General features: G+C 30.0%; 13 protein-coding genes, 1 non-coding gene and 1 pseudogene across 21 annotated transcripts; 9 read left to right on the forward strand and 6 right to left on the reverse strand.

Annotated features, from left to right (window-relative positions):
* Nucleotides 1–4664: 4664 nt before the first annotated feature.
* LOC113856141 (NAC domain-containing protein 21/22-like) lies at nt 4665–9332 on the reverse strand. The gene is made up of 3 exons (XM_027487827.1): nt 9067–9332; nt 6257–6531; nt 4665–5551 (listed from the first exon to the last, which is right to left on the reverse strand). The coding sequence occupies exons 1-3, from the start codon at nt 9230–9232 to the stop codon at nt 5081–5083; spliced, it is 912 nt and encodes a 303-aa protein (XP_027343628.1). The 5' UTR covers nt 9233–9332; the 3' UTR covers nt 4665–5080.
* An 8953-nt stretch (nt 9333–18285) lies between these two features.
* On the reverse strand, nt 18286–20026 carry LOC113855162 (ribosomal L1 domain-containing protein 1-like). Its single transcript, XM_027486670.1, has one exon. The coding sequence runs from the start codon at nt 19952–19954 to the stop codon at nt 18746–18748; it is 1209 nt and encodes a 402-aa protein (XP_027342471.1). The 5' UTR covers nt 19955–20026; the 3' UTR covers nt 18286–18745.
* A 1215-nt stretch (nt 20027–21241) lies between these two features.
* On the reverse strand, nt 21242–31501 carry LOC113855072 (methyltransferase-like protein 25). 2 transcript variants are annotated; one of them, XM_027486529.1, is made up of 13 exons: nt 31251–31472; nt 30676–30717; nt 30192–30275; nt 29522–29596; nt 29273–29353; nt 28599–28738; nt 27987–28226; nt 27673–27847; nt 27064–27147; nt 25358–25499; nt 24523–24728; nt 22390–22602; nt 21242–22271 (listed from the first exon to the last, which is right to left on the reverse strand). In XM_027486529.1, exons 3-12 carry the CDS (start codon nt 30225–30227, stop codon nt 22411–22413), a joined length of 1371 nt encoding a protein of 456 aa, XP_027342330.1. In that variant the 5' UTR covers nt 30228–30275; nt 30676–30717; nt 31251–31472; the 3' UTR covers nt 21242–22271; nt 22390–22410. The 2 variants fall into 2 exon arrangements, with proteins under 2 accessions (XP_027342330.1, XP_027342329.1); XM_027486528.1 differs by lacking the exon at nt 30676–30717 and having other exon boundaries at nt 21243–22271; nt 31251–31501.
* Nucleotides 31502–35738: 4237 nt separating this feature from the next.
* Nucleotides 35739–36799, forward strand: LOC113855544 (multiple organellar RNA editing factor 3, mitochondrial-like). The gene is made up of 4 exons (XM_027487183.1): nt 35739–35797; nt 35895–36265; nt 36402–36467; nt 36570–36799. Exons 1-4 carry the CDS (start codon nt 35739–35741, stop codon nt 36797–36799), a joined length of 726 nt encoding a protein of 241 aa, XP_027342984.1.
* Nucleotides 36800–37596: 797 nt separating this feature from the next.
* On the forward strand, nt 37597–39514 carry LOC113854898 (annotated as a pseudogene).
* Nucleotides 39515–50717: 11203 nt separating this feature from the next.
* LOC113855463 (uncharacterized protein DDB_G0271670) lies at nt 50718–52177 on the forward strand. The gene has a single exon (XM_027487106.1). The coding sequence runs from the start codon at nt 50841–50843 to the stop codon at nt 51861–51863; it is 1023 nt and encodes a 340-aa protein (XP_027342907.1). The 5' UTR covers nt 50718–50840; the 3' UTR covers nt 51864–52177.
* A 216-nt stretch (nt 52178–52393) lies between these two features.
* Nucleotides 52394–52472, forward strand: LOC113856726. Its single transcript, XR_003502959.1, has one exon. It is a non-coding gene; the product is annotated as a small nucleolar RNA Z122 (small nucleolar RNA).
* A 4938-nt stretch (nt 52473–57410) lies between these two features.
* On the reverse strand, nt 57411–63513 carry LOC113856286. Its single transcript, XM_027488040.1, is given in 4 exon segments — nt 57411–57555; nt 59150–59314; nt 63205–63463; nt 63466–63513. Coding segments are annotated over 4 exon segments (501 nt in total). The 3' UTR covers nt 57411–57526.
* A 2161-nt stretch (nt 63514–65674) lies between these two features.
* Nucleotides 65675–69739, forward strand: LOC113856064 (sm-like protein LSM8). 4 transcript variants are annotated; one of them, XM_027487693.1, is made up of 6 exons: nt 65675–65783; nt 66612–66685; nt 66843–66883; nt 66985–67059; nt 69326–69378; nt 69490–69739. In XM_027487693.1, exons 2-6 carry the CDS (start codon nt 66649–66651, stop codon nt 69578–69580), a joined length of 297 nt encoding a protein of 98 aa, XP_027343494.1. In that variant the 5' UTR covers nt 65675–65783; nt 66612–66648; the 3' UTR covers nt 69581–69739. The 4 variants fall into 4 exon arrangements, with proteins under 4 accessions (XP_027343494.1, XP_027343498.1, XP_027343495.1 ...); XM_027487697.1 differs by having other exon boundaries at nt 65687–65788; XM_027487694.1 differs by having other exon boundaries at nt 65694–65804; nt 66605–66685.
* A 1126-nt stretch (nt 69740–70865) lies between these two features.
* On the reverse strand, nt 70866–71218 carry LOC113855545. The gene has a single exon (XM_027487184.1). It carries the CDS (start codon nt 71199–71201, stop codon nt 70866–70868), a length of 336 nt encoding a protein of 111 aa, XP_027342985.1. The 5' UTR covers nt 71202–71218.
* Nucleotides 71219–74339: 3121 nt separating this feature from the next.
* Nucleotides 74340–75282, forward strand: LOC113855546 (thaumatin-like protein 1). Its single transcript, XM_027487185.1, has 2 exons — nt 74340–74345; nt 74465–75282. The coding sequence occupies exons 1-2, from the start codon at nt 74340–74342 to the stop codon at nt 75170–75172; spliced, it is 714 nt and encodes a 237-aa protein (XP_027342986.1). The 3' UTR covers nt 75173–75282.
* A 2712-nt stretch (nt 75283–77994) lies between these two features.
* On the forward strand, nt 77995–81594 carry LOC113854686 (pentatricopeptide repeat-containing protein At1g79080, chloroplastic). Its single transcript, XM_027485836.1, has 2 exons — nt 77995–78040; nt 78347–81594. The coding sequence occupies exon 2, from the start codon at nt 78494–78496 to the stop codon at nt 79970–79972; it is 1479 nt and encodes a 492-aa protein (XP_027341637.1). The 5' UTR covers nt 77995–78040; nt 78347–78493; the 3' UTR covers nt 79973–81594.
* Nucleotides 81595–82960: 1366 nt separating this feature from the next.
* LOC113855547 (angio-associated migratory cell protein-like) lies at nt 82961–89387 on the forward strand. The gene is made up of 10 exons (XM_027487186.1): nt 82961–83105; nt 83225–83302; nt 83978–84103; nt 85413–85561; nt 85632–85785; nt 85885–85971; nt 86575–86690; nt 88259–88317; nt 88731–88821; nt 88961–89387. Exons 1-10 carry the CDS (start codon nt 82961–82963, stop codon nt 89177–89179), a joined length of 1224 nt encoding a protein of 407 aa, XP_027342987.1. The 3' UTR covers nt 89180–89387.
* A 10105-nt stretch (nt 89388–99492) lies between these two features.
* LOC113853576 (BTB/POZ domain-containing protein At1g04390) lies at nt 99493–107397 on the forward strand. 3 transcript variants are annotated; one of them, XM_027484017.1, is made up of 11 exons: nt 99493–99692; nt 99803–99941; nt 100258–100765; nt 100854–100987; nt 101065–101513; nt 101714–102844; nt 103293–103445; nt 104288–104811; nt 105698–105777; nt 105917–106016; nt 107127–107397. In XM_027484017.1, exons 1-8 carry the CDS (start codon nt 99598–99600, stop codon nt 104718–104720), a joined length of 3042 nt encoding a protein of 1013 aa, XP_027339818.1. In that variant the 5' UTR covers nt 99493–99597; the 3' UTR covers nt 104721–104811; nt 105698–105777; nt 105917–106016; nt 107127–107397. The 3 variants fall into 3 exon arrangements, with proteins under 3 accessions (XP_027339818.1, XP_027339817.1, XP_027339819.1); XM_027484016.1 differs by having other exon boundaries at nt 99568–99692; nt 105895–105960; nt 107127–107237; XM_027484018.1 differs by lacking the exons at nt 104288–104811; nt 105698–105777; nt 105917–106016; nt 107127–107397 and having other exon boundaries at nt 99568–99692; nt 101714–102893; nt 103293–103402.
* Nucleotides 107398–107456: 59 nt separating this feature from the next.
* On the reverse strand, nt 107457–114476 carry LOC113853577 (protein PAT1 homolog). 2 transcript variants are annotated; one of them, XM_027484019.1, is made up of 5 exons: nt 114045–114476; nt 113140–113279; nt 112841–112897; nt 111870–111933; nt 107457–110828 (listed from the first exon to the last, which is right to left on the reverse strand). In XM_027484019.1, exons 1-5 carry the CDS (start codon nt 114133–114135, stop codon nt 108724–108726), a joined length of 2457 nt encoding a protein of 818 aa, XP_027339820.1. In that variant the 5' UTR covers nt 114136–114476; the 3' UTR covers nt 107457–108723. The 2 variants fall into 2 exon arrangements, with proteins under 2 accessions (XP_027339820.1, XP_027339821.1); XM_027484020.1 differs by having other exon boundaries at nt 107922–110828; nt 113140–113289; nt 114045–114392.
* Between the last annotated feature and the right edge of the window lie 1426 nt (nt 114477–115902).

Genomic DNA, 115902 nt, shown 5'->3' on the forward strand with positions numbered 1-115902 from the left:
ATAAATAATCATTACGTGGAATCAATTCAACAATAGTGAAGATGAAAATGGATCTTATTTTTGTATTTAGATTTTTCTATATATGTAATTTAACCTATGTTTTCTGTATATTTTGTATGATATGATAATTAATTCATGTAGGATTTTTTATTAGAAAAATTTACTTAAATTTAGATGAAAACTTCGATGGGAAAAATATGGTAGCACTAATTTAAAACTAAGATACAAGTTTTTAGATATTCTTACTAATGCTTATCAGTTACAATTAGAGTTTTATCTTAATAATTTATAAAAATATTAAAATAAACATGTAATTGTAATTAATAAACAACACTAGCAACACCTAAAAAACAATATATAAATTTTATCCATTAAAACAACCATTATAACCATTTTTCTTATCTTTTACATCCTAAAAATATATAGTGAATTTGTTTCTTTTACACTAAAAAATGTATGGTACAATTAGTTCATAGAATAATTTTCTAAGTAATTACTAAATGTCAAATTTTTTATTTCAACTTTAAAAGATAATATCGTAATTTTTGTTGTCACGCAATTCTCTTTGGGTTGCAATATACAAGATGGGGTTATTCCTCCTAGCTAGGCTTTTGGTCACAGACTTTGTAAAACATGCAAATGGGAGTTAGCTATTTATTTTAGGGAATATAAACAATATACATATATAGCATAGGCCAGTTGTATATATATGTTTAATGGAGCTAAGAGCTTAAACCCATACTAGCTAGCCCTCTAATAAAATTCCAAATACTTGTAATAATGTGTATTGTAGATAGTTTAAGCATTGAGGGTCCAATCTTTGAGTTAGGTTATGAGTTGCTTTCAAAGAATCCCATGCACATAATGCATACAAAAGAAAGCTGAGGTTCTAGTTAGACTTTGAGATGCACGTACCTAATCTAATGTTTACTTTCAACATTGTCTTACATCTGTTTACACATGCTATCCTTCTTTCACATCAAAATTATGCTAAGAAAAATCTTATAGTATTACGTTAAAAACACTGTAATCACTACAAATCATCGTGTGCATTAAAAAAAGAAAACCTAAATCCATGCTTTCATGTGAGTGTGGAAGACTTGAAGCTAATCTTTAAAGTTGCAATTTTCTCTTTTGATCAACAAGTAAAAGTCATTGACTAGACTTATAATTTTTAAAAGTATATTATTAATATTTCTCTTTTTAATGAAAGAGCCAAGTATTTGATTCCATTAGTTTGAAGGTGGCTCATAAAGAAAAATGGTGACACTATTGATGAAATTGGTACATTCACTTTCTGCATGTTTCAAAGAATGGATATATGGATAGTGAAAAAGGTTAGTGATGAATGTTATGGTGAATCGTAGTTCATGCATTTGATGCTAACTGGTGAGACACATAATAAACTGTTGAGAGAGTTTTCCTACCTAACACTCATCCACTTCGCGCACGACATGGGGATACACAAGGAGACAATATAAATGGCTGCTTTTCCATGATAAATACTATTTTTCCCTACTATTATTATATATGAAAAAGGTTAACTTGAGGTATTTATTAAAAAATTAAAAATTAAAAATATTTAATCTAAAAATGTTATTAATACATTTTTCCTGTAATTTATAATATAAGTATATTTTTTAATAAAAATTTAACTTTCAATTTTTAACTAATATCTTGAGAATATAAGTTTTTTACAAAAACTTATATTGTTTATCTTTTAAAAAATAAAAAGTATTAATTATTTAAATTACTATAATAAAACTATTTTAATTTGTTTAATTAAAATATTCTTTTAACTTTAAATTTATAAAGTATTGAAGTGAGATACAATATGAGCATTATAAAAAAAGTTAAAACTTTTTATTTTTAAAATAATAAATATTTTAAAACAAATTGAAATAATTAAGAAACGTTTTTTTAGAGGAAAGCAAAGAAAATATAGTCAAAAGAAATTAAAGAAAAAAATATATGTAAAATCCTAAAACAAATTTAAACAAACCCACAACTCGATTAGTTTTATCTTGGTCTTAATTCGGTCTAAGTTGAGCAAAAATTTCCACTTAAATTGATTTAATTCAATTATATATTTTTTAATTTGATTTTGTTTCTTTGATAGGATTCAACAAATCCAATAGTAATTATGCTATTTATTATTTAATTATAAATAATTCAGATCCAATAATAATTTATATATAAAAATAAAAAGTGATACAAATAATGTAATTTATAAATTATAAAAAATTAGGTTTTTCTTTTTTTCATGACAAAAAGAAGAACCCTTGAAAGAGATCATTATATCTCTTCTCATTTGACCGTATAGAAGTTTGATCTCCTTCAAATTTATTATATTTTCACCTCACATATGCAATCTCACTTGTTTTTTGAGATATATATATATATGAAAATCGAAATACCTTTAGATGATTCAGCAGTGGCTTCAAATTTTTGTTTATTTTATTGCTTGAAAATACTAATGGTCAAGGCGATTGAGTATTATTTTAAAAAGTTGATAAACTAAAAAGTCTAAATTATAATAAAAAAGAAATAATTAAGAAGTCTAAATTGTCGGTAGCAGTAATAAAGAACTACTTCTAATTAAGAAGTTTGACTACCACCATAACATTGTATACTTGAATTCTTTGCTCATCTTATTTCATTCCCTGTACACCAATTGTAAAAAAGCACAATATCTCATGGAATGTTTTAAGGAAATTAATATGTTTTTAACATCACTTTTAATATAAACAACCTTTATATAATAAATAAAAATTTACTATATTTAAAAAAATAAATCTACTTTCATTCAAAGTTTATTTATTATGTATACATTTTAAAATTAAAATTGATAAAAATAATGTATGAATTAAATTCTCTCTTGTTATAATAATTTTACTTTTTACTTACATCTTTATTAATTGTATTATAAATTTTAAAAATTAAAATTATCACTTAACTTTCTCTTATTTACTTTGTATAAATTTTTATATTTTTCATAAATATTAATTTTATATTTATAAAAATCATCTTAATTTTTTAAATTTAAAATTTACTTTTAAGAATTTTATTTCTTAAATTTGTTTATTAATATTTATTAATTATTGATATTTAACTAAAAAAATTTGACATTATACAATAAAATACCTATGCATCTTATAAGTTATTAAACTAGTTTAAATATAATTATCAATAAAAATTTAATTTTTAATAAGTAATTTAAGACATTAACCAACAAGATGCTATCAATTACAATAACTATGTATGGAAGATTTAAAGGTGAATGATGGATTGAAGAGATGAATGAACATTTGTGATTTTGTATGTTAATTCCCTGTGGAGCATTTGATGCTCTCAAGCACTTGACCCGGCCCCAAATACTTTAGAAATCTGAATACTATATGTTCATATGATACATGCTCATGAAGTAATCATATACATATCAACATCAAACACCTACTATTCAATTAATTAAAATGCTTATATAGCTGCAGCATCAGCATGATGTATAATTCTAAACTCGTTAGAATCGTTGATATCTGGACAGGAAATTTTGCCATTATATAGGACTGACTATATTATTTACTCATTATATAGCTTTATATATTTATACATACCCTTTATCAAATACGAACTACTATAAATTTTGAATTTACCAAGTATCATTAATATTTTTCAATCATTGCACAGCATTGCTGTTATTTAATAAATTGATAAATATGATTATGTATATGCAATTAGAAATTCTAATCGCTTGGTTCATCAAAACTGTAATGTTATACTTGTTGAGATTATAATGGTAATTGGAATGGAAATTCATAAATCATTCTCAAAATCTTATACTTTAACGTCTAATTAAGTTGTTTTGGTAACTCTTATCAAAATTCTTGAAGAAAAAAAATAACAGGGAGGAAAACACTATACAAGTCAGCGAATCCTTAAGCTGAGGTCATAGTGATTTAGTCTCCTCTCATTGCAATTGTCTCTTCTGATTAATTAGCCCCACGAAAGTGACAGTTTCAAGATAATTAACTTTGCTTTTGTTTTAGCTTTTGCTTTGTTTTAATGTGTTTGACATTGCACTTAATACAAACTTTTTCACCTAAACAAAAAGTTAATAATAAAATTCAAAGGAAATGCTATTGCTAGAGATTCAAACGTTAGAAGACAATGTTATGACTGAAGAAAAAATATTAATTAACATTTTATGAGCAAAGGTAAAATTCATTATTTGAATTTCATATTTTCTTTTAGTATGAATGATAAAACTATGTGTGAAACGTATATGTATTACATCAGATTGGCCCATCAGCTGTACCTAAGAAACAAAATATACTGCTTAATTAATCACATCGTTATAAAGCTTAAAAATATATTATGAAAGCCAGGATCACCTAATCCGTTATTATTAATTTTCGCTGCTACTGTTATGAATAGATAATTGCATCAAAGATTTGGTATATAGACAAAAAATATTTAACTTACTCTTTATTGATTTCCTAGTCCATTATTGTGGTGGTTGTGGAGAAGATTTTTATAAGAATTATGATATAATTTGGTGCATTAAAAATAAGGCTTACATGACCAATGATAGCTACTCCTTCAACAAGACTTGTTTTTTCTTTTTTTTGGTTTTTAAGAGACCATTATAAAACTTTGTGCTAATTATACGTTTCTGCTACTTGGAGCACCAACACTAATGCCAAGGTGGATTTAGAGTGGTGGTGTTATCTCATGAAAATTTCTCAATCATAAAGGTATAGATGAAATGACCCTATTTGAGATTTCATAACATCTCAATCCATCATCTAATTTAACAAAAAGAAAAATTCCATCCACTAACTAAAATTAACTACAAATATTTATAAGTTTCAATTACAAGTCCCATTTTCCTAATATATTGGGACCTCATGGATGGGTATATATTAATAGCTAAACAACACATGTATAATGCAAGTACTCACCATGACTTGAAACAATGGATTACATCTTCCCCCTTATGCTTTCTTTTTCTTTCTTTTTCTTTAATTCTTTTCCCTTGTTGGCATTGTGGGGGAGAGGATATAAGGACTAAAGTAACATATTAGTAATTGTTCCACATGTGTGGCATACCCACTTCAGATAAGTAACTCTCTGAACTTCCTTCTCCTAAACTTGGTGACCCTTTTAGACTTTGGTTAAGAGGATTCCTTTCCATCTTTGTGATCTGACTCAAAACAGCTTTTAATACTTTTCTGTCACAGGATAAAGGGTCTAAGCAATAACCCAAATTTGGTGCTCCTCCATATGCACTTGTAGCATTGTTGATTGGCAATTTTGGCTCCACAGTAGTTATGTGGTTGAAAATGGGGTTTGTTTGGTTTTGAGAGAAAATGGAGAAGCAGGGCACTTGCTCAAATTCATCTGCATGAGTTTGAGCTTGATCAAAACTAATGTAAGAGTCCATTAATGCAGGGAGAGTTGAAGAGCCGGTGTCATCATAGCAGTTACCCATACTAGGCTTTGTTGCCACTTCTCTATTTTTGTAGAACACCCTACACAAAACCCAGTCTTCCTGCATGTACACAATTTGCAAATTTTCTTGAATTAGAGAACATTAAGGTCTTCAACCAATGGATGTTACAAAAAGTTAAGAAAGTGAAAGGAAATCAAATTAGGAAAATGATAACAAGTACTCTTAGTACACCGGAAAAAGAATACAAATAAAAACATTTTATTTTAAAAAAGTAAAATTAATTTTTTAATCAATATTCTTAAAACACTGCTTCACAAGACCCATCAAATAATATGTAATGTTTGCTCTAAAAGCACATAAAAAGCCTTTACAGATGGAAGAATTTGGTGCTTTCATACATTAGTGTTCAATAAAAAAAATTCAAAGGGGGGATCTTCTTAGGTCAGCTACCCAATATCTTTTGTAGTCACATTCTAGCCAATAGCCAGGTGAGACAAATTTGGTTTCGGTACAGAGCAAAAACTTATTCCAAAAAGTCAAAAGTCTTTCATTTTTTTATTTGCAAATCACAAGTTGCCTCCCTGCTTCATGCAAAGGAAATGAAACAAGGCTAACTCCAAAAATCTACATATAAAAAATCAATTTTCTTTATATTAACCATTCAAAGTTGCTAATGGAAAAACAACCCCCTCCCCCCAACTCATTTTGGTCCAATACACATTGAAATAAAATGTTAACATAACATAAAATACTATAGATAAATGCATATAAAAATATGCAATTTTATTTAAAGTAATTTTATACCTTGGAAGAAGAAAGCTTAGGAGGGCCATGTGGGCCTTCAATACGAAATTCATGCATGACCCACTCAGTTTTTCTCCCTTTGGGTGCTCTTCCTTGATAGAACACCAAAGTCTTCCTCATCCCAACAAGGGTACCCTTCCTAAGGATAGCCCTATCCTTCCCTGTGGCCTTCCAATACCCTGAAGCAGTGGCACGATTTGTACGTAGCCCTGTTGCATACTTTCTATCTCGTTGTGTATAGAAATACCATTCTTTCCCTCCCACACATGCTGTTTCTGCACAATCATAACATCACAATACTATGATTATGAAACTATGCTTTAGTTATACCTTTGCTAATTAAAAGTGTACATTACTATGTGGTTGAACAATAAATAGTCAAATGTATCAGATAGAAATCTGGGTGGTGTTGTCATTATTAATATTGTTATTTGTGGTATAATCTTTGGATTTCAGTAAGATGATGAGGAACATGCGCAGTTAGGTCAATACGGTGTGTCAAGTCAACTATGACTAGTTAAAAATAACTGTTTACATTAACAACATTATCTTTTAGTTAATATAATCCTAAAATTAAATACCCTTGACTTTCTTTTCTTTGTCTTATTAGAATTGATCATTTTGATTGTGGAAAAAACAGGGAAAGCAAAATTGTTAAAGATATATTCTATCAATTGCCTTATATATAGACTTTGAGAAATACAAAAACAAATAGGTCTTGTTGGAAAGGAATTATTATTATTATTATTATTTAAATGCAAATTATTCTAGTTACTATTTAGATAGGGCCGTATGTAATTAGCTTCTTCCATTAATTATTTTTGTTTCTTGTGATTTGCCTATCCTTATCAGTTTCTTTTCATATATGACATGGTTGTATAAAATACAAAACTAATTATGGTAATTTCATAATCAGACAGTTGATATTATTTCCAAAATAATGTAAATTATGAACATATGGCCTAGCATACCAAAGCAATGTTGACCCATCATATCAGGTCTGGAAATCTTTTTTCTCCTTGTTTATAAAAAAAAAATTGTTAATAAGCATCACAATAATTTTACCGTTAATATTTTAAGTAATTTTTTAAAATATTAAAATAGAAAAATATTTAAAAAATAAACATAGAAGAAAGCCTTTTTTTTCCTACTTGTAAATTTTAAAAAAATACAAAGAGGGGATTAATGTTGCTTATTTAGTAAACAAATCACTTCAAAGTATCCAACCACTAAGAAAAAACAATAATCAATAATACAAGTAAAAAGGAACTTGTAAATTTAATTGTATTGCATATGATAAGTCAATTATCACAGTATATTTGCTTTTGACATGAAAGTACAATTAGATTTGGTGAGATCCAGCTAGAATAATGGTAAGGCTTGAGAATTCAATCACTTTACTATGACATGTAAGAGATCATGTTCATGTTCATGTGCAGCAAAGATGTGTTATTGCAATGAAAATCATTATTTGCATTATTATGTGTGAAAATCACTTTCAAACACTTTATAATAGGACAAGTTCAATGTGTCAATTTATTCAAAACTCAAAAAAGCTTTGAAGGTGATATATATCTGCAATAAGCTTTGGATAATGTTACAATATCAACTCATATAATCATATAAATATATATGAACTTTAGAGCTTCCCATTCAAAGTTGCCAACCTGAACTGTGTATATCTCTTTCCAAGGTGTATGCACATGTACCATACAATTGTTTCAAACCATTAATTATTTATAAGTACGGATGAAAATTTCAATTTTTATTAAAATAATACTATTTTCTAATATAATATTTAACTTTATTATTATGATATATATTACATAAGCGCAGCCACCTGTACATACCTATATGTGTGAATGTGGCTGGGATTGAAATTAAAGTTATGACCCACATCAAAACACAAAGAGGCCTATTTCAACATGACCCACATGAAAATGCAGACTGAAAATAATGTTATGTGCTGTCCAATTATTCCACAAGGAAGAAAATATTCAATTAATATTTAGATCATATAGCTGGTATTATTGATCCAGAAATAGAGGAAAATAAAATAAAAAGTACATTAGTTTCCATCTAGCTAGCTCTTTCATTAATCGGGTTAAGGGATCAAAACTTCATGGACTATTCTACATAACTTATATTAATTTCTTAGCCATTAGAATTTAGAGTTAGGGTCTGGCCTACAAAAAATGAAATTTAGTTAAACTTACAAAAAGTTTCAATTAATTTTGTCATGAATTGATTTGTAACAATGAAAGCTTCGAGGTGTTCTATAATGTCTCATTAGTCACAGATGGCAGGCATCATTTCCCTGTCAAAACACACACAAGTGCATGTACAGATTGGGATCTATTATAGCCATTGCAGTTGCTATCATCACCTTACCCCACACATACAATTTAACCCTTATCATATTATAAAACAAGAGGAATTCAACATAAATGAAAGTAACAACTCATTTGTACTTTACCAACCGTAACAGCAAACTGAAAATCAAGCATGCTGCATGTCCATCTTAATTAGCACCATCAAGGGTGCCTCAGTGTGAGATAAAACAATATACAAATAAACTATAGGCAATTTCTTGTTCAATTACATAACCCAATTAACAATTTTTTATATAGACACACAAGGAGGAAAAAAAAACTATGACTTATGTCCAAGTACAAATTTGTATAAAGTTTCCAAAATGAATATGTAGAGGAAGAAATCAGCATGCCATGTATAATATATGATGCAATAATAATTATATATATTAGAGAATGCATGATAATGAGGAGAAAGAGAAGAGTTGTAATACTCACCAGGAATATCCCAAGGCTCACACTTGTTAAGGTCAACGTCAATCATGAGAAGGGAATCACTGTGTGTAACCTTCTTCATCAAATAATCACAGACAAGCTCTTCATCTCTAGGATGAAACCTGAACCCTGGTGGGAGCTTAGACTCTACCATGCTTATGTTGCTCATTTTTGTTTGAATAAAGGTATAGATAGCTATTAAGAGATGGAGAAATTGAGGGAAAGAGAATAGAGAAAAGAAGTTGAAAGTTGAAGTGAGAAATTTGAGAGGTATTATAAAGGAAAGAGGGGGAAGAAAGGAGTATATATAAATTGGAGAGGGATCACAAGTGGCTAAGTCAACATGTAATTAATTGCAAAGAAAGAGGGTAGGGTTGCCATTTTCAAAGGGAGACTGTTTGTGTGATGACGTGCACAAACCAATCACTGCCAACTCGTGATTTGTATCTCTTAATTGCCTTTTTCCATCCTTTAAGAATTTTTATTTTCAACATTTAAAATTTATAATATTTTATGTAATACTACATACATATTTTATTCTATCTTATCTATATAATGTTGCTCAAAATTAATAATAAAATTAAAAATGCCTTTCTTAAAATGTACATTAAACATTTTTATAAAAAATATGAATGCGAGATTAAGAGAAATGTTAACTTATGTAGTTAACACGGAAATTTTCTTTTTTCATAACATATTTTAATCTGTATTAAAATAAAGAAATTTAATATGAGAAGATCTTTTATGATAGTAGTCTTACATTAACTTGGATGAAGATAATAATTAATTAGAGAGTTGGCACACAAAGAAGCCAGTCTCAAAACGACACAGAAGGGTTGAGATAGCCATTAATTTTAATTTTGTCCACTTGTGTATGATCTCTCTCCCTTCTATTAATTTATTCTGTTTTCTATTTTGTTATTTATCTTTCTTGTGAATTAATACACTTTTGTGCATATGCTTACTAGGGATATATATATATAATCTTTTTTATTTCTCTCTCTCCTTTTTTTTTAATTGTATTCATACTGGTTGTTGATAAGCTGGCATCCATAGGAATTTTCTTGAATGGCCCTTATTTAGAGCAAAACAATATTCATTAATTTTGTTTATGGGGTTATAGTGAATAATTTATATACAGTGAAGACAAATTAAGGAAACACATGGCCTTAAGAGTATTTTGTGCTGAAATCTGATAGGATAGCAGGGGAGTTAGGGCGTTAGGTGATCAATTTCGTCATAAGATTAAAAAATTTGTGTAAACACAGACACTAAGGGTTTGAATAATCGATTATTTCAAGTCACACTAGAAACCCAACTTTTCAAAAGGGTTAGTCCTCGTAATTTTGATCTTTTAATTCAACTTTATACACAATGTAATTTAGTCATACCATGTTAGTGGATAATTAATGCATATTATCATATGAAATAGAAATTACTTAACCTCTCCATTTTAAAATAAATATTGTTTTAGTCATTTTTAAATGATATGTTGTTTTATTTAGTTTAATCTATTTTTTAAATAATTATTTATTTTTCTTACTTATTGAAGATAGCTTTTTAAGAATGAGTAACTGCTTTTAGAAAATAAGCTATTCCAAAATTTTAAGAAAATATTTTGACAAACTCTTGGGAACGAGAGAAAAATCTTTTTTTTTCGTAAATTAAATAAACTCCAATGTGGTGAATTATTACCCACCATTAGGTTTAATAGAAAACCTTTCGTTTCCATTTAAAACTAAAAGGACAAAGTAAGATTTCAATATAAGCATAAGTTTATATACATATAATTTTTTAAAAATAAAAATGCAGAATCAGAACTTTTAGGGTAATATATGGATAATAACCTTTTCCACTTTGAATATGTAGCACATATTTATAAAAACAAAATACCAAAGTATAATTGAAGTGCGGTTAAATAAAATTTTAAATTAAAAAACTCTTGCATATATAAAAGATCAAAGTTAAATAAGTAATTAAAAAACAAACATTTTGAACCAAAATATAAAATGACGTAAAATTCCATGTGTGTAAGACTTTTTAACATAATTTATTTTACTAAAATATGTTATTGAGTAACAAAAATTTGATATTTTTAATTAATTTTAACTTTACTTTTTCATTTAAAGATCAAATAATTTATTAAAATTAATATAAATATATAATAGTTCAAATAAATACTTTAAATAGTCAATTATTAATAAGGTGAGGGTATTATAAAATTTACCAATAAGTTAATTTTATCAAACAAACCTATAAATTAATCAAATAAATTATAAAATAGTTGACATAAGTAATCAACTAGCCTTTATTTTAACCCTTCATACATGTTAATAATCTCATTGTACCATCTAAGGTGAGATGTTAAAAAATGGTGTGTATACATTTTTTGAATAATTCTAGACAAAGTTGTACGATTGTGAGGGCTACTTTTATCGAACTTACCAGTGCATGTAATGCAAAAAGTAGTATGTGTGCATTGTAACCATGAAAGTAAAACTCTCACTATGAATAATCCAATCAGAAGTGACACATAGACAACATTAATATTCATTCACTTGGGTAGATTCATACCAAATGAAAAGTTGGATCATATATTTGCTAAAACTACATTTGCTGTAATTATGATGAACAAATAGGCCAGGTGGATACAGCCACACGTGAATACTATTGTCAATGCAACTTATTTTCTGTGTACCTACAAGTCAACTTAATTGACAAATTCCTGCTACCATGATTTCAATTTCAATCCATTAACAGGGATAGGAGAAAATAGCATGTAGGTATTATAATTGAAGTCATCAAGAAAACAGGGACATTGGTAGAGTAAAATAATCAAGATTTCTAACATGTGTGTAAGGATACAATATAATAAAAAAATTAATAAATAATAATTTTAATTAAAACTATAACATTTATTATTACTAGTATATTAAATTTTATAATATCTTATAATTTTGAATAAAATTTAGTGCATATATTAGACACACGTTAAGAAAAATCTTAATATAATAATAACAATGGGTTGAAAAGAGGTACAAGTTCATGGGGTAGACTAAAACCGTGTGATGTATCACAATCATATAAAAACAATGAACAGTGGAGATTAGGGAATTTGTGATGACAACGTTTGGCAGACGAGGCAATTGGTTGAAATTTTGACTATTTCAATTTTTATTTTTCTGGTTAGGTAAATGCAGGTTCCCCATTTTTAGGTATTGAATTTTGGTGAGGGGGGTCACGTGTGTGCCATAAATGTCTCCATGGAAAGTGGTGGCGGCCAGTGTAGTCTTCTTGATCAATTTAGAGTTCAAGAAGAGAAAAGGGAAACATCAAACTTTTCATTGCAACAGTGATCATGTTTTTCACTTGAGAGAAGAAAAAAAATGTGCCAAGATCATAATGAAATTAGATTATACAGCAACAAACTAATGCATATATAGTTTGCTGCAGAATCATCTTGACCCACATGATCAGAAAAAGGTGTAATTGTTCATCCATCTTCCCAGTGTTGAATATAATATTGTAATGGCCTTGGTTTAACACTTGCTGTTTCTCGAGTGTTGGATTGAACTTGACACATTGAACAGATTTTTTCTAACTCGATTTAAATATAAAGATCCAAAATTTGGTAGATGTGCATGCATTTTCACTAGTGCACACCTTATACAGGACTTGGCCTATTTATTATATACAGTGGTAGTTCATTTGCCGAAAAGATTCAAGAATGTTGGCTTAGGCCATTTGAGTGTAATCAAGTAAAGTAAACTGTGATCTGTGAACAGAATCTCTGTTGTACTAAAGTAAATCTAGGCTCTTTTTTTTAACCCTGATTAAATGAATGGCTTTGTTTATTAGAATTTTGAAGATAATTTTAGGGTGTGTGGCGATAGTCTAAATTTTTTTTATGAATATCCTACCTAAAAAATTTATATTAATAAAAAAATACATGTTAAATAAAAAAATATATATTAATATATAATTTATTTAAAATTATATTATTTATTACATGATTCTATTATTATTATTATTGAATTTTTTATTTTATTTTTTATTATTTTTTATAAACTTTTAGCTTTAAGTAAAATATAATTCATATTTAAAAGTTTTTATTTATTATAAATAAAAATAATTATAACATAATATATTAATATAATAATTAAATAATAATAATAATAAAATTAAAAATATAAAAATATATTAATATAATATTATTATTTTATTTTTAAATTTTAATTTATTTAATTTTGATTGCACCTTGTTTTTGTCCCAAGACTTAACTGCTTTTTAACTTATTTAAATATAGCAAATATAATAATTTATTATTTAAACATGTGTATAAATATTTTTAGTTTTAAATAAAATATAATATCTATTTATTATAAATAAAAAGAATTATAACATAATATATTAATATAATAATTAAATATTAATAATAATAAAATTAAAAATATAAAAAATATATTCATATAATATTATTATTTTTATTTTTAAATTTTAATTTATTTAATTTTAATTGCATCTTAATTCTGATCCTATTTGAAGACATAACTGCTATTCAGCTTATTCAAATGTGATAAATATAATAATTTATTATTAAATAAATTTATTATTTAAATACATATCTAAGTATTATTAATTAAAAAAATTTATATACATTACCCTGAAAATTTTTAAGAATACCATAGAATTTATCTAATTTTAGTCCTTCAAATTTGTAAATGTTGAATACTTGAATTTTTCACTTTATAAAAAAATTGCTTAAGTCTTTAATTTTTATTAAAATTACTCATTTTAATCCTTTTTTATTTTTGTTTTGTATAAAAGGCAAACTAAAATAATAATGTTTTGTAAAATAAAAAACTGAAAATATTTTTTTGTAAAGTTGAAAAATTAAAAGAAGGGATCAATTTACACCAGTGCAAGTTATATTTACTTTTATATCATTAATAATTTAATATAAAAATTAATTCAACCATTGAATTATAATTATATATCACTTAGATTGTTTATGTTAAATTTTGACAAAATGAAATATTTATAAGACTATTATTGAGTGGTCTTTATTTTTATAAATTTTAGAAGTATCTATTACATTAATTTTGATATATATCAAATAATTTTAAATCAATATCAAATTTTACATATACGAAACTTTTAATTTAAAAGGTAGTTTTAAAATTAAATTATTTTAACAAAAAAATATTGAACAGTGAAAAGTAAGTATAACATAATTTGATGTCTTCCCAAAAATTAAAATGACCGATGCTTATAATTTAAAAAAGTAAAGTGAGTATATACTCAAATTTTGAAGTTGCTAAGCCATTCTTAAATCACAGGAAACAGGAAATCGAAAGCATTGTCTGAGCTGCGTGACACACCACTTCCCACTGTTTGGGCGAACTCAACATCAAAGTAACTGTCTTAATTATTCCAGGCCTACCATTTGCATGCGAGCATTATCAAGATGGGATGAGGAACAGTGGTTCTAGTTTTGTCAAAGAAAGTAGGCCATGGCTTCATTATATCAATGTACGTGTGTGCGCGCGTGTATATATAGTCGACAATAAAATTGCATTTTAGAAATATAGCATGTTCAACGTTCTGATATTGTTGGTGAAAAAAGACTGTCCTACCACTACTTAAAAGTGACACTCATAAAAGCCACACGCATGCATACAAGACTCTCTTACGCACTTTCGGATATTTGTTGGGGAACTTTGCACAATCTGAGTTCGCACAAATCAAACTTACCAATATCTAATCTTATGATAAAATCGGTTAATTACTTAAAATATCTAATTTTATAATCAAATGGGTTAATTTTCCATGTTAGGAGGAAGAGAAAAAGTGACTGAAAGAGCCCACTAGATAACATGAACGAGTTAATTTGAGCCACCTTTGTTCAATAGGACTCTTGTTTCAAAGTAAGACCGACAAGGGTATGGTGACTGAGGTCAAACATTAAACAAAGAGGTTCAGATAGCCAATCATAAACTGGCATCCAATACAAAAGCATTGTGCTTTTGAGCCAAAAGAATCTTGGTGTAAGCAAGGTCTAGATTCTGGAATATGACAGAGGCAACTGTGTGAGACAAACTAAACTTCTGTAATAATAATGATTTGATTTCAAAGTAATCTTAAGAGTCAATGCAGTATTTGTGTAGCCAACCGGGAATAATAGATCAAATGTTATGACATGATGTGTAATTTCCAATTTTGTAGAACAAACGGTGCACAATTATCTGAGAATTGATAAGAACATGGTCATGAGTCCAAATCCAATCACCCTATTTAATTCTCTAGAGTTTTGAAAAGTCTAATTCTCTTAGTGCACCTCTAAATCCATTGTCTGTAACATGCAAATACGGTTACTTTCCATTCAAACCTACATGATGAAAATTTGACCAACTCATGAGAGTGATGTCGTGCCTATCTGAAACCACTAAGGAGCCTTTCCATTGTTCTCAACATGATGTACATCTCAAATATACTGTAGTTTCAGTCATTCTTCTTTTTGTTGATGGTAACCTTTCATGTCATTTTGCTTGGTATCACCATCTAAATGAAAGGAAGAACATTCACCAAAAGCCTAAAACGACAAGCTTTTTTCTACCATGAGCACGTGGCATGCCTTGTGACACTGCCATCTGTAACAAAGCCGCCCACAGTCTGAAAGGAAACAAAGGTTTAGTTTATCAATGGGTAGACGTTTAAACTTTAAACTTGGTACAATGCCAAAACACAGCGCTTCCTTAGTCCTGGTCTTCAATTGCCTTTCCAACATTACAACCACTACTGACAAAGAAAAGGTTATGGCTTATCACCCCTGCAAATACGGCTATTTGATAGAGAAATTACATAATAAACCAAAAGGGGTAATATATTAATATTTCCTAATTCGTTTGGATCACTTCAACACAAATGTAAACAAGAACTAACGTGAGCAATCATCAAGCGCACACGAACAAACTTGACTGGCTATTTCAGCAACTTGATAAGAAATTGATGAGAATACTGCTAGACGGAATGAGTGAACATTAATCGATGAAGATTGAACTGGTCCAGGTGTGTAGGATTCTTGATACTCTCTAGTCTACATCGGATTTTTTTGTAATTATACCAGCCACCTATGGGTTTATCCATTTCAACCATCAATATCACATTAGAATAAGAGGTCAGGTTTTAACGGAATATACCCTGTGGCATAAAGCTACTCGACCCAGAATATGCAAAAATGTACCACTACTAATCCACTTGTTCACGTCTTATTCGTATTTTACTCAGAAATAGTTATTAAACATCTAATCTCCTCATTATTATTACATGACAAAATTTCTGATAGTTCCACTTAGACTTGAAATATCTCATTCGAACTTTGGGATATTTAGGTAAAGAAATTATCTCTTTGAAGAACAGATACAAATACTTCATTTGTAGCAGCCAGACTTGGGCCACCAATATCACTATCAGCACATACGAGTAGCATACACCTAGCTGCAATTAAATTTTCAATTATTGCGATTCCACAGCTTCTACAGAATTGTGCTGCATATATTTCTGATATGATCAAACAAGCTAATGAAAGTTGCAGAATAATTAGTCGTAGTCATCACTTATAAAAGTGAAAATAACACCAGAACTCAAAATACGGCATCATCATTTATGGAATCGAAGGAAGTGCTGAATTCAAAAGTATATGATCACCAAATGAGAGTGAAATAGAGAAAAGATAAGAAACCTTTGGAAAAGTCATAAAGACATTGAATAATATCAAACTAGAAACAAAACATTTGTCAATGTCATTGCGTCATACACAAGGTGTTTTGGTGTTGTTTACCAATTATATTAAAGTTTCACCTCGATAATCCATAAAAACATTAATTTTGATTAATAAACAGCATCTAAAGAATTGCTCCTAAGTTTTGTCCATTTTAGAATGCCTTAAAACCTCATATAGCTAATCTGAAATACTGGAGTAATTCAATATTAAAAAATATGGAAAAAAAAAGGGAGTACAATGTAATAACAGGAAGAACCAATGGCAGCCATTAGCTAACTTGTCCAACTCAAATCATCACAAAAATGCAGAATCCAATTCCAAGTTCAACCTAACTTGGCACACAAGGTCACAGATTTTATTGCGGTTTCTGACTATCATATAAGATGAGGCCCTCCTATTTGACTTTTACATTGGTGCATATAGGGACCAGACTTCATAAGTTAGAATTTCCTATCCATTTTTGGCAGGGATAAACTCCCTCTAACAACTACACAGTAGTTTCCTAAAAATGTGAATAGCAATAAGATCAAAGTTTACTTGCCAAAGTTGAATATAAGTACAGAAAAATATGATCACCAGAGCTGTAGCCTTAACTAATAAGTTGAAAAAAAAAATTGAAATCTGAGAGGTTAAAACTTAAGATAAATCTGGAAGCATGGTAGGGAAGTGGATGCAGATAACCACTGATCATTGTATTTTTTAATGGAAAAGTAACACAGTAGAAAGGATAATCTAGCCTAGCATGAAGAGAACAGTTTGAATGTGTGTTCAGTAACATTAACAGATTTGATATTGAAATTACCTTCCTAGTATACTACAGATAAAGAAACACACACATATAGACTATAAAGGAATTCAAACCCTGCCACCAACTTCTCAAAGGATCAATTATTGAAAATTACTTTGAGCTATATATAAATTAGAATAATAATCACCATAATGGGTTTGACACTCCGTGCTCTACAGAAGAAAGATAGTGAAAAGAATGGTAGAATATCTTCCATTTGCTTAAAATCATTACAAATAAAAAGATAATTCCCAAGATCTACTCAGGGCATTACAGATGATGAAACTAAATATCATGACAGGCAGCATATATGCTCGACACTTCTGTTTCCGATTAGTATCCAACAAAATGCAATAAAGGCATAAAGAGATAACTAATACATTGTAATTGAATCAATGACATCAAGAGTTTGAATCCAAGAGTCTCATTTTATACCCACAAGTCTTTCTACTCCTATTGCTCTATAATATCAAGTGCAATTTTAACAATTGGTGCCCTAAAGAACACCAAAACAGATTGCTCCAGAATTCTAACTTTCCAATAATTTTAGAATGCGAAAAATGAAAAATTAAAACTGAACACGCAGGATACCACCAAAAAATATTTCAGCAAAATAACTATCTAATAGAAGAAACAAAGAAATGAAATTGAAGGTAAAGTTCTAGAATATATAAGGAAAACAGCAAAATTAAGTAGAATGTGAGGAGAAGAAACAGCCCTCACAAACTGAAAGCATAAATTGTTCTCGACATTCTCCTACCATTTCATTGACAGGCTTTTGCTTAAAGTGAAGTACCAACATTCATCCAACAATTTCTACGTCGGTCTCTGACAACATGCAATATCTAAATGACCAAAGTATATAAAAAATTCGTGGGCATTGCAGCATTCTGATTTTACCCATCTGACATACATTCTAAACCTCAAGTATAGTAAATTTGAATTAGCAAATGACAAAATAACCAAAATAAAACACAACAAATGTCATAATGACTTAGTCAAAAAAACAAAATCCACCAGAGGACTCAACAAGCAAAAGCACACGGGATTGCACAGAGCCACCTCAAGCAGTAATTTCTAACATCAAATACTCATGGACAACAACATCCAACTCATGCAGCCTTCTTACTTTTCTTAGCTTTCACCTTCACATCCCCCCTCTTCATCATCTTCTTCTTCACACCCAACTCCTCATCCATAACAGATAATTTACTTCCACTTTCCCCAACCAAACCCTCCTTAACCGCCTTCGGAGCAGACAACGCCTTTCTCTTCTTCTCCTTGGCACTTCCCTTCGCAGACAATTTCTTGGATCGCTTAACACCACTCAACACACCCGAAACCCCTTTCTCCCTCTTCATATCCACCTTCTCATCGTCACTACCATCATCATCACCATCAACACCCCCTAACTCATCATTGTCGACAGCCTCACTGACATTCTCATCCATATACCTAACCTCATGAATTCTCCCCTTCTTCTTCCCTCCCTCATTCGGATCGTGAACTTCACCATCCTTCTTCCTCTTCTTCTTTGGCATTTCCTCGTCATCCTCCACCTTAACTCCCTCAATCTTCAACCTCACATCCGGAACCGCCTGATAAATCGGCAACGCCAAAGACTCCAACAACTTCACATGAAACGACCTCACATTCTCCCATTTCTTCGGTACAACCTCAGCCACTCCCTCAATTGCCGCAACCACATTCTCCACAATCTCATCCCTCTCCATCCTCAATTTCGCAACCCTAACAACACTGCACGTGCCGGTCCTCACGAACAACATTGCCGACGAACACGCTCTCTCTACCTGCTCCTTCCAATTCTTCTTCTTCAAATCCAACGGCACCGGAATCTTCCGCTTCTTAAAAAAGTGCTTCCCAAGCAAACGCGGTAGCATTGGAACGATGCTCTTCTCGGCGAAGAAGAGATCGTATGAATCGCATAGTTTCCGTTTCGCCTCGAAGGGACGGTAATCGGAGGCGAGTTTCGAGAGCTTGAGAACCTTCGAGACGGGGATGGATTCCAATTGGATCTTGGATTGGGCTTGGGCTTTGGTAACGCGGGCCTTGTTGGGCCTGTCGTCGAGGATGAGGCACTGTTCGGAGAACTGAGAGAGTAAAGAGTGAGGGAGAGGTATCTTGTGAGGGTTCACGCGAGCGTTTTGGGGAATCTTTTTCAGCGTGACGATGAGGTACACGAATTCCTCGTCTTCGTCGAAGAGCTTTGGCTTTTTCGCTTCCGATTGCGAGCGACGCCATTTCAGAAGAGCGTCCACCGCTTTCGCCACCGTGTCGGGGATTACCCTTGCGGAAGCCATCAGTGACGGTTAGGGTTTAAGCAGTGAGATGAACGAACAAGACGGAATATGAGAAATACAAGAATTAGGGTTTAGTTGGTCAGAATTGGGTAATTAGGGGTTTGACTTATGGTTGGCCCATCCACAGATCAATATTTGTGGACTTTGGGGTGGTTTATTGGGCTTTATGAAAATATTGGTATCCTATTGTTGATCCAATTCTAATTACCAGGAAAATAAAATGAGTAAATATATAATTTTGTTCGCGACCAAAGGAAAAAATGTATAATTTTGCTCTCGTAAGTAGGACAATTTATGTCGATTTGATCTTTGAAAATTTTTCTGTATGTATATAATTTAGCTTTCAATTTTTTCAATTTTATAAAGACTTAATCTTTTTATCGTGAAGTTGACTAAATTTGGGGATTAAGATTTTTATAAGGTTAGAAAATTTGAAAATTAAATTATTTAGAAATTAATAGTTTATTAATAAGTTAATAGATTTGGAGACTAAAATTTTCTATAAAAAAATTTTCAAGAACCAATTTACTAATATTGCCAATTTTGTGGACAATTATTAACTTTACTCATATAAAAAATGAATAAAATATATTTTATAATTTATTTTTTCTAAATAAAAAATACAATTTAAATGATTATATATATATATATATATATATATATATATATATATATATATATATTATATGAAAGAATCAAAGTACATTGGTGTAAGTTACATACTCTTTTTACAACGTTTAATAACTTTTTGTTAGATTATTTAATCCAACCATCAATTATTAGATTAAAAGTTTCAATCACATAGATTATATATGCAAAATATGATATTGATTCAATATTATTTGATACCTTATTCATGTATATCAAAATTAACATAATATATAATTTTAAAATTTATAAAAATAAAGATTATTTGATAACAATCTTATAAATGTTTGATTTTGACAGATTTGACACATATAATCTAAGTAATATATAATTATGATTAAATAGTTGGATTAATAAAAATGTTAACCATATAATTTATATAAAATTAGATTTGGTTTGGGCTTACATGAAACCAAAACCATACAAACCCGTAAGAAAATATATGCCAAGATGCAAGTTCTCAACCACTCGGATTCCCAAACTTCTTGAAAATTTTGTAGCATATTACATTTCTAATATCATTAAACAGGCCAGTCAAATTTATAGAACAATCAATCATGGTCATCATTGATAAGAGTTAAAATAACACAGGAACTTAACAATAGCAACGCCATAACTTAGGGAACAATAGAAGTGTTGAACTACTGATTAAACAGCAGATAATCATCATTAGTGAATGAAAGAGCGAAAGAATAAAGCAAATACGATTTCATGTACCATACCCTATTTTACAAAGAATATTACTTCCTAGTGAGTACAATATTAAAACCTCGAGAAAATAAATTAATAGGAAATAAATGCAACAGCAAAAAAGAGTTTGGACCAAATTATCAGCTTCTCGAAGGACCCAATCCCTACATATAACATAATACCTTGAAAATTACTTCTAGTAACATATATTGAGAACACAAAAGAAATGCAACAATATTGAAGAGTTTGGGCTTTGGGCCAAACTAACAGCTTCTTGACGGACCACACGTTGAGCCCAACATCTATTTCACGTTTTCAGCACATACTATTGAGAATTACTTCTAGCACTATCTATTGAGAACACTCAACACCGTAGTAATTCGGTAAAAAGAATAAAAAAAGTTCATGCCCAAAGCGGAAAGACAACAAAAAGAATAGTATACCAATATGCTGGAAGCTCAATAATTAATACAAATAACCCTAAACATGTGATTAACGATAACAAAGTAACATCTCATGATGTTGGACCCTGAGTAACAACCTCTTACCGACAAGGACAGAGGGAAGCAGCGCAACTGAATCATGACAGTTTAGCAGCATTGTGGCTTAGTACCATATAATTGATCTTAACCTAAGAGGATTTGGTGAATCAAGAAAGCAGGGCATTAAATGATTGCAGCATCATTGTGGATTTGACCTTCTTCACTTGAAACTTGAGAGGACCTTTGAGAATCAACTCCACTCACAAGGAAGTCCAGCATTGGAGTAGAGAGAGCAATACAGGTCCTTTATATGGTTTAATCAATTTAATAATATCAACATGTGACAGAAAAATAATCCAACCAGGAAAAAGGATCTTATAAAGAACCTCCACTCCAACCAAGCAATACTTAGTCATATTCAACCTTGAAACAGATGTTTCATGGTCTAGCTTCACACCTTTGTTTTTTGGAAGTAAAAGAAAACACTGGGATGTATCCTGCTACAGAGAAATAAAGCAATTGAATAATGAAACAAAAGGATATACAAGGAGCTGTGATTAGGTAACGGGAATACGTGGCAAATTGATGCACATAAATGACACGCAGACTACTTACCTTTCAGTAACAGGAGGATCTTCAATCTTCGTCAATCTTTTTTGCAATTATGGCCACATTTCTTGGGGATATGGTTGGGTCAAATATTGGTAATAAGTAGGCTTCCAACACACTACCTTGCTCTTGAAGAAACAATAATCTATCAAGCAGAATAAGAGTTTCCAATAGAGGCCCTAAAGCAGCTCTGAGAGTCCAATAAGGTCCTATAAGGTCCTGTACATAATTGCTACATAAGTACTTAACAGTTCAAATTTTGTCTTGGATTATAGCATAAATATATATAACTTCTAAAAAACCATGTGAAATTTTGCTTTCAATGGCAATCTAGCCAATTTTCTATATGTAGTCCAAATAAATCATTCTAAGTTTGCAGAAAACTTTACTTTATGACCAAAATCATATTGAGATGATGGTAACAAGAAAACGCAACCAATGGATAGTAATATAAAGTATAAACTTTAAAAAACCAGATTCTACAGTCTATCTAAACATAGATTGTGTTAAAATATTTATCAAATATCTTATAATATTGTTATTGTATCTTAGATGATATCTTATGAATGGCTTCCATATTTCATGATCTGTCTCCTTATTAGATTAAGATTAGAGTCTAGAATTAGTATAAATAGAAGACAGTGCATAGTATCTTGTATCTCATCAGTATACACAAGACAATTTTATTCAGTCTTTTTATTGTCTCTCATTTCCACCTCTTCTACATAAGTTCTTATAATTTCAACACGATAATTTTCATGCGCATGTTGCCCCTGTTCTTCCACCTTTGCCGTCATTTTACTAGCCAGTAGCCACATAATCTTCAACAAGCCCAGCCCCTGTCACCTCTATTTGCCACCTTCCCGTGGCTGTTTGGTTCCCTTGAAAAATGGCTATTTTGTTCAGTAGTCAAATCTGACACATCCTCTCTCCATTGGATTTGAAGTTTTTGCACTGTTTCTTGTTTTGTGGTGGCTATCTCTAATTTTCCCTCGTCTTGGCTACCGTTTGAATATTTCCCTGTGCTGACATGGCATTGAGGAGTTAAGTATGAATAATAATGTTACATCTTTATCTGCTGATGATCAGTTCAGCAGTCCACTGTCATACTAGTATTGACTTTTTTCCCATCAATGATCATTCTGATGGTGACTTTATTTTAATGAGTATAATGGTACCAAGTTTAAAGTTTAGTTTAACTTGAGAGGAAGTGTTAAAATAATAGGAAATATCTTATAATGTCATCATTGGAGCTTTAGAATATTTTAAAGTATCTTTAGATAATATTAGTAATTAGGTATGGGTTCATATTTCATTATTATTTGCTTCCTTATCTAATTAAAAATAAGAGTCTAGCTAGAATAAGTATAAATAAGGGTTAGTACTTTATATTTTGTATCTCATCATATCACATCACAATAGAAGACCTTCATAGTCTCTTTTATCTCTCTCTTCCTCCTCCTATATCAAAATTCCTATAATTTCAACATATTGAGATCTACAAGAGGTTCTAGGCTTTAAAATTTTTGTATTCTCTTCTTTTCATACAACAAATAAATTTCTTTTCCTAATACACCCAACCTTATTAACAAGATAAGCCAATAAACCATGCAACTTAAGGTGACTAGAAACATGATAAATAATGTGAGGGCAGGATTTCCGATCTCATCTTGCATGCCCATTATAATCTGACTAATGATGCATCTAACCTCTGTCTGCCCCACTACATCACATTCCCCACATAAAACTTGAATTCTTATGTTTCTGAGGACATATGTTTGAAGCTTAACCAATCTAAATAATGTTGATGTCAAAATCTGAAGAACATGTAAAAGAAGTCATTAAACTATGCAACACACTCAATCGATCATTGTTGCCTCTCATTAAAGGGTAGGGATTCCTACCAAGTAACCAATTTATTTTAATCACAGGGACACATGCAGTTGTAGCATCAAATTCAAATCCTATTGATTATAAGAAGCATTATTTTAAACTTACATACAGAATAGAAAAAGAAAACAGAAGTAAGCAACAAAAAAAAAAAAACTGCTACAAAGAAAATAAAACCCTAGACAATGTAAAAATAAGATCTACGAGCATTATAATGAAAATAGTTAGAAGAAATTGAAATTGACATACAGCAAATGGTTCAGCTTCCTTCCATGTGCCTTGAAGGTTTATATCATGTGAATGTTTAATTCCAAGATGAGACAATCCAGACTGGCAGAAATTCTCAAAATGCAAAAATTTATCATCGGATTTAATCCCTTCACAACCAGCCCTTTCATTAGAAGGAATTTCACTAGGCAAGGCCACTATTTCTGATGCGGAGCCAAAAATCCCTTCTGTAACACATCAAAAAAGTTAATATATGTATTTGAGAGATTCAAATGGTATCACCCAGTGCTAGATCACAAATTATTTGAAGTTTTAACTGAACATGTGTAAGAACTCACTTAGTTTTCCTTTGTAGACTAAGAAAAGGTTTTACCAGTCATTTTTATATAAAAGAATAGAAGTTATTAGAGATGAGAAAAACAAGTACAAGAAAAAACCAAAGGTACCCTCCTAAAAGAGAACAAAAAATATAAGTCTCAAATTTAGAAGGAATAATATTCTATTTTATTGTGTATTAATTATGAGGTCATTGGACCTATATATACATGAGCCTGCTGGCTACTTTAGGAAATATGGAGTATGGACAACTAATTCTAAGAAAACAAATCCCTGTGATTATGGGATTGATTCTAAATACATAAACCTTATATTAATAGCAAGATACAGCTGTGATAAAGAATAAAATTACAGCATGGATAAAATATAAAACTTCCTAAAATACACAATGCGCAACAAGGTTTTGACACTCCCCTCAAGCTAGTGAGTGTTCTCCATTCCCAGCTTGATAGAAAGTAAACAGAAAGAGGAATTTCCATTCATAAAAGACATTAGCTCAAAAAATATATGATTCAAATACCAGTTTCTGATTCCAAAGGCACTACGGGAGGAAAATTTTGTCTCATGGCGGATCTACTCTGATGTCGCCGACGAAGAGCCTTCCCTTTACGCCCAATTGAAGGAGTATTCATCATGACTTCTGGATAATAGTTAGAAAGAACCTTCAGGGCAATGAATAGATATAGTTAATAATGGGAGAGGATGTGAATTATAGGGGAAATGTATTGTTTATAAAGAACCATTTTTAAAGGGGTGTCATATTCAGTTACTGGAGGAGAATGCAATACTAAAATTAATATTTTAGTGATCTTCTAAAATTTATGAGAAGCACATTGGTCTCATTGCCCTGTATTTTTGCATGGTACAATACAAAATGTTTCTCCACCAGGATGGGTATAAAACATACTGCAAGTGTAGTGTAGACTGGACTGACCCAGACAAAAAGTATAATACAACCATTCTTTCTCTATATGTCATCAACTTCATTTTCATTATTTGTAAATTTCCTCTCTGTCAAGTTGATTAACAATATTGCTATGAGAATGTCCCATTCAAAAATGAAATAGAACGTTATACGCTCTTTCAAGTAAATAAAAAAAGAAAGACATAGGGTAAAAACATATACATTTTTATGATGATGGCGCTAAGCCCTAATCAACAATTTTGTGTATTTATCCATGTTTATTTTTATTCAAAAAATTAAAAGCTAAATTACAATATGAAATCTCATGTCATTAAATCCAAACTATAACAATGTTGTCTAGTTAAACCAAAATAATGAGGTATGTATAAAAAAAGAAATGAAGCTGATCCAAGATATTTTATTAACTTTTTGTATAAGGAAGACATGGAAAAAGGAAAAATATTCCAAGGAAGGAAAACAAGACATACTCCTACATGCAAAATAATAAGACAGAGAAGAAGCAAATATAAAATCCATCAGTAAAATAAACCCATTGAAAATTTCATCTATGAAAATTAATACCATGAGATAATTAACTATTTGACAGGAAAAAGGTACTTTTGTTAGCCTTTTCATTAATCATGACAAATAAATCCAAGTTGAATTACCATAGAGACAGTAACACTGTTGTAGACCACCACCAAAACCTCATCTGTGACACCAATATATTATTATCATTTCAAGAAAAAAATTTAAAATATAAATTCAGTTTATGCAAGATTTTAAAACAAACTCGAAAGAAAGATCCTTTAAGCACTTCAAAAAAGACTCAATGATGTAAGAGATAAAAAAATTCTGTGGTTCCAACTTCCACCTATGCATATTAAACAAGGTACATAGAGGTAAAAGTAGATATCACAGTTCAAGATTCTCAAATATGAATCATTTTCCAATATAAGAAACCTTATGGAGGGCAGAATAAGTGATAGCTGTTGAATTTGGACTTTAAGCCTAACTCAACCCCAAAAGCTAATTCGTAAGGTTAGAATTGCTTTAACCTTTATAAGCTCTTATCTAGTCGAGACTTCAACAAAAGCATTACAATCATCCTATCATATACCATCTACAATAAGATTGATAAGCAAAGAGATTAGGTCTGGTTGTATAAAATGGATCTCATTGTCTGATTGATTTAGTTATTTCAGTACATTTGAAAATTAATGCACCATGGAAAAACAATTCAGTAGCCACCTACATTGTTTCTGTAATATATATTAAAAGCAAGATTAGAATACAATGCACAGAAAGTTATAATTCAGTACCATTTGAAAAGCTGCCCGAAAAGCATGCAACTCAAAGTTGTGAATGCCAGCATGTGTGTCCAGGCTCCTCCATCTCTCTGCACTCTAACATGATAAAACGCAGATAGTACAGTAAACCCCTCTCACATGACTTTAATAAGATATTTTAATCAGTAAGAAATAAAAATTGAGCATTACACTTATGACAAATACAGTATGTATAATTTTAGTGGTTTGTATGCGTGATTATGTTCTTTATCTGGTCAATCTATATATAAAAATCATGCCATACGTTTTGTGCAGCACTAATCGTACTATACCCAATGGTTGCATTGCATGTTCAGGGTAGTCAAAGGTGAAAGGCACTAGGGGGCTTAAAGTAAGAGACACCAAAAAGCATTCAATCATGGAAATTTATTTTCTGCATTATTTTTTTACAAGTACACGCAACATTCATCATAAAATAAAACCGTAAGATGTTCAATTTACAAACCCCTAGCTGCTTGTTGCCAAGAGTCTATAAGATCAACAACAAATTTATTTTTTTTACATTCTGACCATTTTACCCTCCCTTTGGCATGCTTGCAAGTAGGCGGAGGGAGAGAGGTAGGGACCAAAAAAGTCATGTACCTGGCAAGCAAGATCGCGTGCACTTTTTCCAAGTGATAAACCAGTGGATCTTAAAGCACAACTCATCGGAAACCCACACTGAGATTCACCATCATTAATCCATTCTTCAGATAATAAATTGTAACAGCAACCGATACTAACAACAGCTTTAACATCTTTGCACTCTAAGAAAGTTCTAATAAAAATACAAATGGCAGAATTATAAGTTCGCAGGATACAGATTCTATATACTAAAGTAACATACAGAGAGCCAATGTTAGATCACAACCAGATAATAAGTTTTAAAAGGAGAAAGGCCATATTCTTAAACTCACTTCAGCATAGTCACCGAAAGGTCACCACAGGCATGAAGCCCAGCAAGAACAGTTGAAGGTTTTTTGTTTGCATCACTTAGCCAATCTAGTTGCCCTTGATCTTCTTGATTTTCTCCCTTTAACCTGGATCGCTCAACATCATCTCCAGGCAAAGATGTTTCAACCAAGGTTTTTAATGTGTCAATGGACAACACATGACATGTGATTGTCTTCGGCACATTCAAACTCCGCATACCTGATCTACAGCAAAACAAATAAACACATAAATGAATTCTCATAATAATAATAATTATTATTAATAATAATAAATGCAGAGAACAAAATCACAAGGTCATCTTTGAACAGTTATCTACAAAGATATATTTGAATTATTGAATTGCAATTATCCTCCCAAACATGCAAGAACATCCCCCCACATTGATTGTTTAGTTTAAATAATAAATTCATAATGTGAAAATTGAAACTTATGCTTGGAATTCCTGACAAGCAAAATGATCACTTCTTGCCTTATCATACATATGGTAATCATTTCATACACCCTTAAGAAGATTCTAAGTACTTCCTCATATAAGGTCACATTCCAGAGAATAAGATGAAGATTAAGGAACATACCCAGATTTTACCATCTGTGATGTATAGTGCTTTCTAATTCGTTCTGCCCGTGCATCAGTAACCTTCCCATGATGAGAACATGCATCAATAGCAAGGACAGGATGCTGATATTGAAAGGCAAGTACTTGTGCAAGATAACCCTAATCATATAGCAAAAAGGATATGCAGCACATATAAGTAAAAATAGATGAAAAGTATCACTTGTTTCAATAAGCAAACAAAAAGAAGCAAATCCAGAAAGAAAAAAAAATATCACTAATGAAGGCAAATTTATGCTCACTTCTCTACCAATATACAGAATTTCATCTCAGATATTGAGGGATCTAATGGAAACAAAACAACAAAGTAGTTAACACAGATCAAATTATCACTAAATCAAGTCACAAATTAAGCCTTTTGCTAAAAAATATACAGACTTCCATTTTTATAGCAATGGATCTAATGCAAACAACAAAGCAGTAAATGCAAATGCCAAAAGCATCACCAAATGAAGTGATAACTTATTCTCACTGTTTAACCAATATTCAGACCTTCATTTTCAACATTGAGGCAACAATCACTCCACCTTTGAGATTCAGAGGAAGATACTAATTTTAACCATGCAATTTCCCAAACAGATCTACGTTCAGTTTCTTGTCTAACAGAACTGTAAGCAAAAGAAAATGAAGCTACACCTGACCAGCACCAACATCAACAATGGCATGGGCTCTCACACTGTCTGCAACAGTATTTACGACAGCAGAAAGAACTTCTACCTGCACACAAGAAATTCCTTTTATCTGATATATCAAAATCCAATAAATTTCATTACTGAAAGGAAAATGACATATAGCACTCAAAAGTCATGTGCCTAAAACCTCAGCCCAAAACAACAATAAATTCATAAGAAGGTAATCATAAAAATGTGATAATCAAGGACTTACTTCATGTCTTTTCTTTGCATTCATACCCTGGGCAAGAACACTGTTAAGAGAAGTCATCTTTATACCAGGTAATGCCTACAAGTACAAAACAAATTCAAAAATCAAGACTACCCTATCCAAAACTCTATCAAACAGAAGTCCCAGGCCAGATAAATATAGGTTGAAAATAAAAGATATATTAAGTCTTCAAATCGTCTTTCTTACTATTAAGTTCAGAAAAATTCTTCATTATTATTTTAAACCTGTATAAATTTCCTTGGAGCAAAAATAAAGGTAAAAACTCTCGTCATATTAACTCAACTGACCAAAGAAAATATCAGAAGATAATAACCATGAAGGATAGCATATTAAGGATCAATATAACCATTCAATTGAAAGATTAAGGACATTTCGTTGTCACCAAGTTTCATCGGCTCAAAAAGAAGGGGCATGAAAAAATTCAGCATAAAGAGATTGTTTCACATTATAAGTTGCACAATATAAATAAACATATACACTGTCACAAATATACCCCCAATTTAATCCTTGGATTCTCTTGCCCATGAATTTTGTAAGAAATAATCAAAGAGAATGTGTAAGCCTTCTTCATTAAATATTTAAATTTCAATCAACAAGATCTAGCCTAGATTTCACAGAGGTAAGGGCAAATGACTTGGAAAAAATTACTTACCACGTTTATATCGGCTTGATTCTGACAAAATACCATAGACCTTAATTTTAGGATGAACTCCTTGAGAGAAGCTGGCCATTGATCCTGATACCAATTTTTTTACATAGAGAGAAAATATATTATAATTAACAAAGGAAAACAACTAAAAAAGTAGAAAATAACGTGTCCTCCGAAGTCAGAAAGAAGCAAACATGAGACAAAAACTTGAATATAAAAAATATATCCAATCCTGCAACATATCAATCAAAGAAAACCCCTAAAAATAACCATTGACTGAATACAATAAAGGCCAAATAAACCATTCTGTCGCCAATAAGTGAAAAAGTACAGAATTTCATTTGAAAATCTGTAGCTGCATACCCCAGTCAACAACACCAAATGGGACAAACAAAACACAAAAATAGAAATATTTTCCATCATGCTGTTGAAACTTGAAACTTCCAGCAAAACCATTCCAAAGTTGCAGGACACAACCTAGACTCACCACCAATAGAGCCAGCGAGACCACATCGAACGCACCAAGCTACTGAGCAGTTTAACAATAAACGAAATCCACTTTCAGAACTTACAACACAAAATGCACATACAACAATTAATAATAATCCAATTAATTAAGGTTCTATTTGGTAAAATTAATTGAAAGCTTGTAGTTTATATATAATTAATAATAATCCAATTAATTAAGGTTCTATTTGGTAAAATTAATTGAAAGCTTGTAGTTTAGATATATATATATATATATATATAGCTGAACTCTATTTAGAGTAAAATTTCGTAAATTACCTTTCAAAAGTTATAAACTTTAGATTTTGTACACCATACAGCTCTACCAACTTATTTTGATAAAAAAATTAATAAGTTGTAAATTTCTAAATACGCTATAAGCTGAGTTTTATTAATTAAATGAGAAACAGAGACATAAACCAATTCAAACAACAGAGGATACATTTAAGTAAATATCACTAACAGTAGATAAAGATTGCAGATAAATTAAAATGAAAAAGTTGAATTAAATATGAGAAAGAAAGAAAAAAAGAGAGGAATGTAAACTAAAGTAACCTGTACTAAACCAGAAGGAACCAAGAGAAGATTGGGAACTGGTTCTTTGCGAAGGCAATGGATCCATTCGGCGTTAACATTCTCCCATAGCCTATCCTTAAAGAAATTGACGACGTGTGCATTGATTAAGGGGAAGTAGGGCGTGAGGAAGTGGATGATATCGTTCATCCATGCTCGGGTCTCCCAAGCACTCTCGCATGAATACCTGCACTCACTCATCGCACCCAACACTCGCATTTACAGAGCGTGTTTACCACACTCTCACCCTTTTGACAAGGCCCAAATTTTAAATTTTATTTACTAATTTTTAACTTTATACAAAAATATTTTTTTTATTTTATAAGGTTAAATGTTATTGAATGAAACTTAAAACATTTAAACAATAAAATTTTTTATTCATATAATTTTAAGGAATAATTTTGGAGATTACTTTTAGTAAAACTAAAGAGAAGAATAATTTTGGAGATTACTTTTAGTAAAACTAAAGAGAAAATAAATGAATCTAATATTAAAAAGTGATTGAATTAATTGTTAAACTAATTATAAGTGTAAAATTAGATATTTAATTATATGATATATATATATATATGAAAAATTAAGTTAATAATTTTTTAAATTTTATTATACTTATTAAAATTGTTTATGATGTGATAGAAATGTTAAGTATTGGATTTCTTCATTGCAGATTGAAAGCATAAAAATAATACTAAAAACACATTTTTATTATTAAATGAAATTTATTAAAAATAAAAAAAAATGAAAGAGAAACGTAATTTAATAATAAAAAATTAAAACAGACATAATTTTTATAATTTTTAATAAATTTAAACTAATAATAATAAAAGTGATATAAAGAATACGGCATTACTTAATACATGTATATAAAGAATGTGTGGTGGTGCTATCTAATTCTAAACATTTGAATTGATGATCTCTGATTTCTGATATTTTTTATCTTCCTATTTTCAATTATAAGTCTTATTAATTTGGTTATTTGATTGACTGTAAGCATGTGTTTGTATATTTGTTTGATTATTTATTTTAATCATTGGAGTTTGTTTATTAGCGTGAATGACCGGTGATTTTATCTCTCACTTATATATGTGAGTTTAAGTTTATTTGATCATAACAAATTCATGCAAGTGTGAGATGATGTTTTTAATTGTATTATTGTGATCACCGTTAAAGAGAGTGTTTGTGAAATTAGAAAATATAAAAGAAAACATATAATAAAATAATAAAGATAAAAATATATAAAAAAACAAATTATGAACTAATAAACTCAACTTCTACTAACCACTTTTCTAAAACATAGTAAAAAAGTTATAAGCTACTAAAATGAATTTATTTATTATTTTATTTATCAAATAGGTTTAATTTGTTAAAATAAATTTTTAAACTAGTTAAATAAATTTAAAAAATTAAAAACCTTGTCAAACATAAAATAGACTATGTAATATTTTTGCCATAACTTTTTTTATTCATCAATTATAAAATTTTAAAACTATTGTCTATTGTATTTAGGACACCAAGAACTTATAGTATCCACTCTTAAAAGAAAATAAAGAAAAGTAAGTTTTGTCAAAATAAAAGGGCAACCTAAATATTTTAATCACTCAATTTGTACTTTAGTTTATTTCTCTAAAGACATGGCCGAATTTAATTAAACTAATACTTTTTAATAATTTTTAATCTTACTAATTTTAGAGAACAAATGATTATTACAATTGAAAAATTTTATAACTAAGAAGATAGCCTCTTTAGAATCTCTCCAAAGTTTACAAGAACAAGGATCTAAGTCACTGGAATACAGCTATAACATTTCCTAATTGTCCCAAATGAGACTCTCACCACTAACATATCCGGTAGTTTGGGAAGTAGCTCATTCACTTTTAGTTTGAGTTGCAAATTAAGAGGAGGCTATAATTTAACAAAGTTCTAGACCTCCATTAAAAGATAAACAACTTTCTAATTAGCTGTGACACAAAAGAGGAAAAACTTAAAGTCATACATAATTTTATGTATATGAGAATCACTACTAAGAGGGAAATTATGGAAAGTATCATTATTCCTATTTTCCATAGGTTTCAAATAACCATTCCAAATAATTAATTTCAATGGGCATATATGGAAAAATTATGTTTTGATAAATTATATTCCAGTCAATTATTCAACCTTTTGTCAAAGAAAGAGGACCAAATTTTAGAAAGAATAAATTCATTCAAGACTTGCTTAGCAAACTAGTAGTCCCTAACAATATGAATGATAAATTTTGTTGCTTCCCTACACCAACAAGAGAACTAGTCATACCATGAATACAATTTTTATCATTTGTTAATAGCCTACTATAGACAATTTTTTATAAGAAAATTGTAATGTTAGGGGGACTCTCCCAAATTTCAAACAAATTTAAAAATATTATTATAAGTATTATCATTTTTGTTAGGAAGAGAGATTCAAATGTAAGCAAATTTTATAGAAAAAAAAATTCCATTACAATAAACTTCCATAAGCAAGAGGAGAGATTTGAACAACAGAATCACATATAGATGCATGTAATGAAGACCTAATTCTAGACCAATTCCACCCACTTTGATGAGAAAACATAGCTATAAGCTTATTCAACTCATCCTTAGGGACAAGTTGTAACACATAGTTATAAAGATTATGCTAATTATAAACTTAATTATCCTTTCAAAATCTAATGGTCAGCTCATTCCATAAGATTCATCCCAACCCTTCAAAGAGGGAATGCCAAACATATAGCATATTTTTATATAAATGTGAGTAGTTTTGACTATTACTAGGTTAAAGTTCTTTCTAAGAGAAAATTTATATTTATTGCAAGTTATAAGCCTCTAACACAAATTCAAGTTTGGTTCACAAGATGTATATCTCTAAAGCCCAAATCACCCTTATTCTTAGGTTTATAGATTTTTCTCCAACTAATTAAATGATATTTATTGCTACTTAAAGACCCCCCAAATGAATCTTTTACAATAATTATCAACATCCTTATTAGAGATTTAAGAATGAACATGGACTACATAAAATAAAAAAGAATACTCGTAATATATGATTAAGCTAGAATGACCCTTCGTTTTATAGATAAGGATTTTATTTTCCACGAAAAATGTTTTTTATTGACTTTGTCAACTAGAAAGAAAAAATCCTGCCTAAATAGGTTAAAATGACTAATAAGAATACTTAAATACTTCCTAGACTGATGAGAATGTTTAATTCCTAAATTGAGGTTAATATATAAAGATAATACAATATCATAATTTTTTAAAAAGAAAATAGAGAGTTTTTTCTTATTTATTGAAAAATATAGGCAAAACAAATTTGCTCAAGACATCACAAATCATATCATTATTTTGTCTATCAGATTTAGCAACTAAAATTATATCAATAGCAAAAAAATGTGAAAAATTTTAAGCCTCAAATTATTAAAAGAAAAAAAAGATCCAGTTCCCATTAGAAATTTTATTTTAAATTAGATGAACCAATCTTTTTTATGCAAAGAATGAAAATATAGAGACATGATATCTCCCTTTCTAATATTCTTATTATGTCTAAAATCTTCAGTTCTATTATTATTCTAGTTAATAATAATAGAAAGAGAAAAGGCAGATTGATATATGAGTTTAGTTAATTTAGGATTGAAGCCAACTTTTTAAATAATTTTCTTTATAAAACTTTATGTCATATGCTTTTTTAAAATCTAGTTTAATTATTATATATTTATTCTTATTTTTTAATTTATTAAAAAAATAAATAAATTTTTGAAGTATTAAAGTATTATTTATCTCCAGTCTACTTTATATAAAATGATAAAATGAGTTTGATTGGTTAAAATTAAGTAGGACAAAGAACTTCTAATTATGTTACTTAATTAATAACTTTGTTATTATTTTATAACTTATATTACATTAAAAAAGTAAGCCTAAAATTTTATAAAATTAAAAAGAAAGATAGTTAAAAATTATCATTAATTTTTAAAGAATAATACGTGAATAACATACGAATAAAAAATATTTAAAATTTCCTAAACTAAGCGAAGAAGCCTTCACTTCTTCTATAGTTAGGTCATAATTTAAAATAGCTTTCTCAGATTCCTTAAGTGGGAGGAAAGAAGAGATAGTAAGTAAGGCAGAGCCAGTAGGGCAGAAATAAGAGGAAAGATTCTTAAAATAACTTACAGCATGAATTCTAAGTTTTCGAAGATCATATTACTAATTATTCATATAATCCGTGAGAGCTTCAATGAACAGCCAAAACTTGGCTTCGGGCGGAGAGAACTAGATGATTAATAAGAACTTTTCTTTTATAAATTATCACATATAGACAACAGAACCAAGTTTTTCTGACGGAGAGTTTTGATTTAAGGTTCTGAGGTCATATTTACTGAAATCTTTTGTGTGCAAAATACCTGTGCCTGCTCTCAAAGGACATTTGATAATAATGTTTAGCACCTTGCCAATTACAATGATTTTCAGTCTTTTCCCAATATGTTCTGATATGCAATTTGGATCTCTCACTGTTATGTAATAACTTTTCTTTAATAAAATTAACTCCTAGTTTACTCTAACTCACGTCATGTACTGAGAGTTTTTGTCTCCTAAACTAGAACCCCTTTTTCAGTACTAAAACAGATTACAGAGTAGAGGTTGGAGGTGGGAAATCCCGGCGCACCTTAGCATCTACCCTCGCACGAGCTCTTTCTTCTTCCTCTGCAACCGCTTCTAACAGTCGCTGTTGTTTCGCATTCGCGTTGCTCCCCGCCAAACAAACCATACCCGTCCCTGAATCGGTGAATTTCTCGGTTCGGACCAAATCTTCGGGTTCGGGTTACTCGCCCCTTAACGACCACTCTCCGAGCTGGAGCAACCGTCCCCCTAAGGAGACCATTCTTCTGGATGGTTGCGACTACGAGCACTGGCTCATCGTCATGGAGTTCCCCGATAACCCTAAACCTTCCGACGACGAAATGGTCAACGCCTATGTCAACATTCGTTACCTTTGTCTCTTTCATCCTTCATTTTGCTTGAATATGAAAACTTGTTATTGTGAACAATTCGGGTTTTAAATTTGTGAGTTATGTTGTGTAACTATGTGTGACTGTTGTGACAATTTATTTTGCCTTAATAGAGTTGCCTGGAGTTCTTTGGGTCCTTCCAGATTCATATCTTGATGTTCCCAACAAGGATTATGGAGGTTAGTTGAGGATTTGAATTTAGTAGGAGCTTAGTTCATTGTTAGATTGGTTTGTTGTTGTTCATCTTTGGTTGTCCTGATCATTTTTCGTGGGAATTTCAGGTGATTTGTTTATTGATGGGAAAGTAATCCCCAGGCCACAATATAGATATTCAGAAAGGCAACCCAGTAGGAGTAGGCCACGGCCAAGGCATGATATACGACGGGAAACAATGCAGGTTGAAAGGAGAGACCCTATTCAAAGGCAGAATTGGAGCCAAGGTCAGGGAGGACCTATGCAGCCATCACCTTCAATGAACAGCCAAAACTTGGCTTCGGGTGGAGAGAACTAGATGTTTAATAGGAACTTTTTTTTATAAATTATCACATATAGACAACAGAACCAAGTTTTTCTGACGTAGAGTTTTGATTTAAGGTTCTGAGGTCATATTTACTGAAATCTTTGTGTGGAAAATACCTGTGCCTGTCCTCAAAGGACATTTGATAATAATGTTTAGCACCTTTATGATGCTGTGTATGCTTTGCTGATTGCAATGATTTTCGGTCTTTTCCCCGATATGTTCTGATATGCAATTTGGATCTCTCACTGTTAAAATTAATAGAGTTGAAACAGACTGTTTTTGTATCCGAACCTATCCTCAATGTCAAGGCCCTGTAATTTAATTTTTTTTGGGCTTACTACAGTCAGTACCCATAAAATTGAGAGGGTATTGTATACCCTCTCTAGATTAATGATTGTGATTCTTCTAATATTTTAGAGGAAATGATATTTATGTATTTTTAAATAAACCGCTAACTTCACTATCTACTGATATATAATTAACGGTGATAATTGTTTCACGTGTGGGAGAGCATAAAATGTCCTCTCAATTTATAAGGCACTGCAGAATTTTTTTTATTATTATTAAATGTGTTTTAAGGTGTTCCTTCAGTGTTTATTTTTATCATTATTCTGATTTTCCCTTCAACTATACTTAATGATAAAAGCATTTGTATGTTGATTGTGATACATCAATCATGCTTATAGCTGATCAGTAATATGTCGCCATTTATTACTTATCACATAAAAAACTGCCGGAAAAAGTCAGTTGGATGGAAAGCTGTGCTACGTAACAACTTTTTTCAGTCCATGAATGATGTGGGTCTAGTTGTTACAGTTGGTGGTGATGGAACTTTTCTGCAGGCTAGCCATTTTATGGATGACAAAATTCCTGTTATTGGACTGAATTCTGACCCTACTCAGATTGATGAGGTTTATATACATGGGAGTTTTAGTTTTAGTGTTGAAACATTGGCCCCAGAGATTAGTCATTTTATTTTATCATCTTTTGGCATATGCTAATAAAGAACAAACCTGACCTGGTAAATGGTAACATTTTGGTCTCATTTCATTTATGATAGGTGGAACAGTTGAACAGTGAGTTTGATGCTACCAGAAGCACGGGCCAACTTTGTGCTGCAACTGTTGAAAAACTTTGAACAAGTAAGATTATCTCTTCTTTACCTGTAGATGGAACTTCAGCAGTAATCACTTTTTTCATCTTTTCTAAGCCTTGAAGGTATAGCAGCTAGCATGTTGTGGAATGAAAGTTTGAATATGCAATAACTTGTAATGTTCAAATTTGATGACACTAATGTTGCACCAGTAATTACTCCTATGAAACCAATTTAATTATTGTGCCGTGACTTACCTGTGAAGACCAGTTTAGCATGGAATAAAGATAGGAATGCTTTGAGCTTCAGAATGTACATCTAATCAAATTGTGTGAGATGAAAAAAGCTTGCATATGTGCATCAATACCCATTTCCGTCCTTTTAAATACTTTTTTGGCCACTCAACTTATATGCTGTCTGATTAAAAGAAGAAAAGAAAAAACTTCGATGCTGGTTTCAATCTTGTTAACAAATTTACAATTTGAACAACTGTAAACATGATCTTTGTAGCTGGCTAGCTGCTTTCATTATTAATACTTTTTCTATCTATTTTTTAAATTCATTTTCAGGTTTTAGATGGTATACTTGAAGGTCAAATTGTTCCTACAGAGTTAACAAGGATCATGATATCTGTTAATGCATTACACATGTCAAAATTTGCTCTCAATGATATCTTAATTGCACATCCTTATCCTACTTCACTTTCTACGTTCTCATTCACGTAAAAACTTCCCTATGAGAAATTGAAACTCGTTGATTCATGTATTTCTTCCTTATTTTCATCTCAGAGCATTAATTCTCTGTAAAGAAGCAAATTAAGCATTTAAGCATGTATTTTTGCAGAATCACAAAGGGTGATCAGCCATGTTCCCCTCTAGTTAACTGCAGATCAAGTGGTCTTAGTTTCAACAGCCGCAATGCATTCTGCAGGTGGATTTCCAATGCCCATTTTATCTCGGGATCTCCAGTACATGGCAAGGGAGCCTATTTCACCTGGGGCATTGTCAGACTTTATGCATGGGTTGATTAAACATGACCAGACAATGGACACGACATGGACTTGTAGAAAGGGTGTGATATATGTTGATGCTTCTCATGTCAAATATACCATCCAAGATGGGGATATCATTGAGGTATCTTCCAAAGCACCAATTCTGAAACTTTTCTTGCCACATCAGTTGTTATAGGTTGAAAAACTGAGGTAAATTATATAGCATCATGAGAATATGCAGAATTTGTAGGAGATTAGCATGTCCAATGAAAAATTTAGGCTGCATGAGCTGACATGGGTTTAAGCTTCCAATGTCTCATTCCATCAGAGGTTGAGCTACAAATACAATTCAGAGTATCATATTCATTAAAATCCAAGCCTAAGTATGAAGCCGAATTGATTTTAAAATTGAGGGGGATAAAGCTGCTGATGTACATCTCATTGACTTACTCATATGCTAGAAAGGGTAGTATTTTCATAGTGGGAACTGGGATTAGATAGCCAGGACTTTTTTCTGTAAATGATGCATTTCTTCTCTTATTTTAGCCACTCGTAGGACAGTTTGTATACGTCTCCTTGGAGGGATCAATGGTTTTTTGTTATACCCCTTTTCTTGAAGTAAAGAAAAGCCATTTTGAACGTGTTCTTGCAATCGATACACGAGAAAATATGCCAATGACTTGCCATTGAAAAGCGAACCTTTTTTTATTGATTAGCTTATGTCTTGAATTAATCTTCAAGCTGGATTTTATAGGTTGAGCATTCGCATTTTTGAAAATTTGAGGATCCTATGTTAATCCCAACTTTGTAAAAAGTTGATTTTAGTTCTTGTTTACTTTATTTTTTACTATTGTTTTATATTATAGAAAAAGACTAAAATGAACGATATTTTATAAAGTTTAAGTGTAATAGATTATTTTTAATTTTTTAATGACTAAAATGTCCGACTTATTCAATGATGAGAATAAATCTGACAGTCTACACATTTTAGGAATCCATCATAATTCAATTGTAATGTCTCTATTTGAACCTTATTTGGTAATACAGTAAACGATGAGACCGATCCCTACGGAGTTTCTCCAAAAAGTTTTACATAAAATCCTATACCTCATAAATGAAATTACTGTTCTGCCAATTATTATTCACTCATTCACGTTCTAAACTGATCACAATTGTAGCAAAGCAATTGGCAAAATTCAAATGCCAAAATGGATGTTGAACTGAAACAGAGAAAACGAGCCGACACACTCTGGTCTGTGGACCTGTAACTAGCGTAGAATGAGCCCACTCCGCAGAGATTAGGCCTATGCCCCAGTCCAAGATTAGACACTGCCTTAGGCAATTTTTAGGCCTAGTTTAAACTTGATTAGAGCAGGCCCAAAAGAAATTTTTATTCCCTTTTATCTTTTTCTTTACTTATCTTTCTCTTTTCCTTTGTCTTTCTATTCAATTTTCACTACACATATAATTTTATAATAAAATAATTTTTGATGAAATAAACTAAAGGTTAAATAATACTAAACTTTTTAAAGAAACATTTGATTAAACTATCTTTTCTTTTTGTGGTTTAAAATAAATCTAGTTTGATTTAACTATCAAAACATTGATTTTTCATTATCAATAAAATAAAATACCCATTTTTTTGTCCAATCCAATCCACGCATTGAGATCCAAGTTTTGAACTATAATTTTTTCCCCTCCCGGTTTGCCTAAAACCATGGTGTATCTCATCTTGTGCAGCAAAATATCCTACTCAAGCCAAATCTCAATTTTCGTCTGCCCTTTTCCTTTGCCTAAACCATGGGGCCTAAACTCGCCCTTTGCAAAATTCTCCAAAACCCCATTCCATTTCTTAGGGACAACGGGACATAACACAACCCAGTTCTTTCTCATTTTGTCACACAATTGAAAACATTTTTTCAAAATTAGTGGAAGTGTATTCTCAGCAACTCAACAAAAATATAAAGATGAAAAGTTCCCTTTTACGGAAAAAAAAAAAGTAAGATTTTTTATAATCCAAAAAATTTCAGCCAAAATTTTCAGAACAGGAACTTCACCTAGTGTAAAAAAATAAAAGACACTAGATTTTGGTTCTTTATAAGATTTATATTTCTTACAGTAGCATGACCGAAGCCAGCAAAGGCGGTCTCCTATGCCACGACACTACCCGTTTTCTGCCACGTGTACATGAATTTCGTGGCCTCCAAAAATATCCTTCATTTTCTTTCTTTCTTCTCCGCACTTCTTAAACCCTGTTTCTCTGCTTCTTTGTTCCTCAAACCTCTTCTATGCTTTCTCTCTATTCCCAATTTCAAGTGGGGTTCCTTGAATTTTATTCTTTTCTTTAGATTGGAGGGTAAAGTTTGAAACTTTGAGGCGGAAAGAGGTGATTTTTTAGGGAAAGGAAGGAACTTTGGTGTGGGAGAAGAGAAACTAGAATTGCGCTTGTGATAAAAAGGATGAAGATTCAGTGCAACGTGTGTGAAGCTTCGGAGGCTAAGGTTCTGTGCTGTGCTGATGAGGCAGCTTTGTGTTGGGAATGTGATGAGAAGGTTCATGCTGCTAACAGGCTTGCTAGCAAGCACCAGAGAGTCTACCTCTTCCTCTCATATGCCCAAATGTGACATTTGTCAGGTATTTTTTTAAATGTTGCTTTTGTGGTTTTTACTTTGTTTTGGTTTGATGGGATTTTGGTGAAGAGTGATTATTTTATTCTATGGAATCTATTAGCTGTGATTAATTCATGGGAAAGAGAGTATTGGGTATATGTATTACAGTATTAGATACTGTTAAGATTTTTATTAAAGTACTTGTTTTGGATTGTAAGAACTTTTTCTGCTGATGGTTAGGTTTATTCTTTAGTGTCTAATGGGATTGCAAACAATGATATGATCGCTGCTATAGGGTTTTTAAGCTTGTGATGTTTAGTGAAAAATGTATCTTCCAGGTTTTGTTAATGGGGTGAATTTTATCGAGTTTGATTGAATGGATTGCAAACCGTGTCCACTAATTTTGTTGGAGAGCATTCACAATGGATATAACTTTAAGTCTTGGTGAAAGATAGTCTCAAAAATGAGTTTCTCTTTTTTATTGATGGTTTACATTTTGAGGATTTACAATAAAATTTGTTTTCTTTTCTTTGATGATGCAAATAATTAGTTAATAATGCAAATAACTCAAGGTCTCATGTTAAGAAATTAATAAATAGTTAGTTTTATTAAAAATTATAGCAATGTTAATAATGCATTGAAATCTTGTGATTTTCAATTAAAAAATTACTATTTATAGGCTCTTATTGTGTACTCCTTGGACACACGTTATACAAACTGTTGTTTCTTTTGAAAAAAAAAATGTGAGTTTTCATTTCTTGCTTTCAATAATAAATACAAAAATGCCACATTGTTTTCTCTATACTTTTTGTTCTCAAATATTTGTATAGGAAATGGTGAAACAACTATAATTTTGTAATTATTAGTGAAAATAAGAAATGGAAATTAAAAAAACATATTTTCAAATCATACAGGTTTTAAACATTTTTTTTTTTAATGAGGCTCCTTTCTTTTTTTCATTTTTTAAGAATGGATGCCATAAGTGTTTGGTGTCCAGTTTTTGGTTGTTTTTGGATTTTAAAATCCTGTTTAATAAGTTAAGTTTTTAAAAAAGTCAAACTAAAATTAGTAAAAAAATTATGATAGATAACAGGTCAAATTTAAACTTTAAGATTATTAAAAAGTCAAGTCTAATTATGCAAAATTTAGTATAAGTTGACTTACTTTCATCTCTAACTGACATTACAGAGTATTACAACTTAGGAAAAATATAAATAATTTTTTTATTGTGATAAGTTAAGTAATAAACTGACAACGATAAATGTAAATATTTATAATATATTTCATCATTATCCTCAACAATATTTAGGTTATCTAAAACAGTTTTAACAATTTCTTCATCATTTAATACTGTATCCAATTCTTTTGACTCTAAGACTTTATCTTTCTAAGTAAATTAGGTTTACAAAATACCTGATTGGATAGATAAGTCGCTGATCTTCTTGCATGTACAAGTTCTGTGCTTCCATTGAAATCCTTTCACTCATCTTTACCTTTTTGGTGTTTCGATTCATAGATTTATCTCTTCCAGTGGAGCGGTGGATAAGGACTAGCATTTTCCCCCCCTTGAAGTGTCTCAGATCTTCTCCAGCACACTTTACTCACGCAAGGGAAATCCTAGCAGCGCCTCATACTCCTCTTTTCTTGAAATGAAAAAACTGAGGTTCTTAAAGCCCTCGAGGAAACCAAGCAGACAAAAAAATGGTATTAACAAGTCTTCTAATTTTTATCTCTTTTTCTTTTCATGATATTATCCATTGAAATTTGTGTTTTATTAATTAATATATTTAAAATACTCATTAATAATTGTATTATAGGACTTACTGTGTTTTAACATATTTTACTAACCCTAAAAATATTACATGCAGTTTAGTTGACTTTTAATATTTAAATTTTAATATATTATAGTTTTTTATTAACCATGTTTTTGGAACTTCTAAATAAAGACCTTCTCTATCATGTATAAGAATATAAAGTTCTACCTGTCCTTATCTTAGAAGGACAAAGTAATTTTGTCTGACCACTTACAATAACGATCAAATACATTCAATGCATATTTAATTTGAAAAAATGTTTATATTTTAAATTTTGAAATATTCTTAGCTTAATTATCTTTAAGAAATCAATGTGTATGTAAAAATTGAAATATTAAATACTGTTGATTACTTGAAAATCGCATGTATTCAATTTCATCTGTCACATTTTTTCAAGAGGTGATTTTTTAGATTAATTAGGTTACAGTCAAGTTTAGAAAATACACGACCTTTCAAGTTACAAGTTATAAATTATCAAGAGTCATGGAAAATGATAGAAGGTGGATCAAAGGATAATATAATTGCATGAAAGGTGGATCATGGGAAGACATAACCCAGATGGTAGAAGTACTATCAAGGATACGAGTGATGCAATAAAATAAACATGTGTGGATTTTTACATTTTTACAATTTTTGGATAGGAATTTAAAGGTTGAGTTTTTGCTGTAGAGAGGTGGAGGGCTGTAGAAGATCCCAGTTTTTATTGTATTATGTGATTGTATTATATTTTATCATTCTTTTTATTTTTCTTCTTAAACATTATTCTTTAAATTTAGTCCATCTTAATTTATTTAGTTATTAAAATAAAAAATAGTCAGATTCATTGTCATCAAGTATTAAATTTATACACATATTTTGCTTTAAATATTTTTATCAAGTAAACTAATCTTATATAACATAATAATAAATAAATTTTTTAAGTATTTCATCATATTATTTTATTTCCAACTTTGGATTAATTAATCTTGCTTTCATTAAAGTTAGTAAATGGTGAAGTGATCAACTTTGACAATTGTTATCGGATATTGATTTAATAGTCTATACAATTAAATGTATTCAATCAAGCTAGTAGTTTATTTGTTTAATTTATATTAATGTTTTCCTTTCCAATTTTAAAAGTTATATTTATTTAATTTATTTTAATATATAATTTAAAAATTAATTTCAATAACGAAAACATTTCTAATTTACCTTATTTCACTTTAGGATATATGATTTCATAATAACAATATTAATGCATTATACTACAAAAAAAAAAATAACAAAACTAATTAACTCATCCTTTTTATATTAGAACTGGCAAAAATAAGTTTAACTAACTGCTTGATTTAAATATACATGATAAAATATTAAGTTTAAATTTTAAATTTTGAGCCGAATTAAATTTAGAATTTTTAAACTTAATTTAATAAAGTTTGATACAAGTTAAATATATAAAAAAAATTAATTATTTACAGATTTATTCTATTTAAATATTATTTTTATGAGTTCAAATTTATTTATTTTTCCTGCTAAAGCTTGTTGTCTACGATGAATCGAGCTTTAAATTTTGCATGATGTTAAATATTAACTAATGGTTGTGTCTACAAGATACACAACATAAATTAGAATTTATTTAATTTAAATTATAACATACAATGAATATCTTACTTAAAACCTAAAACATGAAAATATTTTATATAAGATAATTTTTCCATGTTTTACGGGCTAAATTGTTATTAAGTTAGATTTAGTTTAAATTATTCAATTAATTAAGTCGTACTTTACATAATTTATGTTTTTTTAGTTATAATTTTATTATTTTAAGATTATAGCAACCTAAATATAAAGCTACAAAACTGTATTTTGTCTTTTAGCTAACTTCTTGCTTAGTTTTGGCCTCTGGACATATATATATAGCAATTTTTGTATGATATTTGAGATTTCCTATTTGTGAAGTATCCTTTATCCTTAAGAGCAAATTAAATTTATCAACATTGGTTAACTTGTGGCCTTCAATCCTTTTGTATTTTAAATTATTTTCTGTAATATATATATATATATATATATATATATATATATATATATATATATTAGCTTTAAATCAGGCATTAACTAAATATTATATCAAATTTTGTAGTTGTAAGAGATCATCGACTTGAAGTCTATCCCAAGGTTTTAAATTTAATTTAAACACTTATATCTTTACTTTCTGGTTCCTATATTATTATTACTGACGTTTAAATATTGATAAATACATCAAAACTTATCACATGAAGCTTTTATTTTCGCGAATAAATTACACATATTATACAGAAAGATTAAAAGATAATAGAATTCATAAATAAATAAGGTATAATTAATAAATACTATATATATATATATATATTCCTTATTTTTATCATTAATATGTATAATAAATTAGCAATTTTAGTTTAAATTAAAAAATGATGTAATTTTGATTTCTATTTATTTAAAATTTGAAAAGATAAAAAATTATATAATTAATAAATTAAAATTAAAATTAAATAAAGTAATTAATATAAAAAAATTAAAATTTGAAAAAATACGATCAAAGTGAAAAATCTTGGAGAATTTTAGCGTAAATTACATTTTATTTTTTATACTTTTGTTTAAGTAAAAATGAAAAATATTTTAAAAGTGTAAAAATATACTTACTATAGAACGCAATTATAAATATATGTATATATTATGTCCAGAAACATTATGATGGTGTATGGGGTACGTTGTGGATACACCCAAGCTTACGTGTATGGAGCTTTTGATGTTTGTCTGAGCACAGTATTATGCATGTGCAAATTCTTTATTAAATAGTAGTCACGCCTGTCTTCAAACCCTTTTCAAGTCAAACCTGTTCTGCTTGCATTTATAGGATGAAACATCTACTTGTGACCCTTTAGAGAAACCCATAAATCATCATTTACTTAAGTACAAAAGTTACTTTAATCATTCACAAAACAAAATTTAACTTACTTCAATGGAAATATAAAGAAACACTTGACTGGTCAAAATATACCTCATCTTCAGTTTGAAGCTTGAGATTGTTGCTTCTTAGAGCTACCTCTTTCCATCAAAATCATGCTTTTCACTCCTCCGGGGACCAAGATTTAGGTTATATCATTACTTCATTACATAGCATACTCAATGTTTAATCCTATTTACTCAACTTTAAAATCACCCTAATTAATTCAACCAGAGGAAAATTAATATTTTTTAGTTGAGTTGTAATCAATGACAAGTCTTTGTTTCACAATTAAAATGTCATTGGAATTTCATATCGACAGTTATATTTTATTCATTAAATTTATTTTTGCAATAATTTAACAGAGACATAAGCCTATATTGTTTTGTGTGTACAATCCTCCTCGGAAAAATGTAAAAAAATAAAATAAAAATCATTTGTATATGTAATGTAGACCCTCGAAAAAAAAAAATGCAATTATATAAACAAAAAGCCAAAGAGACTTTAGCTATCCATTTAGTTGCATAAATGTTGTCGGAATGTTGTCTAGTAAAAGTTCATTAAAAGGCATCAATATTTCGCATTATTACTGTTTCCTTTGTCGGTTTCACTTTTGTATCATTATTTTTTTTTCTCTCCTGTGTCTCCAAATCATGATCATATGTTATGCTGCAATGCTGTTTTGGATGTATATTCATTCTCATGAATATTTTGATCTTTCCTACTCCTTTTTTTTAAAATTATGTTGTCTGAATTTTCATCTTCGCGACATCACTGATTTCTTTTTTTTTTTTGGTGGGTTGGGTGGTCTATATGACTTGAATGTCACAAAATGTTGGCCAAAATATATGCAAAATAGCTTAACTTGAATCAAATCCAAAAATTAAACAACTTTCAAAGAAATTTAATGAAGCAATGTACAATAATGGAAATCAAGTTTAAAGGGTTATAGCAGCCAGAAGCATAAGCCACAAGTTGTTGATTGTGTTAACTTGGTCACATTATAGATTATCATGAAGATACAATACAGCAATACCCGTTAGCTGAGTGTTTTGCCATGACTGGAAACACAGAGACATGACACTGACATTCATTATCTTATGTTAGTTTGTACATTCCGATAATCAGGATTGAATCATGGCCAACTGGGTATTGTAGTCTCACAAGCATCACAAAACCACGATGGGTTAAAAATTCATGTAACTGACAAATAAAGACAAGTGCATAGTACAGTGAAGAACGTTTCAAATAAACCATCTAGAGTTGGTAAAATTCACTTGTCCAAACTATTTCTGAATCATGCTGTACAAAATCTTATTTTAATATGTTGTTGTTAGGGACACGTGATAGGTTCAAATCAAAATTTGTGTGTCCATGAATTAAACTTATTTTACCCGAACCAATCTATTTTGTACTTTAATGTGTTGGATTCTGCTAAAGTTAATGCGATCTTAACATAAAAACAATTTCTTGCTTAAGTGTACTTTATTACTAATAAAGAGTCTTAAACGAGATCAACACAACAAACTCTCTAATGAATTAATCATACATGTGAAATAAAATAAATATAATTACATTATTGGGATGAGTTTGGTTATTTTAAAGGTTATATATACAGATGTAAGTCTAAAAATTTTTATATTAAATCAGAATTTTTTATTTAACAGTTATAATTTATTAGTTAAATAAAAAGTTTAAGATTTAATGTAAGAATTTTTAAACTTACGCTGTAAGAAGATTCTTTTTTATATATATTACTCTTCTTGATAATTTTTCAATTCAACTTAATTTGTGAACCAAAATTAGTCTATCCTTAATGAGTTGAATTAGATTAAATTATGGACTTATTTGAGAAACCCAAATTTATATCTACCCCCATAAATGATGTCTTTTGATTACCTTCTGGCACATTTCAAGTGGAGAAGTTTATAATAAATGTTGACCAGAAAAATGACCATGTTGGACGTTCTCCGAAAAGATCGACTATTTTGAATATAAGGCTAAAGTCCTTTGTCATAATTAATGTTATAAATATAGTCATTCTAATGTTTGAATATCATATTTATTTCTGTATAAAAATTATTGTTTTTAATTTAATTTGTATAAAAAATATAAACGAGTCTATGAATAAAAAGATATTTTTAAAATAGTGTATGCTGTTATCATTATTATAATGTTGTTATCTTTACATTTATAAATTTTTATTTTAGTTATGCATAACATAGTATTTTTTTAATGATTCTTATATGTAATTCATTTTTCATTTTAATTTTTATAAAAAATAAAATTTATTAAGATCAAAATACAAAAAATATTATATATAAGAACTGTGTTATATGTAGAAACTAAAATAAAAAACATATAAAATAACTTCATTACAATAAAGGATCAACAATCAAAAAATAAAAGATCAAATATAAAACAATATATATTGTTTGAAATTTTCTTTTTCATCTACAAAATTATTTGTAATTTTTATAAAAAAATAAAATAGTATTTAAATCTTATTCTAATTTTGTCGTTGCCACTTAAATATGAAATAAAACAACTGTGGGTGGTGGGCTCTCACCTTGATTACTTGGGTTTGAATTTAGACTGATTTACATATACAATAACATAGAAAGTTTGAAGAATGTGTTTTTGAAATCACTTATAAATTCGTTCATATGAATAATGAATGTTGGCTTGAATATGCCTTAATTATTCAAAAAATTGAGGAAAACAAAAAAATTGTTTGAAGAGGAAGAATATTATGAATGAAAATGAGTTTGATAATTTTTTTTATATTGCCATAATTTATTTTAAAATTTCATATATAAAAAAAATCCTTCATATTTTATGTGTTTAAGATTTAGTATTCAAGCCTTTTTATAATGTCATAATCTTCAGAGAGTTATTTGTTTAGACGGATTGCATAAACTCTTGCATTGGAATCAGTTTTTTCTCGCTTTTCTGGGTAATCATCGGAATCAGTTTGGTCAATCAAATGACTTTTCTTTTTTTATTATTAAATAAATAAGCATAAACAATTCTTTTATCATTTTCCCATTTTATAATATTTTACAATATAATATATTATTAATCAAACTATATCTCAAGGCAAATTCTAAATTTTGTTCAAACGCAAGCATACTCACGAAAATCTTGTCAGTTTTATTTTATTCAATAACTTGTATTAATATATTGTATAAGAACTATTTAAAAATCAAACAGAAGTTCTAAAATATATTTACAAACTCTACAACTTTTTCTAAATGCACTCTTAAGTCAGATAGACATTTTTTAAATACATTAAATAAATCAAAAGTTGTACATCCAAATTAGGTCATAAGAGTTATACATATATTTATTTTTAAATATCATGTATGAAAAATAAACAAAGACAAAAAAAAAAAAAAAATTAAAAAAATGCCAAATCAAAATAGAAGAATTCATTTTATGGTTTCGCTGTCAAGGCTCAAAATCATTTAAAGTATAGTTTACACTGTTTTTTAGATAAAAATTCATTAGAGGCAAAAATTATGAAATCAAATGGATTAAACTTCCAACAAATTTAAATTAACTTGTGCTCTTCTGTAATTTTTAAAAAATTATTTTTTTTGGAAATATGAAATGCATAAATTTTAACTCATCAAAAATATTTTAGTTATTTTATTCTTTATTTTATTATCTACATAAACTTTTTGCATAAGTTCATCTACATTAAGCTAGTTTATCTGTTAACATTTTATTGTGTATTATTATTTATTGACATCATTTGAATATTTTTCATTTTTTTCAAACTTAAGCATACTCATGAAAGTTCTGTTAGTTCTCTTATAAGGATAACATGATCAGTTAGAATCAAGAAAACGTCAAAGTCTAAATAAATTTGAATAACAAATTACTTAATATTTATTTATCAAGTTTTTATTGTATTAAGTATTTATATTATAAATTTAATCAATTTTTATTTACATAAATTAAAAATAGTTTATTTTAATAAATTACATAAAAAAAATTAAATAGATTTTTTCTAAAGAAGTCAATCAACATTGGGGTTATTACGTATTTATTTACTTCTTAAATACATAATTTAAAAAGAGTAAAATAAAAGATATTGAAAAAAAAAAGAAAAAACAAGAAAGAGTAATTTTATTGTTAGGCTCTAAAGACTCAAAGGCTATTAAATATCCTTTAATGTCATATAATTTAATTTAACCTCAATAATCGGCTAACCTAATGCTTTAATTAGTTCTATAAACCCATAATTTAGTTGTGCTTTAATTAGTTATAAAATAAAAATTAATTGTTTTGTTTAAAATATGGCATTTAATTTAACTAAATTGCATAAAATAAAAATAGAGAGAGAGAGAGAGAGAGGAGACACGTGGCCCTAGTTTCCATGTAGGTGGAAAAAACTGTTATATATCATCTTCTTCTGCTTGCTGATGGCAGCCACCATACCCAACCAACACTGTTTCTCACAATCTCACTCTCATTTTTCTTGATATCAATAACAATAGACACATTCTGATTCATTAACCAAAGTTGAAAGTAGCAAGTACATGATCCAACGCAACAATGGCTTCTGCCTGTGTCAACAACATCCTAGACCTTCCTCCATGGCTGCCACACCCCGATCCTCAACCAGACTTCGAGTTCCCCCTCGAAAACCCCGTCGCCATGCTCCCCGCCGACCAACTCTTCTCCGACGGTAAACTCCTCCCTCTCCACCTCAAACCCTCTCCGCCGCCGGAAAATCCCAAATCTACATCCTCCTCCGCCGTCACCGCCACCGACCCCTACCTCTTCTCCCCCAAAGCCCCTCGCTGTTCCAGCCGCTGGAAAGACCTCCTCGGCCTCAAAAAACTCTACCAAACCACAGGAACTACAACCACCAAAGCGACGACGTCGTCGTCGTCGTCTACGTCCTCTTCCTCTTCCGCGAAATCGCTCAAACACTTCCTCCACCGCGGAACCTCCAAAACGGCGTCGTTCTCCTCGGAAAATGCGCCGTTGCTGCTAAAAGACTCCTCCGACTGCGAATCCGTCTCAATCTCCTCGCGCCTCTCGCTCTCCTCCTCCTCCTCTGGCCACGACCATGACGATCTCCCTCGCCTCTCTCTCGACTCCGAAAAACCTAACCCTAACCCGATCTCACTCCACCGTAACCCTAACCCTAGGATTCGTCTCGTCAAAGCTAGAACAGGCTCCTTCGACGGGCAACACAACCGCGTTGGAAGGAGTCCGATTCGAAGGGAACAGAGTAATACGGTGGGGTGCAGGGGAGTTTCCGTGGATAGCCCTAGAATGAACTCATCGGGGAAGATTGTGTTTCAGAGCTTGGAACGAAGCTCGAGTAGCCCTAGCAGCTTCAATGGTGGTCCACGATTCAAGCATAGGGGAATGGAACGATCTTATTCCGCTAACGTTCGGGTCACTCCGGTTCTCAACGTTCCGGTTTGTTCTCTACGGGGCGGGTCCAAATCCGGTTCGGTTTTCGGGTTCGGTCAACTATTTTCTTCTCCGCAGAAGAAAGAAGGCGCTAGTAGTGGCAACAACAACGGCAAGAGCCACCAACACAGTGGTAGGACTCGGAATTGACGTAAATACCCTTCGTAATTGAAATAATAGAGTAAGAGAGAGGGTAACGTGTTAATTAATTAGGGCTTTTTTTTTTAATTTCTAATTTTGGGTTTTTTACGTTTTTGCCGCTTAATCAATCACTGTTTGTCTTTTTATAATCTGGGTAATGGAAATATTGCAGGAGGACTGTGTTGATTGGGGGTTTTGGGTTAATTTGATTTTCTCATCCAAGGGTTTTAGATTATTGTAAATACGTGAGGTGGGGTGGGATTTTTAGATGATGCTGTTGTTTCCATGATTATAACGATGATGATAAAGATCCAGTTACTGTTTCTAACTTAGTTGATCTTTTTTTGCTGTTATTTTATTTTCTGATCGGAAGGATATGGAATCTCTATTTTTAGTTATTGTTATTTAATAATGAAAATTTGCTGTTTTTAATTTTAAAAATATTTCGAGATCTGTGGTGGTAGCATGCTGAGTTTATCCAGTGTGTCTGCTTTTGGGGTTCGTATTTTAAAAATTTTGTGGTTTATGCTGTGAAGTGTTTTGGGAAATGATGCCATAGATTCAAACAGAAGCGCCAGCTCTGCCGAATTATTTTTTGCACGTCAGTCTGATCCCAAACCTTCATGTGTTTATTTTATTTTTATTTATTTACTCACTGTTTGCATTTAACTCAGATAAGTGACAAATAAATATTTTATGTGTATACATCTTCTCTATTATATGATATGATATGGTATGATATGATATGATATGATATGATATGTGAAATATGCATATTTTTATATTTCTTGAGAGGATTAACGGGTGGAATTACTCTCTGGCTGAGTGGTCGGTGGTCCACACCTGAAGCCGAGTGTGTGACCTTTATGGAAGATTCAATTGGGTGGGACAAGTTTCTTTTCTTTTAATCAAAATGTGTACTTTGATTGGGGACATGGCATGAGTTCCCAGATCGGATTATCATCCTTCAATGAATAATTTAACACAATTTCACTATTAAGTTTTCCCTTTGTGTGCGTCCAAGATTGTGGTGGAGGGGTGGAACAGAACATCCACAAATTGGGTCATCTTTGTCCTCACAGTTTGTTGGATAGATAGATAAACGAGTTCGCTTCAATTTGATTTCATTGAAGTGAAAAGATCTCCCTCCCCGGACATGATTATCCCTCCATGGGTCCATTACTAATTAGATATGGTAGGCCCATTTCCTATTTGATGCAAGCAATTTTATTTTTGCTATAACCAAGGGGCATAATTCAAGGAAAGGATATGTTCAAAAGTTCAATCACTTTGGACCCCCCCTTTTTCATCTTTTATCGTATTCTCCCCACTGTGATCAAAATCGTTCTACATCCGTGGTACTATGCCCCCTCCTTAGTCACATTCAAATTATATACTTGGGGAATTAAACTTGTAATTAGGATCCGACCTATTCTCTCTTTTATTTGGTTCTTCAATTCCCATTACAAACCCAAACCAATTTAGTTGCAAGAGTTTTGATTTTCCCAACAGGACTAAGTGGCAATCAAACTGCTCAATAATAGTACAAGCAACAGAAAATGAAAGTATACCAACTAGCAACCAATGAAATAGTATAATCGTGGTTCAATTTTTACTATATTTTTTAAAGGATAAGAGTGTGTTAAAGTCACGTGGCTAACATGTTGCTTTGCTTTTCAGCCTAACCAGGCCACCATTAAAGCCAAACCCCATGTGAGAGCGCGGGGTTTCTTAATTGTCTAAATAAATAAATGAGTGAGTAGTCTCGTGTTTGGGTCCAGCAGTGTAACGGATGTGAATGGGAGGAGATAACTTCTTTTCAAGTTCACGCTGGAATTCCGTTATTTTATTATACAAAATGGTTCAAAAGTTCTGTTTTTTTTTTAAATTTAATAATAAAGTTTGTGTGAAATTCAAGTATATAGAAAAGATCACAGTTAATACAAGTCATGCGAATTTAAAAACATCTAGAATTACACTAATAACTACTATTCTTTAACCCCCCCCCCCCTCCCCCCTTAAATTCTCGATCCGCAAGTTACGCTTTTAGTTTCGAAGTGAAATAATACAAGTGCCCTTATGCTTGTATACCACTAAAATTTGGATCTGGAATAAGTGATTGTACTGTACATTTAGATAAAATTTTAAATTTTTATTTAAGTAAAAATTATTAACTTAAGTAAAAATACAAAATAACATAACTGTAAGCACATTTATTGCACTGAATTCAAATCACTGAAATTCTATTTAAATTAGGAGCACAATAAAGATGATTGGAGACACTATAATGATTCATTGGTTTTTATATAATCCTTGCATTAACAATATATTTATTTGCAAGTTGGGCTTAAAAGAAGAATGAATAATTGGGGCATACACGTGAGTTCGTTTGATAGAAAATTCAGTTGTCGTTGTCGAGCAGAGTAGAGGGGTTTTGTCGCGGCGAGTCCCGTCCCATCGTTCACATATGCGCATGCTTTGAGGTTTGGGGCTGTGTCTGAGTGTCTCTATAACTATGAACTGATTTGACATTTTCTCATGCACACCGTAGCTCACAACATGCCCTCTCTCAAGAATATACTCCACATCCATATCCATTTCACTGTATTTCTCATTCAATCTTTTCTAGAGGAGTATAGTGTTCATAAATTAATAAAAAAAATATATAATCTTTGGTAAGGTTTTGTAGGTTCTATAAACACTTAAGCTTTTAAGATATTGAGAAATAAAAAATTAAAGATGTTTTAGTATTTAAGTAAAATTTAATTAGAGTTATTTTTAATTTCTTTGTCAATTTTTTGTTCATAAATTTTAAAGAGCTTTTATCGTTAATAAATAATGGCATGTGTAATGACTATTTTGAAATAGTACAATAATTAAAAATGTCTTAAACAATTTGGTTTTGTAAAATAAAAATAAAGAGAAAAATGTTTGAAAAAATAAGAAGATAAAAAATAATTTTTTTAAATTATTTATTTTCCTTTCATCTGTTTAATCAAATAAAGTATATTATTATTTGTATTTTCTTTCGTCTTAGCTAAATAAAAATTTATATGAAAAGTGTATTATTATTTTAGGCCAAAAAATATTTAATATTGTTTTATAACATTTTAAAATAAAAATTTAAATAACTGGAATATTTTATGAAATAAATATTTCAGTCTTTCAAATTATAAGAGATTTAAATAAAAAAATTATTTTAATGTTTAATTTTATAAAATGATATTTATTTGATTTTTGTATATAAAAAGTACTAAAAGATTAAAGTAAGATTTTTTAAAAATAAAATATTAAAATAAAATTATTGTAAAATAAATTAAAATAGTCAATATTTATTTATATTTTATGAGCATGGGTATGGCATGCTACTACACTTTTTACTATTTTGAAGCTTGTTGTTGTATTTATTGTACCCCAATAGAGTCCGATCAAGCCGTGAACCTAGCCTGCCTGTCTAGGCAGCATTTGCAGATGAGCCATCTTATCTTTTTCCTCTCACTTTTTTTTAAGAGTATCGATTCATACTCGGATTTTGATGCATTTATATGATATGGGTGAAGTGTTTGACCAGTCCTAAGTGGGTATTCCATTATAATACCACATTTGTTGATTTGTTTCCATTAGAGTTTGGGCTTTGTGACCACGTGAGAATGGATGCACCTACCATCACTCCTTTTCATAGTCATGCTGCTCATGTCTGTTTAGTGTGTCCCAATACAGCAGTGTAAGGGTAGTTTTGTCTTTGAACTTGTGGAGGGAAATTTTGTTGTTGTGCCCCTTGTTAGGGTCACATGCCCCCAAAATGATTCCCTAAATCCAAATAGACCCTGGATTCTTGCCATGTTTTGTTAATTAATTGGCATTCTTAATTGCACTATGGAGGTCTGGTCAGGATCGTGTGATGTGACTTATAGTAGTTTGGTTGTTTTGGTTAGTGAGCTCAACTTTGTCATTACTTTCTCTTCACTTTATATAGGGTTAAGGATACGTGCAATCATTTCTATCTTGCGAGATAAATAAGCTGCGAAGCAGCCCCAGGTTAATTAATGTAAGACAACCAAGTCTATAAACCAGCCCCAGAGGCTCTCATTGATTAAATATAGTATTCAATAAGAGTGGGTGTATTTATAGCATGATCTCCTTGATCTGATTTTCTGTGTCTCATAAAAGAAAACAATTTTGTTTGTTGAATAATGAGAGGAGCCTGCAAAAGGCTGAGGTGAGTTTTGGGGCATCAAAGAGAGAACGTGCTCATGTACAGTCGGGCCTCTGCATAGATTCCCCCTCATCCAATCCCTTTAACCCTATCATATGCATCACTGCCCTCCCTCTTCTCTCTCTCCCTTGCATAGGGAGTGGGTCAGTGCACAAAAAGGGATGATGAGAAAGGGAGGATTCTGCAGCTAAAATGCTAACGGCTGAAAAGGATGAGGAGGGCATCTAAGATTGGAGGGTTAAAAATAACAAAAACTTTCTGTGTAGCAAAGATAAATATAGTTAATGAGTTATGATATGGTTAAATTAATCACTACTACTCTACTTTTCAAAAACTTTTTGACATAAAATTTGGGGGAATTGGTGGCTGGCTGACTTGGGAAAAATATCTCTGTCCTCATCTTCATCTACATTGCAGTGTCTCCTTATAAGATTCAAGGGCAGACGCTGGGTGGAGGTTTTAAAAATAGAATAATGCTACCACACCTATGAGGTCCGTACTACAGTGTGGGGGCATGTGAACTACTAGGGTTCACATCACAGTATCTACATGAGCTGGACTGGGAAGGATAATTTGTTGTTGTTATGTTAGAGTATGTCATAAAACTGCAATGGGTTTGGGTCCCTTTGGAATTTAGTACTGCATGGACAACTTTTTACGGTTTTACTGTAGCTCAATCAGTCTTTTTCTTCTTCCATCAGTAGTGCAACAAAACGACAACAGCAAACCAAGGCATGATTCTGGCAATTTGCTTCAGGTAATAAGATTTGGTAATGCTTGGAAAACTTTGCATGTGTCACCAAATCGTTCGAATCTTCTGCATTTATATATAATAAACATACATGGCCATCATATATCTATTATTTACGAGTCTATATCACCCATCTAGGCATCTAGATGGTGCGGTTCATGGTGGACCCAATAGTTCAATGGAATTGGGTTGCAAAATTTGTTTCAGAGGTTCAATACAATTAAATGGGCCGGTTCACTACCAACCAATAAGGCATGCTAATTTAGATGGGTGCCTGCCAAGCAGCCCCACCATGCAATGGGTTCCTGTTTTCCTCATTTCTTTTTCGTTTCCTGGCTGCAGGGAATGGGATATGACAGGTTCCATTGAAAAAGCACAAATTTGAAATAAAACGACTTGTAAATACTGTGAAAAATGATAGAATATAAAATTTCTTAAACACAACAAAATTATTTGTTGATAAACTAAATTTTATCATTATTGACAAGTTTTCAATTTAAAATGAAAATCCATTAGTGAATGAAATGAATTTATTTTATTTTTGAGATTTCGAACACAATTAACCTATATAACTTCCAACTGGATGCCAATTTTGAAGTTCTTTACTGGAACCGGTCAGGTAAATGCCTAACAAGAATAATTCAAGGGGCTAAGGGCGTAGTACATATGGAAAGAATGGAAGCTGATTAAGCTGCTGGTGACATTTCACCCAGAACCTTCAGTGGTTGTTTTCTCTGAAAAATTACATATAAAAACAAGTTGGTATTAGTAATATGAACAAAAAAAAATGAATGTAAATGAATAATCAAATCAATGCAAACTGGTTAGGTACAAGCCATTCATCATAACTACTATAAAAATAATTTGTTTTTAGCGTGTTCTAATAAATTTCATTGTTAAATTTATGACATAAGTCATGGTTTTGAAATGTATTGAATAAGTAATTAAATAGGTAGTTATCTAAATACACCATTGGTCTTACAAGTACGTTGACAAAACTATTTATCCAACTACTAACCGTTGTAATTCAAACAGTATCACTATCATTCTGCCTGTTACCAAATATCTTATGTACGCTTGACCTTCCTGTCATCTACAAAGGCATAGCATTTCACTTTAACAAGTTGTCAATAATATTCTAAATCAGATTGCCACATGTCTGGACTTCTGATGAGTTTGTCTAGTAGTTAATCCTGTAATCAGCTTAAGGTGCCTTGCTTTTATCTGCAAGGAAAATACCTCAAGTCCTTTGGTTCTCGTCAGAACCATATAGTAGACATCATAACTAATAGGGTTGTCAAAATCTTCGGTGGCCCTAGTAGCAGATTTAAGCATACAATGGATACTGACCACTTTCCTTATCAAGCCAGAGCAGCCGAGATGCTTCTGGGCTACCTGATAAGATAACTATTACAATGATGCGATGATTGAACTGTAATATGCCAGCTAGGGTGATTGATCACAGTGTTTTCTCATGGCAAGTGCATGTGGGTTCAAGAGTTCCTCTAAAAGGATAAAACTCAATTATAAAGTAATGAGAAAAGTTGTCAGGGAACTTTCTCCAACTAAAAGGAAAGCAGGTCACAGCTAGGCTAAGAGGAGGAATCCTGTAGTCCTGAAGTCGTACATGGTGATGCACTGATGCGGTTCAGCTTATTAGCATGAAACTGATGAAAGACAAGAATTATTAACTCCAAATATATAGCACAAAATACTAGTTTTCCATAGTATTTACAAGGGAGTATTTAATAATTCATTTGCAGAAAAAAATTCTTAGTCTAGGTTCCAATGTAGTTGACAAGAATCTGCTTCGATGGCTGTCAAGCTAGTAAACCTGGACTTCATATTCTTGGGCAACTTGGTCCTACGACACAAACACTAAAACTAAAGCCAGTTGAGATGATAAAAGCAAATAACAATCATACCAAAACTAAAAATAACAAGTTGACTCACATAATACAAAACAAAAATGCTGTTATATAAAAGCGAATATTCGAAATCATTTGACCAGAGCCACTTGCCCGCAAAGCAGAAAATTATAATAGCTCTGCTCAGCTCACATGCCACAATTTTAGACTGTCATGATGAAATAAGTAAGAATGACTAATAATTTAATCAAGAACCTTTTAGGAATAAATTGTTGACAGAAAATGTCCGATAGTTGATCACTGTAAATTTTATAATAGTTTTGCAGAGAGCAATAAAACAGTATAGTGGCTGAAGAAAAAAAAATATAGGAGAAAACCACCCAACAAAAAATCCAATACTAACAGTTAGCAATTATTAGAAAATAAGTATAAAATAAAGTCACTGAAGACATGTACATACCATGAGTGTTGATAATAGACAGCATGCGGTCTATATTATCAATCCGCCCTTGTATGGATTTTAGAAGTGAATTCAGTGATGAAACTCTTCTCCTAACAGTAGAAATTTTGGCAGCATGCTGTATTATGAATGGCAAAGGTGCATCTTCGAGTAACTGATCAAGTTCTGCCAAAAGAAAAGATGAACTTCAGGTCAGCAAAACGGAAACCTAGAAAACTAAGAAACGAAGACATCCTTTAGCAGAGGCATTAACATTAAGCATAACTGAACTAAAATTATAGCATGTTAGCAAAGGAAACCCAAATTAGTATACCACAGCTGCAAGTTTGACATTCTAATGAAGATTCCATGGAGAGCAAATTACCAGAAAACAAGGTTTATGGGTTAGTATTCCAGGGAGAGGTGTAATTTTTTTTGTTTAAGTGTGGAATGTCTAATTTGTCTTATAGCCTGCCAAACTCTTGTATCAAGCTTAATGCTTCATAGTAAAAGACTCCTCACCAGAGGCTAAGAAATGCATATCCCATAAAACTTGCTACACCATACCATATAGATGCTAACGACTTAACTTCCTTATTCATTGAGATGGAATGAAGTCTGTTCAAGTGTTTTAAGATAAAATGGTTAAACCAAGGTGTTAATTCATTTAATATTCACTCTTCTCCCACAATATGAAATGAACCCTTTACAGAACTTGTCCATATGGATCATATAACTTGCCAGCATAACTTATTTTATTCCAATGTATGAAATTTTTTATGAAGGTTAAACCAAATGTGCACACCAAATTAGTACCAGAACCGTCAATTGCAAACACCAATTTAAGAAAGAAAAGGGTGGAAACAACTATATTATCGACTCAACTTTGGAAGAATTTCTTTTATGGTGCCGCCAAGGCTAACAAATGAACCCCTGATAGAACTTACCCATCTGGAGCATATATTTGCCAACGTGACTTACTTATTCCCAGTATATGATTTTCTTTTTAAGAGGGTCAAACCAAAGGCGTCATGCCAAATTAATAACACAACCACATCACAAACATTAATTTAAAGCTTCCAATAATTTTATCGGGCAGAACCATTAAAGAAATTCTTCTTCCAAGTTTAGTCAATTATTTAGTTATTTCCATCTTTTCTTACTCTAAGGCTGAAATGAACACTCTGAAAGAGGGAAAAACATGGAAAATCAAATCAATAGCAGCTAAAGCTTCTTTGACCTAAGATTAGCATTAACAAAGTTGCCAAACATACAGTTAAGCCAAGACTAGATCTGCTGTGTGAGTTTGAATATTTGTGAGAAGAACAAAAGCTCTAAGGCTAACCACAGAAATCAAAACCCTATGCACCTCAGGTACACTAGGATCTAGGACAATGCATCTTCATGAATAGCAAATTCTTTCAGGGATGACAATTAGACCAAAACCTAGTGGGTTAATGCATGTGTAGAATGCATATCATTTGCATATAGTTTAAGCCATTTTCACATTCCCACCACACATTTTTTACTTAATTTAGCTTTGAATTAACTTGTTTAGCCAAAATATTGCTCTAGGTATTGTTTTGTAGGAAAAATAGTTTTGGAGTGGAGAAAAGACTTGAAAAGAAGGAGATCCCAGCATCTAGCAAGCACCATGGGCATCCTGTGGTAACCACCGCGCTACTACCAGTTAATTTGAACAACCAAAGAGCACTATGCTCTGCCAGTGGTTCATGAAAGAAACACAGTAAAGTTGTGATTTTACCTGTACTGTGAGATGAAAAGGAGAGTTTCTAAAACTTAATATAGAAAGAGGAAAAAAGGAACTCAAGAAAGAGTTGTCACCCAAGAAAGAAAAGAATGGAAAATCAAGACAAGAGGCAAGGGAAAAACTACCCTTTAGGGATCAAGGCATCAAGTCGCAAAAGCAAGGGTTAGAGTTATCTTCTTTCTTATTATTGCTTTTTGGCTCTGAAGCCCAGATACGTGAAAAATGGCAAAGTACCCGTATCGGACTCCGATATGCTTAGATACATATCCTAGATGTATCGAAAATTAAATTTATTTTTAAAAATTAAATTTAAACCCGATACGGTTGGGAAATGGCTTGGATACAGCTCGAAAACGGCTCCAAATCGACTCGGCTAAAAACAGTGGTCAGCTTGAGTAAATTTACGATATTGAAACGAGGAGTTTCAATTTGTCTTTCATTTCTCCATTTCCGCTATTATTCGTGAGTTAGGAATGAAACCAGAACTCACTCAAAAATCAAAAATCAGCTAGGGTTCAGAACTCACTCATTTCCCCATTTCCCCATTTCCGTCATTGTTTTGAGGTTCAATTCTAGGGCTTTACAGTTCCTGAACTTTGGAGCTGTATATCAGTGTTGAAATGGAAGGTACTCAGAAAGCAAAGTGAAGAGGATAACCCCACACAACCATATATCAGCCTTCGACCCATCGTATCCTTTCTTCTTCAGCACCTTCGGTGCCACATAAGCCAACATTCCGCACAGCGTGAGGAGCATCCCATTGGATCTCCGCTGCTCTGGCAAGGCAAAGAGGGCAAAGTTGGAGACCTTGAGTTCCTCGTTCTCGTCAAGGAGGAGATTTTCGGACTTCAAGTCACAGTGGGTGTGTTCTGAACTTTGTTTCTCTTCTCTCTTTTCTAGACTTCAGCAACAATTTTAACGTTGTTTCTCTATTGCTGTGGCGGTAAAATTTCACAAACTTCCTCTTTTCTATTCATTTTACAGGAATAAAGTAAAAATGTTATTCTTGCATTTTTCAACAGCTGTGTTTGATGAAAAAAAATGAGTTTTGGTTCTAACTCTAATTTTAGAATTCTAAGTAACTTTGGTTCATTAGAACTTCAAGATGATCATGCTCCATTTTTGGATAGAACTTTCATTTCTTTTGTGGAATTCTAACTTGAATAGGAGGTAAAGTATGTAATTTTTTGATATGTTCATAGACAAGAGAAAGATATGATCGCATGTATTTTTTTTGTAAAATGTGATCATTGATATGTAAATGTAACATATTAATATAAATTAATTATCAATATCTCTTTATAAATATTATTTCTTTAAATTCATGTTAAATTATTTAAGCCTTATCGTATCTTGAAATTTAAATTTTGTCCGTATCCTTGTATCTATATTGTATCAAGTATCCAGGTTTCATAGCTTTTTGGTTATCTAGTTGAATTCATGATGTTATATTTAAATCCTATGCATTCCAACCGCATCATGACTAAGTAGTTTTTCTATTCCAAAGGATTAATAGTAATTCAATTGAAGATATTAAGATAATGTTTTAAATTTTAATTCCCATTTTTGTATTGAAATGTCTTGATTCAATTTTGGGTGTTCTTATTCTTTTAGTTTTGTTAGTCTCTCTTTTACATGCTTTTAGGGTTTTAAAGAATGAATAGAAAAGAGAACTTTATGTTTGGAAACACTATAGAATGAATAGCTTTATGTTTTAAATTTTAAAGAATGAATAGCTTGTATCTATATCCTTCAGAATAGCCACCATCATGCTACAGTATTTTCAAGGCCAGCCCCTATGTCCTGCTATCCATGATTGATAACTATGAGCAAAACCTCACTAGTGCAATAGTCCCGTGTAAGGTCCATCCACAGATTATGCTGCTTTGGTACAATAGTAGGTTGAACAGAATAATGTTAAGATAGTTCAGTGACAAAGTTTATCTGAGCACACCTAAGTTTGTGTTTTGATTAATTAGCTTATTTTAAGGTCAAAAAACAAATTGACAAAAAGAGAGAGAGAGAAAAGAGATATAAACTGTAGCCAAACGCCCTAAATCCATGTCCACAATCAAACTAAGTCAATAATCTAAAAACCATAATATAACTCACTCTTAATAACCAAACATGCTAACAATGATACATATAACAGCAAATTCTTCCAACAATGATAGTAACAAAGGAAAAGAATAACCTACTTGCAGCGCACAGCGTAAAATTGAATCTAATTTCGATTGTAACAGTGCTAATGTTGAAAAGTTAGCATAATCTTAAAGAATCGGTAGAGAAAAAGCGAAAGAGAAACCTGCGGTGAGACGATCGATGGCGGAAGAGAGGTGGTCTTGGCTTTTGAGAGTTTGTTGAGCTCTGCAATCGAAATCCCTAATGACGGAAGAGAGCATCGAAGACAGGCCTTTCGCCAACACGTCGGAGCTCTGCCGGAGGGGATCATCGTCGCCGTCGTTGGCTTCGGAACCGCTCTCGCCGGCGTGGGAACTCGAAGGTTCCGTTTGAACAACGACACTGTCGTTTTCCTCAGCTTCCATTGTCGTTTGATTCAGTTTCGGTGGTTTCTTCCGCGGAAGTGATAGCGTGACTGAGGAGAGTGGCTCATGTCCTTAACATCTTCTCTAATCATTTTTTTCATTTGTTTGCACATTTTTTAAATGCCTAATGATACATCTAATAAATGTTATATAAATATTAAATAAATATTAAATAATGAAACATAATCTATTGATAATAAGTGTAATTCACTAACTCCTAACAAAATATAGTCTTAATAACCGTTTTTAATATAATTTATTTATCTAATATGAATTATATAAGCTTTTATAAAATACCTTAAATTTACATAAAAGTTCATATAATTTTTAAAATAGGTAGTATTTTATGATACCATCTAATTTAAATATTTACTCAGAGCTAATATATTTATAAATGTTTGAATTGTCAAATTTTAATATACATGTTAAATAAATAATAATTTTAATTTCACTTTTAGTTTCTTATTTTAGTTTATATTTAATATTTTTATTTTTAATTGTTGAAGTTAAGTCTTTTACATAAAAAAAATCATTTAATAATTTTTAAATATATAATATATTATTGATTTATATAATATTTATAAAAATATATATAATAAATAATTAAAATCAACAAAGCTTTTATTATATTTTATATATTTTTATTTGTATAATTAATAATATGCCATAAAATTTTATTAATAATTAGATAAAATTTTATGATAAGAGAATTAATTTAAATAATTAAAAAAATATAAATAATTAAAATTTAGAAAATTATTATTATATATGAATTAAAATATAAAAATTAAAAGTGTAATTAAATTACCAATAAACATGTAAATTAATTAAAGAGAGTTGTTTTATTTTAAATCTTAACGAATACTATTTTTTATATAATTTCTCGCGTCTTAAATTTTAAATGATTACCACAAATATTTTTTATATAGTTTATCAATCTTAAATTCTAAACATTACATCTATGATAACATTTAATCGGTTAAAAATATAAATTTCTCACTCTTATAATGTTTCAAGAATAAATTATTAAACTGAAATATTACATTTATGATAATATTTCAACTCAAGAAAAAAAAAAATTAAAGAGGATGCAATTTGAAAGAAGAAAAAGCTTTAATTATTAAATATAAATTAAAGATAGCAATTTTAAAATATAACCAGTGTATTTTATAAATAAAAAATATCTAGTTGATTTGAGTATAAAAAAAAAAAAAAACTCAAACCAAATATAACATATGCTTGTCAAATAATAAAATATGCCAACATTATAGGAAGATATATAATATTTAATATTTTAAATAATTCGGCAATGATGAAATAATAAAAAGTAACTTCAATCAATATTAAACAAACAAAAAATCATGAGATATTAATTGAAAGTCTTAATTGAGCATTTATCTATTTTTTCTCGTTTAAAAAAGAATTGAAAGTTGACAGAAAAATATAAAGAATTGTTAAAAATAATATTTATATATTTTTAATACATATATCTTACTAACTTTTACTATTAACCTAATAGTATAAAGACTATATTAAGTATTTAATAATTAATCACTAACATCTACTACAATACTTAAATTAGCCTATGACAATACTCAAATCATCAAGCATGTGAATTAAATAATGAGAAAATTTGAATTTTAACGAATGAAAATATATTAAATACTTGGAGAAAAAAATTTATTGTCCACAGTTCAAATAAAATTATATTAGTTTAAAATACATGGCGAGACAAAACTCATAAAAAATATAAAAAATTGAAAATAAAGAGTTAAAAATAATTTGATATATACTATTATATAAAGTTTACAAAAATGTTGTAGGTGGCCGTGGCCAATGCTTTGGCTTTGGAGTTACCCTTTTATAGGTGATACTTTTATTCTTGTATCCAATGAGAAATTGGTACTTTCACTTTCTCACATTAGGCACAACACAATCTAAATTACAGGGAGTTTGCAAGTGTCTTAAGACATAGTAATAAAAGTATTTAAAATGTTACTACAAGTAATATAAAATTATGAATGTGTAAAAAACATTAAAATGAATACTATCTTTTTTCTAATTCAAATATATGTTGAGTTTTGTTTGTGAAAAACAGAGATATAAATATTAGAGATCTACATGGGATGAGACAGCACGAATTTATTTTTTATCTTATCCAACTCAAAATTTTGATAGAAATATTTTTTTTTGATAATTTTTTAGAGCATATCCTTATTTAAGTAGGTCCTATTCGTTTGTAGTTGTTAAACCCTGGTGAGTGGTGATAGTGAAACTGAGGTGGGTGTTCAGTTCTCCCTCTCCCCTCTCTAGATTGCCCTCTCTTCTTCTACGTGCTGTGAGGTTTATTCATCGTAAGGTAAACCTTTCGTTTAATCATTTCTAACCTTTAATGCTATTACTACATCAAACCACAACCTGTGTTGGTTCAATTGATTGGAGGATTATGTACGCCAAAAATAAATTTGGGTTGGAGTAATAGGATTTGGTAACCATCATAATATCTAGCGAGTTTAGTCTTTTGCTAATTGGGGGAGGAGTCAAGTGAATAATATAAGTGATTAGTAAAAATAAATTAAAAGGCATTTACATTTTGTTCCTGTAGTTGTTAAGCAATTTTTTTACTCTTTTTTGTGTAATCAAAAGCTTTGGGGATTATGTTTAATGTTGCTCTTTGCTCATGGGATGTGGCTTGATGTAATGACATTCTAGGTTTATAAATTATAACAATCGTACACAGAAAGAACAACTTTTTGCATTCATTTTTTTTTAACATCGATTCTATATGTGTGCTTTTAGGATTGATAGCGTTTGGTTTAATTTTTCCCTTTGTAAAATACCGAGGGGTCTCGTTTGTCATGATGACTGGATTTTTTAATGTACTGAAATAGAGAATGTTATATGAGTGAGATCTTGTAAATAACAGTTCATGAATATTTTTTTGTTAGTTAATAATTGTTCGTGCTTTTTATGTTACTCCTATATGAATGATTCTAATGCTTTCTGAAATAACTAGTGCTATAAACCCGGAAAAATTGCCGTTGAAGTTAATGCTTGATTGTTTTGTGAGTTGGGACATCATGTTTCGGCTCTACATGATTTTAGCTGCTTCTCAGTGTACATTTGCATCGTATTAATTAATATTTTGACATTGAATTGCCTGCAGGTGTGAGGATAAGTGTGTTAGTGATCTAAAAAGCAAGATGTCAGCTGGGCCTGGACTCGAGTCTCTTGTGGATCGTAAGCCATTTGTAAAATATTTATGTTTTTCTTTGATGTTTGGTATGCTGCACATAGATATATGATTAGCCATGCTTATTACCGACAATTACATGAGATGTGCTATGCTAGTAGTTGCTATTTGCTACCTTTTACTGATCCTTTTGGGTGTTAACAGAGACAATTTCAGTCATCACAAATGACGGACGAAATATAGTGGTAAGCTTTAGTATTTAAACAAAAATAGGCTCTTGACAGTTTGTTGTATTTTAATAGGTGTCATGGCTCTAACTTCTAATTACAATGCTTTTTTTGTTCAGGGAGTCCTGAAAGGTTTTGATCAGGCAACAAATATAATTCTTGATGAGTCCCATGAACGCGTTTATTCTACAAAGGTATGCATGAAATTATGCTGAAATTCTCCTTCAATGATTAATTAGCCATAACTTCAATCCATGCAATGTAATCATATTTATATCTAGCTTGGGACTTGGCTGTTGGCTCTTGTATAGTGAGCATTCTCACTTTTGAGGGTAAAGTAAGCACATCTTTACCATTCAATGTTTTAACGGCTAAGATTGACACTTTTCGTTATAATTTTATTAAAGAATTAAATAATTAAAGAACGCATGAAACTTCTCCCTGTTGCCCACCTGTTCTCTTTGTTAGACTACATACAGGGCTATCATGTATTATCAGATTCTGCATAAGGTGATCCATGCCTACTATACTAGATGTCATATATATGAGACCAAAAGACATTTATTTTTCTATGAATAGTAATTACCATTTGTTGCAGAACTGATTCAGAAATTCCAATTGCCCAAAATTAAACTATTTTTTTGTGCTTTATAAGTCATAAATATTTGTCCATTTTATTAAAGAGATGTTGCTGTCTTTGCATTTAATCAGTGTTTGCATGTATTCATCCATTTGATAGATATTTGGCTGATGTTATTTCTACTTCTATCTTGAAAACTATTTCTACAAATATTTTTCTCTGCCTCAACAATGTTTGTAGCATTGTTTTTTGTTTTGTATTGTGCTCCTTACTATTTTATACTATACATAGCAAACCTCCATCTTATTCTCCATAACTGGATCCCTGAGTGCAAGTGACCCTTCCTCCAAATTTATGTTTTGAATTAGAGTGCAAGAAATGTGAAGAAAAGGGAAATGGGAGAGGAACTGTTAGATTAATGATGGCAGTACAATGAATTAAGCCTTTTGTTTTTTGGGGTTACAGAGTCTGTTGCTCAGATATGTCTCCTGATTCCCAATCACGGCTTCGCTCATGGCCCTAGCAAGCAGAATGGGTGGGGTGAAGGAGAATCTTATATATCTATATCTATCTATCTTAATTTATATATGTTAAAAAAAGACTTTAATAAAATTATAATGAGAAGTGTTGATCTAATCCATTGATACATCAGACAGTAAAGATGGTCTTACTTCCTTAAAGCTTGAGGGTTTTTGGTCATGTGTCTCCCAAAGACCTATGATTTCTTAGTCAATTATGAATATGTCATGCATTTTGAGCATTTTTTTTAGCTTTTTAAGTATTTATATACATATAGTATAAATTATATAATCTGTATAAAAAATTTCAAAATAGCGGCTGTCCCGTTATAACATTGTTAGGGTCGGCTGCGACACGCCACTATCCAAGATTGATAATTCAAGTTTTGTAAACTATCTTCTAGCTTGTCTGTTATTTTTTAAACTTGTCAGACTGAGTTAAGTGTCTCAAATAAAAATATGTGCCACAGTTTTGATCTGCTTGATACTGAGCTAATTATCATGACTGTCTACTCAAAGCAAATTCTTTTAGTCATAATTTGTAGCTTTTTTTTTTATGGTTTTTTTGACGTGTGGCTAAAACCACATGTTAAAAAAAATAAAATCAAGAAATAGGAATTTTTATTTAAGATTGTAGCATTCAGTGTTATTAATGCGTTGAATTGTGTGATATCTTTAACGTTCTTATTGTGTATCTTTAGGCACGTTAGAAAAATCTTTTTTTTTTTTTTAATTTTAGAAAATCACAAGTTAGGTATATTTTGTGATGAGATGAGGCATTTTATGAGCTTGCTTTTGTACTTGACTTTGTCTTTATTATTGCTATTTGTTTTTGTGTCTTGAGTGAATCTTGAAGACAGAAATGTTTCCTGACTCTGACTGCTGATGCTTTTTTGATGACTATGGGGATATTGTTTAGGTCATATGCTTCACTTTACAATTTTGTACCACAGTATATTGTTTAGTGATTAGAAGAAATTTTTTCTTGTTCGGACTTTTTGGGCATTGTCTTTTTATGAAGCAGAAATTGTTTGCCCTTTGTTTGTAGATAGAGACAGGAACATAAAACTCTGGCCTTGGGAGGTTGGAGCTGTTTACTTTCTTCTGTATTAACAACAAAGTATTTGCTACTATCTATAATGTTCTTGGCTTACAGTTGCATAAGTATCTCTTGCGCGCCTATCTACAGTTATGTATTCTTAAATTTATTTTATTAATCAAATCAGCACCTCATTAATATGGCAAATAGTGGTTGTTAATTTTGCAATACCATATCTTCCCACGATGACTGTGACTTCAAATCTTTCCTCAATAGTGGTTGTTAATTTTGCTATACCATATCATTCTTGTTTCTACTGACAGGAAGGTGTGCAACAACTTGTTCTCGGTTTGTACATCATTAGAGGTGACAACATGTACGTCCTTTACTCCATTTTTCAATTTGTGTATCATATATTTTCATATTGTGGCACTATGGAGATACCCTAAAATTTGTATCATGTATGATTTCCTTTTGGTCATTGCAGAAGTGTTGTTGGTGAACTAGATGAAGATATGGATTCTAATCTGGATTTGTCAAGACTTAGAGCTCATCCCTTGAAACCTGTTATTCATTGAAGTGTATTTACAACGTATTGGTTGTCAATGGCTGCATGCCTACTTGGTGGGTGGAAACAGTTGAGTTTTACTGCATATTATATAACAGTACGCTTGTAGACAGCAAAATATTTCTAAAATTCTGATTCTGTTTCTCGATGTTAGCATGCAAATCTTGCCAAACGAATGAATGCAACAAATTCTGCTACTATCTGACGTTAAGAAACTATCTTCTGCTTGGCCATCATATACATATAAATTATCTTCTATCTGAAAACTATGTGAAAATCTCAGGTATAACTATGCATGTCAAACCATCCTATTGTTGGGAGTTCCATAAAAACAAATAAAGAAACTCAAACTGTAACTCCGCTTTTGACGAGAGTTTAATCTGTCTATACTTCAAATCAGTTTGCTTACTGAGTTAATTATGCCGGCGTGAAGCTCTAATAAAAGCCGTCAATATTTCTTTTATAAAGCAAAAATAAAATAAAATTAGAAGTTGAGAAAAGAAAGTTTTTGAGTACACTCAGAGAAATAGTCCACACTTGTATCCTGTACAAAATAATTTAAAAAAAAGCTTAAATAAGTTGATCAATCCTAGGGGACTAATAATTTATTTAAACAAAAAAATGTAAAGAGGAAGGTGTATTAAAAATAAAGATAAAAGAAGAAATAAGGGTTAAAAAACGATGAGGGGTTGACCTCTGTTGCAGAGGTCAATTGGCACACTTTTGCTCATATGATTAAAACCACGTAAGAATATCGAGGAAAATCTTGCTTAAAATGAAAAACCATAAAACAAAACCAAAACTGAACATACCTATTACTTATTAGATAAATTAAATCAACCCAAATTCGAACCAAAAAAACTTTGAAAGAATGGAACGAAAAATACTAGATATTAATTTAATCAAGCCGACCCACTTTAACCCTACAGTAAGCTTATTAATATAGTTTTTTGGATGCACCATTTCACAAACTGAAACAGCAAATAATAATAACAAGAAAATAAACTTGCAGGTCATGATTTTTTTTCGAGTTCAGTTTTTAAGAAGTTTTTTAAGGGATGAATATTTTTATTTTAATTCCTTTTCCTAACATGGTCACTAAAAGACTGTTATATGCTAATTTTTTTATTAGATCAAATGGGCGATAAAGATTAAAACAAAAAATATATTAAAATATAAGGAAAATAAATCCAAGAGATAAAAACAAAACCTCAAACTTGAGAGACTAATTTCATATATTTTTTCATGGTGACTAATTTCTTATTTAAACTTAGTAAGACTGTCTATTTTTGCCTTCAAAATTTATGAGCCACTGATGGAGGAGGACCCTTTTGTGGCAAGCAAGGAGGTCCAGTAGTGAAGTCCAAAGAATCTCCTTCTTGTGTGTCTTCAGGGTGATCATGATGCAATTGAGATTGATTATTACTATCATCGTCATTGTTGGAACGTGCTGTTGTTTGATTGTTCTTTGAAATATTATGAGCACTTGAAAACATATCAACAGGTTCAGACTCAGCAATCTTTCCTCCTTCAAGTGGTGTACCATGCTTGTAAGCTACCCTCAATGCTTCATCTTCTGATAGCCTTGCTTGTGCTGTTCCATACGTTATGTCATCTTTGCTCTTCGCCATTCTTCCAATTAACTCAATCTCACTTTATTTCTCTCTTTGGAAGCACTTTGTGAAGGGTTGAGTGGGTTAAGATAATTATGAAAAAGGTGGATTTATGGACCAAAGGGCACTGTCACACGTGGCTGGTTCTTTGCACAATTGAGTGACAAGTGTGTATAAGAAAGGTTGAAGATGTCGTAAATGCATGGTGACAAGTGCATGTTGATGTAGGAGGGAACGTGTCACCCTCCAGAATCAACGAGTTTGTTCTAGAGAGACAGAAATTTGTATATTAAAATTACAAAAAGGTAAACTACGAATTTTGAAAAACACACGAGGATAGAATCTCTTAAATCTATTCAAAATGAAATATTTGATGTAAAGAAGTAACTTTGAATTTTCAGAGAAAATTGATGTTATTGTTAATCTATATACATATTTTGTAAAAATATTATTATCTTATACATTAATTTATGCCTTCCGTAAAGTTTTTACGTTGGCATAGTGTATTTTTTCTGGATTTCCTGAGCGAATCCCAATGCTAACTATTTAGTGAAGTCTTTTATTCCTAGCTACTTAATCTTAAAACGCAGTGTTTATATAATATTTTTTTAGATAAATATCATGATATATAATGCTGAAAATTTGAAAAGATATTAAGTAGTTAATGGATAGATATGACAAGGTAATTAGACTAAATAACATCCCTGTAAAATTTGAAAAGGCATTAATTAGCTCAAATTTTTTTTTTGTACGAATATAAAGTTTAAGAAAAAAATTGGATGAATAATAGAGGAAGTTTCTATCTGCATCTACAAAGTGTAAGAGTTAGCTAGTAATACAGTGCAATTTTTTATTTTTGTAAATGATATAGTACTCATTAGCAAGGCGAGGAGGAGAAAAAAAAGGGTTAAAAACGTGGATATAAACTTTTATAGTACAATGCTTAAAAAAGTAAAAGTAAGATAAAGCATACGAATTAATATAAAATCAAGAAAACATACACTAATCTTATCTTAAAGGTGAAAATCAGAAACGACACTTATCATGAGTCACGGTTTTAAGTATATTAAGTTCATTATACTGAACAAGAGAGAAAAAAAAAAGGTGAAAGGTGATATAAATTAATAATATGATTCAAGGAGTAGATGAAATGTAGGAGTACCTCTATTGTTATTTATGACATAAAGGAGTTTAGGCTTAATCAGGGAACATTTTTCCTATTAAACTATAAGATTTATTATAATGTTATATGAATAAGAATTTGGCTGTAAAAAACTAATGAGATGTTAAACACCATGTAGCATAAATTAGAATGTAGTCTTAGATGAGTGAATATAGTATTAATAAGATAAGATAGTATTAGAAATGGATGTATTAAAAGAAATTGAGATGGCACTTATTATAAAAAAATCTACCACAAACACTTTAATCATGTATGAAAAGACTTATAGAAACGTAATTAATAAACTAGATGGAAGATGATAATCCTATCATTAGACGCAGAAGAAGCTTGAGATAGATTTGAGAGAAAAAATACATAGGCGAAACCATTAAAAAGAGAATTATGTTATATAATAATTGACTAAATTTATATGATTACTTTCATATAAAAAACATCCTAAGCAGGTGATTTTAAATTTCTGGAATTAATGTCCATAAAGTTACTTCAACTTTATGTCTTTCATACAGCACACTACATTATGGATAAAGCAAGAATGAACTTTATGCTAAATGTTCCGTATTAGAAACTAATCGAGAGAATCTAACACAAAAATTATGTTGTCAATCAAGCTCATGCCTTATCTTGTCACTTTTAATATCCATGTTTATACGTTATAACCAGCTGGATTCATATATATCTAATTTCTGTTCATCCACTTCTATATTATTTCGATTTAACATGATTGAATTGATCAGATTATTTAAAAAATAAATTTATTAGATCAATAGATTTCCCTTGCAATTAAAAAAAAAAAACTTTGGTATTCATCAAATCCGAAGGTCACTGTGGTGCAACAAGATTTGATTTGAAGATGAACCTTTTTGAAGTGAGTTCTCACTTTTGAGTCAAGAAGCTAGAGTATTGAGGAAGACGAGGGTTCAAATTAAGTATTTTAATCACACGACAAAAATAGATAACAAAAGAAAGAAAATCTTTTAATGATTACCAGTTAATTGACGCAATGGAAAGTTTGATTGAACATGTTGTGAGTGATGGAGGCATGAGATGAGGTTAATTTAATACTCGTTACTTCAGCATGAATCTATAGAATTTCTTGAAAGCAAAAGAAACGTTAAATAAATGGAAGAAATATAAAATGGTTAACGAAATGGTCCTACTCCAATCAGTGGATTGATTGATTAGTCACGATACCAGTGATTGAAAATTAATTTAACAATGCTTTATATTAATTTTGATTTAAAATCATAATTATGCTTCATATAAGACATTTTTAATAAAAGTATAATATTTTCATCTAATATAAATTTAAAAAATCTTAAATGTAAGTTAAATAAAAAACTTAAATTGAATGTAAAAAAAATATAAAATTTTTTTAGACTTATATTAATAAAGAAGATCTTTCTCTTTTATAATATAATAAAATTAATTTTTTAAAAAGAATTTTTTTATATAAATAAAACATTCGAAATTTACATAAAATTTAATCATTCATTATATTTTAAATTAAGTATTAATTTAATAATTGAGATATACTATTACATAGGATTAATTAATATAAAAATTAAATCAATAAAGTAAAAATAATAATTACACAAGTACAAAAGAAATAACATCAACTAACAAATTATGGTTCAAATTTATGTGAAACAAATACTTACATTTAATATTTGACCGTCCTTAAATAAGATTAATTTCTAAGAAAAATACACCTAAAAATAATAATAAAAGATAATTGTGCTATTCTCTCTTGCAAGAGCCCCAGAGAAAAACAAAAAGCTATAAGTTTTGACTAAAGTAATTTAACTTTCCCTAATATTAAGATTTTATTATTGAAGCTCATGAAAACTTACTCCTTATACAAGACAAAGGAAATGATTGAAAAACGCATTATACATCAGCCTATTCATTATATATATTGAGAAAATTCTAAGTACAAAATCAACCAAGTAGCAAGATCAAAACCATTCACAAATATGGAAGTTGGTTTATTTTTTGTTCTCACATTATCCACTCTTCTCTCAGGCAAGTTCTAATTTCAACCCATCATCTATATTTGTTATTTGTTATCTCCCTCTTAGACAAATTTACATTTTAAAAGCCTAACACATTTCATGTATGCAATTCAGGGGCTTACTCAACAACATTCACAATCACAAACAATTGTGCATTCACCATATGGCCAGCTACTCTAACTGGAGGAGGTACTTCACAATTATCTTCAACAGGTTTTGAACTACCCTCCAAAGCTTCATCCACACTTGATGTCCAAGCTCCATGGTCTGGTAGATTCTGGGCAAGATCTCAATGTTCAATAGACACATATGGAAAATTCACTTGTGCCATTGGTGATTGTGGATCTGGTCAAATATCATGCAATGGTGCTGGTGGAACCCCTCCAGTTTCTCTAGTGGAATTCACTCTAGCTGCCAATAGAGGACTAGATTTCTATGATGTTAGCCTTGTTGATGGTTTCAATCTACCAGTGAAAGTGACTCCACAAGGAGGCTTAAAGGGATGCAACACAAGTAGTTGCCCTTTTGATGTCAACACAATTTGTCCTTCAAATTTTGCAATCAAAGGGTCAGATGGAAGTGTCATTGCTTGCAAGAGTGCATGTTTGGCCTTGAACCAACCACAGTATTGTTGCACAGGACCCTTTGCTTCACCAGACAAGTGCCTACCAACTCATTATTCAATTATGTTTAAGAATCAATGCCCTCAAGCTTATAGCTATGCATATGATGACAAATCTAGCACTTTTACTTGCTCTGGTGGGGCAAACTATTCCATCACATTTTGCCCTTGAACCATAATGGTTAGAGGGAAAAACATCCAAATTGTATGATTGGAATTCTTATATTTGTTTTATATGCAAGAAAATATTATAATTTTTTAGTGGTATGTTCCGTTGGCTGTGGCATGTTAAAATATTTGTTTTCTAATTTTCCTACTAAGTATCAATTTGTTGTACAGTAAATAAGAACATGTATCCTAGTCTACTTGCTCCTTTGGGTTTTTAGGATCTTCAATAGATCATTTAAAGGAATTAATTAATTGATTCTTATTTCCTTGAATTTCAATAGTAGTTTGTGGATAACTATATGTTTTCTTCGATAAGATGTTTTTTCTTGGAAAAAAAATATTTTTAGTTTCTATAGTTATGAATAAATTTAACATTAATCTTCAAAAAAGTTGTTACTTTTTATAATAATAAATTTTAAAAGTTTTAAAAATAATTTATTATTTACTGTTAAAGTGATATAAATTTAAATTTATTTCATTACCCTTGAGTTCAAAATCATTGTTGGCTAAAAATATAATATCCCAACATATTTAAGATGCATATGGTCTAACTTATTTAAGTTTATATCGACTAAAATTATAACTACCAATTTAAGAATATCCGACTCGTTTTGGCTCGTATTAAATTAAAAGGTACAAAATAATTTGAATTTTTATAATATATATATATATATATATATATATATATATAAACAGAATAAAATTATACCAGATTTAAGTTATAATTATTTTTATATTATTGAAATAATTTTTTGTTGGACAAATTAATTCAAAACTAATTATTAAATTAAAATTTTTAATTACATAAATTATATATATAATTTAAAATTATTTAATACCTTATTCATATACATCAAAATTAGTGTAATATATACTTTTAAAATATAGAAGATATATGAACTAAAATTAAAACTATCAATTTATATTATCCAATTCGTTTTGCCCATATCAAGTTAAAAAGTTTAAATATAATTTGAATTTCTAAAAGGATAACTTAAACATGACTTTAGCTAGATATACAAGCATCACTTATATAAAAAAAAATAAAATCAAATTGATTACATCATCCAACAAAATTAAATAAACATTTAAAGTAATATCAACTTTTTAAAATAAATATTTTATTAATAATATCTTAATCATCTAAATCTTTATATTGCGTTATTATTCTCGTTATCATAATTTATAATTTAGAATTAAATATTAATTTGTTAATAAATTTTATTTAAAATAAATATTATATAAAAAATATTTATTAATAAAAAAGTATCACACGAGCTATAAACGACCAACAAACTAGCTTGTTTTTTAAGTCTGAATTGGCAGAGCTTAAATGATCCAAATTAAAAAACAATTATAAATTTATTCAAGCCGTCAATTTAAATTCTTTAATTGAGTAAATCTATTTTATTGGCTTTAACTACAATTACATTATGTCTTTTTTTAAAAAAACAAAAATCCCAATACTTAATAAATTCATGATAATACAAATACAAATAATAAGGCACCCATTTGTCACAATTTAATATCATTAAAAAATAATAATTTTTTTTTTTTTACTACAATCCGATGATATAATGTTGAAAATGATGCTTCCCTTTTTGTATTTTTACACTATTTCATATACAAGAAAAAAGAAAAAAAAAAAAGGAAAAGACGACAAGAAAAGGAAAATTAATAACGTTTGATATAATTAAATTAATAAAAACAAACATTGACCTATTACTTTTTCTTATCTTTTTACTTGAGCTAAAATTATAGCGAAATAAAAATGTTATTTTATTCATTTTCACTTATGCTTTTTTGTTATACATTGAAGAGTATTGAAAATATATTTTTTAATATACTTTTAATTATTAATTAAAGTTTAATAAAAACTTAAATATGAAATAAATTGTTAAATTATAAAACAAAATTTAGTTAAAATTTAATTTCTTATCATCTTTTTTTTTTTAATTTTTGTTTCTATCTTTTATTTTATTTTTCAAACCCAAAAACTGTTAAGGACTCTGCTGAGGTGTAATTTAATGGTCAGAAACAATATTTTGAACAAAATTTGTGATTTATTTTTTTAAAGTTTGAATATGTTAAATTTAATTTATGATGGTTTAGTATAAACTATATATATATATATATATATATATATATATATAATTTTTTTTAAAGGAGGTCATGAGAAAATGTTTTTCAAGTCAAGAATATTTATATAATATAAAAATTACCGAACACATAAATTAATTGGCAGGAATTTTCAGTTTATCGTCTCAAACATAAAATTAACACTTTTAAACATGAGCTTTTTTTTTTCCTCTCATACATAATATTTAAATTTAAAATATTGCTTAAAAAATTACATATACTACCTAAACTAATCATATGTTATGGTATTTGGATCTTTATTTAAAAATGTATATTTCACTTATAAATATTTAAAATCTCAGAAAAAACGAAAGTGAGTAAATTTTAAATGTAAAACAAACTTTAAAAGTTGAAATTCAAACGTTCTAATTTTTTATTCATGAATTTTTATTATATTTTATTATTTAAAAAGATAATCACTAAGTAATTTATAGTTTTTTAATTAATTTAAGAAGAAGATTTATTCAATAAAATTATTATTTTTTCATCAATATAACCATATCATGATACTTATCAATGCATCCAAATTAAAAAATTTACTCTAAAATTAAGTGAAATGGGTCAATTACTTTGCTGGGGACTTTTATTAATGAAAAAGGTTTCCTAGTTTAACACGTGTGAATGGAAGCATGGAGCCATTTGTTTGGTTTGGATAACACGAAAAAACGTGGTTGTGGTCGGAACGAAGCTGAAGCTGCTGAATTCAGAATCCATTGTCCAAAATTGCTCACTGGTATCTCTCTCTCTTTCTCTACTCTCGCTCTTTTATTCTCCTCAAGGACCAATCTTTAGTGTTATCATCACAGTGAAGCCACTGAAACTAGTTATAGTAACATTGCCAAGTAGAACAAACCCGGAATGTTCATTGATTTTTATTCTATGTGCAAAGGTTAACAACTAACTAGGATTTATTCACCATCATTATTCATTATTATTGTATGCTTCAATCATGGCTTCATTGCTGAACACGGTGTCGCCAGCAACAAATTTATCCCAAAAACCAAAACGAACCTGTTGTGACGGTTTCTTGCATCCCCAGCTTTCAAATCTTCACACTTTTTCACCCAACAAGGGTTTTTCTGGAGTTCTGGCTTCGACCCAGATTACTTTTTCCCCAAAAGATTCTGTTTTTACTCTCCCCAATTGGAGGGCTGGGAAGAATGGCCAAAAGGGTAAAGAGCTGAGGATGAATGATGCATTTCTTCACTTAGAATATATGGTAGGTAAAGGCCACAAGCCTGATGTAACTCAAGCAACTCAGCTTTTGTATGATCTTTGCAAGTCTAATAAAGCTAGAAAAGCTTTTAGGGTAATGGAGATGATGGTAGGTTCAGGTATTATACCTGATGCAGCTTCTTATACATACTTGGTCAATTTTCTGTGTAAGAGAGGCAATGTTGGGTATGCAATTCAGTTGGTTGAAAAGATGGAGGGTCATGGCTTTCCAACTAGTACTGTTACCTATAACACTCTTGTTAAGGGGCTTTGCATGCATGGTAATTTGAACCAAAGCTTGCAGCTTTTGGATAGGTTGACAAAGAAGGGCTTGGTTCCGAATGCATTCACATACACTTTCTTGCTCGAAGCGGCTTATAAGGAAAGGGGAGTGGATGAAGCCATGAAGCTTCTAGATGAGATCATTGCCAAGGGTGGGGAGCCTAATTTGGTTAGTTACAATGTGTTGTTAACTGGATTGTGCAAGGAAGGGAGAACTGAAGAAGCTATTAGGCTTTTTAGGGAATTGCCTGAAAAGGGTTTCAGTCCTAGTGTTGTGAGTTATAACATTTTGTTGAGGAGTTTGTGCTACGAAAGGCGGTGGGAAGAAGCGAATGAGCTTCTGGCAGAGATGGATAAAAAGGACCAGTCTCCCTCGGTGGTTACTTACAACATATTAATTACTTCTCTTTCTCTTCATGGAAGAACAGAACAAGCTTTCAAAGTTTTGGACGAAATGACAAGGAGTGGGTTCAAGGTGAGTGCCACTAGCTATAATCCAATTATTGCTCGCCTCTGCAAGGAAGGGAAGGTGGATCTTGTTATTCAGTGTCTAGATCAAATGATTCATCGACGCTGTAATCCTAATGAAGGAACACACAATGCTGTTGCAATGTTGTGTGAGCAAGGTAAGGTGCTAGAGGCTTTCTTTATAATCCAAAGCTTGTGTAACAAACAGAACTACCCTATGCACGATTTTTACAAAAATGTGATTTCAAGCTTGTGTAGGAAAGGGAACACATATCCAGCCTTTCAGGTGTTATATGAAATGACAAAGTATGGATTTACTCCAGATTCCTATACTTATTCATCTTTGATTAGAGGAATGTGTAGGGAGGGAATGCTAGATGAGGCTCTTGAGATATTCTGGATTTTAGAAGAAAATGACTACCGGCCTGACGTTGATAACTACAATGCACTTATACTTGGATTTTGCAAATCTCAAAGAACAGACTTGTCAATAGAGGTATTTCAGATGATGGTAAACAAAGGATGTATGCCTAATGAGACAACATATACCATTCTCGTTGAGGGACTTGCTTTTGAAGAAGAGACAGATATAGCAGCTGAGCTAATGAGAGAGTTGTATGAGAAAGATGTTCTGAGCCAAAGCACTGTTGAAAGGCTTTCTATTCAATACGACCTCAAGGAATTAACAGCAACAGGGTAGTGACATACAACACACAGGGTATATAACAACAGAAAGTAAGTAGGGATATGACTACTTTCAGATATGACTGGAGTTTTCTAAGCTTGAGTACTTGATCACCTTTAGATTGTTGATTGGTCAGTGAAACATAGTTCCGGAATGCTTGAAATTTTGATTGAATATAATGTTTAAGAGATAAATAATGAAGAGGTTCAAGTAGAGAGTTTATTGCTTGAAATTTAACACTTGTTTTTGTGAATTGAGTTCTTCAAATAATTTGTATTATCCATTGTCGGTTGGCTTCTTGATTACAAATTTCTTTTTATGCTAATCTCATTGCCGTGTGAATGTATGCTCTTATCCTCTCTAGTTAAGATATAGAGTTTACTGCAAACTATAATATTTGAATGAAGTGCTTTGAAGCATCCTAAGTACTTCCAAGAAAATGTAATGTTACTAATGTATATTTATGAAGCTAACTTGATAACTTAGAACTCACTGTGACTTGGAATGCCACAATATTTTTGAAGTCCCCTCTCTTTTGGCACTTTATGAGGGGGATGCAGCAGTAAATGAGTAAGATCTTGACACTAATTGTTATGAAGCACTTTTCCCAAAAGAAGAGGTTGATCATATTTTAGAAAGAATAATGTTACTCATACATTCCATTTTTGGAGTGTAAGAGGTGGAAAGAAGAGAGAAATAGAAAGAAAAAAAGAAATAGAGAAAAAAAAATGATGTGAAATTATTATACAAGTGTAATTCTAAAATTACAATGGATTAGTTACATTAGACTAATCTCAAACTAGTGAGTTAATTCTAAAATCGCAGCTAACAATTCAACTCAAAATGAGCTAAAACTATAGAAACTCTAGCTTGGAGATGGACTGAATTGTCAAATTTTTAGTGGCGTATGACATGAAATTTCCAATGATTATAATTTTAATAATTAAACAAAATTACAGCAGAAAGAGAAAATACACTCTGATTTTATTGTTTATTTTTCTACATTAATCGTTTCCAACTTTCAGTGTATTATGCATTGAAATTATGTTCCTCTTGGGCACTTTATCAACCGTGCTATATTTCAACAACCGTGTTAAAAAGATTGGATATGTTAGATACTATCAATCTATTAAGAGCATGTTAAAGACTTTTATGTTCTAAATGTTAAGTAAACTATATCTTTTCATTTTCGTTAATTGGATCAAACGTTTACAATTACTATCACCAACTCTCCTTCTCTCTTGTTCCCTACTACTTTCGTCGTTGTACTGTCAAACCAGCTTATATCGAAAAGTAGGAAGTGATTTGAATTTAGTATTAAATTTTAAAGATTAATTTTATTTTTTAAATTTAAACTTCAATTATGCCAAACAGGGCCTTAATTAATTTATATAAATGTTAATTAATTAATTAATTAGCTTTTTAAAACTACAAAGTGGAGCCCAATTGTCTTGTTTACAAAAGAAAAATGGATTAGCCTTTTTCTCCATAATTTAAGGACTCGATTAAGAAAAATAAATAAATAACAAGGAAGATCGGTTGACCAAAAACAAAACACAATTCAGTGGGCAGCCTTTTATCCACCTCAGCATATTAAACTGAATTTTTGTTTTTAAATGAAAGTAATTTTAAATAAATGTTTTTTATATTCTATTCAATTTTTATATTGAATATTTAATTTTTAATTAAATTTTACTATATTCAAAAGGAAATCAAATTGAATATATATATATATAATTTAAGATTATTGTAATCTTAATTATTTTAAATTTTGATACATTATTATTATATTAATAAAAAAAATTATTTGTTAATTCACTATTAATTTCAATATTAAATTTTTAAAAATTGATATATTTAATGTAATTTTATTTAATATAATTATGTTTATTGTTAATAATTTTTAATTTTTAAAATTTATGAAATTTAAAATAATTATATGGTACTTTTTATTTTTATAATACCCGTTCAGCTCACTAGTATATTATAATTCTTGCTTTCCTAGTTTTTTAAAAAGGTAAGCAGTAGGATTTCTAGTTAACCATGTCATTTCTTTTGTCTTCTCCCTTTTCCACTTCAATGTTAATGATCCATGTTTTGTACTAATTTATTTTTTATTCACCAACTTTTTCATTTCATTTTTCTCAATTTATTGGTAGAATTAATATTGATATATTAATTTTGAATTTTTATTTTTAAATGATATCTTTTAAAATTATCTTAAATAAACTTGTTCTTTTTTAAATCATTAACCATGTAACTTCTTTTATACTGAATATTTAGCATTTTATTTTATTTTTTATTCTTCAAATATATTTATTTATTTTAGATTTAAATTTTAAATCTTGATAAATTATATCAAATTAAGGACTTATTTTAGATAAATTAAAATTTAATTTTTTATATTAGTAAATTTTAATATTATTATAATCATAAAAAATTAATTTAGATTTTAAAATTTGAAATATATCATATCAATAACGATAAAAATTAAATATAATTTTATTTTAAAGAATAATTTTTTGTATTTTTAGTTTGATTTTATCTTTTTAGCTTAATTTTTTAGTATAATAAAATAGTTATTACTAATAATAAAAATATAAATATATTTTATTTTAAAAATTCAACACACTATTTAATGTATTTTTTAATAGACTTTCATTCATATATATATATGTGTGTGTATTAATTTTTAAAAAAATTAAAAAATATGTTATTAATATTTCTTACCTTTTAAATATTTTTTATTATTTTATAAAATAAGCATTAAATGAAAATATTTATGTATTTATTATTTTAAAAATATAAATTATTTTAAATATTTTCTTTATTTAGTAATTAAATATTTATAAAAATAAAAAATAAAAGATGAGAGGATTTTAAACTATTTAGGGTTTACGGATTAAAACTGGGCTTAACAAAAAACTTTGCATTTGAAAATTATAATCGAGTAAATTTCTGTGTCTCACGGGTTTAGAAAAATCACGTACATAATCACATACAATGAATTTTCATGATGCTGTTTGCCCTTTCGACGATGAAGATGATGATGGTGAAGTTTACATTGATGAGTCTGATATCATCGATGCAATTTCCTTGGACGATGAAGACCTTCCTGATGCAGACGACGATTCTGAATCCGATCATGGTTGTATGAACTTGCTGTTAATGATTCCTTCTTATCTTCAATTTCGATATGGTTCTCGTCTTGTGTTGCTTTTCAGCGTGTTAATACATTTGACACTGACGTTATATTGAATATTTCAGAAGCGAATGACGATGCTGTGCGCATTTTCAAACTTGATTCTAGTAAGATTTTGGCTGCATTAGGGTTTTTGTTAACTAGTATTTTGAAGATTTTGATTTCAAAAAATATTTTTTTATTAAAAATTCTGATGTGACTGTATTTATAATATTTTTTATAAAATTGTTTTAATGTTAATTATTTAATAATATCTTAAAGATAATGGCTAACACTTGCTTTTATTTTAAATTTTTAAAATTAATTCTCATACGTTTATTATGAAAAATACGCATTTCAATAAAAACATATGATTTAGATTAATTTAAATAGATATCTCCATTGCAAGGAATAATTTAAAATTTATCTTGTCTAGATCTGTTTTAGTTTTTTTATGGGATGAATAATTTCATTTTAAATAAATTAATGAAGTTAAAATATTATATTAAAAGTAAAATTTCATCAATAGTTCACCCAAGGTGAAATTATCTATCTCATATGATAATTCACTGCAGGATATGGTTATGATTTTATATTCACAAAAATTAAAATACGTTGAATGAAATAGTTTTTTTCTCTTGTTTAGGAAATAAAGATTTGGAGGAGAAAAAAGGTAAAGATAAATTTTATATTTTAAACAAATATATTTAAAATTAGTATATATTTAAAATTAGTATTTATTTAAAATAAAAGATATAAATTGATATATTAATTATGCAAGGTGTTTAATTACCAGAGAATTTTTTTATATTTGCATGGTCTCTTGGATTCTTGTATAGGGAAATTGCAATTATACTCTGTTGCTTGCAGCCCAACAGATGCATCATTGGTGGCAGCAGGGGGCAATAGCAATGAAGGATTTATTTGGAGGATTGGCCAAGAAGATTTGAAATTTCACCTTCAAGGTATTTATATCCTATAAGAGTGAAAACTTTTATGTTTAAAATATATTTTTTTTAAATGTGACTAGGTATGCATAATAAAAAATTAATAATTAATAAAATTTTATTAAAAATATAATATTTTGTATCATCAATACCTTAAATTTAGTAATATAATGTGATTTTTAATAAGTTTTTGTTGCAGTTCTGAGTACATCTTAAAAAGAATTGTTTAAAAAAAGTACAGCTTGATAGTTGGTAATTTCAAGATCAGTAGCAAAAATTGAACCAATACTTTTGAAGGGATCAAAACAATTAACATATTTGAATGTATTATGATTTAATTTGATTAAATGAGCTATACATAAAAATTAAATTTACAAATTAAAAAATATATTTTCAAGGTCATGTTAATTAGTTGTCCGGTTAGAGTAGATTTGGGACAAAGGTAGACATACTCTCTGTCTCTTGGGTCTGTCTTCTGATAATGTTATATATATAAATTAAAGTAAATTATACTATTTTTTAAGAATATTTAAATTACAATGCCTTTTTTTCTCATTTTAAAAATTATATTATTCTATAATTTAGTCTATTTTAATGTAAGTAAGGGTCAAGTTTTTTAATTCTTTCGTGGGTTAAAATCATCAACAACTTCTTTTGAATCCTAACATGAACTTTAGGATTTCAAAAAATAAAAAACATTTTGAATAAAGTTTCAAAGTTAATAGTATGCTTGTTCAAGATATTATTTCATCTATTAAAGCTTAAAAGTTAATAATATGATATTCAAAATTAGTATCAGTGACTTAAAAATTAGAAAGATTAGAAAAATACGTAAGAATATTCGATCATAGTTGTCCACCAATGCTAATGGACTCTTTTACAATAAAGTAAACTAATTAAAGTATGGCACACATTATTCTCTCAGAAGACAAAAGTGTTATTTTTTAAATAAAAAGAGACGACATTATCTTGTATTCTTTTTAGTATTTTCTTTGATAATTTATTGTTAAATATCCTTGTATGAACCTTCTTAGTATAATATAATACATTAATTTATTTTCTATAATTTTGTTTAGAAAGACTTAACTACGTTGCTCTTTTTTTTATCTATCGGATGAAAAACAACAAAGACTACTCTCTTAGTTACATTTCCTCATAATTTATCTATCAGATAAAAGTGCAATTCTATAAGTGTTGTTTACTGATTGAAAATTAAAATTTTATCTTTGATAACAAGCGATGACAATAAATGCAATTTTTTAAAAAAATAAAATAAAATTCTAATTTTAATTAGGATTAACATAAGCTTGTTATTAATTGTGTGCAGGCCATACAGATTCTATTTCTAGTTTAGCTTTTAGCTATGATGGACAGTTTCTTGCATCAGGAAGTTTAGATGGAAATGTTAGAGTGTGGGATGCTTTTGGAAATCTACAAGGTGAACTAGAAGGTCCTGGTGCTCAAGGGGGCATTGAGGTGAGATTGTAATTTTTCTTCCCTTCTATGCTTTACATAGTTACTAAATCAACTGCATGAAAACTTTCAGTGGATCAGGTGGCATCCAAGAGAACATAAAATTTTAGCTGGTTGTTCAGATTCCACTGTTTGGATGTGGGATGCTGTTTCATTTAACTTTCTTAATATTTTTGGTCATGGTGATGGTCGTGTGACTTGTGGTGATTTTACTTCCGATGGTAGTAGTATGTACTTTCTCCTCATCTTGGTTTTTGTTTTGTTAACTGTTATCATTTATATATGTATTTTTGCAATTTTCAATTTCCTTTTACTTGATATCTTAGGGATATGTGCTGGTTCTGAGGATTCAACTTTGATGATAAGGGATGTAGAAGGTGGAGGAAGAAATCATATTCTGCGGAGACAGCCGGGTATGGAAATTTAACTTATAGTGTTTTTGCTGTTAATGAATAAAAAAATTTGATATTCATGCATTCATTAGGTTATACACACCTAATGAGATAGGGAGATGAGACAAGAAAAAGATGCAAGAGCATTTGTATATTCATACACACTTTTTCTTACATTTTTTTTTTTTATTTCCTTTTTATCACATTACTTATCATTTTTTTTATATTTCTTTCTTCTTCCACCCAAACCACACTCCAAAAATAGGGGTGAACATAACATTTTGGAAGATGTTAGGTCATATGAAAAGAGAAAGATATGTAGAAGTCTATTCTCCAATGACACATTTTGTCAATACATAACTCGGCCCCTCCTTTGTCTGAGGTCTTAAAATTCTCCATATATAGTTCTTTTATTTTCCCAAAAAAATGGAAAAAATAAAATTATTCCTCTATATATCTTTAAAATCAATTAAAGAAAACAGGATGCAGTTTGAGCAGCCCTAAATTAATTAAAAGCATCTTCACATGTATCTGGGCCATATTCACCGGATAAAAATTGAGAAATATCATGTCATGTTAGCTTCACAAAAGTTGATATCAAGTTATTCCTCTTTCGTTTTTTAGGTCATCCATACCATACTGATAGAATAAAATGCTTAGCAATAAGTTCAACTTCAACTCTTGCTCTTACTGGTTCGGAGGATGGATCTATCTATCTTGCCAATATCAATACAGGAAGAGTAAGTGTTTCCATTGCATTTGATATTGACTGTAGTACTATTTCCCTTAATCAACTTGTCTTATTATTTTTACAAACCTATTGGCTCATGACTAATGTTATGCTTGCAAAATTGATTTCAATTTTACAAGTTCTAAAGTCCTACCAAAATGTCATACATTATAGTTGCTTAAAGAAATAGTTGAACATAATTTTTTTTCAGTGATTGTTGTGAAATATCTTAGCATTTATTGAAAGAAGATAACCCCCAAATTCACTGGCTATGATTTGAGTGAAAAAACAATTTTTAAGGATTATTGTTGGTTCATAAAATCATTTTGCCCTTCTTGAACTAAAGGAGACAAGCATGAGATTCAATCAAAGAGCATTTAGAAAGATTAGTTTTATATTGTCGTACATTTTAAGTTTTATATTTACAATTACAAGACTACTCTAAGCAATCTTCAATTCAAGAAGCTAACTCAACTCCAATTTGAATTGTTAAATTGTCACATTAACTACGGATATGATTAAAGAAGAATTTATAAAGGTTAGCACAGTTATCACTTTATATGTTAGCTTTTAAAGTTGAGTTAGACTTTAACTCAAATTTAAGAAAATATCAGTCTTTTACTTGGTTTGAGTGTTATCTAACAAATATCGTGATTATCTTAAAACCACAAATATGAATATATAAGTAAAATTTTATAAAAGTTAAGACAATCCTTACTCTATGAGGAAGCTTTTTAACGCAAATTTAGGACGATATAAGAGCTTATCATAAAATAAATATTGAGTTAACTTTGATTCAAAAATATTGGCCCCACAAACTTTTTTAGTGCTACTTACTTGACCTTGTAAATTTTTTAATGCAACATATTTGGTCTCATTAGCTTTACCAGTGCTACCAACTTGGTCCTTGAGGTGTGTAGTCTTAAAAAATCTATCTTAGTTCCCAATGTCTAATCATGAGTAAAAGTGAGTGAGCTAAAGTTTCATGTAACAAGAGCTTATAAAAGTTAAAGTAATTTCTATCTTACAATTAATTTTTTGAGTTAAGTTACATTCTTTTTTAAGATTTACTAAATTTAAATTTATTAAATTCATTTGAAAAAAACATGTTCCTAAACAAATTGTTGCCAGTGATATAATAAATATCATAAATTATTAGTCATATAACTATAGTTATATATAGACTTCTTTTATGAAGTGTTTTTAATTGCAAACGTAAGAAAATTAAGTAAATTAAATTTGTTTATTGACAGACAAGTAATTAGATGGAATTCCAAATGGAATTGATCTTACATATGGAGAAAAATTCTCTGTTTTTCTTTATGAACTTTGATTAATTAGAAATCTGGCTTGAAGACTATAAGACCCAGCAAGACTGCGAGGTCAAGAAGGTGTTAGATCCAACTGTTTTTTTTATTTATGAAAGTATAATTCTTAGAAAAACTTTGTCCTTGCATAATGTAGCCTATATGGTACATTTTCATCACTTGTGTGTTGTTATAATTGTTCTGTTTGTGTATACATGCTGCAAACTTTGTTTGCATATAAATCTTCTAACAAACGTGTCCTGGTTGACAGGTTATTGACGCGCTGGCTCCTCGTTCAGAATCCATTGAGTGTGTTGGGTTTGCACCAAGGTACATGAATGATTGACAAAAATAATGTCACAACCAAAAATTTATATATTTAGTCATATTTTTAAGCAGGCAAAATAAAACCAGGATTTGTCATTAAGTATGAAAAAATAATTAAGTGTCATGAATCATTATATGATATTAGGAGTTCTTGATCTAAACCTGATTTGGTTTATAATATAATTTTCAAAATTGACTCCATCTTATATCCAAGAAATAATAGACTGCAAAATAACCTCAACCTTGCTTAAATATGAACAGTTGATAAAAGTGGAATTATGAACATCTTTGCATCATGTTTTGAATTTCATTTATCTACATCGTTTCAACATTTCTATAACTGCATGGCTTGGACCTTGTACTCTTAAATTATATGTCACTCATAAGTAATTTTGTCCCTTGAAATTGTGTGATAGTTGTTCATGGGCTGCTGTTGGAGGCATGGATGAAAAACTGATCATTTGGGATATAGAGCATTCCTTATTCCGAGATTCTTTTAACCATGAGGTTTGTTAGAATCTTGCTTGTGTAAAGTGTCATATTTGTGTATTTAGGAACTGGATGAGCCCTGGTTGTGATTATACTTGACTTGGAATTGTAAATTTTCACTGAATATCTAATGCAAACAACTTTGTCATGGGAACAGCATGGAGTGTCATGTTTGGCATGGCTTGGTGCATGGAATGTGGCTGCTGGATGTGTGGATGGAAAAGTGAGACTATGGGATAGCCGTTCGGGTGAATGTGTTAAAAAATTCATGGTGCACAAAAAAGCCATTGAATCTCTTTCTGTGTCTGCTGATCAGAATTTCCTTTTCTCTGCTTCAATTGATGGAAAAGCTGTTGCATATGATATGAGGATGTGAATCATCTAGTAACACCCCTTTGTTCAGGGCATGTGCCTATGCTATGTTTATGTTGATACTCATTGTTATTTTTATGGTAGGGGTTAAAAATTGTTATGAAGGTTTCATTGACCGGGATATTTTAGGACAGAGTTGGATTTTCTTTTTCTCTTTAATTATTTTCTTTGTTGTTGTCGAATATTATTATTATTATATATTAAGTTTGTTGCCTTATTCGAGTTATTTCTTACTTACTTTCTCTAAATAACATTTTGATATCGATTGATTAAAATTAGTCGTGAGAGAATTCAACACTCCCTAAACTGATGATTCTGGCAACCTCGGGGCGTATTTTTATTTTCATTTGCCCTTTTTTTTTCTATTTGACGATGAACATATTTTAAATATGTTTTTTAGTTTGTAGATAAAACTGAATTTGTTTTTGAAATAATATTGAATATATATTAAGTTGAAAAACAAAAGTTTTGAAAGAGGATAAGACATCAAATGGATTATAGGAAATAAAATAAATTGTATTAATCGAAGTGTGAATTTTATATTACACACTTCTAATTATAACTGACTGACACATTGAAATATTTAGTGACAAATTTTTTAATTTTTATCAAATGTCCATACTTATACATTTTTATTTAATTAGTCTAAATAATTAAATTAATGAGTCACTAACTCTATATTTCAACCAAGTCAAAGACAAATCTAACTTCGATGTGTTTAAACAAAATAATTCAAAATTATTAACATGTATTTGAATAATAATAATAATTTCTTAAAAGACAGTAGAATTCCGTTACAAGAATTTTATATGAACAAGTTTCAAAAACTTTATCTAAAGATCAAATTGTTTAAAAATAAATTTAAGCCATAGACCACACATGATATGATTATTTTTAAATTTAATTAAAATTTAAGATTAATTTTATTACAATGCTATCAATGGCGCAACTTCTAGTTTAGTAAAAAAAATAGAAGAAAACTCAAAAAACTTTAAAGAAAAATATTTATAAAAAAAGGTACAATTTTATCAAAAGGGCACAATTTTCTACATTGTAATCAAGCTATAGCAAGCTAAAATTTGACTTCTTTATTATTATAATTGATTAGGATCGTTAAAGTAAGTAAATTTATTATTAAAATTTGTTTCCTCTATTTGAATGACTCTATTATGCTATTAAAACTTATTTTAGATTACATTAAAATTATGATTACCAAAATTTATTTTCTATTATTAAAAGTAGTTATTTATTACTTATTTTTTACTATATTATCCTATAATTAGAAAACTATGTAATTAAAAATATAATTAGAATTTTGAGAGCTTACCTTTGACTATCAAGTGAAGATATAATGTAGAAGACAAGCTGAGTCTTATCTCTTTGTGTAATTAAAACTATAATACATCAAATGCTATGTAAAAGACAAGCCGAATCTTATCTATCTCAACAAGCCATTATAATACTGAACGCACAACTAACTACGCACAAAACATGATCGGATATGAACTGAGGATTAGGGGTCACTTGAAGCATATAAAAGGATCAAATTTTGATACTAGTCTTAGAATACTAATAAAAGCTATTCTCAGATATATCAATATGAATACCATAACAGTACATTCGGATAGCACAAAACGCTCAACGACACAACTTAACCCACACTCAATAGTCTTAACCCATTAATGCTAAACTAGGTCAAGAGAGAGGCCTCCCATACCAACCAGACCTCAAGATCATTAGACCCATAACAGCCTAATATGTCATGAAGATGATAATGGATGGAATGTTCATCTTGTCTCCTGCCCACCTACTTAGATCTTTGTCTCATCTTTCGGCGCTTCCTCTTCAACCTCCTCATGCGCTTCTTCTTCCACTGGCATAACAACATTATGTTAGACTAATATGAAAAGGGGAAAATCGGAACTCATGACAGCAACCATAATAAGTAAATCACAAATAATCATGAATCAAGCATGATATGAAACATTTTTATGCTGCTGATGAGACAATGCATACACGCCTTTACACACAAACTTGTACTAACGGGCTATTTTTAATTTGCCTTAACATTCATGCAACTGACCTTTCTCAAAATTCACACGTAGCTAACTTTATTTAACATAGACGCAGTTCTCTTTCTTCATGATTTAGCTCCTCTGGGGTGAGAAGAAATCATCAAAACGAATATTGTGATAAATAATATCTTTGAAATTTTGCTCTTTGACTGAATCCAATAATGTCATGCAATTCAAGTAGCCAACCTCATCTAATATAGGATATTGTTGTTGTAGAGTGAGAGAGATTCACTTAAGAGGAAAAAATGATGAATTATAGCATTGGTTAAAAAATCAATTATTGACTTGTAAACGACTGCATAGTTTGCATTCGATCATAATCTCAACTATTGATTTTCCAATCAATAACTACCTCCTCACTGTTTCCTCCAAAGTGAATCCAAATCCCTCATCCATCCTTTAAATCATCATATGCATTTGACTTTGAATAAAAGAAAAAATAAAGTTAAGCCAAGCCATTGTATTCAAGAATTCTTGAACCTAAATTCATTCCTTATTATAAAATAAAACACTTACACAAGCATCTCAATGGCTCACTACACTATATTCCTATCATTTGGGATGTAAGACAAGCACCCAGTATTGGCAGCACAAGGAAAAACAGGGTTTCACAGGGATAAACGATGTTCAATCACGTCACATGAAATCTAATCTAATCAAATTCCAAATTGATGACATGTGGCACTTCACATTCTACCCAACAAGCACATCTAATTATGAACCTGAAAAATTGCTTACACCAACATCAACACGTTCTCCTTTTAATCCCCCAAATCAAAGATTGCATCAAATTCCTTAAAATCAAAGACAACAATAATCATACCAGTTTCATTAACACCGAATACATAAGCAATTCTCACAACTATTTCGATTAGGCAATATCAAGGTTAAAATTTTTTAAGATAAACATAAAACATTAAACAAACAATTGAGTCAATCATCCTAATTCCTAAGAACCTAGACTAATTCACGATTACGCTCAGATCCTTAACAACACGAAACAGGTAAAAAATAAATAAAATAAAACTACGACTAAAAAATGAAAAAAAAATCAACAATAACAAAGAAAAATTAAATAAAAGGAAGAAAGATGAATAATCAAAGAAAAAGTATTTAACCTTAGCTCTCATTCTGAATATCAAAAGCTTTCACGCTTCTCTGAACGATGGCAAATTTGAGCAGAAGAACGTCACTGAATCGTAGCGTGTGGCGACTAAACCCTCGTTAGGGAATTTATAGTGCTGCGGAAGGGCCAATTTGTAATAATGGAAACTATATTTGAGGCATAAAGTAAAAATAAATAAAAAGAAAAGAAAAGGCAAAGAACTTGAGAAAATTCTGGATGATAATCTGTAGGGTGTAAAATTAACATTTGATGAAAACATCCCAAAATTAGAATAAAGTGATTTAAGGAAGTGACTATTATTTTCCTCTTTTAAAACTGTTTTTATCTTTAATTTTTTTATATCATATTTTTGTATTTGTATTTTAATTTCACTCTTACACCTTAAATATCAAATTTTAGTTATACTAATTAGTATTAACTATAATGTTTAAAAAATGAAAAATACAATTTTTAAAAATTATAAGTGACATATATAGTAGATACTCTAAAGTTTTGTAATAGCCTATGAAACATTTAATTATTCCATTTATTGTCATTTTTTTTATGTTTTTATCGATAATTTTATTTTTACACTTTAATTCATAAATAGAAGGTCGTATGTTGCGAATTATTAACTATTATTTCATTAAAAAAATTTAACCGACAGAAAAATATACTCCTCAATTGCAATAAAATTAAACGTTTTCTTTCGGTGTCACTTCCATATAAACTATTATCACAACTATCTATTACTAATTTTCCTTAAGTTAACTAATAAAATCAATGAGAGTATTTTATTGAAAAATAATATTAAAAAAAAATAAAAATAAAAAAATCACATAGTTGATTTTTATGATAAAAGTAGGAGACTTCAATTTTTTTTTATAAATACTTATATATTTTCTAATTTAGTTTTATTCATCATGTTAATACAATTATCAATTATTTAATTAATTGATACTATTATTTAACATTTAATGATCATTCAATAATAATAATTTTTCTTTTTACATGTTACTTTAATAATCATAAAAAGTAACAAAATAAATCAAAATACTAAAAAAAATATTAATTTGTTAAATTCAATTAACTAATTAGAAGTCTAGTCAATAGATTGATTCTCTTAACTTATAAACTTAAATTATTTCTTAATTCTATTAACTTATTAATTGTAGGATTGTCTATTAATTAATTAATTAAGATTTATCTTAGAGTGATTAGTTTAGAATAATAATAGCATAAAAAATTTTACAGTTCAATTATATTGTACTTAAAAAGTCATTTGAATGGCATATAAAAATACACGTGATTCAATCCATTTTAATTCGTTGAAATTTAAACATAATTTAAAAATTAAGCTGCAACATATTGAATCAATCTGAATTAATTTTTCAGAATTTATTTATTATTAAATTATTTTATTTTTAAAAATATTTATTATTATTTGAATTTTATTTTAGTTTTAAATTTCAAATAAGTAGTAACTCAAAAATTAAAATGAGTTTGTTAAAAAATAAAAAAATAAGAAAAGACATAATGATTAAAAGGATAAAAATATTGATAGAGAAAAATAAAATATATATATTTAATTTAAAAAATAAAAATCTAAAGTAAATAAAAGTGATGAATAAATATTTGAAGAATAAATAATTTTTATATAAAAATATAACAAAAATAATATATAATTATTATAAATACAATTTTATTTGATTTTAAGAATGAGATATAAAAATAAAAATAAATCACATATAAAATGCAATTTTTCCATTTTCGGTTTCATTAATTTTTATTTTTATTTTTATCGGTCTAGTGTTTTGAAAATGGTTTGTTTCAGTTTTAAACATCCGTAATTAAACATGATATAAACTATTTTGTTTGAAATTGTATAAATGCATAAATTCAATAGATAATAATTTATGAACATTTAGTAAATAAAATTATTTTTATCATATAAAATAAAAAATTCTGCAAAATAATTAAATAATAGAAATAAAAGTATGTATTACTATAAAAAAAAATTAATATTTAAATTGTATAAATAAATGTCTGTATTATATGAGGATAACGAATTGATGTAAAATGATATTAATGTCTAAATTTCAAGTAATATATTTGACATCGTAGATATGAGAATTTGACACATTAACGTCTTAATGTCAAATGAAAAAGTTAAATAAAATTAGTAAATGTTTATTAAAACAAGAGATGAAAATTTGTTTAAAAAGTAATCAATATATAAATTATAAGGATAGATATTTACATAAAACACGAGACTATAAAAAATAAAAAAAATATTATTAATAATATTTAAGTTATAAAATAAATACTTATTTTATTTTAAAGTTCTTTATTTAAAATTAAAAAAATCCATGTATTCAAAAAGTAAAAGAAATTATTACAAACACAATAAAGATGGTCAAGTGGATAATTCGTTTTTAAAAAATTTTAAATATTCCTATTTATTAGTTAATTATATGTTTTATTATTTTAATTATTGTTTTATTAATTTGTACTTATTTTTATAATTTTTTATATTAATTTTAGACAAATAGACCTGTTATCTTTTAATCTTTAAACAAGTCAACTTACTAACCTTCTCCTGAATTGATTATTCTAAGATATATAGCCCTAAAGAATATGTATAAATTAACTCACTTTTTTACTAACTTTTAATGAGATGGAGCGGGCTACCCTCTTTGCCACTCTTACAAAGCTTGAAAATTTTGCTCATTAAATCCATGATTAACTTGTGAACCTTAAATTCCCTTCTTAATAATTGATGTACTTAAAAAAATTAGATTAATCTTTGTAATTTAATAAATTAGACATTTAATTTAGTTTATAAAATTTGTACAATATTTTATGCATCTTTAATTTTATAGAAAATAATTTCTTTCTATAGTATTGAATTTTAAAATATGATCATATATTAATATAAAAGATAATTAAAACATAAATTTAAAACCAAAATAAATGAACTCAAAGTAAAAGATTAAAAAAAATATTTATTAAATTTTTAAAATTTTAAAAAATAAAATATTTTATTTATTCAATTAAGATTTATTTAAAATTTTTATTCTCCTTATCAATGCCGATGACTGGTAACAAGTAATATAGATTATTTATTTTTAAGAGGGGAGGAACCAATAATTCTACTCTAGGAACATTTTGAATATAAAAATATTTTTCAAAAATATAGGCTATTTCTTTTAAAGTTTAATTTGAAGGAATAAGTTAATCTTAGCTTTTAAGATTGAAAAGTTATAAGTCATGAAATGAATGAAAGAAAATTATTAATAGCTATAAGTTATAAATTAAATGTTATTTTAACAAGTTTTTCAAACACTATGAATTACGAGTCCGTATTACTTGTAAAATTTTTATATCAAAATTTTGTATAATGTATATTTTATATTTTATAATTTGATGTAAAATACAAAATTTGTGTATAGTGAGTTTTATTATGACTACTTAATGAAGTCTTTGTCACAATATAGTAATTTGTACAAATATTTCTATTTTGATTAGTAAAAATAGTAAGATAAAATTTTAATTGTTGTATTAAACATAATCAAAATTCAGAATTTAAGATATTGTACATGCATTTTATATATCGAGTATAATAATTTACAAACTATTTGTCAAAATATATGGGACTTAGAATAATAATTACATCACCAAAATAATTACATCATATATGCAAAATTATAACTCAGAACAGTCTCAACTCATACACCAACACTGAAGATTGGTCCTATTCATCAACCCGTGTCAGCTCTCTATCTCAGCCAGATCCTCTGAATCTAGACCATCATCTACACCCAGATAACGATCGCCCGAATTAGCTCTAACTTTTGTGTCAGTAACATACTCAAAGGTCCATCGGATCGGTCTTTTGAGATGATCGTGGTCGTGATAGGTAAAAAGATAAGTGAGGGTTGTTGAAGTTCTAATCGTACCTTTATACATATATACACATAAAGTCTGGTGTATTCTATTCCTAAGAAAGTCAAAAGGAATACTACAAGAGAAATACATCTCTATCATAACAAAAATCCAAGGTTCGTATTCTACAAGTACAACAAATTTAAAATAACATACTATTTGATATTCATTAAATACATAATTAAGCCTAAAATGTACGGATCTATCTACTAATCTAATTTTTTCCTGAGACTCTGTCATCTTGGTTTCTTGAAAATTTTAGTAAGGATGAGCATCTTTTCTATCATTTACAAACTTTTAACATAAAATCATAATTTTAAGGTAAATACAACACATTCAATTTCATGAATTCATATTACAAACACATTCACATCACACATAACATTCAATAATTTATTATTCATTTTCCTTCCTTTTATTCCAACACGCACTCCCAATGCACTATGATCACAAATATCGATGCCTCCAACACTTCTCAAGATCTTACTCAACTAGATAAATAGTCGCCGGTTAGCCTATGCATACAGATACAACATGTACAATAATCGGGTCCCTTAGTAAAGGCATAGTCAAGAGTCTAGTCAAGAAACGAGTATGAAGTCATGTGACACATTCATTTTCAGAAAGAGTGTTTACACATACGCGAATGTCGCTCACCACCCTACGTTTCTCCTAGATTTTCATCGTTTCTGAACTCTATACCCTATTGTATCTTTATAACTATCACACTAGATTTCATCCATATCTGACTCTTAGGTCATTCTCAGACTTATTCATAAGATTCATTCTAATTCCATTTCACTCATACACTTATTATTACAATCATAACTGTTAACTTCTTTCTTATCAATATTATTTTATCCAAACATATTTCACACAGAATCTCATAATAATCATTCAGCAAATTTCATAATATTTCACATTATACATATGAACATGTACCAACCAGTTAGTCTAAACAACTAAACAGTCCAACTCATCAAACAAACATCTTTTCATCCATTATTCACACAAAAGATATCTCAACCATCTATTCTCATACCATATTTACATAATAGTGCTCTATGGGCATAAAATAAAATTGTAATGTAACAATAAAATAAAGCTCTCCTTACCTCAAAAATATATTGAAAATGATCAAGGGTCAACTATAGAGGTTCTCTTGAATACCAAGAGATATCCATAAGAAACAAAAACAAGAAAAACGATCGGAGAAACTTAAGTTTAATCCGAAGAAACTTACTCGGAGTCACTTAACTTCAACGTCCAAGCTTAACTTTGAAGAGGAATTGGAGTTTTTGAGGCTTTTATCTGGGTGAAAGGAAGAGAGAGTTTGGAGAAAACTTGAGAGAGAGACGTGAGTTTGAAATAGAATGAATTTCTCATGCAGAAAATCTTTTAAATACTCCTTAGCATCGCGCGTTCTCGCTTGAACAAGGAACAACTCGCTTGAGCGACGACATCTCGCTTGAGCGACGAACATCTCACCTAAGCGAGATATGTAGACAATGATCTCACACTCTCTTTTCTAATATGCTCACTTAAGCGAGCTCCTTCACGCTCAATCTCGCCTGAGCGACCTATTTCGCCTGAACGAAAACCCAACTCGCTTGAGCGAGATTACATCTCGCCCGAGCGAGGTGACAGTTGGGCAACATTTATCTTATCTCGCTTAAGCGAGATAGCCCTGCAGCAAGATATTCTTGCACGCTCAATCTTGCTTGGGCGAGATTTACCTCGCCTAAGCGATATCTTCTGCATCAAAACTCTTACAAAAAATCTTTTATATTTTTCTCTAAATGCATTCTAATGTTACTTAATATTAAATAAATATAATTTACTAAAAAATGAGAAGACGGTGTTACATTACTAAAAACGATATTAAGCAATTAATAATAATAAATTTTTATTAAAAATTATTTATTATATTTTTAAACTTTGTTATATTTATTTATATATTTTTAAAAATATATTCATATTGTTTTATAAAGTAATACTAAATAAAATTGTTATCTCAAGAATATACTAATTTTTAAAAACTTATAATCTCAACTTTTAAAGTTGAGTTAATTTTAAATAATTAGCAGTATAATAATAATAATAATAATAATAATAATAATAATAATAAGCATTTATTACTCTTCATCTTTATTTTATCATTCTACTAACATTTTTAATAATGTTTTATTATTTTAGATATTAATCATTAATAAAAATGTATTAATTATCTTAAAAATAAAAAATTCATTTAATAGTTTTAAAATTTAGTAATTAGAGTTATTTTTTGAATAAAAAATATCAGAATTTAAATTTATTCTACACTTTTATATTTTCAATTTAATAAAAATGTTAATTTTGAATAAATTCTTACTGTATTTAGATAGGTTAACCAAATCCTAATTTTAATGCATCATGAATATAAAGATTCTTATATTATTAATTTGTTAAAAATTATTATAATAATAAATTTTAAATTAATTAATTTATAATTTCATATTATTGATGATATAATTAATTTTATTTTTAATTAATTTTTTTATTTTTAAATAATTTTTTAGTCTTTTTTGTAAAAAATAAATAAATAATTCATTAATATCAATAAAATTAACTATCAATCGTAAATTTATAGTGTATTTCAAAAATATCATATTAAAAATAATAAAATTAATGATTTATTAATAAATAAATTCAGTTACACAGATAATGAGTTAGTGCTTCATTAATAAAAGTTTCATGATAATTAAAAATAATAATATTTTGTATCAATTAATACATAAAAATTTATTTCTTATAATTAGATTGAAAAGAATGATAATTTTTTTAATAAAATAGACACAATTTTGAGATTGAGTTTTTCTCTCTACTTATTTGTACACTCATTATTATTATTAAAAAATGATTATTACATTACATTTATTTTTTATTTATTTTATACAAATTGTTGCTTTTTTTAATTTGATTTTATAATTTTTCATTTTAATCTCAACTGTGACAGCCTTTTGTTGGCATAAATCATAATTTTTTTTATTCATTATGACAAAATTTTGAAAGTCCTATTTAATAAATTAAATCCAATTTAATTCAAACAAAGAAATGAAAAAAAAAAAAAGACTGAATTACGAATTTTGCTTTTATTTGTTTGTCTTGCTTCTTTCTACATATAGTTTGTCTGAAAGGAGGGGCGTTGTGGCGGTGTTCAATCGTGCAGAGCTAAACTTAGAACTTCTTTCACTTTGATACTCTCTCTCTCTCTCTCCCTCTCTCTCTCTCTCTCTCTCTCGAATTGTCTCAGAAACCATGAAATCTGGCAGAGAGAAAGAGAAAGACAGCATCAGTGTGCATATGCAGACCCTCCATAGCCGTCTTTTCCAGTTCTTAAACCTTGGGACCAGGTCTTCTTTTTCATTTAAATTATCTTTTCACATACCCATCATTTGAACTTGCTCAAGTTTCAATTTTTTGGGTTTTTCAATTCGTGGGTTGTTCTTGTTCTTGACAACAGGCATTTTGATGAAAAGACAAGCAAATGGAAGTGGCACTGCGCCAACATTGAAGTGCAGAAGAATGTTATTCGATCAATGAGTGCGTTTCTTGATTTCTTATCAAGAGATGTACTTGCACTACGTCATGCTATTGTTAAGGTACATTCTTTATTCCCTTTTATTTGGAGTTCTGTCAATTGCATATGAATTTGCTTGAGTCAACGGCACTTGGCATAATTACAGTGTGTTAATTACAAGAATCAATAAATAAATAAATAAACAGAAGAAATCATTTTCTTGAATATTGAGGTAAGGCTTTAATACTCTTTGAAACTAGTTGCTAATGTCATACTATGTGAACATATATATATGTGTGTGTGTGTGTGTGGACAGGATGGTTTGTTATAGATGATTTGGTTTTACATATTTAATAACATTGGAGTATGTACTTCCCTTCATTGCTTTACTGCTTCAGGAATCTGTTGACGATGTTTTGGGAGCATTGTTATGGATTCTTCAATGCAAAAATGGGTCTTTGTTAAGCATGGCGTCAAATGTTGCAGTGAAGTTGGTTAGTGTTTTGCCAAATCAACTATTGCAACCACATGTGTTGGATCTTGTTTATTGTCTGTCATCCTTGCTATCTTCACATCAAGTAGAAGTCGCAATACCCTGTGCAACTGCTTTAAAATTGATAATATCAAATTTGAGTGCTACAAATGAGAAGGCAGTTATGAAAGCATTGAAAGAAACAGAGAGTTCTATTCGTATTGTTGGAAATATAAAAGATTTTGCTGAAGGTACAAAGAAAATTGAGTATTTTGAAGAGATGACTTCGCTTTTGAGCATGATACTGTGGCGGTGGCCTCCATCTAGGTTCCCTGTTTTTAATGATGTTAAACTGATGAAAGGTTTAGCAAACATGCATACAAGGACCGATAGTTCTATTAAAATTGCACTTTTAAGGCTATACACATCTTTAGGTATTAAAATAACCCTCCACCCTCCTCCTCAACATTATCTTCTGTTCTCAGGTATTTAGATAAATTAAGTTACTATTTTTGTTACCAGCATTATGTGACTCTGTAGCAAGAAAGCTTCTAGAGGATGGAGAAGCATTTCTACAAATGGTTGTGCAGGCGATGGGAGAATCAAACCCTCATGTTGTTCGAATAGAGGGATTTAGGCTTGCTCAATGTTTATTGGTAACAGTTCATTGTTCTCTAACATAACATGTAATATATAGTATTGTTCCTAACAAAGACTGATTTTATCTGTTCAGAGATCACAAGAGAATTGTGTAAAAGTGGTAGGCTTTTGTGGTGATGCACTTGTTGATGCCATAATTTGTGGGATGAGAAAAACAGGGCCAAGTTCTAAAAGAGTTGGTAACAACCATGGTTCTTTATTAGAGGAAGCATGCCGGTTGGCTCTAATAACTCGTTGGGCTGGTGATCATCATACCATCTTTTGGAAACAAGGAATTGCTGGAGCCCTTATTAATCTTCTGGTTGAAAATATTCAAGAGAAGCAAGACCTATCGTCTGAACCTGCCTTGTCATTGGAAAAGCAAATATCCGTGGCACAAAACAGATTAAAAGCCAATTATCGTCTTGGTACAAATTATCTGTGGGACATTCTTGGGTGGCTTACATTTCATTGTGGAGAAAATTTGAACCCTCAGATCCATGGAACTCAGCTCCAGATCAACTTTCTAATTACATGTGCATGGTAATTGAATTCCTTCCATATCATTTCTTGATGGCTTTAACATGGGGATACACATTGATGTTATAATGTGTCCTGTGTCTCATTTTCTTACTACTACTGTTGATTATATTTCTGAAATTTTTATAGCTGAATGTTTGATACACCTTCATTGTGTTGATGCTCTCCAAATTTACTCATTCTTATTTCCTCTTTGTCTACAGCTTGACTTTTGTGGATACACTTGAAAAATGGTGCCGAATATTTCTAAAGGATATTGTTGATCATTTTCAAAGTGAACCAATATCAAGGGCTGTTCTAATGATGATTCATTCTCCATGTAATCACATCTCTTCGCATGCTAGATTTGTATTATCAGATATACTGAAGTTGAAAAGCTTGTCCTTCTTCAGAAAGTTAATGCATACCCTACATTATTCATCATCCCTAGAAAGCTATGGGACATTAGATAAACTTCAAATGGTTGTCAATTTAATTGGAATAACATGTCTTGCAAGTTTACCACAGTATCAAAGCTGTATCACTGAGAGCAAGGGAATAAAGGCCATTGTTCTTCTTGTGAAACGATGCTTAAGTAATGAAATTCATGTGGAAAGGCCAAGCTTCACCCCTTATTTGTATACAACAATCCATGAAAGGTCTTGTTGCTCTATTCATAAAGATTGGGAAGGTTCCAATATTCTCTTATTTTATGGGTTGTGGGGCTTAGCTGATGTTCTTCATCAGTGTGGCCTTCTACCAGATAATCCTCAGCAATTTTGTACAGAGGTTATGGACATTAAAGGTCAGTTAGTTAGCAAACTTCATGAGATCTGTAGTAGCAACTCTTTCAGTCATGGAGTGAGATGGTATGCTGCTTATATTTTAAGTTATTTTGGATTTTATGGTTTCCCAAATGAATTCGCCATACGGATTGGGAAATATCTTAATAAAGAAGAATGCTCAGATATGCAACTCATTGTAGCAAATGGGGTTTCTGTGAATGTTCATGGTGTTATTCTTGCTGTTCGATGTCCATCACTGCTGCCTCCTCAATTGTTACCCAGTGGCAAGAGTTCTGAAGAGGTAACAGATAAGTTTGTCAAAGAGACTGTGAAAGAATTTCGGTTATCTCCTCATGTTGATTATGAAGCATTGGCGTTGCTGTTGCAATATGTATACTTGGGATGCTTAAAGACAGGAGAAGAAACTGTTGAGAAACTGAAAATTCTTGCTAAGCGCTGCAATCAACAACCTTTCTTGCAAATGCTTTGTAGACAACGTCCAAAGTGGGGCACGCCTTTCCCCAACTTCAATCTTACTTCATCTCTTTATTCAGCTGGAAGTTGCTTCTCGTATGGTTTGCTTCTTGATTAGCTACTTATAAATATCTTGAGATTGCATGTGAGTTTGTTAATTCACAAATTAACAAACATTTTCTTTTTCATTTTTGTCTATTTTCATCTTTATTTCCTGTAATCTGTCCATTAATGTGCAAATTAATAGCTTTAGTTTCATTCAATGTTTTTCTAGTAGAGTTAGGTTGAGTTGCTCAAAGGATTATTGAATTTGGAAGCAGTTGCTAAATGCAATTGTATGCAATTGTATCATAAAGTATATGGTGAAATAACTATTAGGCAAACTTACTGATTGGAGCTTGTTTATTGATTAGATATTCATTGCCTTGTGATTTAAGGAAAGTAAAGGGTTTATGCACAATGAAGAATAGAAACAGTGATATTGCTAACATTTGTTTGAAGAATTTGGGAAAGCAATTCTGATTTTGTCAATTTCTCTTTCCAGGGATGTCATATTGGAAGCTAAATCAAATAAACTTACTGGGTGGACATGCGACATTTGTTCCCACATAGTACCCCATTTGCATGCTCACAAAGTTATATTGCAGTCTGGCTCTGATTATTTGCAAGGTTTATTCCGGTCAGGAATGCAAGAAAGGTGATTATTGATCAAGAAATTGTTAATTTATGTATTTTACAGTTTTTCAATATACAAATGATGAAAATGGCCCCAAAAGTTTAAATCAAATGTTAAATTAATCTGTAGGTCCCTCAACTTTTGGAGATTTTTTAGTGCCTAAGCTTTAAACGATTGTAAATATAGGTCCATGAACTTTTTAATTGGGTCCTTGACAACATTTTCTGATAAGGTTCTGCATAGTACAGGGACCTGATTAAAATTTTTTAAATAGTTCAGGGACTTGTGTATAATTAAACACTAGTAATTTGGTCCCTCAACTATTTAATAATTTTTAATTATGTCCCTATACTTAGTGGAACCTTAACGCAAGGATCCAATTGAAAATGATTTAAAAGTTTAGAGACCTATAATTGCAAAACTTTCAAGTATAGGGACTTATTTTAAATTTCCCGAATAGTTTAGGGACCCTGATTAATTTGACCTAAATGAAGAGCTTTGCCTATTATTGAAGCAGGAGCCCATGAAAAATTAAAGAATATGTACATGGTAAAAAAGGCAGACATACATGGTAAAAAATTCTCTGTTGACCATTCTCTTTATGGCATATTCTAATAAAATGGTATTTGGAAACTCACTGAATTATAATTTAATCTAAGAACTAATTGGAAACTCACTGAGTAATAATTAATTTAATCTGTTGTCATCTTGGTTTGCTTTGTTAAGTTAACTTCATTGGACATCTTTGGAAGTTATAAGCAAGGATTTTCTATGTTTGATACGAAACTATCCAAGCCTTCTCTGTTTGCTTTAATTTCTGTATTCCCCTAAGGACCTGTCTTAAATGTTATTCATTCTTGCAGTCATTCACAAATCATAAAGGTTGATATTAGCTGGGAAGCATTGATTAAACTAGTACAGTGGTTTTATTCTGCTGAGCTGCCTAATCCTCCCTCTGGATGTTTATGGGATAATATGGATGATGAAGAAAAGCTATTAAATCTACAACCGTATGTGGAGATTTGTTGGCTTGCCGAGTTCTGGATTTTGGAAAATATTGAAGAACCTTGCTTGAATGTGATTATGTCTCGTCTGGATACTTCCAGGAAGTTGTCCATTAAAATAATCAAAATGGCTTATAATCTCTCTTTGTGGAAGTTGGTTGACTTTATAGCAAAACTCATGGCTGGTTCTTATAGTCAATTACGAGATTCTGGTGAAATTGAGGAATTTGATGATGTGCTGGTGAACTTAATTACTTCTGCTTCTATTTTTGATCATGGCAAAGATTGCTAGGTGATTTAAGTTTCTTCATGATTCACAGTGATGAGATTCAGGAGCCCATGTACCATAACTTTTTAGAAGCTGAAAACTTTCATCATATTAGGTATGCTGACATTTCTGTCAAATTACTTTTGATTTTGAAGGTTTTAAGTAGAGCCAGAATATAAAGGTTTTCAAAGCAACCCTTGTTATGATTTAATTATTTAAATTGTGATATTTTTCCTTAAAATATTATTTTTAATTCTAAAATTACTATTTTTGTTTTAATATGAATTCCAAGAATTTCTAACCTCTGTAATTCATTGAACTCATAATCCTGCTAATATGTTTGCTATAGAGGGAGCTAATGGTCCTATTTTATATTTGTCTTCCCCATTTTATATGGATGATTTATGTAGTTACAACTTTTTTAGTGTCATTAATGTGTCTTGAATCTTTATACTATGTTTCATTTTATTAGTTATACAATAATGTATATGATTATAAAATGTCAATATATAGATATATTTAATTTTTATTATTGTTTTAGCAATAACCATGAATCTTACGATTCACTTCACAATTCAAAAAATAGGTTTTTTTATTCACTATTCAAATCTGGATTTAACTACCATATGTAGGGGTTTTCTTGTCAATTTCCACATCTGATATTAAGTTTTTTAGAAAGCAGAGAAGACACATCAGATATTGATCTTATCCCATGACAAGTGTCAGTGTAAAGAGACACTACAACAGGGACCAATAAATTAGGTTGGTGAGAAGATAGAAAGCAAAAGAAAGGAGCAGGGAGATGGGGAGATCAAGTGAGGAGGCAGAGATTTGTTTGCATTGTTAATAAGTGCATGTTTGAGTAACCTAAATTTTTCTTTGTTTTCAAAAGATTTCTGATGTGATTATATGATATTTTCAACGCAAAATAAGCCAATCCGAACACATGTTTATGACCATGTGATTTATTACTACTTGTCTGTCTCATCCATATATTGTAGGCAAATGGAAGAATATTGGACCTGAGGTGTGCTCCATGCTCCATTGTTCAAAGTAAACAAGAGGATTTGTTTTGGTGAAGGTTAGAGAAAATTTGTTCCTCCTTTTGGTCTCTGAATTTTTAGAATACTCTGTCACTTAGTCGTCCCTTATAAAACAATTCATGCTTGTTTGATCAATCATTTATCTTTTTGAGCAGCTTTCTTTCATATAATGTGCAGCTGAAGATATCATGTCATTTGATCAATCATCAGGTCAAAACTTAGTCTTCAAATGATTTTAGTCATTCATGAGTTCTACCATCCTCCATCTAATTTTTTGGTAGGTACTTTTCTTTTATTGTGAAAACACATTCTGTCTAGTTATTCTTTTCATATTATTATTAATAGGGTACTCGTAAAGCAAGCAATCTACTTTTAGAAATTTTCTACCCTGTTCCAGTTACACAGTATGTCACACACCAGTAAAATACTATTTTGAAGACTTTCTCAGCTAGTAATAATTGAAAACAAATAATGTAATTTTCTATTTGGTTCATCTATGAAAATTGGGTAGTGATGTGTTTTCTTTTTTAATTTGTCTAGGTTATGGTTACAAGTAACATAGTTAGGTTGCCATAGAAAAGAAAACTATAGCCATGTTGTAGAAGGAATTAATAATTTCATTTGATTTATTTCTTCCAACCAAATTTTATGTACGTGGGACACAGAATCTTCAAATGGTCTCCCAAATTTAACCTGATTGATCCAGCCAAGAATTGGCACTATTGGAATAAGCTTACACATCAAAATTAATAAGCAAAATCATCACACGATGCTGAATTATTTAAATGAACATTATTGCTCTCCCTTTTTTTGGCATATTTTGGTCTTGCTCAACTAACAAACATTTATCTGACTAAACTAGCATTTAGAAAAGGAATATATGTTTAGTTGCCCCTCCAAAATGACACAAGGCTTGATCGTTGCTATTGCATGAGTTATTTTACTTTACTATTATTATAATTTTAACTACATGCTTCAGTCATGTAGCTATATTACATGAAAACTTTTCATGGATATGAAAACAGTTGTATAAAAGGCTTCTGTTCTTCATTCAACTTTCTTAGTTTTCATTCAGCTAAAAACTATAAACACCTATGAAGAACGAAAAATTCATTGAATCAAGTAAACAATGCTCTCCTTGATGTGTTTCTTGGAAGCTTAATTATGGATAGGAATGTTTAACCAAATTAAGTCGGAATGGCCCACTTGTAATGCAGGTGTCCTTGTGAATGCAAATTATTCAGTTAGCAATTAGGGTTTTAGAGGTGGCGGATAAAGCAGAATATGCCCTAGTTTTGATGAAATTTGCAACATAAGTTATGTGATATATTAGACATCATTAAATTTTTTTATGCTTTGTATTTTAACATAGATTGCTGATTTTCAGGTAGTTGCTCCAAACTAAAGCTTGTGAAGCATTTGTTAAGTCAGATTCAAGAAAGTTCAGTGCTGAATGATGCTGAGATTTTAGAATAAGTTTTGACAAGCTCATTGGGGTTTATACACCTCATTGTTGACTCGTATAAAAGTACATAAAATAAGTACGACTATCTTGTCATAGGTTGATGTAGTTATCCGAGCGAATATGGCCAATAAGCTCAATAATGTGTTTAAATAAAATTGACACCAGTACCACCATTTTACATGATTTGTATTTTGTGTAATTTTCTCTTGTTTTGTCATTGATCTGCAGTTGGAATTTTTTCTTATTTTTTAGGTTGATATAACTTAATCTGCTTTAGATTATATATTAGATATTAGAGATTGATACTACTATATATGTCAAAGCTCTATATAGAAAAATAGATGTATTTTCTTAGCTATTTTGCTTAATGGCTCAGTTTCAAGCAAAATTGGAACCAACATTATGTTATTTCTATAATTGTTACATTAACGCAGAAATGTAGCATTTCCGTACGATTATTTTATAATTTTATTGGCACTCACTACCATCACGCACTAATCTTTCTTCTTGCACAGAATGAATTTATTGTTAATAGCGAAGAGGGGAATAAAGCAAGGAAAAACTAACTAAAATCACAAGGCTCAATAATTCTTACCCTTTATTCCTTTCTAATTTTTTTTGACACGTATGTAGATATCATTTATGCATTTCAGTGTAGACATGATCAAAGAAATCATACAAATATATACAAGATATAATATTGAAAGAAAAGATTGAAGGAAAACCAGGATCAAATCCATTAACCATTTCAGTCCAGAAGTCAAACACAGGGTCAAGAAACATCCATTACATCTGTAAACCATATGCGTTAACTTCAATGATTCAAAAATTCCATATAACTAATAGTAGCCAGGTGCAACAGCAAATTGCCAAAATCATTCATAAGTAGAACATTATATTCAAGACAAACCAAGGTGAGGACAACAAAGAGACCAATAATAGTCCAATTTACTGAAACAGAATTATGATACAAGAAAAAACTACACGTCTACACCAATAGAATATTAAGGAGAGGAAACTATAACCACGACACAAGGTTAACATTTATTCTTAGGCATGCCAATGCCACCTTGTTGACTGGTTAAAATGGTGCACCCCACAATGCTACTTCAATTTGGACATGTGATACCAATAAAAAGGTAGATATGAAGTATGAACACAACCACAATCCCATGTCTGTATGATAATATAAAGGAACATGGGAATCCAACTTAAACCTAACCCGGACATACTACTACCTACTAACTGTGCTCTAGAAACCACAAACTGAGTAACAAGAAGCTCCCCTGTCAAAAGAAAAAAGACAAGACAAGAGGAACAAATCAAGCCAAGTCTATGATAATACACAATGGGCCTGATTATGGCAATATAACAAGATATGAAGGGGCTAAAACTCCTAAGGTAGATGCACCTGATACTTCCACAACAGACCGCTTCAAAGTATTTAGACACACAAGGTTGTCCCTATAAAAATTACTGTCATTCTATTTTGAAAACAGTTCCTGCAATGAAGGTCCAATTATCTAAGTAACTCAGAATTGCCATTAAATCCAACTACAGGTATAGAGCGCTGAGCAAAATCAAGTAATAGTTTTTTCTGGCGCTCATCGGTGTGAGGTAGACTTGCCCGTAATAGCTCAACTGGCATTTCCTTACTAATAGCTTTTGCAGCATCAGGTCCAATGACAGACATATTTGGAGTCCCCTGTATGAGGAATGATTGCATGATACCATCATACTTGTTCACACAATACTTCGTCAGAAAACCAAAGAATTCATCAAATGTAGCCTGCCAAAGCGATCGATTTGCAATATTGTAGTTGCTAGCAGCATGAGGATCAGTTAGAAGTTCAGTTGCCCTCTCAAGCAGAGATGCTAAAATAAGGGAAGCCCCATCTCCAGCAGAACTTCCAAGGGGACGTAAGGGAGGCTGCTCAGAAGAACAAACAACTGCTGCTAGACAAGCACTTAATGCACTGAGATCCATTCCGCGGATGCACTTTGAAACCACCTTTGCAAGGTTAATTACAGATTCAGCTGCAGCAGGATCAGAGGGAAGGCCACCAAATAAGAACCTTAAATGACGAGAGATGGCCATGCAGACTATTCGCATTAGCTCACCACCTGGAAAAAGCAGTTGAAGGTACTTAGCAAGTAGCTTTCGACCCTTGGGTAGAGAAATGATCCTGAGAAAAACAAAGTCCTCTTGTGCAGCAAGTGTAACTGTACGTCCATTCTTTCCCAGTGGATCAACTAATTGAAGTGAGGCAGCAAGTCCTTCCAGAAGACCTTGCCGTTTTCGTTTTAACTGAATCCCACCATCTTGAAGCTGATTAAACTGTAGAAAACGATCAATATCATCCACATCAAGAAGAAGGCAGATACCATCTTCAATGGTGACTCTAGCTGCAAGCATTGGTTCCTGTTCAAGGGGCTTCTCAGAAATGTTCTGCTCAGGGCTACCAGCAGGAGAGGAATTAGGAGGATCAACTTCTAGTAGAGGACGGGGCCTGCGAATTGATGAGAATGGAACCCTCCCTAGAGCATCGACCTGAAGAAAAGCATGTGGTTCAGCATTAGAAGAGGGTCGTAGAGGTAGTTCCCTTATTTGAGTTGGACAAAAGTGATGCCTCAATTTAGCACCAGAAGTTTTTTTTGCAAGACAGGCTTGGTGGTAATAATCATCAACATATGGATCATTACTGTGTGTTGCTGCAAGCTGCATTCTAAGAATATTCTCAATTTCCTCAGTTGTCATATGCTTAGACCTAAATCGGGGCCATCCACTATTGCCTCTCTGCCCAATCATATCAAGACCCTGTGGAGAAAACCGGATATTTTGTCTACCTATTTGAGCTGATTTTGGCATTTGATCCCTCAGTTCCATCAGCCCAAGCATCTGGTCATATTTGTTAATCATGGGAATACCTGAGGAAATATTTGGATGATCTCCAGGATATAACCCTGCCTGGTTTACCAATTGATTCTGTATTATCTTATTAAGAGGGGGACCAGTAGGAAATTGGCGCATGTTTCCACTAAAAGGTGGCCCGTGGTTTAATCCACTCAATGGTAGTGCAGAACTGGAGAAATGGGAACGATTTTGAGGTGATGATGCCATCTGAGCATGATAAGGAATGTTTAGGTGGCCTGCATTATGACTTAGAGAAGCCTGCTGAGATCTGCTACCAGGGGGAGGATAAGAAGTAAATGAAGAGTTTGGTACCAAAATTGGTTCACTTGAAAAATGAGGAAATTCCTGCTGCTTGTCAGGATAAAAAGTTCTCTGCAAGGGCTTTGACTCTTGTAAGTGTGCAATGGAGGAATGTGGCTGTGACGACCATCGTTTGCCATCCTGAGTAGTTTCAGTACCATAAAAATGCTGATCAAACCAATTGGGAGCTGATTCACTAGAGCAATGTTGAAGGTGGTGATGTTGTTGCTGTCTTTGCTGCTCAGGATATGAAGAAGTTCTGTACAAGGGCTTTGCTTCATGCAAATGGGAAAGAGAAGAACGAGGCTGTGATGACACTTTTCTGCTATCCAGAGAACTTTCACTATCATAATTATTCTGGTCATACCAGTTAAGAACGTCATCCCTGTGTGCCCAATCAGCTGAAGAGTCTGAATAAAGTATAAGATTATAAATAATTTAGGTCAAGTGAAAACAGATTGCAAACAGAGACAAAGGAGGAATAAAACTGCAAAAAGCCCAAATAACAGTCACTTTGAACACATAACATACATCACCTTGTCTTAAATTTTAAAAAATATAAAATTCTGCGTGCAAGCATAGGTCTATAACCAGCAATAGCATGGGTCTGATCAATCTATGCTAATGAAAAGGGGGATGAGGGTTTCTGCAACAACATTATTCATGACTTGATGATCTTTTAAGTAGAAAAGAAATAACATTGTATCTTGGAAAAGTAAGAACCAAAATGTGGTAGCTAGGTCCACTGCAGAGGCTCAATAACAAGCAATGGTAACAGCCACTTGTAAAATCATATAGAGTGGGAAAAGGAGTTAGATCATGAGTACAAAGTTTCAAAATGTTGATCATATTAGTTCATGAGTACAAAGTTTCAAAATGTTGATCATATTAAGTTCCATTATGACAATCAAGTAGTTTTACTTATTGTCTCACATCTAATTTTACATAAGGACCAAATACATATAAATTGATGGTCACTTTGTCCAGGAAAATGTTCTTCCCAAGGATCACCATTGAGTTTATTAACTATTAATCAGTTAGCACGTATCCTTACAGAAGTCTTGTTGGGATCTTTAAGCCACTTGATTTGTGATAAGATTGATGTCATATGATATATGCTCTAGCTTGAGGGGGTGTATTGTAAATCATATCATGCTGAGGATGTCCTCAACCAATTCAGAATCCCACCTCCCTTCAAGGTAAACAAAGGCCAACTCCAAATATACCATTCCAGCTTTCAAGTATTAATTCTAAAGCCTAACAGCTAGTTCGTAGCTTACACTTCATACAAACAACTACTAGGCAAAAGACAGCATCAAAGTATAATGGAAGAACATTAATTACAATGTTACATAATTAAAAAATTTAAAACTAATGCATACAAGGGTCATTATTATGTTTTGATAAAAGAAAAAGCAAACAGGTAAATTCTTTACAGTTGCTTTACTCACTTTCTCTTGTTCCCCGTTCACCAATAAATCCTGTGCTGTTTGGTCCACTTACAACCTTGTTCAACTGAAATTAAACAAATAAAAAAAGGATGAATCTTTATAATCATTCTTAGAGATGAGCATTATTATCAAAATTATAACAAACTGAATCACAAAAGTGAGCACATAAGGGACACATTAAAAAAGGATAAAAGAACTAAATTTTGTGTTTGAGTCTTTGGGATAGAACTTGTCAGTTTAGTTGATGACATATACAGTTGAATAAGCTTGAAATGCCAAAAGAATCGTGTTAAGAAGAGTACCATTTCATTTAACCAACTCTTCCAATTTTCCTCAAAAGTCTAAAATCCATGAACACAAGATTGCATATCATAATTTTCTCCCACAATATCAATCACCAGCAATATGATTTATCTCCTTGGTCCATACTAAGTTACTAACTCTAAACAGAAACACAGATAAGCCACATTTTTATCCAATAGAAAAATTCTAAATTAAACATGTGATGAAAATTTCATCTATCCAAAAGTTGCTTGATCCACACCATATTGATTTATAGGAATGACATAGTCATCAATCTTGGATAGTGACACATAGCAGTTGAAGCCAAAAATGCTACATAGGATAGCGCATAGTAGGATGACTGTTATTTAGAAATCTTACATACAAATTAAACAACTAATACTATATATATATATATATATATATATATATATATATATCATTAACAGCATAATGTCCACATTTACCTCTTTCTCCAACACATGCCTTAACTCATAATTGGATCATTACAGGTCATTCAAATTACAAAAAATATATACTTTTATGTAAAATATAAATGCATAACTTATCAATTTTTAATGAATGCATGCAGATTAAGATATTGTCATCACGAGAATATTCAGTCAGTTATCTAACAAAATCTTAAACGTTCAAAGAGGGTGTGTAGTATCAAAATTTAACTGCCTTACCTTCCAAAATGTAGTGCTAAGATCATCAATATCAGAAAGAGATTTTACATCCTCAGCCTGCAAAGCGAAAGAAAATGTAAGTCAACAAAAATTCTAGCACTATATCCATAAAATATAAATGACTAGCCCCAATTAACATACATTGATTTCTTTTCTTCTTTTTTATTTTTTTGGGGCGGGGGGGGGGGGATTATGGTAAAAGCCATAAAATCTACATGTTTATATTTCAAATTATTCTGGACGGTGACACAAAAAAATTTAAGTTTAAAAGAAATGGTGGAAAGAATGGTGAAATCAACCTCTTCTCTATTGAGAATGAACTCCTCCTCATTAGACTCAGGCAAATCATCGTCATCTTCTAACCCTCCCAATTCAACTTCATGAACGACAGCATCTTGACCGAAAAATGCATATTGCGATGCATCAAAAACAGCTTCATCTACAAAGAACTAAAAATTTTCAATCATAGATCCCCCACAATTTCTTCGAACTATTTAACATTAAAAGTACAGGATGCACTCTGGCACATAGCAGAGCCCTCCCGTGTGACTGAGCCACCCAAAAAATAACAAAAAGTCAAAAAATACACTGGTAAAATACAAAAGTTATTTCAGTATCTAAAGCCAAGAAAATGGCATAATAATTTTAATTTTGAAAAGCACGAAAATATTGTTGGAAGTGCAGCAACTCTTTCATTGAAATGGAGAAAGATATTGATGAAAATAATATTTTAAAACCAGGCATTGACATCCAGAGAAACTGCTCTTAACTTAATTAGACTTTCCTGAATCAACAACCAAAGTAAAGTAGACAGAGAGAACCATTATGCAGCCACCAAACACTATGGTCATCAACTAAAGCAGTCAACAACAGCATAGACCTAAAGATGCCAAAAAATATCAATTCATGTTGAAAAATAAAAAAGGTAAGCTCTCTAAAATTTGCAAGAGTTTAAACTACAGCTGAAGGTTTTGATTCAGCTACTCAGCAGGCCATGCAAAATCTTACCAACCAACACTTGAAACGCAAAAATATGAAACCCATACTAAAAATAATGGGTCAACTTTCCTATAATTCAAATCAAATAATTGCTAACATAGAGCAGATCTATACGAACGAGTTGAATCAAAGAACACAAAAACGAATAGCCATCAACGAAAGGGTTAACAAGAGAGAGAAGGTAATCATAGAAGATGAAGCAAACCTGTGGAAACATTCCCTAGTGGTCTAGGATCATCTGTGTTGGGAGCCCCCTCAACATCAACCCCAGCCCCAAACCCATCCATATCCACCATGAAAAGCGAAGAGAAAAAAGAAACCAATATGAAAACAAATTGAAACAAAAAACACTATTTCTTTCTCAGAGTAAAACCCAAAACTTAAAACGAAGCGGATGGGAAAGATGAAGAAGACATGTGCCAATAATTGAGTACATGAAAAAATAAAAATAAAGAGGTTTCGATTTAGATCAAAGCCGAACAGAAGAAAGAGAAAAGAGAGAGAGAGAGAGAGAGAGGGAACCCTACAAATGCCAAGGGGATATTGATTGAGATTTATTTCAGAATTGTTTTTTTGTACCCTAAGAACCCTAAAACGGGAGCTAGAATACCACTGATCGATAATTGGGTTTTTAAATAGCAGTTACGGATGCAGATGGGATTTATTTTATATCAGTAATTTTTTATTCAAAATATAAAATTTAATATAATTAAATATATTAATACTGTTAAAGACCCCTTTGACTACGGAAAAATAAGATAATTGTAAAAAAAGTGAATAAAGATAAAATAAGATAAAAAAAAGTGTAAGCTTTTATTTTATCTTACATTTAATATATATTATGATAAAGAAATAAATAATATTAAGTCATTAGATAAATAAAAATAATAATAAAATAACATATAAATTATATTAAATGATAAAATTGTTTTTTATTAAAATTAATATAACTTTTAAAAAATATTTAATATATTATCTTTTTAATAAATATATATATTAAAAAAATTTAAATTGTTTTATGTACATATAATATTAAAATTTTGTTATTAAATTATAATAATTTTTTTTATTTTTTATTATTGAAATATAATGTGTATGTCTCTTATGTCTTTTTCTGAAACTACGATATCTTTATATTATAATAATAATAATAATAATAATAATAATAATACTAATTTTAAATTAGAATAGTCCAAATTTTTGAAACAGCTTAATCAAATAAACAAGAATATGTTTGAATTTTAATGAATTTAATGTAGTGTAGTTGAATATGTTTGAATTTTAATGAATTTAATGTAGTGTAGTTTTTTAAACAAATTTTATGATTAAAGCTTATTTTATGTAAATTTTTTCATAAGTTTTGTAAATATAAGTTCTTGACCGAAAATAAATAGTTAATAATAATAAAATTTTATTAGAAAAAAGTATTTATTATATTTTTATAATTTTAATATAATAATTGTATTTTTTTTTATAAAATTTTTTATTTGTAAATACTTAAACTTAAATTTAAGAATTGAGATTAACAAAAAAAATATTTATATAATTAAAAATAATAATAAAAATATATTGTCCTATATTTTTATTATTATTCAATCATATAACTGAGAATTATTTACTTTTGTAACAATTTACGGAAAAAAAATTATATTAACCATGCTTTAAGATTAAACTAAAAAAGTAATGTAAATAGTATTTTTATTATAACTTTTAAGAATAAAAAGGCTATATAATATATATATTTTTTGCACAAATACTAAACAAAAACAATTTATAGAGCAATTTAGTGTGATTTTTGAGAAAGATTGTATTATATTTTTTTAATTTAATATCTGTTCAGTAAAAAATACAATTAAATTCGTACAAAATTTGGATAATCATCTTTCATACTATTTAGCAGTTTTCTTTAAGAATTTATTTTAATTAAAAATAAAATTATATCATGAGCTGTTTCAAGTTTAATAAATTTCATAAAATAAATATATATTATAATAATTAACATTTTACTATATCAAATAAGACTAAGTTAAAGAGATAAATTTTTTAAAATTAAAAAATCTAAA

The sequence above is a fragment of the Abrus precatorius genome, unplaced genomic scaffold (genome assembly GCF_003935025.1).
Source record: "Abrus precatorius isolate BTA unplaced genomic scaffold, Abrus_2018 Scaffold11, whole genome shotgun sequence".
In the NCBI taxonomy this organism is placed as follows: domain Eukaryota; kingdom Viridiplantae; phylum Streptophyta; class Magnoliopsida; order Fabales; family Fabaceae; genus Abrus; species Abrus precatorius.

What these genes read in the sequence shown, in the direction of transcription:
- LOC113856141 (XM_027487827.1), bottom strand. Translation starts at nt 9,232, where the DNA reads ATGAGCAACATAAGCATGGTAGAGTCTAAGCTCCCACCAGGGTTCAGG. An exon ending in TGAGCCTTGGGATATTCCTG is followed by an intron (nt 6,532 to 9,066) that starts GTGAGTATTACA and finishes ATGATTGTGCAG; the next exon opens with AAACAGCATGTGTGGGAGGG. An exon ending in CTAAGCTTTCTTCTTCCAAG is followed by an intron (nt 5,552 to 6,256) that starts GTATAAAATTAC and finishes GTGTACATGCAG; the next exon opens with GAAGACTGGGTTTTGTGTAG.
- LOC113855162 (XM_027486670.1), bottom strand. Translation starts at nt 19,954, where the DNA reads ATGGCTTCCGCAAGGGTAATCCCCGACACGGTGGCGAAAGCGGTGGAC.
- LOC113855072 (XM_027486528.1), bottom strand. Translation starts at nt 31,487, where the DNA reads ATGCGAGTGTTGGGTGCGATGAGTGAGTGCAGGTATTCATGCGAGAGT. An exon ending in TTCCTTCTGGTTTAGTACAG is followed by an intron (nt 30,276 to 31,250) that starts GTTACTTTAGTT and finishes AATTGGTATCAG; the next exon opens with GATCAATGGCCAGCTTCTCT. An exon ending in CACGCGATCTTGCTTGCCAG is followed by an intron (nt 27,148 to 27,672) that starts GTACATGACTTT and finishes TTATCATGTTAG; the next exon opens with AGTGCAGAGAGATGGAGGAG.
- LOC113855544 (XM_027487183.1), top strand. Translation starts at nt 35,739, where the DNA reads ATGATTTTCAGTCTTTTCCCAATATGTTCTGATATGCAATTTGGATCT. An exon ending in CAACGCCTATGTCAACATTC is followed by an intron (nt 36,266 to 36,401) that starts GTTACCTTTGTC and finishes TTGCCTTAATAG; the next exon opens with AGTTGCCTGGAGTTCTTTGG. An exon ending in TCCCAACAAGGATTATGGAG is followed by an intron (nt 36,468 to 36,569) that starts GTTAGTTGAGGA and finishes TGGGAATTTCAG; the next exon opens with GTGATTTGTTTATTGATGGG.
- LOC113855463 (XM_027487106.1), top strand. Translation starts at nt 50,841, where the DNA reads ATGGCTTCTGCCTGTGTCAACAACATCCTAGACCTTCCTCCATGGCTG.
- LOC113856064 (XM_027487693.1), top strand. Translation starts at nt 66,649, where the DNA reads ATGTCAGCTGGGCCTGGACTCGAGTCTCTTGTGGATC. An exon ending in ATGACGGACGAAATATAGTG is followed by an intron (nt 66,884 to 66,984) that starts GTAAGCTTTAGT and finishes TTTTTTGTTCAG; the next exon opens with GGAGTCCTGAAAGGTTTTGA. An exon ending in ATCATTAGAGGTGACAACAT is followed by an intron (nt 69,379 to 69,489) that starts GTACGTCCTTTA and finishes TGGTCATTGCAG; the next exon opens with AAGTGTTGTTGGTGAACTAG.
- LOC113855545 (XM_027487184.1), bottom strand. Translation starts at nt 71,201, where the DNA reads ATGGCGAAGAGCAAAGATGACATAACGTATGGAACAGCACAAGCAAGG.
- LOC113854686 (XM_027485836.1), top strand. Translation starts at nt 78,494, where the DNA reads ATGAATGATGCATTTCTTCACTTAGAATATATGGTAGGTAAAGGCCAC.
- LOC113855547 (XM_027487186.1), top strand. Translation starts at nt 82,961, where the DNA reads ATGAATTTTCATGATGCTGTTTGCCCTTTCGACGATGAAGATGATGAT. An exon ending in CGATTCTGAATCCGATCATG is followed by an intron (nt 83,106 to 83,224) that starts GTTGTATGAACT and finishes TGAATATTTCAG; the next exon opens with AAGCGAATGACGATGCTGTG. An exon ending in CCAATATCAATACAGGAAGA is followed by an intron (nt 86,691 to 88,258) that starts GTAAGTGTTTCC and finishes CCTGGTTGACAG; the next exon opens with GTTATTGACGCGCTGGCTCC.
- LOC113853576 (XM_027484017.1), top strand. Translation starts at nt 99,598, where the DNA reads ATGAAATCTGGCAGAGAGAAAGAGAAAGACAGCATCAGTGTGCATATG. An exon ending in TTTCTAATTACATGTGCATG is followed by an intron (nt 101,514 to 101,713) that starts GTAATTGAATTC and finishes CTTTGTCTACAG; the next exon opens with CTTGACTTTTGTGGATACAC. An exon ending in TCAGCTGGAAGTTGCTTCTC is followed by an intron (nt 102,845 to 103,292) that starts GTATGGTTTGCT and finishes TTCTCTTTCCAG; the next exon opens with GGATGTCATATTGGAAGCTA.
- LOC113853577 (XM_027484019.1), bottom strand. Translation starts at nt 114,135, where the DNA reads ATGGTGGATATGGATGGGTTTGGGGCTGGGGTTGATGTTGAGGGGGCT. An exon ending in TTAGCACTACATTTTGGAAG is followed by an intron (nt 111,934 to 112,840) that starts GTAAGGCAGTTA and finishes GTTTAATTTCAG; the next exon opens with TTGAACAAGGTTGTAAGTGG. An exon ending in TGAACGGGGAACAAGAGAAA is followed by an intron (nt 110,829 to 111,869) that starts GTGAGTAAAGCA and finishes TACTTTATTCAG; the next exon opens with ACTCTTCAGCTGATTGGGCA.